This window comes from Micropterus salmoides, unplaced genomic scaffold (genome assembly GCF_014851395.1).
Source record: "Micropterus salmoides isolate LMB-PRFRI ecotype aquatic unplaced genomic scaffold, ASM1485139v1 Ms_hic_scaffold_16, whole genome shotgun sequence".
NCBI classification, from domain to species: Eukaryota; Metazoa; Chordata; class Actinopteri; order Centrarchiformes; family Centrarchidae; genus Micropterus; species Micropterus salmoides.
Genome location: NW_024040707.1, coordinates 14,120,306 through 14,261,456, shown reverse-complemented (window position 1 = coordinate 14,261,456; position 141,151 = coordinate 14,120,306). Strand labels below are relative to the sequence as shown.

At 40.1% G+C, this 141,151-nt stretch overlaps 5 protein-coding genes, 4 long non-coding RNA genes and 1 pseudogene across 38 annotated transcripts; 5 read left to right on the top strand and 5 right to left on the bottom strand.

Moving 5' to 3' along the window:
- Positions 1-6: 6 nt before the first annotated feature.
- On the bottom strand, positions 7-44,351 carry LOC119905651 (annotated as a pseudogene).
- On the top strand, positions 4,934-11,513 carry LOC119905652. Of its 15 annotated transcripts, none has more exons than XR_005444860.1 (5): positions 4,939-5,077; positions 5,888-6,078; positions 6,468-6,971; positions 7,061-7,165; positions 7,368-11,466. It is a non-coding gene; the product is annotated as an uncharacterized LOC119905652 (long non-coding RNA). The 15 variants fall into 15 exon arrangements; XR_005444862.1 differs by having other exon boundaries at positions 7,061-7,169; XR_005444863.1 differs by having other exon boundaries at positions 6,468-9,604; positions 9,707-11,513.
- Positions 17,007-20,669, top strand: LOC119905653. Its single transcript, XR_005444865.1, has 2 exons — positions 17,007-17,513; positions 19,407-20,669. It is a non-coding gene; the product is annotated as an uncharacterized LOC119905653 (long non-coding RNA).
- A 33,062-nt stretch (positions 44,352-77,413) lies between the features above and the next one.
- On the bottom strand, positions 77,414-90,281 carry eif2d (eukaryotic translation initiation factor 2D). Its single transcript, XM_038723600.1, has 15 exons — positions 90,052-90,281; positions 87,752-87,942; positions 87,564-87,647; positions 86,115-86,205; positions 85,929-86,036; positions 84,327-84,604; positions 83,882-83,999; positions 83,759-83,804; positions 83,569-83,675; positions 83,307-83,462; positions 80,213-80,302; positions 79,626-79,721; positions 78,756-78,876; positions 77,729-77,903; positions 77,414-77,596 (listed from the first exon to the last, which is right to left on the bottom strand). Exons 1-15 carry the CDS (start codon positions 90,105-90,107, stop codon positions 77,526-77,528), a joined length of 1,788 nt encoding a protein of 595 aa, XP_038579528.1. The 5' UTR covers positions 90,108-90,281; the 3' UTR covers positions 77,414-77,525.
- A 3,354-nt stretch (positions 90,282-93,635) lies between these two features.
- Positions 93,636-109,327, top strand: LOC119905857 (MAP kinase-activated protein kinase 2-like). Of its 4 annotated transcripts, none has more exons than XM_038723211.1 (10): positions 93,636-94,256; positions 96,627-96,766; positions 103,214-103,278; positions 105,454-105,533; positions 106,045-106,201; positions 106,997-107,072; positions 107,223-107,347; positions 107,849-107,934; positions 108,042-108,119; positions 108,359-109,327. In XM_038723211.1, exons 1-10 carry the CDS (start codon positions 94,041-94,043, stop codon positions 108,515-108,517), a joined length of 1,182 nt encoding a protein of 393 aa, XP_038579139.1. In that variant the 5' UTR covers positions 93,636-94,040; the 3' UTR covers positions 108,518-109,327. The 4 variants fall into 4 exon arrangements, with proteins under 4 accessions (XP_038579139.1, XP_038579138.1, XP_038579141.1 ...); XM_038723210.1 differs by having other exon boundaries at positions 108,039-108,119; XM_038723213.1 differs by having other exon boundaries at positions 93,637-94,256; positions 106,075-106,201; positions 108,359-109,320.
- Positions 98,610-99,923, top strand: LOC119905859. The gene is made up of 2 exons (XR_005444897.1): positions 98,610-99,348; positions 99,556-99,923. It is a non-coding gene; the product is annotated as an uncharacterized LOC119905859 (long non-coding RNA).
- LOC119905858 lies at positions 100,187-102,148 on the bottom strand. Of its 8 annotated transcripts, XR_005444893.1 has the most exons (5): positions 101,759-102,010; positions 101,570-101,634; positions 101,156-101,215; positions 100,855-101,068; positions 100,187-100,492 (listed from the first exon to the last, which is right to left on the bottom strand). It is a non-coding gene; the product is annotated as an uncharacterized LOC119905858 (long non-coding RNA). The 8 variants fall into 8 exon arrangements; XR_005444895.1 differs by lacking the exon at positions 101,156-101,215 and having other exon boundaries at positions 101,759-101,998; XR_005444892.1 differs by lacking the exon at positions 101,570-101,634 and having other exon boundaries at positions 101,759-101,995.
- Positions 109,328-111,685: 2,358 nt separating the features above from the next.
- fmodb (fibromodulin b) lies at positions 111,686-114,794 on the top strand. Its single transcript, XM_038723710.1, has 2 exons — positions 111,686-112,798; positions 114,202-114,794. The coding sequence occupies exons 1-2, from the start codon at positions 111,910-111,912 to the stop codon at positions 114,351-114,353; spliced, it is 1,041 nt and encodes a 346-aa protein (XP_038579638.1). The 5' UTR covers positions 111,686-111,909; the 3' UTR covers positions 114,354-114,794.
- Positions 114,795-115,873: 1,079 nt separating this feature from the next.
- On the bottom strand, positions 115,874-128,858 carry csf1b (colony stimulating factor 1b (macrophage)). Of its 6 annotated transcripts, none has more exons than XM_038723704.1 (9): positions 128,624-128,858; positions 126,851-126,970; positions 126,704-126,766; positions 126,426-126,596; positions 126,037-126,238; positions 125,809-125,945; positions 117,294-117,337; positions 117,168-117,205; positions 115,874-117,015 (listed from the first exon to the last, which is right to left on the bottom strand). In XM_038723704.1, the coding sequence occupies exons 1-8, from the start codon at positions 128,663-128,665 to the stop codon at positions 117,169-117,171; spliced, it is 816 nt and encodes a 271-aa protein (XP_038579632.1). In that variant the 5' UTR covers positions 128,666-128,858; the 3' UTR covers positions 115,874-117,015; position 117,168. The 6 variants fall into 6 exon arrangements, with proteins under 6 accessions (XP_038579632.1, XP_038579633.1, XP_038579636.1 ...); XM_038723705.1 differs by having other exon boundaries at positions 117,168-117,202; XM_038723708.1 differs by having other exon boundaries at positions 125,809-125,941.
- A 3,243-nt stretch (positions 128,859-132,101) lies between these two features.
- On the bottom strand, positions 132,102-137,455 carry ren (renin). Its single transcript, XM_038723436.1, has 9 exons — positions 137,243-137,455; positions 136,663-136,810; positions 136,083-136,206; positions 135,552-135,670; positions 135,223-135,419; positions 134,552-134,674; positions 134,294-134,435; positions 134,098-134,196; positions 132,102-132,643 (listed from the first exon to the last, which is right to left on the bottom strand). The coding sequence occupies exons 1-9, from the start codon at positions 137,317-137,319 to the stop codon at positions 132,482-132,484; spliced, it is 1,191 nt and encodes a 396-aa protein (XP_038579364.1). The 5' UTR covers positions 137,320-137,455; the 3' UTR covers positions 132,102-132,481.
- Between the last annotated feature and the right edge of the window lie 3,696 nt (positions 137,456-141,151).

Here is a 141,151-nt window from a genome sequence, read left to right as displayed (position 1 = left end):
TTAAAGGTAACAAAAGTGGTACTTACTCTCTCACCAAATGACAGTGGTATTGATCTTCTCATCTAAGGCTCTGCAAGAAATCAAACAAGTGTATTTCCCAAAATTTCACACCACTCACCATGCATAAAAGCCAGTATATTTCAAATAATTCAAATAAATAAACGTTTATAAAACTTTTTTCTGAACCACACCATTAAAAAATTAATTCTCTGACAATTTCAACCACTTATATGTCAGACAAATCATCAATGTGTTTCTATGAACATCTTACACTGACTTACGATGTAAAATATCTGTTCACAATCATAACAAGTATAAGGTAGCCCAAATAATGTTTACACTGAACTGTCAAAATGAAAAAAAGAAACCTTGTTTCTTCTTAATACTACACTATGTTTTTTAAAAGTTTGTAGGATGGTGTGGTCCAAAATCTGTTGAAATTTTACATTTAAATAAAAAATTACATTACATTAAATTACATTATATTCTATAACTTTTTGTTTGTAAGTAATCAGGAAGGAGTAGGACTTGTTACTTAAACTGTTTTTTAGAACTACATAGAGGAAAAAAAAGTGATGTAAACAATTCAAAGATAAAACGAAGATTTCATATGCCACTTGAAACCATGCATCAAATCCTTCTTCACCTTTCAAATTTTGAGGAATTTACTACACGTTTTAATATGAAAATAAAAGAGAGATAAAGATCCCAGTGCACAACATCTACAACAAGACATATGCGGGGTTGGCCATGCTGGGAAACATGGCTACATAGCAAAACGCTGGCTGCGACATATATCAAATGATTAGTAAATGTGCAGTATTTAAAGTGGCCATCGCTGAGCTCAAAGGCTTTTTATTGTAGTATGTCACTGAGTCCATTTAATCTATATGATCCCTGTCCAACTGTGGGGATAATGAAGTCAAACAATCAGGTCTGAGATCATGATAATCTGGATCAAGTATCTTTGTGTTTTATTTTCTGTCAAGCTCTCTGCAATGAGAGAGCGATGCTGACAAATAAATAACCAGACGAATACCTGCCATAACAAGGACGAGTCAGTGATGATACTGTTGTTCTCATGATGTTCATGGTCAGGACATGAACTGCAGATCAAACATCATCCCTGAAGTTTCACAGATGGTGTAATGTTTCTGTGAATGTATCACATGAACATAAGACGGTCCTCATCCAACCTATTATACAGTACCTTTTATAACATGTGCTCTCAACCATTCAATGAAAAAAAAAATCAGACCAGGACAAAGACAGACATGATTAGATGAATAAATACATAAATAACACTAATTAATAAATAACAGAAAATAAGAAGTATCTTCTTTACAAAATGCAAAAGGAGAGAAAGTAGATGTCACATTTTAGAAAAGGGAAAGAAATGTTTGAAAACCTTACATTTTCTGAGAATAAGAAACATTTTTGGAGTTGTTTCTGTTGTTCTGATCATTCAAGAACAGAGAAGTGAGTGTTGCATAATTCTTTGTGTAATCTAACGGTTAAAAGGTTAAACGAATAGATGGCGGGTGAGGGTGTGGGAGGATTTTTCCAGGAACAATACAGCGTAGGGAGAGGGCACAGTCCGTGTAGGTGCCCTTAAAAGCCCTTCAGGAGTAGATGGTGATGACCTCACGCCCACCTCCACGCACTAGCAGGACCCGATTGAGACCCTCAGTGAGCACCTCAAGGAACTCCATGTCTGAGAGACAATTACAGTGAAGGAATGGGTTTTTCTTACAATGTGTGTAAAACCAAGCAATATGTTATATAACATGCTTTAGCGTAGTTCAGGGGAGACTGCAGGCCTCCCCTCAGACAAAGCTTTGGAAACGGCGCCCCACCCCCCACCACATCTTTAGTTTACTTGGTAAGCTCGATTCCTGGATGCCTATGGAATCATGATTATATTATTTGATCCCATAGACACTCAACGTTTGAGCCAAAATAGCCTAATATTGCTGTTTGACATAACTTCTTAATACACCAAATAGTTTTAAAAAAGGTCTGTCCTAAGGCATTTATTAGTTTCTGACTCTGATGATTCTATGTGATCTCCTTTTGATAACTAATGCAATAAGCAATGTAATGGTTGCTGCTGTTTACATTCACCCCAGATGCAAATTCAAAAAATGCACTGTGGAATGTTTGGGGTGTATATGTGTAGCCTATGTAAATAACTGTATATACTGTTTTATTTTATTTTATGTGTTACCATATTTTAATATAGGCCTACACTTAATATATTGAGTGTGTAGCATGAAGGAACTACAAAATTTGTTTCGTTATGCAGCCTTGTGCTGTATAATAACTAATTAACTACCTTGTACCTTGTACCTTGTAATATTGTTTCACTTCCATTTACTGAGCCTCCCATGAAACTGTTTGGAGCCCCCCTAGGGAGGTCCGCCTCACACTTTGAAAGCCCCTGCTGTAACGCAATGAATCCCAACACTGTCAGATGAACCCTTATTTGACACTTGTCATGTTCCAAATGTGTTCAATTGAAGTGATTTCAAGCTGCATATGATTTAACTTTATTAATCGCATTGTGTGTTGTGTGTTGTTAAATGTATTTTCACTGTTTAGCTGTTTGGTCAGTATGGTGAAGTTTGCATTTGTTTTACAAGCTGGACGCTTCAACCATTTATCCTTAAATTTAGCTAACAATTTCAACCACTAATCCTTTATTATAGCAATTTCAACCACTAATCCATTATTTTTAGCAATTTTAACTATTTATCCATTACTTTTATCTAATTATTTTGACCATTTACCCATTACTTTATGTCTTTTTACTTTACTACATTAATGTTTTCTGTGAAGATTCTCAGTCATCCATATCATAGTTATCCAAGGAAGGTTCAAATCAAGGGTAACTGGACTTGGTTGAAGACACTTGAAGACGCTTTGCCTCTCATCTGAGGGAGAAAGGGATACAAGGCGAAACATCTTCAAGTATCTTGAACCAAGTCCAGTTGCCCTTGATTTGAACCTTCCTTGGATACATTACGTTACAGCTATTCTTGTTACTTTGCAAATTAAAATGTCACACTAAAAAAAACAAAAAACATCAGCTCTCAGCCTGTTTGGTTGTGACCCCCTCCAAAAAAAGCTGTGTGTGGGATCCCTTGTCAGATTGTATATGAGAGGTTGATTTCAGTTTTAAGCAGGCCCAAAGAGGAAAAAATCCAATATTTCACAAAACAGCAAATATTAGAGAGGAAAGTCCAAAAATTTTACTTAATAATCTTGTGACCCTCAAACTTATCTTGCGACTTGCTTTTTCTGCAGAACGAGTAATTTTAATTTTGATACTATGGAATTAAAAATTAAAAGCAAGAGCTGGGCTGGATGGGGAAAAAACAAACTCTTCTTCTTCAATACTTAATTCTTCAGTAAAATATAATGCAGAAAGTGTCCAAAAAAGAGTCCAAAATTCACCGGAGACAAGGAAGATATTTTCGTAATAATTCCTCTGTACTGTCACTAAAGCAAAATTTGAATGCGGCACTTGCACATGAAGTACATTTACATTGTTGTAATAGCACTTTTACTTTAGTAAAGGATCTAAATACTTATTCCATCACCATGTATAGAAATCTAATATACAAAACAGGAATCAACATGGGCTACTTTGTCAAGGTAGTGAGTGAGGTAGTTAATTCTGCCAAAATCTCACTAGTTAGCAGCAGCCTTCTTTGTCTTTAGCTGGCTCACACAAAATCAACTGCTGAATTCCTTACTGAACTTCTTATTGTTGCAGTTTTTTGCTTGTATCACTTGAACCTTTTATTGTATTCTGTATTGCATCTATAGTACCAGCACATTTGATATCTTCAGTTGACTTATAATGTTTTCATTGTGTCTTTTTTATGATGCCTTGCTGCAAAAAGAATTTCCTCTTGTGGGACAAAGAGGATCTAAACTGAACTGAGCAAAGTACACCAATATATATAGCACACAGTATCTTGTATTCTGTGTATGATGTGTATGATGTAGGATACAGTTTTCATTGCCCACACGGTTCTTGGGTGGTCCAGGCATGTTGAGCAGGACAAGTTTAGCCTCCTTGGACTTCTTTGTGATGACCTCATTGAGCCTCATCGCTGTATGCATGCGCCTCACATCGATCTGGCTCCTGATGCAAGAAAGATAAGGCCACGTTAGGTCTGGTTTACAAATCAGTCTTTTAGCCGCTCAGCTTGCACAGTATGTCTCGCTACAAAATGTTTATACTTACAAGTTCTCCCATTCCCTGTAGCAGCATGTTAGGAAGGAAATAAGTGAGGTCAAGTACATACAAGACATGGGTTCAAACAGGAAGCTCCATTTGTTAGTGGTTTAAGTTCAAAGTTTTGTTTGTCTCATGTGTATCTGTTTAAACCCTGGAACATGGGTCGATATACACAAATATTTACCACCGACCCATGTCTCTGGGTGCATGTTATGTCATGTCTATTTCCAAAGCAGCATGCCAAGCTGAGTGAAAAGGACTCACGGCTTCATGTTGAAGAGGTCTTTGCCTGCCTCCGGGTTCGCCGTTAAAAGGGTCTGCCCCTTGTCTGCACCCTTGTTGTCCGTCCAGGCGGCAGCGCCCCCTGTGGGCCCCGCGGGAGACGTAGGGCTTGTGGGGCTGGTTGGTGTTGAGGCTTTCTTACTGTAGATCCCCTGTACTTGTTTTGGGTTGGAGGCAGCCACAGCCTGAGAGGGGGACACCGTGATGGGACAGTGTGTCAGGGTGAAAAACAGAAAAGAGACACCTGTCAGCATATGTGAAGCTCTGGAAGCCAGTGGCCAGTGGGAAATCACGAAGCAGCTGGAAGCAGCAACTGGAAAGAGTACAACGTTGCTGTGATAGCTGCTGGAGCGCAGAGAGAGAACAGCTGTAGAGGGGATGTGGATGTGTGCCATAGCAGCATTACCTCGTCTTCTGGTTTTTCTGCCAAGCTAGCTCCCTCCTCAGCGCTGTGCTGGGAGCGCAATGCAGACGGGTTTTTACGCCGAATGGACCCACGGGATGAATCCGTAATGCTCTGGATCTATTGTAATAAAAAAAAGTGAGGTAATTTCTTTCTGGAATTTCTTCTTTCTTCCCTCAGATCAGTCAAAACAAGTCCAGACACCGACATAATCTCAAAATGACTGTCATATTCTTCAGGCGCCTATGTTGACCAAAATTTTAGGTTGCTCCATTCGGTAAAAGTGGTTCAAAATGAGCCTCCGTTAGGTATTAAAGTAACTACAGTTATGTGTAACATTTTGGGTTTACCTCTCTCTCCATCTCATTCTTGGTCAGATGCATCTGTTTGAGGATCTGTGATCGTTGTTCCATTACAAGTGTCTTCTCATAGGTGTAGGCTGATATGTCACTGTCATGCTTTAAAGCGAAAAGACATTTTTGTCACAGTTGTCAAGTTCTGGAACATTATTACAATATTATGAAAGACTGAAGTTTGGTTCTATGGATTAAAAACTGGCTTTATCTGAGAATACAAAACTACTTTTCTAAGTTTCCAAAACAAAAATCCTATGTGTATTATGTGTCAGACAAGTCTCTCACCATCTCCACCACTTCCACCTCAGCATCGATGCGCAGGTGATAGAGGAAGGTGATGAGGTCTTTCTTCATCTGAATGCTATTGTCATCCATCTGAGCCACAGTGAAAATGCGCATCTTGCACTTCCTCCAAACCTGTGGGGAAAGAACGGGAACATTCAAAGATGATGAACAAAATGTTGTCTGTGTTCTTTTTTACTCTCTACACTGTGTCCTTCCTCAGACAACATCACATTACATAGTATTTAATTCATATATAATATTTAAATATTTAATATTTAATAGTGTCTTGTTTTCCACCTTGTGCTGGCGCAGCAGGAAGGGCAGAAGCATCAACATGCCTCCGTCATGGACAATCCACCACACATCTATGTGGCCTTCAGTGAAGCGCTCTCCATTGGACGGGTAGCTGGAGATATTCTTAGGAACCAACAAGGCCATACTGGCTACAGTCGTCTCTCTAACCACCTCTGCACAGGGACGCAAGAATGAAACAAACATTTCTGGTAAGGAACCTTAAAAATTGGTTATTTAAGAATCAAGACCAAGATATGTACTTAATGGGACATTTTACATTTTTACTATGTAGCGGTGACACCGTGCTGAAATTTCATGCTACTTATAAAACAACATTTGGGCCAATACTGACATATCTGTGGTAATATATCGGGCAATTTATTAGACTTCAATTAAGTTGATTAGTCATTAGCCAGTTTATTGCCTACTTGCTGTCTTAAAGGCCTTCACAAGCAGCCTTACAGTATCGTAAACCCTGAACAGAGGGCAAAGAAAATGTTGCGCAAAAATGTTAACATGGATGAAATCACATAAACCTAACATTCAGTAAATAACAATGACTTACCTATGAAGTTCCTAAATTGCTGGTGATACTCAGGCTGTTTCCAGTTTCGGGGCCAGCTGACCATCACAGTGTTGTGCTTCAGACCTCCCAGCCCTCCGACCTGGATCAGGTGGGAGGTCCCATCCCTCAGATTGGAGGAGATGACCACCTGAGAGAAGCCCTTCACTTTCTCTGCCTCCATCAACTTACGCAAAGACTATAAATACACAAAGAGCGGAATACAGCTGTTAGAGTGTGTGAAAAACTGTAGACACAGAAGGTTTTGTGATATAATAATCTGCTGCATTTGTATCACAAGTCAAAGTGTATAGAGATTAGAGGACGGACCTGATCTGCCCTCTGGGCCTCAGTGTAGTTGTCGAGGAAGGTTCCGTGAACTGAGGTGCCAACGATGGTCAGACCTTTCCCTGCTTTCAGCTGATTGGTCAGAGAGAGCAGACGAGGCTGCTCTACGTTCTGCTCAGCATCCACACTCACCAGAACCAGGATCTGAGGCCTGACGAAAAGCACCAAAGGATTGTGTTTTAGATTCAACAGGTGATGTAAGCTTAACCTGTTTAAATAGTTTAAAAGTTGTAGATGTGTACTGACCTCCAGTTCTTGGTGTGTGGCGGTCCTTCCTCCAGCCTCATGAGAGCGAAGCGTGCAGCGCTGAGAGAGATGCCACGTATCCCATCGCCCCACTCCTTCTCAGCTCTGTGACGTACCACATTATTGGATTGGCACATTGCGTAGGTATCATGATTTAAGTACATGCTCACTAGCATTTATGATAAATTAAAGCAAGCCCAATCCCTGCCATTCAGCTAAAACAATAACCACTGGCAGAATAATTGGATGTGGGTTGCTGCAACACAATCTTATTCTTGTTTTCGGTCCATGTCCTACGCAGTCATGATGAATACTTACCCACAAAACTCAATGTATTTGTAGATACAGGTGGCGATGCCCATGGCGACTATGGCGTAATACCAGGAACAGATGAACATGAGCGACAGGCACAGGCTCATACCCAAGAAAGACAGAGCCCTGCAGGGGACAGGAAGTCACACGCTTGGTCTAATTGGGAATTTCCAGGAACACAGCTTATATATCTATAACCTGTGAAAGTTTAGTCTGCTGCTGCTTAACTCATACTGAAAAACAGCTTCTAATTGTGAATCAGGTGCACACAGCACCAGTTAATATTGCCCACGAATTTGATCTCACAGGTGCCTGCTGTTCTCAAACAAACCAATGTTTCTCCTTAACTAATTACAAAAGTGATGTGCCATTAGTTCCGAGCATGGTTTGATAGCATATGTCGTGAAAATAATAACCTTTTATTGCACAGCAGATTGCACATTCAGTGACACTGATATGTACAATGACACAGAAACTCACCAGTGGTAGAACTTAAAGCGTGGCCTCCAGTTCGGCGTCCTGAGCAAAGTCTGCAGCGCACAGGCAAGATTGACAAACATGTAGCACATCAGGAAGAACCTAAAGAGAGAAGTGAGAGAGGAAGAGAAATATACAGAAAAGAAAAAAGACAGACAAGTGACACATAAAGAAGAATCCCAACTGCTGTGGGCCTGCACAGCAATGACCATACACTGTGTGTGAAGTTACAGAGTACGCACATGGAGAGGATGGGTGCGACTGCATCCAGGGAGGCAATGATGATGCCAATCTCACAGATGCTGGCTGTGAGCAGAAGGGCCCAGGTGGGCTCCCCATTGGCTTTGCCGTGCCCAAACACCTGCAGCAACATCAAAGGATTAAATTAAATCACATTTTATGGCACCTTCTTGGGCAGCAAGGGCTATACTAATAATGTATGAGATTTTAATAATGTGATAATCATATGTGAAAGCAACAGAAAAAACAAATGTAAGGCTTTATCTGAAACACATTTCTGCTTTTGTGACAAAGACGCATACTAAAGATGTGTACTCACTCTAAGAAATGGGATGATGCCATCTCGAGCAATGGCCTGTAGGAGACGTGGAGCTCCAGTCAGACTCTGAAGCCCAGCTCCACAAGTGGAAAAGAAGGAGCCAAACACGATGACCCATGGAGACGGCCATGCCAGAGTCCCAATCACCAGGTTACCATTGACCCCTTCACCAAACCTGTGGAGAGAGGCGAAGACAAAATACTCCAAAGCTGGAATAACAAACACTGACTTTTACACCACTCATTTCATCAGATAATCTGGATCTAATATGATTATATAACAATAACATCTATTTAATGTTCTTAAACTTTTATATGACCAGACCATTTGCTAAGCCTCGTCCCTTTTAGGTTACTGCTACTTTATAAAACAGGGGACAGGTTAACCTTTTTTAAAAACTTTTTAGCTTAGAAATTTTCAAAAACAATGGGTCCTTCATTTCAGACAGAGGTACACAAAAAGCAGGCTTCTCATTTCTAGCCCGCAACTGTTGACTGAAATGGCAATTGTCAGTTGTAGCTTGAAAGCTAGCTAATTAACTAACATTAGCTCCACACTCCTACACTTCCTCTGGCTGACCTTGTTCATTGTTATAATGTTTTCAGCTCATTTTTAAAACAAGAACCCTGTAAAGAGTTCCTACACGTGCACATTATGGCCAAATACATGATGTCGTGCTAAAAGACTGAGGCTAAAGCCGCAAGTCCCAGGCAAAAAGTCAGCAGTCACCAGCTGATGATCCATGTGGATGACAAATAAACACACTTATATTGCAGTGTAGAGCAAGATAATCCTAGTATTATTAGCATTACAAGGAAAAAATATTAGACTGTTATTCATTTTGACTGCTTCGCCTTGACAAGAAAGAAGTTACATAAATGTGTTATTGTTGAACATATATGGATTAATAGAGGCTAAAAGAAAGAAACCAGAATCCAAACTATCTGAGCAACTTCATCCCCATAAACACAGCCTCAACATGCAGAGAAAGCAAAAACATTTGACAAGCCTGCAATGCTTAGTTACTGTTAAGCTATTACTGGACAATTGATGTTTGGAGGAGTGGTTTAGCAAACTGTTGATTCTTTTGTTTGACATCATTTGATTATAGTGACTTGAAATGTATAAAAAGCTACATGATTTGACTTACTTGTCCCTCAGAACTACTCCTTCTATGCAGGCGCCAAACAGCACCACACAGGACATGTCTGGGGAAACGCTGTTAGGAAAGGTATTGTTGGAAATTTCTGATACAAATATTATGAGAGCATACAAAAGGTTATATAAAAGTCATCAATCAGCACTTCCAGATCCACACAGTTTCTGTTCAAAGGACCTAGGATACACACAGTGGATGTGGTGCTGATGGCTGCAATCGTGCCGATGGGGATCGACTTCTGAGCGTCACGCAGGTCTCCAGAGCGGTTGGAGCCTGCCATGATACCTGTGAGTGGATCAAGATGAAATAATGAGGAGCTTTGTGCTTTTACACCTGCATGGGAAAAAAAAGTTGACATGGCGAACTTCTTAGCAAATGGTTGCTTATTTACACATCCAGTAAATTAAACTGCAGTAAAGGTGAGATAAAAGGCCTTGAAATGCTCAATAGTGGTGAGGGGAACTGCGGAGTCTGTGATTATGCTTTGTAGGTTCATCACAACCACTATCACATTACAAGTAGTCATTTGATATATTATTAATATGAAAATATAGATCAGAGCACCTAATAATAATTTTGATAAGGACAGCCTCCCAGCTGGGTGAAGACTTCCTCTTATCCCTTCTGACGTCTCTTCAATAGGCCTTTATGGTTCTAACCTGTGACAGATGGGAAGTATATCCCGACCAGCAGGGTGAAGAAGCTGGTGATGTCAGCTAGGACGTAGCGGTTGGAGCTGGTTGTGGGATTGTCTGGATCTGCGTCTGATGCTATCCCACGCTTCTCCAGCAACATCCCTTTTTCCAGGTAGTTACCAAACAGGTTCTCTAAAAGACAGAAGAGCATTTAAATAAGCATGTGAGGTGGATGGGATGCCAAATGAGTAAATGGATTGACCCTCAGAGGGTTTTGTCATTTACATTGATAAGGCATCTCCTACCTGCCAGGATGCCGCTAGTGACCCCCGGGATGCCCTGTATCTCTGTGACATTGTTGTTGGTAAAGTATTCGTCACAAGTGGCATTAAGGGAGTCAGAATCACAGAAGGACCTCCACAGTTTGGTGGTGATGGTTTCATTGTCTATTTCGATGATTTTTGCACAGATGTCGTATGATTTAGAAAGAAGAGTTCGATTTCCCAGGAGGCAGACGCTGTAAAGAAAGTCAACAAAGGAATCATTGTCAAAAAATTGGATCATCACCGGGAGACTTTGACCAGTGGATGAACCAGTCACTTACGGGAAGACAGGGGGGTCGATGGCGGTCTTGATGACTCCGGCATAAACAGCCATGATAGAGAGGATGACACAGGCCAGGAAGACCAGCGCCAGCTTGTTCACATATTTGACCCCTACAAACACCACCAGTGCCATTAAGCTCAGTACAATGGTGCCGTACACCCGCATGTTGTTGAGGAGAGCTAACTCTGCCTCAGGCCCCTCCAAGCCCTCGATCTTGAAGATGGCTGCCTGAGGAACAATGTAAATCTACAAGAATGGAAAGATGGAGGGAAAAAGGTGGGGAGAAAGGAAGTAGAGGGAGGAGAGTACGGCAAGGTGTGGTGGAGTATGGTGGTGATGGGTGGAAGTACAAGGAATAAATATAGTACACTGATGTTAGAATGCTACTTAAATTTGAGCTTAAATTTTTATACATTTGGTTTCCACAGTAATGAAGAGCTGCCACAGCGAAACAAAAATTATGTTCACAAACCCTTGTTATAATGTCATATAATAATTTAAAGAGTCTGTTAAAACTAGAGCTGAAATAATTAATTAATCTACAGAAAAGTACTTAGCAACGACTTTGATAATTGATTGTTTCAGTAATTTTTCAAGCAAAAATGTCACATCTTCCTGCCTACAGCTTCTCAAATGTGACGATTTGATGCTTTTGTTTGTCATATGTGATATTAAACTCAATATTTTAGGGTTTTGGACAGTTTGTTGGATAAAACACGTTTTAATTATGTTAACTTGGATTTTGGGAAATTGTGATGGGCATTTTTCACTAGAGACTAAAAAGGAAGACTTGGTATGCTGTGTTGTAATAATGACATAATCTAAATTCCCGTGCAATGTACTCTTATTTAAATAGTTATTAGCTACCCTTTCCTGCTATGACATGTCAAAATGTCCGAGGTGAAAAAGGACTATATAGTAAATATATATGGTTGTAAGGAAAATATGCAGTAACATGTCAGTTATTCAATAATTAATGCTACTTACCAGCAGAATTTCAATACAGCCAAGAATGTACATGGCACCTGCAAAAGTGGTGCCTAAGTAGAAGCAGATCCCAACAGCTCCACCAAACTCAGGCCCCAGGGAGCGAGAGATCATGTAATATGAACCTCCAGCTGTGGGTCACACACACGAGAGAGTCAGTGCACTGTTCTGTTACACACAAACGCACTATAACATTTAAAGCCTTAGGTATAAACTCACCTGGTACAACTCCATTTGTTGCAATGGCACTCATGGAGATGGCTGTGAGCATTGTCTGAAAAAAAATGAAGCAGCACAGGGTCACAGGAGTCTGAGAGGCAGCAGGTGGGCACGTCAAATTAAATATGGCTGACAGCGAGGCCTTAATGAACCGAGGGGGTGAGCGGAGAAAAACATCCAGCAGCACAAGAGTCTGACTCATCCGGTCATGTTAAATTGTTCATTGCAGGGATGACTACATGGCTGGTTGGCACATACTGTCCCTTCAGTGATAATCTCATTGCCAGCCAGAGGCAGAAGGAAGAGATCACATTTACTGAATAAGTAATCAGGTTGTCCTAACTACTCTTTTAAAGTACATGAGTATTTACATTTTGTGAGATACAGTTTCATTGATAGAAACAATTGTGGTAAAATAAAGGTGTAATGAAAATAAAATGTTTCACCTGACAGTGAAACTTAACTCTGTTCTTGAGTACTTACTGCTGATACATATTCAATGTCATTTTAATTTAGTTTAATTTGAGTTTAGGACTTTCTTTAATTGGGGCATTTTATATTGTGGTGCTGCTATTTATTCATGTATTCATGCATAAGCATTATAGACACGGCGGAAGGCACTAAAACATTGGCTGGGATCCAGGTCCCCAAATGCAGCTGTTGTGAGTGAGCTTCTGAACTAATTACAAAGCCTTTAGTTTACCTCTGGTCAAAATATTATTTCAGCAGGACTGCCTAAACATGATATGGTGAGAGTAGTATTTTTACCAGTATTTAGTGAGTTGAGGAGATATAACAACTATCTAATAATATGTTACATGCTACTTGACACATTTTTTATTCAATATTCAATTCTGGGGAGGTTGGGGGGGATTTACTATATCATCTTTAGCATCTGTGCAATGCAAATTATAATTGTACAGTAGCCCACAGCTTTTAGTTACGTACTGTGGAGCAACACATGAAGACGATTATGAAGGAGCCGAGGACGCCTCCTATCCCGACCATCCAGGTCATCCGCAGGAAGAGGATCACCCCAAATATGTTCTGGATACACGGCAGGTACACTCCCATCAGGGTGCCCAGCTGTGGAGCCTGAGAAACGCATGAAAAGTGATAAGTCAAAGATTGCGTGTGTGTATAAGTTTTCAGTCCAGCTCATCTTATTTTGAATGGATTGAAATGGGGGTTATAATCAGTCAGTAGTGCACTTTGTTGTTCAGTCTCCTTAAATCTATTCTGCATTTTAAAGTCATGAGACGCTTTCATCAGAAAGAAAAGGGGTTTATTATTTTCAAACACAAAGAGATGGTAATCCTGTGGAGAAGAGGAAGACAAGCTCTTTGTTTTGAAAGGGCTCTATTTCCTCTAAGTACTCTTTCTGAAGAGAAGTGGGAAGATACATGTTTATTCTCTCTTTCCCTCATTGTTTCTGTCAGCAAATCAGCTTGAACCTCAAAATAGTTGAGATTTATTATGTTTTTTGTTATACACACATTTCACACATCTATCCATAAATACTGCTTTATAAAAATATAAAAGCTAAAACTACTTTACACTATTTGGTTGCTAGAGTAGTTGCAAGAGTGACAGCTCTCAAAATCTCAAATCTGCAATCTGCCAATGTGTAGAGAAAAACAATAATCCCACAAAGTTCACCCACCAGGCTAAATGTTACTGTATCTGGTCGCAGACAACTTAAAATTTAATTTAAAATACACTTTTAACACTAAAAGTGACTGCAAAAAATACAAAACAATTTATCAGGTCATGTGTTTGGTTGTCCGTCTCCCGGAGTCCTCATTTACATTTTGCGGAACACTCTGTGAGGTGATGTGAGGAGAGATGAATAGACAGATCAGACAGAAAGTCACTCACAGGCTTTCACCTGTGTTCTGTCCACAGGGGAAAGCCTGGTGAGAGTGATGCTCTTGACTGCCCACACTGCAGGATCCTTCAGGCCGACTCAGTCTGAGTGGCATCTTCACATTGCACCAACCCCTTGTCAGCATTTAGTGATGAGACTTCATTTCTATCAAGGTCCTCTCTGTGCACAAATGTACACAAATGTGTTGCTTTGCATGGGTAACTCCCTATTTAGGATTTATGGCAGTATATCAACATTTAATAAATGGTTTATAACACACTACAATTTACTTGTATGCACCCATAAGGACATGTGTGTGAGTAAGTACAGCTTTTGTCAACAATAACAACTTCTCCTATGAAGACATACTTTATAATATTACAACTGTGTTTTGCAATAGTGTCATTCATCATCTACAGCCTCAACTTATGGGAGTTATGGGAGTATGGGAGTTACAGTTAACAAACAATCACTGTATATCCGCGTACAACTACTGACTATCCAGTTCAAAAAAATCTTTTGTATTGAATAGTTTCGGCCTGCTGCATCATATGTCCAGTGATGGAAACTTGTAAAGGACAACTAATTCAAAATGCAAGTAGTTTTCAAAGAGCAGAAAACTCACTGAGCTCACTGCCTGCAGGTGTATGATCTCAGGTGCTCTGCTTGTTGGAACACAGCAGCTATGTTGTGAAATGTTCAGGTGTGGTACATGCTGCTGTCTTTTAAAGGCATAACTTATGCATCCACTCTTTCTTTTGTATCCCCTGCCTTACAAACCTCTTCAGGGTCAAAAGCCTGTTGCGTGTATACCTGACAATAAAGATATTCTTCATTGCACACATGTTGCTGGAGTTTGAACTTTTAGACTTTTCCCCCTCTTTGTGCACCTTGGAAGAAGTTAAAGAAATCCCTACTCTGCTTCTACAGATCATTAAACGAGCCGAGCAGGGCAGCACAACCAAAAGTTCACAATAGTAGTTAATAATAGAGAAAGTAGAGTAAAACCCAGAGAGGATTCAGCTTATTTTGTGACTAACCCTGTCTTACGCTCCACTGAACAAATGCAGGATAACCGACCCGACATAAACCCAGATTAGGGCCAATAAATGATAAGACCGCCAGAGGAAACAAAAGGGAAGAGCAGGCAAGTGTCAATAACCTGATTTGTGTTGAAAGGCATTGAAGTTCAAATCAACAACTATTGCTTAGTATTTGCTACATGTAGCTACAATGTAGCCCATCAATTGCATGAGATCTCCAAAATAAATGTCCTGTGAAACTGAAAATCAGGGTTTGCTTAGTTTAAAAGGCATTTGAGTGGCTGAGTTGGCTAAATTGTGTATCATACTACATCCTTGTATCACTTCACTGCTTTCACTGTTAGAAGTTGCTGCTCTCCATTACAGCCCTCTATGAAATAACCACCCCAAGCACTCACCTGACCTGTCGTCACTGCTGTGCTGTGGTGGTGTTTGGTGTGTGTTAAAGGTTGGTTTGTTTTGGATCAAATTAAAAGTAGCATTCCCATTGCTAATAATAATGTTCTTGGAGTGCAATGTAAAGCACAGCAGAAATGGAGGGAAAATGAATTCAGATTGAGGATGTGGTGTGACCCTTCACTGTGTACAAAACGAATACATAAAATCATGCATCCTTTAGTAAACAACATTTTTGTTTTGAGATATTGTCAGTAGTCTCAATGTTGCATGCGGCTGTTGGTGCACACTTTGTATCATTTCCTGTTAACCCTAAATGTTTTTAACATGTGTAATTTTAAACAGCCAAAATGACAACAACAATTTGGGGTATATCATTTATACTGCTTACTATTAGTAGATTTAATTTGGCTGATTGATCTCCTGTTTCTTCACAACATGGCACACATAAATATTAAAGAGTACATGTAACCTTTGTTCTCTCATGTTAGTTTGATGTTTTCTTCAGATAAAGCTACTCTTCTGCTGCAGGGTGGGAATGAACAGATCACAAAGGGTACACTACCTTGACAGGTTTTTTAGACGGACGCGCCCCCTCCTCGTTATTCTCAGCCTCTTCGTGCTCTTTGCTGCCCGTCGGCAGGTTGGAGTAGTTGGCCAGGGTGCTGAGCAGAGAGGAGACCATTGGACTGGTATCCATCTCCTCCTGAAAAACACACACACACACACACACACACACACACACACACACTCATATTAGACCTGGAGATCTACTGGTGATATGAAGCAGTCTGCATCAACTCAGTAAAGACTGGTTTTACATCCATATTCCCAGCAAGTTTTATAATGGGTTTTGAAAACTGTCCTTACCTCAAATAGAGCCATATTCTTGCCATCATACTGCTGGCTCTTCTCCGCATCACTGGCTGCCCTGCTGTTGATGAAAGGACTGCTCTCTTTGGGGATCCCATCATCTGAAACAAAGAAACACTGACCATCAGATTTACAGTCGAGTCTTCTTCACTCACAGCTGCAAGAAAACATTATGTTTATTATTTGTAGAAAATGAAATACTGAATAGTGCTGTAAAATCCTTACTGGAGCAAAGAATACTCAAATTAAATGGACCAATGCAGGATTTGATTTTCTGCTGCAAAAAGGTGTTTTAATAAAATTAAAATTAGCATATAAATCACTCAACTTTGACCCCAGAGATCAGGGTTGCTGTTGCATGTAAACACATCAACAACACTTAATATACTGTATTATGTCTCACTTCTAAGCACTTCTAAGTACTGTTCCATACAGTACCTAGAAGTACCTGGTGGCTGGCCAATAGAGGGCACTAGGGCCCTGGTGGTCGGAAAGAGTTTTGATTTTTCTTTTTAAATTAAAATTTTTTGAAATAAACAGTAATTACCTTTTTAAGTATATGTGTATTAAAATGCACAATAATGTGTAATATATAAAATATAGGCTAAATAATTATGTTTGGATGTGAAATTAGCTTCCTGCTCATTCGCTGATCTCTTCTGGTGAGCTGGAGAGAGCGCCCAGGCAGCACAGCAGCGCAGCCAATAACTGACCGTAACTTACACAAGATATGCCCATAGCAACAGAAATTAAGCCAATCAGCGTCCTCAAATATGATGCACAGTCAGTCGGTGGTAGAGGGACACGTGACGTTGTTGACAAGATGAATGCGGAACTCAAGCCCGACACAGGCTTTCAGCCTTGGCTAGCTGGATGCAAGATTTAAATACCTTATTTTGCTTCCCACACTTGCTTTTTAAAACAGCAGGGACGGTGACACGGACTGTTACAGGAGTAAAGGACACGATACATTTATCTTAGAGGATTAAGAAGCACGAGTGTACGAGGGCGCATATGGATAACACGATGCAGCTAGCCATGCTAGGCAGTGTTAACATCGGCCTTGCGTGGCCACAATGAGACCGCTCTTCTGACAACCCTGGTGTTTTCAGTAGATCTTGTTGCCTCGCTGGACAGCGTGTTGGAGGAGCACAAAGACAGCTGCTGTTTTCAAAGGCACCTCAAAAACTTTTGGACATGCTGTTAGTTCTTGAAGTTTACATTCTGGAGGAAGTAAAAAATGCAGAAATTCTTGCTATTCAGGCAGATGAGACAACCGACATTTCCACCCATTGCCAGTTGGTGTTTGTGCTACGGTACATCAATAAGGAGAACAACAGCTGTTGGCTACTGAGGTAAGCTGTATAGTTTATAGGCAGCTCTGAAGTGTTAAGATGTGGTTATTTCCAGTGGTTGACAGTAACTTAAGTATGCCTAACGTTACTGTACTGAAGTACAAATTAGAGATAGCCTATTTGTACTTAAGTATTTTCTTTTCATGCCTCTTTCTATGTTTATGTTCACTGTTTATGTTTTTGTATATTAATATAATACTATATTGGCAGTTTGTGTTAAATTGTATTGGGACGGTTACTGAAACTGAAATATATATGGCACAGCCCCACCTAAAATATTTTTCACCAGCTGCCACTGACTGTACACTATGTCTTACTGTTGCTCCATAATGTAATGTTATGTAAAAAATAAAGGCCGATATAGATAGAAGAAAGATAGAAGAGACAGAGAAGACACTATACAACAAAAGTTTTAAAAAACATCTACTGCAAGTATGGATATCCACATCACGTAGCATTTCCTGATATGTCTCTCGATAGGGATTCTTAAATTGGCTTTTAGACAGGAAAAGTAAACATCAAATTTAGCTAATTGTTTTCCCATTATCAATAGAGAACTGTTCACAACATTTTAAACAGATAAAGAGCATCTTCTGCTTGGTGAAAGTGACACAATCAAGTAGTCTCTTTCAATTCCCCAAGCGGCAGCAGTATTATACACTAATCTTTAAAGCAAAGAGGAGAGTCAAATACCAGCTAAACTGCTCTCACGCAGCACATAATCCTTTGAGCGATGGACTGCAGTCCTAAAGATGCATTTCCTGTCAAATTGGATTAGAAAGCAATTCAATTGTTTTTGTCTTTTTTTTTTGTTTGCGTGAAGGATTAGAGCTTTTATCAGCTTTCTATCAATACCTGAACACAACACATTCAAAACACCTAAACACTTTATGCCACTTTCCTCTGTACTTCACTGGTGATGTGAAAAGACCTTTACAGTTATTTCAAGACCAGTGCGAACTGTTTACATTTTTTTCACTGTGCGGCAGACAATAATAAAGAAGTTTATTAGCTGTTGTGATGAGGCTAGTCAAACTCAAAAGACTCACAGCAGGTCTTTTATTTCAACTCTTAGCTGTAGTTTAGATTATGTGGAGGCCAACCACTTGAATATTCTGTAATCCACCACAATTTTGAAAATCTGCATTTAAAGCCCATTTCAGCTCATGGCTTAGAGTGAAATCAGCTTTTAAAAATGTTTTTGTGTGTGCATGTGTGTCAGGACTTCCTCTGTGCATGTGTAAGTATTGTGTTGTGACATGTTTTGCATAGTATAACTTCATATACGTACATATTTCTGTCGTCTTGTTGTTGAGTGGGGCATGTGATTGACTGAAAGGTGAGGGGGCGGTAACTATAGACAACGTCAACAGACAAATTTGAATGATTTCTTTTGTTTTAAAATATCTTGGTAACCTTTATATATTTTACAAAATGTATTCATATGATTCATTATTTCATGATGTCTTCTTTCATTTATTAAATATTGGGAGTGTTATGTAATAAATATCCTTCATTACAGAAGAAGAAGAAGAACAGAAGGAGCTTTATTGCCAAGTAGTGTTTTACACATGCAAGGAATTTGCTTTGGTGATAAGGTGCTACACGTAGACAGCCATACAGTTGACATAAATAAATGTAGAAATACATAAATATGGAATAATCACAACTGAAACTTGAGTTAACGCACAAAAACAAAACAAAACAAAGTGCATCTAACACCAAGGCAGCTATACGCAGCGCCATCTTAGTTGTATTACATGGCAGAACATTCATTCAGTAATAAAAGCTGTACTGTATGTGCTATTAAATCTGCATATTTTTAGCATCAGGTGTCAACAATAATGATCTATTTACACAAAAGACACCTCACTTGTGTATTTCTATCCTCAGATTAGAAACCACATCCCCTACTCACCTTCACTGGAATCAGTGAGTGACCTTGGAATGTAACCAAACAACCAGAGGCCTCACTCGAATTGATCTCATTATCCATCACTGACAGACAGACAGACAAGGTTACAAAAACTATGCTTCTAAATTGTGTTGCATTAAGAAATGTGTCAGTAACTCTTTATACCAAGGGTCATGCAGCAACATGTAGATGTTTGCATCTGACCACCAGTTTGATAAAAACAGCTGCACATCTCTTTGAGAACAGGCACTGTTCTGCTTTCAGAGAGGCTGATCCAATGAATGCACAACGGCCAATGTTTGAAGTAACTGTGAGTTAATACTTATTAATTGATAATCCATTAAGTGTTAAGTAAGCAGATAAACTCAAAGTGACTTTCTTAGTGTGGTTCAAAGTGAGCAACAGTAATTGGAACTGACAAATCATACTTGAAGAACAGCTATGCTGCATAAATTCCTGCATTAATAATGCATATGTCCTGCATTACCCATGTTTTATACACTTATTATAAAGTGTTACTAACGTGTCAGTTATTTTAACATTTTCACCACACTGCTTGGAGCAAGTGTCTTTATAATATGACACTGCTTCAGGTGTTCATTTTTGCAAGCAGCATTGGCTAAAATGTCTCAACAACTATTGAATTGATTGCCATTAAATTAGTTTCAGCTGTACTTTGTGTTTTGTGCTAATTAGCAAACTTTATCATGCTAACACAATACACTGAGATGGCTTGTCAACCTTTTATCTGCTAAACATCCGTATGTAAGCATTGTTGTTATGAGCATGTTAGCTGTTAGAGCCATTAAGAAAACGTGGTTAATCTTTAGGATAATTTCGTATTCATAATTTATATTAATTTTCCTTTATGTGTTTCACTTGGTAATATTTTATGTTTGTCTCAGACAGATGTCATTAGTGTGTATTTAGCGAATTAACATGTGTAGGTGTGCTCCCTTAGTTTGTCCTGTTAACTCAGAGCTACTGAAGTGCTGTACAATGCAGCTAAGTGTAGTAAAAAAATGAGGTGAGAGCACCTATTGGCACGTGCTGTGGTAAAAAGGGTCAGCCAAGCAGGACATGGAGCAACAGTTTTCTGACTGTTGCGTCGTGTATAGCAATTTGGACATTTTGACTATGTGTAAGTATGTTTGATAGAACACATATTTAGGACTCTGCCTAGATATGTTGTTACGGTTGTCTTTTTCATCAAATAAAACTTCGAATATTTTTTCATCTTATCTGCCTCCTTGCCTCACTGGGTCATACAGTTTTGCTGTTTTTGGAAAGCACGAGTCAGAAACGTTTATGTCCTGCGATAGTGGCAAAAGAAGTTTTTAAAGTAGCCGCTACATTCTTCCTCATCCCCTCTGGGAGGACTCTGTACCATGGTGATATTTATATATTATCTCTATGCCTATTTTCATTACTCTGCACTTTACTGCTTTTTGCACTTCGGGCTAAACTGCATTTTTTTGTCTCAGTACTTGTTCAATGACAATAAAGTTGAATGTAATCTAATCTAATCTTTTTTATCTGTAGAACAAAAAACTGCTATACTTCATAATAATACCTTAAGATGTAGTGCCTCTCAGATCAAAGACATTCTTGTTATTTGCTGTCTCACAGGTAAGACACTGTCTAGTGTCACTTTTTTCCAATTAAACCTGCTCTTTACCCCCTCTCTTCACAAATCCTTCTATACTTCTGCCAAGAGGGGAAAGATCTGCTCTCCCTGCAAGTGTTCAGCTGCATGAAACATACTATGAACCAAACCGAGCACAGTCACATGCACTGTGAAGGAATTTTTGCATCAATTTTAAGAGTTAACTCCTGCTTTTATTCCACATTTATTTTTTCATTGATCGCAGTGCTCTCTTTTTCAGGAATGTCCTGATAGCATTCAGTTACACATTCACACCTGGAAACTGTCCAGTACAACCACAGTCTGACCTGCTGAGCAGCTGGGTTTAAAGGTTCAGTGTGTAATATTTAGGAGGATCTGTTGATAGAAATGCAATATAATATACACAACTATGTTTTCAGTGGTTTATAATAATATATAAAGACCTTACTGTTATGTTTTTATTACCTAAGAATGAGCCATTTCTATCTACATACGCCGCGGGTCCTCAGGAGGAGCATGTGAATGCACCGTGAACCGCTGGTTGCAATTCACAACCCTCACTACTAGATGCCTCTAAAACTTACACACTGAACCTTTAGGGCCTTGCTTAAGGGAGAGCTGTTTTTCATTTTCTCTACCCAGATTTATCCTTCCAGGGACTGAATAGACAACCTTCTGAGCACAAGCTGGCTTCTGTAGCATTTAGGTCACCAAAGCCCTTAATGGCACTGCGGTATGTTGTCTTGTTGATCTCATCTGTCGGGGGAAGGTCACATCACAACAATCTATTTTAAAGGTGGTGAAATAAAGTTTATGCACCCAAGTATTAGACTAGCTCTAACATTCAGTTAATTTAAAAGTAAATGTAAGACATATTTATATTTACAAAGATTTCTTTTCTACTATATTCTCTGTAGCACTTTGATGCAACACAAGAGGGATGCTGAACATGATAAAAATTTATGGACTGTAGAAAAAAAATTATTATGAGAGAGAAGTGAGTCAGCTAGTCTGGTAGATCTATCTGGGGGCTGTAATGCTGGGAGAAGAAAACATGACTGTGATACAACCAGAAGCCTCAGTTTGAGCTTATAAAGAGCTGTAGCTTGGAAATGTCTGAAAGGTTATCAACAAAGTAACCCCATAAAGCAATGTAGCTGTCTGTCTGTCAGTTTGTGCCACTACCTGTAGTCTAGGTGAGCCCTGTGAAATGCACTGATGAAATGCAAGCACAGACATCTTTTTCCCTTTGATTACACAGCACACAAGAATCATTGGCTGGGAAATGAACTTATTCAGATGTTAAAGCTCCTGATTTCTGAGAACATCCAGAAACATTGCCACAGCAATGAACACTTAAGAATCAAATTTCTAATATTACCTAGAAGAAGAACAGTTGAAGAAGCTTATCAAAGCGCCAGGGAACAGACACAGCGAGTATTTGAGGTGAGAGGTTAAAGTGGGGCTGATGTGAATACGTGAAGCAATAACACGCAAAGGGCAGTCTTTAATGTGCAGGTCAGATCAGGAAGAGCCCACCTGACCCACATTCATCAAGTCCACCATGTCCACAGTAAATTACTGCCCCAGAAAGAGCTCTTTTTTCCCCTTTTTCTAAAGAACAAAATGTAATTGTTTTTCAGCCCTTATCTCAGAGTAAACAGTGATCACTGGGTTTATTGACCTCTCTATATATTAATATTAAATTAAGTCTTAATGAAATGACACAGTTTAGACTAAGTAAATATGTTATATATATGAATTTGACTTACAGATTAAAAATCGGTATCTTGTGTCAAGCCTGTGTTACACTAGTGTTTACAAAGATGTCTGATGCGAACAAGCATTTTAAAAGCTTATAAATTTGAGAGTAAAAGCAGGCTTCAATCTTCAGTCTGTTTTTTACATAAAGATGATGGGTACTAGTAAAACAAAGACTTAAAACAAAATGTTCTCTAAAATGCAAAATTACACATGCTAATGTGACAGGGCTTTTATTCGATTGTTTTTTTAAGGGGAACCAATTTTACACATCAACGTAAGTTTTCGTGTTGCATAGTCGCTGACAAAGAAGAAGAATGTGTGGAAAGATGATATCTCTGGTTCTCCTTTTTAAACTGTCCATCTTGATATAGGAGTTTAATGTTAAATGTTCTCTCAAAGTAGCACAGTACCATAAATGTACAGCTAGACGACAGGACCTCCGAGGTTGTCTATGCTATTTTACGCAGACCTGGTTTTGTGGAGAACATGTTGGTCAAAGACAGTTGAGGAGTCTGAGAACTTTTTCCATGATGTTAAACTAAATGACATTGACCATAGTTTCAAAGCCATAAGCCGGGATCCTTAAATGTACCCCACATTCATGCATTTTACGAGAAACAGAACATGAACGTCAATGTAAGCACTGAAAACGTATAAGATTATAATTTATTTTTATTGTGGTGAAAACAACAATTTGGCGGTGATTGTTGAAAACCAGGATTTTTGTGTTTTCCCAGACAATCCCAGACAAAGCGGGTTGTCACTGTATACTAAACATTCAGCATCATGCACCGTGGAGTCACAGATGTTTACTGCTCTAAGATGTCAAACTGAGGAAAATTAGCAAGAAGAAATAAGCCTCCTCCTCAGAGGTGTCATGCTCATGGTGCTCATGTAGCACATTCATTACTTGAGGGGATGCAGCACAAAAGTTATTAAACTATGGATTTCGAATGATAAATGATCTGTCATTGCAAACTGTTAACGCTTCGTGTGAATGCGGCTTACAGAGGTCACTATCAGACGCTCGGCTCTGCTTCTATATTAATTTACGACATTTCTGGAGTGGGAGGTTACGGTTACAGATTTTGGTGTGGAAAATGAATCTGTGTGACGAGTTAGTAATCTGTCTGAAACCCACACATACAAGCAAAACAGCTATATTACAGATATTACAGAATAAATAATTTGTTCCTAAATGTACAGATCAGTTTGTGACAAACAAATGTTCAGTGGCTTTAAATGATTTGTTTACCACTAGTGGATAATCCGTCTAACTACATTATTGCTTTAGCCTTGGGACAGACAGCCAAGATTTATTGATAATAAGTGATCAGCTCAGAAAGCTGTTTATAATGATGCTGCTGCAGGAGGCAGAGCTGTGACTGCTACTTGACAGCAGCATGCAGATGAAAGGCAGTGGGCGGTGTAGATTTGTACCCTTGATGTGACATGGCTATTACAAAATGGACAGTTTATACCAGCTTTTAAAAGCTTAATAGGACGTAGGCTCAAGGGGATTATGCAGCAGCTGCTGTAGGCCACAGAGTAAGACAGAAATTAACTTTAGCACGTGAGCGAACTGCACCAATCAGCTGCATAGCAACCTCACAGTTACATCAACCACACACGTACCTCATTCATTTTCACCTCCCCTGCTGTAACTGCGAAATTAAAGCTAATTCCATAAAGTAATTTGTTTAATTTAAATCCATCCCCTCACTGACATTCTCTTTCACTGTGCCTGTTGCCTGGCTGTGTTTCTGGCTGTCTGTCAGATTTTAGTCAGCAGAGGTGACACTGTGTGATTCTTTCTGCTAACAACGGAAAAACCGAGCAGTAACTCAAGCAGTATATTGAGTTAAGCAATTGTGTTTTCTGCAGCAGGAGAGCATTACATGGTGAATTATGTTGTGGCTTGGATGTCTGTATAGCCAGATACTGTATATCCACTGTTTATACACACACAAACACACACACACACACACACAAACACACAAACACACAAACACACACACAAACACACACACACACACACACACCCCTGTTGTATAGGACATTATGGGCAATTTGACTACTATTAGTATTAAGTACTATCGAGGTAACTTGTCATAAAGAAATGCGGTTAGAACAGCGCCATACTACACAAATGGTGAAGGGCATAAAGTTTGATCGTGCATTTGATCATCTTAAAAAACTAATACAGCTTTAGAATACAAAAGAAAAAGGAGTCCTGCTCCCATTATGGTTTATTCCAGCTGTGTGTCACGCCTCTTTTAAATGTCATGGGTGCCGAAAAGACTTCTGCAAAGGATGCACTGGTGCATCTGAAAAAGTGGCCCACATTTGACATTGCATGTGTGGCCCTAATATGATAAAACAGACGTGGACCACTTTAGGTAAAGGTCTGCCAGTTCTGGTTTATTTGATTTGATCTTTGTTGAAATACAGCATGGTAACGACTCGCTTGTGGCCCAGATCTGGCAAACAGGAGTGGACCACCCAATTGCCATCATTCCATGCAGTATGTGGTCCGGGTAAAAGTGTCAGGTGTGGGCCAGATCCGGGCCACAGCAATTTTGCTATCTGGGCTGTTTCTTGTTTTTGTAGGTTTTATTTCCCCAAATTAAGGTCTAAATGCTGTTTCAAAGTCTTCACACAGCCAGGAAGAAATTTCTGGTGGGCAATACCATGGTGCTTTAAACTAAATGCTAACATCAGCATGATAAAATGTTAACAATGACAATGCTACCGTGTTGCTGTTTGGCAGGTGTAGCCTAATGTTTAACCTATGTGTTTACAATGGTAACCATCTTTGTTTAGCCTGTTAGCATGCTAATATTTGCTAAATACCACTAAATGCAAAGTACAATTGAGTCTGATCTAAATTTGATGCTGCTACCATTGATAAAAATAGTGTAATCTGCCTAGTTGTTCTATAATTATAGCTCCTCAGAGTTTGCTGTAAAAATATTCCAATTCTCTGAACAAAGGTACTTGACCTTGGTCCACAATTATACATACAGCCCTGCTCATAAACCTTGAAATCACCTTTCTTGTGAGATAACTCGGGAAGTTACAGTGGGTTAAACTTTCACTAAAGTGAGACAACTCTGATGCTGCCTGCAGAGACATCAGGGGAACTGTTCGGTCAAGGTGTCAATGATAAGATTACGCGGTGGTTTAGGCAGCAGGGCAGCAGGAAAACTTTAATTGTCCTAAATGAAATTATTGCCTCTTTCATCTGAAAGATGAAACAGATTGATTACAGCTGCTGACAGACTTACAGGGATTAATGCTGCTGATATGCCAGTTGACACGTACTCGTCTAAAATGTGTGCGGGTCATTCATAGTCCCAACTCACTGTTTTAAATTTAGAGTAATGCTCTGCCTGGCACAAAGGTGTACATCGTAACTTTCTTCACTTATTTGCCTGTCTCCTTGTGTAAGCACAATATTATTGAACAGCTCACTCTCAGCTCACTCCAATATCCTCTTAAAGTCATTAAATCTGGAGATTCTTCAGTTGGTGATCTTACCATGAAGACACATGAAGTAGGCTTCTCAAAAGCAGCTAGATCTTGAAGTAGCTGGTTAATTTCCTTGTATTGGTTTTTAGCCACTCTACTGCCAAGGCTGCATGAATGGCAACGTTGGTCTGTTGGTTGGTACACCACTTTCACCCAGACTGAAATATGTCTACAACTGTTGAATGGATTGCTATGGAATTTAGTTCATACATGTTTCTCTCAGGATAAATTTTAATCACTTTGGTCCCATCTAGCACTATGATCAGGTTAAAAGTTCCCTTTATCCTATACTTTATTTACTTTATAACCAAATACATTCAAAACTAATGGCAGCAAGCAGTACCTGTACTTTGTGCTAATTTACAAATGTTGGCATGCTAACATGCTAAGATGGTGAACATGGTTAACACTACACCTGTTTAGCATCGGCATATTGCCATTGTTGTCAGCATTTTAACGTGCAGATGTTAGCATTTAGATCAAAGCAGTAGCGTGCCTATGTACATCCTGACTTTTTAATATTGCAGGTCCAGTTCAGTGGGATATTTATGAAGCTGCCAACATTAAGTAGTTGTAATAACAGTAGAACCTAGTCAAATATTAAGTTTTACCAAAAATAACAACACTGATTTTTATGACTCATTCAATCACTGGTCTTTTTGTTAAGCAGACAACATCAGCAATTTTACCAATATATAATCAGATCCTCCAATAGATCCTCAGCCTTCTTCCTAAGGGACGAATGCAAGCTTGCAGTACCAAACGTTTATCCTCTTCAACCACCATTTAATATTGAGCAGCAGAAAACAAAAAGCTTTCTTTTGTGCTCCATTGTTTTCCAGACATGCAAACACATGTCAAAACAGCCCAGCATCAAATCTTATTTAGCTGCACTTTATGCAAATAAGTGATTTGTGGCATCAGCTTGTCAACAGAGCTCGTCATGGTGCAACAAAAAAAAAGAGGCCAAAACTGCTGAAAATTCAAACCAGCCTCAACATTTCCAGATGTGAAGATTTTTTTGTGTGTAAAACAAAACAATGTTGTGGCCTCTGAAATCAGTTTACACTTCTGCCTCTCCAACACATATGAACATGATCGCCAAAGAGAACGGCACTCTAGGGAAAATCGGCATTCCCTGCAGCTAATGAGACCACCCTGTTCCTGTCAGACATGCACACACGTTTCTAAGCTAGGAGAGATGCAATGTGATAAGCAACTATCACAACACCCACATATTCTGTGTACTGTTTACTGATAGTGTATAGACAGGAGGTATAGTTTATACACAGCCTAGCTTTTGCATTTGACTAATCTGATTACTGATTTGAGGAAATACGCTTAGAGTTAGAGATTGATACCCCTCTAATATTTGTATACCCAATATGAGGCTGCCAGCAGTCGGCTTACTTCGTTTGCCCTGTCCAAAGGTAACCGAAGTGTAAAAGTGATAAATAGTTGTTTTATGTGGAGTCTTAGCTGGTTGCTGGGAATAGTTTTGTAAAAAACTAATAAAAGAGATAAAACATATTCTAAGCTACATTAGCCACTGGGAAGTTCATGTGGGTACAGAAGAATCGATTAAGAATGCGAGCATGAAACCCCTGAGCGCAGAAGTGAGAAGGTGGAATTGGAAGATGATTGGGCGCATACTTCCACAGGATTGAGACAACCATAACAACACGGCAATAGAGGAAGACCAAAAAACACGTACAGTGGAGGATGAGGTGGGTTGAAATTAGTGGGACAAAGCACGAGTGATTGCAGCAGGCAAGAAGAGATGGCGCGAATCTGTGGAGGCCGTATGTGCCACAAGGCACGAAAGACACAGATGACGTTAGCCAGCTGCTGGTGGTAGCTTCATATTTATTGCACATATATGGGAGTGGTATTGATCTTCTTGTCTAACTCTGCAAGAAAGCGAACAAATGTATGTCCCAATATGTCCACTTTTCCTTTAAAAGACAAGTTCAGTACAGTACATGACCCAAGTCTTTGGTGTTGAAGTCAGAAGGTTTGTACACTCATCCACCACCATGACCATCCCATGACCGTCTTAATCATCAACTTTTTGCAGTGATATAAGAATGTCGTGCAGTGGTTCCTGAATAAAAACATAGCTGGTTTTAAGCCATTTGAACAAACAATGGTGTTGATTTTCTGTTCTGTCAGCAGTGAAGGCAGAGAGTGGTTTTTGTTTTGCTGTTGTTTGCACATTCTGGGCAGGAAGTAATTGTACTGATTCTACTGAACTGCACTTTACATACCAATTATGTGCAACACTAAAATATTCCCACAAACATTAGATTGTTTTTGAAAGTGTCAGTTCTAAGATTGACATTTGATGCCTACAATCATTAGAAATGCACACACTTATAGAAATTCATGTTTATTCTAGTATAGGACACACAAGTGTGCATTTGATTTAGAGAAACCATAAGCCAAAAACACATGTGGGGAGCAGACTTATAAGTAAGGCCATCAATGGAGCAAGCTCTAAACATTTTTCCTATAATACATGTCCCCTAAGCTTTTTTTTTTCAGAACCGGCATCATCTTTGTAATGACGGACTCATCTGTACTTTTGGGATGAACACAAATCCTGACCCCAGGCCAGGCAGCTACTGTGTATTCTCCACATTTTCCCCAACAAGACAACATCAAATAATTCATCCTCAGCTAGATTCCCTCAAGGGTGTATGGAGGGATAATTTCACCATGTGACATAGGAAAGGGATCCTCAGCATTAGACAACATTGGACAAGCTGCTACTAAAGGATAAGGCTCGCAATATTCTTTGTTTTTGTGTATTATTGTCAATAAATCCCATGAAAAGACCAAATTCAACAATTCGTGACCAACTTCCCCACCCTGTCTGGTGATCTTGGCCTCAAGCACACTGGTTCCTACTGAGGGAAATCTTTAAAAGTGGGTTAAAAATATATACTTTCTACTATAAAAGGCTAGAAAATTAGTTTTTATCAAGTTACTCAGACAGGAGTAGTATTTCTTGGGGACTATTCTCATTTGCAGATTTGGCACGGTAGTAGTAGGAGTCTGGCAGTTGACCGGTATGTGTGGGATTGTAGAAACTACTGTGGCTATGTTCATCATAAGAAAGGAACATGTCAGCCAGTCTAACAGTGTGACTCACTGATTTTTGTTTTATTTGATTTTTTTTTTAACCAGTTTTTGAACAACAATGGAGCTCTGTGGCACAGAGGATGTTTGAGATTTTTGCTAGAGATGGATAAATTAATTGTCTTTTCAGTTCAATTCAGTTCAGTTTTATTTATAAAGTGCAATTGTTACAAATGTTATCTCATTGCACTTTTCACATAGAGTAGGGTTAGACCATACATTTTACAATATTATTTATTAACAGAGAACCAACAATTCCCAAATTTCAAGGGATTTATTGACAAAAAGGAAAATAGAGAATATCACCAGACTTCATCTAAAAATCCTGAATAAAAAACAACAACTCATTTGACAATGAAAGTTGTTCAAAGTTTCAGCAATAACTTTAACAACATTAACAATGTAAATAAAGTGAAACTAACTTGTATATTTGAACACTGATGACGGACCCCCTGTGTGAGAGTGAACAGTGGTGCTCTCTGTTTCCTCCACAGACCTGGTGATGTGGCTGGACCGCTGAGAGCAAAGCAAGCCGTGGGAGGGAAAGCGATGAGCAAGAAAGGATTAGACCACACTATATTTAATAATCTCCAGTCTGAAACAACCGGGTGGGAGAGATGTTGTAGATCCGTGGGAAGATTAGAGGAAAGCTCTATCACTGTTCCCACATGTCTTATCTATCGCTGTGCTTCTGAATCTCAAAGTGTCCGCATCTGTAGTGTGTTGTGATCATGGCCTTAGTAAAGCCATTAAAGCCCCAGTTAGTCATATCACTGTGAAGTGCCTCAGAAAGAAGGTGTCAGAGGGGAGCACAAGAAAGATATGATAGTTTCATAGTTTCATCTGTGACTGTTCTTACTGGAAAAATTAGACCATCGGTTGTTTGTCCAAATGCTTAAAATGGCATTTTTATGAAAATGCATTTTCATGAAAGTGTCGCTTGTAGTGAAAAACCACAGATAGTTATCACCTCTAATCATATAATCATCAGCTCTACAGAGCTTTATAGCTTCTTTCTGGTTTTAACAGAGCTAGAAGAGAGTGACTATTGGACTAACACTAATCAGGTGGACAGAAACATGACTCCAAATGAATGCTGTATCTTCAGTGGTGACATCAATGCCATAAAATCCTGCCTTGTCAAGCTTCTTTTTCCTTTCCAGTGGTTTACACTTAAAATCAGTATTATATCATTGTTACAGTGCAGTGATGTTGTGATCATCTACGGTATGGTTATCTGACGTAACAATACTCGTCCAATATGAAGATATGACAAAATAAACCCACTTACATCACAGTGGGTTTATTTTGTAATAAAAATTAACCACATACATATATTAAGCTGGCAAAACCCTCTTAATCCAACATTCTGACATTCTCACTCTATACGGATTAAAGTTGGTATCTGACACTCTCTTCATTCAGTGATCAGTAATTGAAGAGCTGGACAAGTCAAAGGATTACAGACAAGCACATGAGTTATCTTCCTGAACTGTAAATATCCCCTCCTCTGTTATACACGTCCGTCATGTGCTGGAGATAAAATGCATGTCTGATTTGCAAAACTATATCAGTATTGTTGGACAGTGCAGACAAACGGTCCATGAGTTTTCTGTTCTTATTAAAGCTGTAAATCAGCCGAGGATACATCAGTAGAATTAAAAGGAAGACAAAATATTGAAACCCTTCATGTGGCATTATGAGAGCATATTTACATAATGCAGCACTGCTCTGCGATGAGATCATACCTGATGCACATTTACCAGCTCATGTCCACTGCAACTCAGCCATATAGACACAAAAGATCAATGAAACACAACATACACACAAGTAAACAAAACAAAATGTCTGATGTTTAAATATATTAAACATTTAATTAAAAACGTTTAATTATATATAAGCTTTTAATAACCGCTGTTCCCTTATTACTTACCTGTTTATTACCATATAATCATAATAATAATGCTACTGCTTCTGTTACAATGGGTAATACTTATAATGTGATATTATAATAATGGGTGAATTTTATGTCCTTTAGCCTACAGCTGTGACGCAGGCAAAGACAATGAATTATCATCTGCATTAGAAGGAGAAGGAGGTTTGTGTATTATTCATAGATCTATGCTAATGTATCAGGTGACCCTTTTGTCTCTCTCAGTGAAATTACACTGGTGGACACTCTGCATTAACGTATGGGCAATCAGACAAATTGATTCAAATTCAAACACCAGTGGATGACATCTGGCAAGCAGATTAAATCCATCTCAGTGGGCTGTGGTTCTGTTATGGAGGGCAGGAGGTGCACACATATCAGACTAACGAAGCAGTAGTTTGACATTTTATGAAATATGCTTGTTCAACTTAATCTTGCTTGAACGAGAAAATGTACACAACTCTCACGCTAAATATGAAACAGTCTGTAGAAAGTTAGAAAGTGGTGATGGCGCAATGGACAAGACACATGCCTTGGTGTGAGAGACCCAGGTCCAAAACCCTACTATGACCCATCCACCATTGTGTCCCTGAGCAAGACACTTAACCCCTAGTTGCTCCAGAGGTGTGCAACCTCTGACATGTATAGCAATTGTAAGTCGCTAAATGAATAAATGTAAATGTAGTAAAAACTGGAAACTGCTAGCCTGACTCTGTACAAAGGTAACCAAATCTGCCTACCAGCACCTCTAAAGCTATGTTAAGTTATATCTTGTTTGCTTAATGTACAAAAACCCCAGCTCACCATAAAAAAAACACAACTTGATGTTTTTACAACTCTTATGAGATATTAATTATTACTTACTTAATAGGTGCTGGTAGTCATATTTTTTGCCTTTTGACAGAGCCAGGCTAGCTGTTCCCCATTTAACTTCTTTGTGATAAGCTAACCTAACCAGCTGCTGGTTCTAGCCTTGTATTTACCATACAGACATGACCTTTGTATCGATTATCTCGGCAAGAAAGTGTATTTCCCAAACTGTTAAACTATTTCCTTTAAATCTGCTTGTTTGCCTTCTTACCAACACGTCCTGCACGTGTTTAGCCTACTGTTTCTGGACTGGAAGAAATTAACCTGTGTCAAAAATTTAAAAACAAATATGAAAAACTATAATTATGTTTCTCATCTAGCTCTGTTTCCAACAGCAAATCAGCAAGTTCCTGCAAAATGTTTTCCTTTAAGTAGAATTAACTGATTTGTTTCCAGCCTGCTTTGCTCTGTCAGCCATTAATCATTCACCTGAGAGAGGGAGATCAGGAATGACTCTTAGAAGCAATTTAGTTAAAACAATCCTGTTGGAAATAATTAATTTCAATAATGTGCGCTTACTTACTGCAACTCCTGTAAACAGTGGCGGACAGGGTCAGCCCACTCTCCGGACAAAGCATTTGTCAGGACCTCTGGGTCTTTAGAGACCTTTTTTCCTGCATTCTTAAGGATTTTATACACGTGCAGTACATCACGAAATGAGGCATTAAAATGCATTTTTAAAAAGAGAAACACCTTTCTAGCTCTCCTCAAAGAAGGTAATCACCTCAGCTGAGCGTTTGAGTACAATAAATATAGTGTAAATTCAAGCCTAGTGGCATCTTGTGATTTAAATGTTCAACAATAATGCATCATTGATGCAATAATATTTGGACACACCAGTTTGCTGGAGCCATGCTAGACCATATATACTGTATAAAAGAAGTGGACGTAGTCACCATGACATCACCCATTGGTTTGTGGGTTTGCCAATCACAGGGTAGTCATGCCCTAGGGCATGCGCTGCTTCATCGTCTATTTTCCTCTAAATAGGACCATAATTTACTAAATGAACATTGTGTTGTATTGAAGAAGACTTTAAACTATCTCATGAGACCACAAACTCATTAGGAAAGTGTTTACTAAGGGAATAAATCAGGTGAGAAATAGGGTCATCTTACCATTATTTCTATTGGAACAAGACTTCTTTTTGCAAACAATGGACTCGCCCCCTGCTGGCAGTTAGATAGAATGTAGGTTTAAGTTACATCCGCATGGCTTCAAAATGATATGAAATTTCTCGATTTCTAATTTCAAAAGCTAAATTTCAATCTATTTCATCAATGTTCACAAATTTTTCAGAATTTCAATAAAAAGATTCAGGTTGCTAGATTCAATTGATTGAATTGATTGTCACTAAAGGTCACATGATAAATATGAGGTGTTACGGGATCACTAATGGGATAGGAGAGAAAAATTATTTCTGCTACACAAAATTATGTAAACATTTTTAGACTTTTATATAATCTTTAATTTTATTCATCGGAATTACTGACAATTTTACATCTTCAGGCCTTTTCAAATATTCAAATAAAGCAAAGTCAGTCAGTCCACCACTTTGGTCCAAGACTGGATGGATTGCCATCAAATTTTTTGTCTCGTTTTTTGAAGTCCTTTTGTTCAGTTGCTCTGCTAAAATTAATTAACTACCCTGCCTAACAATGAATAAATAACTGACACATTTCTCTAGCTCCTGGACGTTTGCATTCTCGCTTCATGTAGAATGCCGTGTAAGTGTGTTTATACTGTATACTGAATGTGTGTGTGCATGCACCTCCACCCAAGGATTAATCACTCCCAATCTAAACAGCCCTAAGAGGGCAATTCCAGACCATCTGCCCCCAGAGCTCATACTGACCGACCAAATTGACAAGGACACTAAAACAGCATCTGTAAGCCTGCTATCATTGGTCATAAATTAATGAGCAAACCCTTAAAAGTATAATAACATGTAAAACAAAACATCATGGTAGATCATTTATAAATAGACATTACATTACTAGTGTAAGAATTCACAAGAACATTCAAATGTTTGAACCTCACCTCTCAAATCACTTTACTTACTGTTTTAATGAAAGATTTGTCCAGTTTGTCTGAAAACAACTGTAACACTGAAGAGAATTCTGCAGCTTTGTACTGGGGCTGTTTGTCTTAATGCTTTCGAAAGCGTCTAATTTTGTCTACGGCCAGACATCTAATACTTCAGTTAGCATGTCCAAAGACACAAAAAAGTGGGTTTATCTGCTTAAACTTCCATAAAAAAATACTTTTAATACTGTATAGCATCTGTTTTCTGCATTTATATTTGCTTTCATCTATCAGCTGCAGTATTATAATGAAATCCTCATCTGACCCTGCATTACTCACACATGGTGTCATTACATGCTTTTATATAAACGCCACCAAATATCTGGCATTGACATGACCTTTGTTTATCTCCTGCACCAGCTGCTCCAGAGGATTCAACTCGTATTTTGGTGGCCGCAGCTCCATTGTAAACCCTGTGTTTACAACACTACAGTACTGTGAACATGAAGTGAATGGCTACTGTTTCACCCATTTCCAAGATTTTACTGTAAGTTTGACAATGAACTCAGGATTTGGATATTTGAAGATTGGATGCCTTGCTCAAGGACACAGGTGTCAGAGGAGTGTTTCAACGCAGTCATTTTTGATTTTGTGTGGTGTGGTTTCTTATTTTTTGCCTGCATCCATTACCTCAGTCTGAAGGATTTATTAATTAACTATAATAACATGGTTAAGGATGCGAGAACACACTATTTTTCTGAATTCATTACTACACATAAACACAATCCCAGGTTTCTGTTTAAGACTGTGGATCAGCTGGTAAACCCAACCCCTCCTTGTGCCTCAGCTGGAAGTAATGATGACTGTGAATTGTTTTTATCTTATTTTACCAATAAGGTGGTGTCAATCAGAGCCTCTATTACCCCCGCGGCCTCTTACTCAGAGGTTCCTCACCAGCAACAAGAAAGTTTTAACCAGTTTTATCCCATCGACTTGTCTGAGCTTTTAAAAACAGTATCACAAATGAGAGTGTCCTCCAGCCCACTTGATGTAATACCTACAAAATTTTTACTGAAAGTAATAGATTCTGTTGGGCCCCATTTGATCTCTGTTTTCAACAGCTCCCTATCTACTGGTTGTGTCCCTGATCATTTTAAAACTGCTTGCGTGAACCCACTTTTAAAGAAACCTGGTTTAGATCCCTCCCTCCCACATAATTTTAGACCAATTTCAAAACTGCCTTTTATTGCAAAGATTCTAGAAAGATTTGTGTCCAAACAGCTGCTCACTGTACTCGAAAATAACAAAATATTTGAAAAGTTTCAATCTGGTTTTAGGAAGTACCATAGCATGAGACTGCCCTGCTTAAAGTCCTTTTAATGTCTGCTGATGAAGGTATGTGCTGAGTCCTGGTACTCCTGGACCTTAGCGCTGCTTTTGACACCACTGATCACAACATCACGTTAGACAGACTGAGGCACTGGGTGGGGATCTCTGGTACTGCCCTAGAATGGTTTTCATCCTACCTGTCAAATAGGAAGTTTTGCGTGTCTGTAAACAACTATGTCTCCTCATTCTGTCCAGTTAAATATGGTGTGCCTCAGGGGTCGGTCTTAGGACCCATTTTGTTTTCCTTGTATCTGCTTCCCCTTGGACATAATTATCCATAAACATGGCATTTCTTTTCATATTTATGCTGATGACCTACAAATATACTTGCCCGTCAGATCCACAGACCCTGGAATGCTGATATCACTTAACAACTGCCTTTGTGAAGTTAAAAAATGGATGTCAAATAATTTCCTCCAGCTGAACTCTGACAGAAATCCTGGTCATCGGGTCCCAGCAGATGGCAAAACAAATACTGCCATCTGCTGGTTCCCTAGTAAATCACATTAAGCCTGTGGCAAGGAACCTTGGTGTTTGATAGTAATTTAAATTTCGAGCAGCACACCACAAAGCTTGTTCAATCATGTTTTTAGAAATATAGCAAAAATTCGATCTATGTTAATTTTTAAGGACACCGAGACCATTTTACATGCCTTCATCTCATCGTGCCTGGATTATTGCAACAGCCTTTTCACCTGTTTAACCCAAAAATCTACTGATCGACTCCAGACTGTCCAGAACTCAGCTGCCAGGCTTTTAACCAGAACAAAGAAATATGACCACATTACTCCTATTTTAGCTTCATTACACTGGCTCCCACTATGTTTTAGAATTGACTTTAAAATTCTATTGATTACTTTTAAAGCTCTTCATGGCCTCTCGCCTTGTTATATTTCTGAACTTTTAGTCCCATACACACCAGCACGTACCTTGAGATCCTCGGGCAGAGGTCTGTTGTCTGTTCCAGAGTCTCGACTGAAAACTAAAGGGGACAGAGCGTTTGCTGTCAGGGCCACGAGGCTCTGGAACAGCCTGCCCGAGGAAATCAGGTCAGCTTCTTAAAGTCCCTTCTTAAAACATACTTTTATAGGAGAGCCTTCTAATCAAAAACTAATAATATTACTTTACTTAAGTAACTATTTACGTTACTCGTTACATTACTATATTACTTTCCATTGTTTCCCACAGAATAAGAGTGTGTAGCGCGGCAGGGGTTTGCACAGTCGATACTGACTACCAGCTTGGCTATATACAGCCTGCAATCATCTACAACCCAGCTATATTCGTTAACATTAATTGAGCACTCCCTAAGGTGGGTCTCCGACATTTGGACAGGTTTGTGCAGTGGTGTTCATGAGAGAGAGAGAGAGAGAGAGGGAGAGAGAGGGAGCGAGCGAGAGGAGGTGCTGCACGGATAGGCCTATATGCGCTGCGCGCAGCTCTGCTATTAAATATGATTTTAAATAGCCTAGGCCTATGCCTAGTAAAAAAAAAAAAAGAAAATCAATATGTGGCCCTCAGCCTTGATATTGTGGCAGGCCGCCACAAATAAATCAATGAATGGTAAACACTGCTTTCACCACCACCCTCCCCCCCAAACAAAGCAGTCTCTCTTGACTTTTTAACTAATAGGCTCTCATATTCATAACAACAGCAAAAAGTGTGTTTTTTACAAAGCACATAGGCCTAAGCCTAATGTTTCTTAAAGCCACCGGCTGAAATAAAAATTATAGCAAGCACATGTATAAGAGCATTAGAGGCTATTCATATTTTTACAAAACGTTATGTTGCTTAACTCCACTGTTTCCCGACGAGTCCATGCTTCACTGGTAGTAGCTCCCGGAGTTTCTTTCCATAGACCTAACTTTCACATTGCTGTGCTGCTTCAGCAGATGCTTCTATAAATTAAATCTAGAATTGTTTGCGGTTGAAAGCTTTTTGCACAGAGTTTACAAAGGACGACAATGTTCTTTGCATCTTAGACTGCGACACAATAATGGCAGCTGTACTTAACAACTGTGGAAAGAACGCCCCTCTCCCTCTTTCTCCATTCTTCCTTCAGCCTTTTGGCTAACAACTGACTTGAACAAGTATGATTGGTGCCGCTGACCTGCCGGGCTGTCGCGCATTCACGCCAAGGATGGTGCATTCTTGTAACGCAGTAACGCAGCGTTACTTGGATTAGTAACTGTAATAATATTACTGTTTTAGAAAAGTAATCTCTTACACTACTCTTTGCTGGGAAAAGTAATAATATTACAGTAACACGCGTTACTGCACAACTACTTTTTTGATTTGCATTGTTATAGATTCTGAACATTCAACACTCTGAGTATCCTATATCCTACTTTACAGGACCCAGCAAAGATGAAAAACTGTTTACTACAAAGGATGACTTCTTTTTACTCTTCCAAGTCAGTTTTCAAATTTCTATGGTCAACCTCGAGGCAGCCCCTGAACATAGGCTGTGATAATGAATTCCTAATGTTTAAAACAAATTAGAAAGTATTATTTATCACAAGAAAGAGCTAAAAGGGTGCAAACACATAAATATGCAAATGAAGAGGAAAGTAATTTACAAGAAAAGTCAATAGCTGTTTTTCAAAAAGTATATGAGCTAAACTAAATGAATTAAATTTTTGAAAGAACCAACCTCCACCAGGTTTGAACCATCTATGACAAAATTCCTCTTCTCACATCACAATCACTCCTGTTGAGCTTATTGATTAGAGCTCACAGCGTACAGCCTCAATGGATCTCATAAATCTGTTATCTCTGTCCCTCTGTTAAAATAGGCAGACTGTAATGAGATGTTATTTCTATCCAGGTGTGATCCCAGCTTGATCATTAGTATTTTCTTGTTCTGTGTGCTCTATTCATATCGTGACTACACTTCACTTGTACCATGAATGCCACCTCATTTTTCACCCCTGTGGTGTAACGATGTCTCTCAGATCATGACCTTTAAAAAGCAAAAGGCCATCTTCCCTCTGTTGTGTAGTCTAATACGCATGAGGAGTTGAAATTCCTGGCATAGGCTATATCCTATAGTCATGCAACGGTACATGTCATTTATGTCTTAGCTTGTAGTGAAAAGTGGAAAAGCAAAATTTGTAACATAGTTTTAGGTTTGTATGGCGATGTCTGTCGGTTGGTCCACCACTTTTAAATGAATTGCCATGAAGTTTTGAACAGACATTTATGGTTTCCAGAAGATGAATCCTTCTGACTTTGGTTTACCCCTGAGTTTCCTCTATTGCCATCAATAAATTAAGTAAATTATTAATATATCTGCTAAATGAATTAGTAGCAACTGCTGCAGTGTACACATATCCACAGCAGTTTAAATTACATTGTTACTTCTGAAGCATTGTGTGTAATTTATTTTCTTTTTGCTTATTTGTGACTGTTGTTTGTTTTTCTCACTGCTAACCAAGCAAACCAAATCATCTGTCTGAGGGCAACGTGTAATACGACATTCTGTTCATTTTTTGTTTCTGCTAACATCACCTAATGTTACCTAACAACTAACACAAGTGACTGAATATTAACATTAGCTAGCTAACATTGGCTAACACAAGCAACTGGATGATGTAACATCAGCAAACATAAGCTACCATGCTTAAGCTAGGTATTATTTATAACTGACACTAGCTTCATGTTATCAGTAATCCTTATCCAAGTATTGTCATTTGTCTTCATGCATAACATACATGGTCTGACATTAATCTTGTTGTAATTCATTTTATTTATTAGGGTTAGGGTTATTCTTTTTTTTTTTTTTTTTATACTTCTGGTCCAATTCATGTTTATGATATCTCATATTTTTCTTATGCATTTTGAGTTTCACAATTTCTTCCAGTAAAAATTAGTGTGTTTAGCTCACAGCATAGCTGTCTACATACATGGTCTGTCACATTGTCATGACAAGTTACTCAGAAATTGTAATAGTTACTTTTTACTTATTACTCCATAAAAAAGTAATAATATTACTTTACTTATTGATCTAACTGGGTATTAAAAGTAGCTAGTTGTGTTACTATATCACTTTCATTACTTTGAGGGACACACTGCTGTGCTGCTTCAGCAGATGCTTCAATAAATTGAATGCAGAATTGTTCGCGGTTGAAAGCTTTTTGCTGGTCTCACAAAGTCTACAACGGATATTCTTTGCATCTTTCTGTGAAACACACAGTAATGGTAATACTTACAGATGTCGAAAGAACGCCTATCCCCCTGGATCTCCATTCTTCCTTAAGCTTTTTGGATAACAGCTGACTTGAACATCCGGCTTCTCGATTTGAACTGGCCCTTACTTGCCGTGCAGTCCCGCAAACACGTACAACAAAACACGTAGCGTTCTGGTAATGCAATAATGCAGCGTTACTTGGATTAGTAACTGTAATAGTATTACTGTTTTGGAAATAGTAATCCCTTACACCACTAGTTACTGGGAAAAGTAGGAGAGAGCGTGTTATGTTGTCACATTTTTCACACTGTCTAATATTTACTGGGCACCGTACATCACACTAGTACAAATGTCATACCAAATGAAAGAAGGATGTCTTGGGCACACATTTTGTATTCATTACATCTTCATATCTTATCTCATTATGGGGCTGTGACTGTTGAATAGAGAGTGTGCACTTGTGACAATTTGTCCGATCGGCAGTTAAGTTGTCACACTGGATTATCAAACAATTAGAGCACTTAATTGTGAATATTGATTTTAAATTTCAAATTCAAACCAGAACAAAAAATAAAAACAATCAAGCCTGGAGAATTTGAAAAATAAATAATTTCATTCAAAACAAAAAATACTGGCAGGGCACACATTAAATAGCACAACCTCTTTCTTTGAACTTAAGATAACTTGCTTAAATGTATAAATTCTTAACAAAAAAGATGTGGTATTTAAGCACACTAACACAACTAATGTGCATTTTTGTATGACAGACATCTGTATCTGACTAATCAGATGGGTATTCAGAGTCACAGTTCTGGCCCACATAAATTGCTTGGTGAAGTGCAAGTATCGTGGGCCCATTTGTTGCATTTCACACACTTAAATCACATCTCCTTTGGAATACTGTTTGAAAATGGCTCCACACAGATGAAGCCAAAAGAGATGTCAGCTGACCTAGTAATATAATCAACAAGTTGCTTTTCCAAATCACAATACAGAGTCAGAGTATGGTAATTTATGAAAAAATCCTTTGCTGTACTGATTGATTTGTTCTTCAACTTCACCTGCCTGACTGCCATTAACATTTTTTCAGGTGGTGTACTCCCATTGTCTTCTGTTGATAATTTCTAATAATTGTTCACTTCAAAAACACATTTCCTCCTTGCAATTACAAATAAATTATAGGTTTATTTGTCTACTATCCTTGTTGCCTAACTAAATTAATAACTGTATAAAGTAGTGTGTGTGTTTTTGTCTACTAACACACTAGATGCCTGCACTACATACATGAGACTGTATATACTCACACGCACACACACTACTTCATACAGTGTCATGAATAGAGTCTTGTGTAGTCCAGGCATATGGCTGCTGCTGCAAACTAAAGTGTATAATATTTACAGTATAATTTTACTGGTGTCAGAGGTATTACACAATATTTTTGAGCATGTTATATGAGTTTATTTGTGACAACTTGTGAAATGGTACCATATTACAAATACAGAAACTTAGACAATCAGAGCAATATGTTTGTGTGTGTATGTGTGTGACAGGTAAGGAAATCATCAACACACACTAACATAGGTCCGAATAATTAGACACCTGTTGTTCTGTATGGCAATAAAAATTAAGATGGGAAATAGCTGGAAAACCAAAATACTTATGTTTGTAAGGCTACTCAAACTGTGTGATAACGCTTTTCCCTAGCCATGGAGACCTATTAATAGCTTTATATCGACGGCGAAAACGATTAATTTTGAATTTGATCGACGTTCTATGTCCGGTCTAATCTTTATCCTGGGCCAGAAATTTGGAAGAAAACTTCAAACAAGTGGGGTTTCCTCCACTGATATGATTAATGCCCTAGACTCATCACTAAAATTTAAACGTACCCCTCTTCTGTTGTCCATTACAGCAAACTAGTCAGCCAGTGACAAGGGAAGTGTGAATGTTGTAGTCACAGATACTGAGTCTTTGAAACTTCGGAAAGTTATAAAAAACACACTGTATGTGGGAAAACCCACATGTTTTAAAAATGAATTTGTTTTTGTATGTAATTTTCTGAATTTCCCTCGCTGAATATAGGCTCTATGTGTACACAAACATTTGTAATAACTAGTGCCGTAATAACAATTATTTTCATTATTGATTCATCTGCCAATAATTTTCTCTCAATTAATCAATTCATCGTTGAGTCTATAAAATGTTGTAAAATTTGCCCACAAAACCTGAAGATATAAAAACAGCAAATTGAAAAAATTTAAACCATTAGCAAAAGATCCGGCAATTCATTTTCTGCCGATTGACTAATTGGAAACAGTAGAGAGAGGGAGGGCTTATATGTGCTGTACAGTGCCAGAAACAGGTTGTGGTAATGAAAAGGACAAAAAGTTGTGAACATTTGGCATAAATCCAGTCCGTTCTCACCAGAAAACAGCCATATAGGTCAATTATGCAGCAGCTTATTACAACCCATATTTACATTTTTTGGCCAAGACCTCTAATAGCGGTTTCAAATTTCAAATTTTAAGTTCAATAACGTCACGTGACTTACATAATGTGCTTATTTTAACCCAAACCATGATTTTCCTAAGCAAGTAGTTTTGTTGCCTAAAACTAACCAAACTACAACCGTTTCACAACATTTACCACGTGTTAAACGTCATGTGGCTTGTCAACGCATGTAATTTTAGGGACAAAACAATTTTGTCGTTTAGGTATGAGGATGTGTTGCATAAATTGTTATGAGAATTGTTAATTACCAAACTTTGTTTTTATATTTACTAACTTGACTGCATAATGAGAACACGTTGGCGAGGCAAATTGTGACGTTGCCATGGTGTATCGACGTGACATGGAAAGGTGCCATCAAACAACGTATTTGCATCCATGTTTAGGAACACTCAGACTGAATATATACGCAATCAGAGCCACACACATGCGCAGATATTGCCCCTGGCAAGAGGTTCTTTATGGGGGAGAGACATGAGTGACTTTGAGATTGAAAGGCTGGTTTTTTAAAACGCTCTGCAGGGGCTCCACTGGAATCCTTTTTGTTGAGTGGTTAAAAGTGATTGCCATGAATGCATGAATCTCAAGGCACAGGATGAACCTCTGGCGGACCACATCTGAAACATATCTGCTGCACCAAAACGTCAAATTCATCCATCCCTTGATCAAAAGTGGATCATTTAGAAAAACCAGCAGTGAACCAGCAGAGAAGAGGAACTCAACTGTTTGACCAGATAAAGATTGACATATGCAACCCCACAAGGTGCAGTGCGTGAGAGCCAAGTGAGGGTGCTATGGAGCAGACTGACCGCTGGCTGGAGCACATCTACTTGTTGTTTCCATTCCTTCAACATGTGGAACCTTAATGTCAACCTTTAAGTACCGCTCAGACATGCAACCAGAGCTAAAAGAGTTTGTTTCCTCTGTCCATCTCTGTCAGCCTTACTTCTTCACACACAAAAAGGCAGATGAAAGGACTTATCTCTGTATCCCTGAAGTAACATAACCTTGTTTCCTTAACTTTCCCTTACTCAACACATGTGCGCTCTTACATTCAGCACACACACACACACATACACACACACACACACACACACACACACATACACAGACACACACACACGCAAATGGACGCACCCCCGTTCACACACTGCCACGCACACTCGCTGCTCATCATTCTGTGGCAGGTTTTGTCACTCACCCTGGCTGTTGGGTCCCCCCTCTCCCTCCTCGCAGTCTGTCACGTTGTTCAGCATCCTCTCTCCTCCTCAGGCTGTGCGCACTGAGCACAGCTCCTGATCTTGTTGCTTAGTAAAAAGCTTTTGGGTGGGCTGGAGCCTACGACGAGATGCGCTTTACTTCTGCGTCTCACTGCCTCTTTTCTCTTGCTGCTGGTAGCTTAATTTTTTTAAAAAGCAGTAGAGAAAGGAGAGCAACATTTTATCCTCTCTTTTACTTGTCCTGTCTGTTGCGTGAATCCCTGTGTCTCTCTCTTCAGGAGGAGGATAGAGAGACTGAGGGAGGCTGCAGGGGAGAGTTGATGATGGCGCTCGGTGTCACTCACATGCACACGCTCGGTCTCTGTGCACCACTCGCCCCCCAGTCAGTTTAAGCCTGGTGACTACATTCATCATGTATTCAGACGTTATTATCCCTCCCTCTCTCCCTCCCTCATGGAAGTTCATCATGAGAGAGGGATATATGGAGAGGGATTGAGAGACAGGGGGGATGCACGTCAGATGACAAAGTACTGCCTCCTGAGATTAAGCATCTCCTTTGATGTTCTTTTCAGATGGAAGACGAGAGTAAATTTCATTACTGTGTATTCATCTCTCTTTTGTTATTTTCCCCCCACCATGCTTCTTCTCTTTTATATTTTCTTGTGTGGTCTTGGCCCATTATCTGTGGAAGGGCTGCAGGCTGCACTTGTATAACCTAAAATCCAAGCATCTCTTACCCCACGCTCTGGTTGAACTGCCCCGGTGTTGCCATTATTTGGGTCTCCTGGATACGTGTGTGGGAGAGGCTATTTTTTAAACGTTAACTTTTGTTTGCTTTTTTTATTTCTAATCAATATCTAAAGACAAATTGTATCTAAAGACAAACAATAAAAGAAAGACAAACACTTGGCGGCTCTTGTGTGTTTTGTACCACAATTTTTTTGTGCCTTCTCTTATTATGGACCATAAATATTCTATGCAACTTCTGGAAATTCCTTAAGAAACATCTAAAAACTCACCCTTTAAAGCTTGCTTTTAAGTACCCTGTATCATTGATTTTATTGAATCTTAACAAAAGTATATTATATTTACTCATATTCAATGTTACAGTGTAATTCATATTATTCTACCCCTTTTACTTTATTTTTTTATCTATACAAGTTGATGTAGAGCATTAGAGTTACACTGTGCTTGTGAAAGGTTCTGTACAAATAACATTATTAATATTATCGTCATCTCTAAATTGTGTGGATTTTTGTTTTAAAAAGGAAATTACAATGAACTTTGCATTAAGAAGCTGTGTCAAATTACTCACACTTTAGCTTCTACTGGAACACAAATGTCAATTTCACATGTCACTTCTCTGATCATAGTAAAATGTCTATAACTATTCATTGGTTCGGGGTCACCTCAAGGACCCTGAGTGAAATTTCTATTTGTATGGAAGGCAGCATCATGCTTCCATGGCAAGGTGGCTTAATGAGTAGGAATGATAGATTGTGACAAGTGACAAATGACAAATTAGAGGGGAGGAGGGAGGGGTGGGGTTGGGGAGATGTGGCCGAGCTGGTTGACAGGGCAAAGGGGACAAAGGGACAAAATAAAACGAAGATTAGAGGAGTAAAGTGAGGAGAGGCTAAATGAGGCAATTGAGAAAAAGATGGACAAGAAAGAGAGACATACAGGTGGCTGTTAAAGACTTAAAAGCTGCAGGCACATGGATTATACATTCTTGTGTATCATTCATTTAAGCCACACCACCTGCCTAGTTTTAAAGCTAGTGTGGCCAAAAACACATCTGAAATTTAATGGATGAAAGGAGAAAAAAAGCCATTAGTATTTGTATGCTTGACATTATGTCACATTGAACTTTGTGCCCATCTCTGGTTAGATGATCTCTGAGTTTTGGCAGATGTTCAGACACTTTATCCTCACTGACTGGCACAAGCTACAGACTGCATCATGTTCACTCGTGTCACTCTGTGGTGCTCAGTGCTTTCTGATATTTTAAACATCACGGATTCTTCTAGCTCCACTGTAATTACCTTGTAAGATGAAGTAGGAAGTAGGGCAAGGAAGGAAAATGAAATTGCATCAATATATGGAAGCTGGAAGAGGGTTACAGAGTGGGTCACAAGAGGGGAAGAGGCAATTTAGAATCTGGCATTTCAGACTATAATCAAGCATGTTACCACTAGTGAGAGGGACACATTAAACAAAAGAAACACAAAGTTGTTAGACATGAAACTGAGGATTTGCACGAGGGGGATAAAGAAGGGGATAATCAGTACTCTTTTCCACAGTGTAAACAGCTCTCAAATGGTCCTCAAAGTGTAAATACCAGATTTAAAACACTGCCATTTCCATGATATCTGGATTTATAGCACAAGCTGTGAAATTTCACTGGTATTTATTTATTTATCATCTCATGTTTTCTGCCATGTAACATAGTGCCACCTAAAGATCAAAACGCTCCTTGTAACGTCAAGAACGTTATGTTAATGTCACTATTAACCTGTACCTGCATTAAACGAGCCTTAACTGGTTTATCATCTGTTTTTCTGTTCTATTAATGAGTGTGTACCTGGTGTTGTTGGAAAAGATCATGCATGCTCAGTCAAACTATTCTGTCAAAATAAAGGTTAAATTAATAAATGCACCATCTCCATGGTTTAGGTATATATGTCAGTGTGTCCATATAAAGCCCAACTCTCTATAAATGCCCTGTGATGAACCAAAAAATCCAAGCTGCTAACAGAACCAGAGGTTCGGTTTCATTCTTTACACCTCGCAGTTGCTTTTTCATTGTTCCAGTTTATGTGATGATGATGTCTCACCTTTTAAAAGTAGCTAGGTTTCCATCCAAATATAATGCAAATTTAATTAATAATATTTCCAGAAAATCAGCAAAAGAAAATAAAATTCAAGTTACCATCCACAAACATTATATGAATATTAGGATATTTTAACAGCTGGTGGATCTTCTTTAGTCAAACCTCTAAATGCGGCACATGTTCACCAGCTAGCTGTTAACTTTGCTGCTGTCTGCTGCTGAGCAGTGTACAGTTGGTTTTTAGAGCTTTTTCTGTGAAAACACTTGCCTGTTGAGGCCAAAGATGATACTATGAGCGCAGTGAGAGTGAACTAAGTTGTGGGCTATAAAAACAAAACAATGCGCTAAAATTCGCTATAACTCTCCCTAGAACTGAGGGGAACTCAGTCGGTTGGAGACTAACCCTGCAAGTATATCAAATATGCGTGTGGCCTAACTCCTAGTTTCCCTGCCCTGTCATTGAGAGTGGGCTGTTGGCTGGGCTTTGATTGGCAGAGAGCCTGAGAGCCATCTTCATCTGGGCCAAGCGGCTTTAGCTCTTAACCCATGGGCACCTCCCTCCCTCGCTCCCTCGCTCCCTATCGCCTGCCTGCTTGCCTGCCTGCTTGCCTGCTTGCCTGCCTGCCTGCCTGCCTTCTGCTGCTACACGTGTCTCTGGATAGTACTGTTTACACTCTGATTCACACCTATGTTGGTATACACAAGCATGCAAGCCCACGTAACACACAAGCAAGTTACCTACAAAGAAAGCTTTGCAAACAGACATACATGCACACGTACCCAGACACTTTCCAACGCCCTAATCCTGCAGATTAAGGCCACGGAGCGCTGGATTGAAATCCACTTTTTCTTTTTCCTGATGAAGCTCAAGGCCTGTTTTGTAGCCTGCAGTTCTTTATGTAGTTCGTCTGGCGGCTGAGCACATCTAACCTTTGTCACACCATCCATTGTTACCGCTTATCCTGCGTACAGGGTCGTGGGAGGCTGGAGCCAATCCCAGCTGACATCGGGCGAAAGGCAGGGTACACCCTGGACAGGTCGCCAATCCATCATTGGGCCACAGATAGACAAATAACCAGTCACACTCACACTCACACCTAAGGACAATTTAGGATCACCAATCAACCTAGTCTGCATGTCTTTGGATGGTGGGAGGAAGCCGGAGAACCCGGAAAGAACCCACAGACACGGGGAGATTATGCAAACTCCACACAGAAAGGCCAGGTTGACCTTGCTGTGAGGCAACGATGCTATCCACTAGGCCACCGTGCTGCTCTTTGTCACAACTATTCAGCCTGAAAAAAACTTATATAGAAACAAGAAACAAAAACTGACCAGGTTTAAAGTGCAATGCAGCAGGCTCAAATTAAAAGACGTTTGTTAAAGTCATGTTGTGGCTAGAACCAGATGAACCAGATGAAACCTACTTTTTCTTTTACTTCTTGCTCTGTCCCTGTATTTGAAAAGTTCAGTTTGTTATCAAGAATAAGTAATGAGGCAGTTTCTTCAAGATGAAAAAAAAAGCTAAATTAACTTGGTTAAAAGCAAAAAGTAACTAGCCTAGATTAGCAGAGAAAAATTAAGTGCTGCCTCCATTTTTGATTCTGGTGAATTTCATGCAATTCGGTGTACTTCAATACATTACACAAAAGGAAATGCTGTAAAACAGCTACATTTAATCTCTAAGAATTATGTGTTGTACGGGGGGAAGAGTAACAGGCAGAGAGGTAGAGTGAGTATGCTGTGCCTAGCTGCTGCTGCTAGTTACGGGTAAATCTATATTTTGTAACCTGGACACTATTTTCTCAAGGTATTTGTGTCTATGTGACTAATAGAGACAACATCTTTTGTCAATGGAGTCTGGTGGCTTTGAACAGAGCGATATAGCGGCTGTTTCTAGTTAAACAAAAATGGTCTAGGTCTATCTCTTTAGGGATCCTTTCCACAATGTTATCAGACACTTGTACTAACAATCGCAGCCTGTCCTGAGTCTGTCAGCACTTTAGCAGGTGTACTTTGAAGGTGTGCAATTGCCACCAAATATTACATTGCAGCTCTGTTTTACTGCTATGCTTGTACTACTGGACCAATGTCAGAAATTGTTTTCCACATTAGTCACTTTTACACAAAACATAGGGAAATAAATCCAGGTTGAAAAATGTACCCCAAAGTACCCTAAAGTAAAGTTGTTGACGGTTTGCTCTTCTCCTGTGCTTCACTTACCAACATAGCCTAAATGTGTTGTAATAATAAAAACACACGTTTGTAGATGCTGCATTTTTCCCATGATTATCCAAAGGCAGAGTGCAGTATATACACTTTTAGGTATAATGAAGGTGCTCTGGCAATTATTTTTAAATAAACAACCTAAAAGTCATAAGATTAAGTTTCACTGTTTTACTGCTCACTGCAAAAATATCAGTATATCAATATATGCAGCTGCCTATATGTGACGTTTTCTGTAGAGTTAATAGAACCATCCAAGATTTTAAAATTGAATTACATATAAAACATATACAGAGAAATATATACGCTATATGCCCCTCCTTCCCCAGCCACCTGCCAACCGCCCATCCTCCCTTCCCCCAAAGCACTTCAGCTATAAGCACAGCCAGAGGAGGATTCAGCCTTGGGTGACATTTTAGGCCACGCTGCATTTCAAAGAGGCATGGGTCAAGGACATAAAATGGTTCCTTGTTACTGTTAGATATATTCTGTCTTTTTGTATTTATCCCATTTGAAAATGATAAGATATAAATATTTCTCGGACAAAGGAATTGACATTCAGATTACATCTGACTGACATCTGACAATACGCTTACTTGTAGAGAGTTGGATGAGAAGATTAATACTGCTCTTCGTATCTGTCCATGAAATATGAAGCTGCAGCCAGGCGATGGTTAGCTTAGCTTAGCTTAGCTTAGCATAAAGACTGAAAAAATGTTGTGATATTACAGTATAATGGGACTGTTACTGACTCTGAATGTCTTTATCAAGGAAAATTAGAACATATCACATACTTTAGGAACATCTACTACATTAAAGTGTACAAAATATAGAAAATGTGTTGTTTCTATTTAAAGGTGCATGATTAAAGAAGGATGCTTCATCTCCAGGAGAGGTAAAGGTGAAGCTCCTCTGAGCTTCATTTCTCTTATTACTTTGAAGTGGTTCACCTTATATTCTAAATGACCATCTGTCTACTTTCATGTAGGAAAATATAGACAGAAAGTGGACATGGAATCAATACACTGTCATATCAATAATGTGTGCAAATGTAATTAAACGGTGGTGTATGGTGGTAGTTGGGATAAATGGAAATGTTAATGTAGATGAGCAGCTGTGATTAAGTGTGAAATTAGAAGATGGATGACATAAAAATGCATACATTTGCTCTGTGGATAGTTGAACTGAGTGATTTTGCATAGTGGCAACAGACCTGATATAATTTGATCTGAGACTTTCCAGATTATGTGTGTACAGTGGGTTTTTATTGCTTTTTGCTGGAAAAAAAAGCTGCCTGCTACAACTGAATACGATGCTAGGAGAGCGGTGAGAGTGAACCACCGTTAATGGCTGCTTTAGGGGTGAGTACTTGAACAACAATGACACGAGTATGAACAACAACAACAACAACGTGTTGACACCATGTATTAATTGTACCAAGTTGAGCACAACCCGAGAACATGCTCCCTCTCTCTGGAAATGCCACACATCACATGTCCTTGAGAGTCTTTAATAAATGTAAACAAATAAAGATGACTTTTAAAAATGTAGCTTAGCATAATGGCTGTGAATAAATAAAAAATTACAGGGCTATGAAATAAAAATAGTTCATAGAAAACGGAAATGAGGGAAGAAGTCCCAGTTGATGAATGATGCAAAAATCTAAGAGATAATCTGACTGACAAACAGTGGCGGAATGTAAAGTACAGGGATTGGACAATGAAACTGAAACACCTGGTTTTAGACCACAATAATTTATTAGTATGGTGTAGGGCCTTTTTTTGCGGCCAATACAGCGTCAATTCATCTTGGGAATGACATATACAAGTCCTGCACAGTGGTCAGAGGGATTTTAAGCCATTCTTCTTGCAGGATAGTGGCCAGGTCACGACGTGATGCTGGTGGAGGAAAATGTTTCCTGACTCGCTCCTCCAAAACACCCCAAAGTGGCTCAATAATATTTAGATCTGGTGACTGTGAAGGCCATGGGAGATGTTCAACTTCACTTTCATGTTCATCAAACCAATCTTTCACCAGTCTTGCTGTGTGTATTGGTGCATTGTCATCCTGATACACGGCACCTCCTTCAGGATACAATGTTTGAACCATTGGATGCACATGGTCCTCCAGAATGGTTCGGTAGTCCTTGGCAGTGACGCGCCCATCTAGCACAAGTATGGGGCCAAGGGAATGCCATGATATGGCAGCCCAAACCATCACTGATCCACCCCCATGCTTCACTCTGGGCATGCAACAGTCTGGGTGGTACGCTTCTTTGGGGCTTCTCCACACCGTAACTCTCCCGGATGTGGGGAAAACAGTGAAGGCGGACTCATCAGAGAACAATACATGTTTCACATTGTCCACATCCCAAGATTTGCGCTCCTTGCACCATTGAAACCGACGTTTGGCATTGGCACGAGTGACCAAAGGTTTGGCTATAGCAGCCCGGCCGTGTATATTGACCCTGTGGAGCTCCCGACGGACAGTTTTGGTGGAAACAGGAGAGTTGAGGTGCACATTTAATTCTGCCGTGATTTGGGCAGCCGTGGTTTTATGTTTTTTGGATACAATCCGGGTTAGCACCCGAACATCCCTTTCAGACAGCTTCCTCTTGCGTCCACAGTTAATCCTGTTGGATGTGGTTCGTCCTTCTTGGTGGTATGCTGACATTACCCTGGATACCGTGGCTCTTGATACATCACAAAGACTTGCTGTCTTGGTCACAGATGCGCCAGCAAGACGTGCACCAACAATTTGTCCTCTTTTGAACTCTGGTATGTCACCCATAATGTTGTGTGCATTGCAATATTTTGAGCAAAACTGTGCTCTTACCCTGCTAATTGGACCTTCACAGTCTGCTCTTATTGGTTCAATGTGCAATTAATGGAGATTGGCCACCAGGCTGGTCCAATTTAGCCATGAAACCTCCCAAACTAAAATGAGCGGCGTCTCAGTTTCATTGTCCAACCCCTGTATTTTGCTTAAGTACACATTTAAGGTACTGCACCTGCCTTCGTTTTGTGATCTCTGGACCCAATCCTTTTTACCTTGCCTGCCCATCAGTCAGCTCAAGTTATCTGCCTGCCTGCCGCCCTCCACGACCATGCTTTAACATCCACCGTTTGTCCACACCAATAAACATCCTGAACTGCTCTGCCTCCAGTCTGCTTCTGGGTTCTGTTTAGGAAATCCTGACAACAGCTGTTCTATAAAATATGATGCTGTGGTAAAAATGAAACGGGTTTATACAAGTAAAATTATTAATGGATTAACTGATTAATTGATTGAAAAAAGATTACAATTAAAAAATTATTTTTCATGCAAAACAATTTCATTGTTCCAGCTTCACAAATGTGCTGCTTTTCCTGATAAGAATTCAAATTTATTTGTAATAATTTTGAGGTTTGGATTATTGGTTGGACAGAACGAGCATTGTGAAGGTGTCACTTATTTGGGCTCTGGGTAATTGTGACGGAATTTCTCACTATTTTCAGACTTTTTACAGTCAATCAATTTGTTTAATGGAGAAAATAATCAGCAAACTCATCTTTAATGAAATTAATCACTAGTTGCAGTCCTATACAAAACAATTCACAAGGAGCTCCACCTCAACCAACTAAATCAGTAAATGATGAGTAATAATGACTACCTTTGCTTTAATACTTTAACTACATTTTGCTGATTATGCTTACATACTTTTACTCCAGTAACATTTTAACAGAATGCATTTACAGTGTGGTGGTAGCAGTCTTACTTAAGCAAAGGTTTTGAATACTTCCTCCCCCACTACAGGTGTATTTGCATGTGAGAAAGACAAACATTGTTTAATTCAAAACTGCAACTTACTGAAAACAGATGCACCTAGAGTGTTTAAATGTCTTTGATTTTCTGCATACCTTTGGCTTTAGCCTTTATGTTTTTATGGTTGTGTCCCCTGAATGACCTCAGTTTGATCTTTGCCATTGGGATTTGACAAGATTTGCCTGGGGGGGGTTCGATAAAGCCTAGGGTCACTGTATTGAACAGTATGGATTGCACATGTAAGTATAAAGTAGGCTGTAAAATTGCATTTTGTGACTTCATCTAATGACTGTGACCATGTTTGTACCTCAGGCAAATGTATTCCATTGTTTGGACAAATAATAAAGCAATATAGGGTCTCTTGCAACAAAGGCATCGCCAGATGTTTTGACTGTAGCCCCAAATGTAACTCAACAACAGCAACAAAAGTATTTTCCATGTTAATATGCAATAATCTCCATTACCCAGCCTGTCTCCCAGCTCTTCAAAGAGCGGAGGCTACTTGCAATAATATTGCTACATTTTGTTTGAAGTTCACATAACGTGACCCACACCGTTACTCAGCCTGCCTGCATTTAGGGAAAGCACGAGAGGAGAGAGAGAGAGAGAGAGAGAGAGAGAGCGCATAATTGTAATCAGTAGCCTACATTTAAATACAAATGTTGTCGGTTAACAGTCGACGCAAAGAAGTGAGAGAATATCATGACACCTGACCGCAACACTGACACCTGACGCTCTGTGTCCTCCTGTCTCTGTCCCCCTCGCTCTGAGACACTACTGTTTACTGTCTCCAGGATGCTTCATTCCCTCTACAGCGGCTGTGAGCTGCACTTTATTAGAGGTGCTGAAGTGAACATTTGTGTGGAATTGTGGTGATATTTATGTCTGATCACAAGTGTTTTCAGTTTCGGTTTTCTTCCTCTGATGAAGAGCTGTGCGCTCTCTCATAGAGTAGACTAAAATCCCAGACCAGACGGTCTAAAGCGGGTAGCCTCAGGGGTGGACTGGTAATCTGGCATATGGGCACCTGTGGGCCGTCAAACCTTTGGGGCCGGTGTAACTAATTATTTATTTATATAGCCTAACTGTTTATTTTTTTTAATGGGTCAATGATCGGCCCATAGGCCTAAAGCATAGGCCAATACTGACATTGGGCTGGCCCAATCACATCTCTTACTAGCCCCCACTCCCCATATGCTAGAGCTGTTTCTTGTGTTGTGGGCAAAAAGTTTGTTTTTTTAATTCGCCAAATGCGCGAAAATAACCAATATGTTTGCTACCAGGCTGCAGTAGCTTCAACATCAGCTGCAGTAGCCTACCCTGCATAGAGCAGGCAATTGAAGGAGTAAAGGAGAGCCATGGCCACTGGCAGGCAGAGGAGGAGGCATGTGACAGCAAAACAGAGTGACAGGGCTGAGGGACAGAGAGAGCAGGGGGAGAGTGGAGGTGAAGTGGTAAGCATGGAGTAGCTCAACCTGTAGGGAGGGAGGGTCATTTACACTGGGGACATGTAGCCACCACTTTTTTAAAGCATTTGTTTAAAAAAATTCTGAAAAATAGCTTGCACCAAGGAATGTTAATTAACAAATAAAAATGCAATGAGAAAGGTTTATTTGCACAATAAGCCTACAATGCAGTGTAAATATAGAATAAATCTCTATATTAAAAAAAACTAACCAAAGGTAAAAAAAAAAGAATAAGCTACTGATTACTGCATTATATTCTATTATATTTTTATATTCTTCTTCTTCTTGTCACCTGCCACCTAAATTTTGTCCCTCCCTTTATAAAAATAAAGACATTTCCACCACAAATTGGTGCAGAAAATGTCTGGAAATTAAGTGTTAAGCCCCCGATGTTTCAAGAGCCTGAAACGCCCCTGTCTTGCAATATGACACACAATATAGTTATATGTTCACTAGTGACACTGAGGCAGAAATGCTTTTTTCTTTTATTTGAACATGTTTGAACTGTTCTGACAATTTTTATGGCTGTTTTGTCTGAAACAAAGTACGTGAAAACATGTTAAAGATATGGTATAATTGATTGCTGCTGTTTGGAAAAAGAACATGGCTCTTCACTAACATTGATTTTACGATATACTGTGGAGAAAATCAGCTGGAGATTTATCATACCAAAAGCTCAAGTGAGTAGGTGTTGCAAGAAAAAGCTGACAGAAAAGATCTAGGCAACATCTGTCACAGATCAATATATCCACTCACACGTTGTAGAGCCACAGATGGATATAGTTATACAGCTGGTGGTTATAGATAGATAAAATTGTAGAGGCTTTCTTTCTCATATCACCTAATATTTTATGACACAGTTGTGGTGCTGAAATCTAGAGAAACTAAAGAAACTAAACTGGATTTTTATATTTTAATAATGATGCTTCTCCGTGTGTGTCATATAGAAAACATGTATTTAAAATGCCTAAATAGTAAGGAAAATACAAAACACTTTGTTATATGTATGTCCTTTTTATGTGCTGTTTACATATATTGTGTCATAATCTCGTGAAAACATTTTAAACAGACATTTGTTTAGGGTTTTGGATATAATAACTGAATGAATTGTTTTCAATGTGACATTAATTTTCCATGCCACTTTAAAATCAAATCACAACACAGAAAACAAAGTAAGTAGGTGTGTTGCATTACAGTGCTGTCCAGCTTTAGGCAGCCATACCAATAACAATGTTTTTCATTTAATTACTGACTCAGTAAATGCGTACATAAAAAGGAACTACAAAACAGCATGCTTTGTATTTCATTCGATTTGTTTGTTAGATTTCTTTTAATTTAGGCATTTTAAATCTTCCATAAAGTCATTGAGATAACATTTACACTATACTGGACACGCTTTGATACATCTGTGTCCTCAAATAATCTTCCATCTATCCACGATTCAGCCACATCCATCACACAAGAACATAAAAAATATTCTGAATTGATCCATCATTTCATCCTGTATTTCTTTTTATTTTGGTCTCTAATCAAAGTGGTTAAGCAGTTTTGGTCAGGAAAAATGTCAAATGGTGTAATCCTTTTTAGCAGTGCAATCCTCTCAGCATGATGACGTACTGTAGCCTGTCTGATGGATCAGTGACTGGGCAGCAGCATCTCCTGAGATCACTCTCCGTATCCTAAAACTCAAGGGGCACTGGTTTTATTGAATAACGTGCAGATATTGTTGGTTCAATTTAAAGCGATGTGAAGCCTTCATCTCAGGTAGTAACACATAGAAACTTATGCAAAAATTTATACATTTAAAGGAATACTTTAAGAAGAAATAGACTTATTCATTTTCTTTGATGAGAGTTAGATGAAAAGATACCCCATCACATCTCTATACAATAAATATAAAGCTACAGCCTGCAGCTGGTTAGCTTAGCTTAGCATAAAGAATGGAAACAGGTGAAAAGCTAGCTGGGGTCTCTCCAAAGGTAAAAAAAAAATCTGCCTTCTAGTACTTCTACACTTTGTTTTTTGTATGGATTAAACAAACATGTTAAATAGTGAGTTTTAGAGGTTACCTTTGCCAGGCTGTTTCCCTCTGTTTCCAGTCTATATGCTAAGCTAAGCTAAGCTAACCAACTTCATATTGACCATACAGATGTGATTGTGGTGTCAATCTTGTTATCTAACTCTCACCAAGGAAGCAAATGTTGAGCTATTCTTTTTATCAGGGTATTGTTGCATACATCTTAATGGTATTTACATTATTTTCTGTGGCACCCCTATTGTTAAATTGGACAAATATGATCTAATAATAATAATAATAATAATAATAATGTGAAAGTGCCAAGTGTATTCCTGAAATCGTTTCAATTGTCACCAACTCAGATATATATTTTTCTATTTGAATTACAGGACACTACTAAACTGTTCTGCAAAGCAATACAATAACCCTGCAACAAAATCCATCACTGTAACGCTACCTCAAACTATGGCCTCAAATGCACCCACAGGGATTTCTCTGACACAGATCCAACACATTATGGTTTCAAACGGCATTTTATTGCAGGATTGATCAATTGCTCGTTATAGCTTGTACAATTTAGCCACGTGTGCATTACTGCTTCTCTGCTTTTGAGAAATGAACTTTAAAGTCGTCCAAGGAAGGTTAAATCTAGGGCAACTGGACTTGGTTACTTGAAGATGTTTCACCTCTCATCCAAGAGGCTTCTTCAGCTTTAACTGACGCAGGGAGTCCCAGTATTTGACATTTTGAAGTGTTCCTGTTGTGCTGGCTGGTGACCAACAGATGGCGACACAGACTGTGTGTCTGCTTGTTCCCTGGCTAATCACTGTTGATAATTTGCATCTTTTACTAAGTGTATTTATTCAGATCTTTTACTTAAGTAAAAGTAGCACTGTTTAGGATAAATATTACTGCATTAATGTGTATGTTGCATTGTGCTTCTGTGGATGTTTAAGGTTGAGCTATTTTAAACTGATATACTGTTGGGTAGTTTAAGCTACAGCAATTCATCATATTATATAAGATCATCATATGGTTGTAGCATCACTGTCCTTTGAGAACCATGTATCTCTAAACTCAGAAAAACAGTTCTCAGCTTTGTGACGATGCATCATCCAGCTGATCCAGGTTGAAATAGTTTATTTAGCTTAAGAAGCAGGATACTTCAGTTTATCAGGAAAATTCAAATCTGAAAACTAACTAAAGCTATCAGACAAAAGCGGTGGAGTAAAAAGTACAATATTTTTCTCTAAGATGTAGTGTAGAAGTTCCTTGTCTCCTTGTGTTTTTGTCAAACTATTTCCAGGGATTTAGTCAGGGTTTTTTCTGTCTTGTGTGACATCTGCCTCCTGTGTGTTTCTGCCTTGAGGTTTACTGCTCTGCCCTCATGACAGAGCACTGGAATTTAAATTTGGACATCCATCTAGAAGGATTGTTGGGATCCACAGCTATCATACCACAGTTAGCCCCGATACTGTGGGAAAAAGATCTTTTTCATCTCAGTGTTGTCTCATGACAGGCCACAAAAACCCTGGCAACAATGCTAAGATAATACAATTTAATCACCAAAGGGGAAAAATATAAATGCCTATAATAATAAAAATTACAACTACTAAACCAGTGTTTGTTTCACTAGTTGTCAGTTTAATGAACCACATTAAAAGCCAAAAACACTGTCAGTGGATTATCAGATACTATAAAGAAAAACGTGTTTGCTGGTGGTGACAAGCCAAAACCAGATTAATATTCTTTTTTCTAAGTGGAAATTGTATATTGCTGGTGAGGGATTAAGCAAATAATTGGCAACGAACCATTGTCTTTGAAGAATTTATTAATAAAAGAGAATAAACAGAGAAGTACTATAACACAGCTGGTCCACAGACCTGCCGTCTAGGGCAGCTTTAGGCGTCTGGCCCTGAGCAAAGGGATGCATAATCATTTACACAGTCTAGGTTTCTATGTTTTGGGGAACAGAGATCCTCTCCCGGCCTTGAATGCACATTCAAGGAGAGGAGAGGAACAACAAGAGGGGGAAAACACCAAAACAATCTCGCAACTCTGACCTAAACCCTAGTAAATGTGGATGGACTAACATAAGGAGTATAGAAGAATGAAAGGTTAATGATAAAAAACACAATACATATATCTATTAGACATAACAATAATAATAATAATAATAGTAAAAGAGCACACAATGAGGAGGACACAATTTTTTGCCATAACACTAACTACATCCATATCGTTTTGGTCTTCACATCGTCTCAGCTGTCAATTGGACCAGCAGTGATGCATAATAACCTCAGTAATCCTGACGTAAGCACAAAAGAAGCATTGCCACACTCACCCATATTATACAATCAGCTAGTCTGTTATCTAAACTGATACCAGTGTTAATTTAAAACAAAAACATAATCCAACATTTGAAATGCAATAGTCATTTTGACAACTCAAAATACAAGATTGTTCTTCTTTATAGTTTTTAATGCAGAGCAGGTGGTATCACTTTTAAAATATGGGAGACAAATGGCAAATCAGTGAGACAAAAAGGCGACAAAAGATTTATTTGTCGCATAATAATTATAATAATATTAAATCACTTTAAATTTATTGACTTTATAGCTAGCAAAAAAAAGGTCTACAAGCCTACATTAATTGGAAATGTACTACAGGCAATACTATAACAGTGAAGGTGAAACAGACAATCTGCCACAACAAAATGACACCACAACCACCAACATAATTTTCTAACTGGCCAGGCCGGTGCCAAATACAGATTTCAAAAACGTTTCAAACATCTTTCCCAATGAGTGGCTTACAGCCTTATGTAACCTCCGCACAACACGGTAATCACAGTCATATATTTGTGCAGTGTTGTTGGCACACCATCAGTAAATACTCGTGGGTGGCTGCAGGGAGGAGCAGGGACCCCTGCTGCACGCTGAGCTAAGTAGGGCCAGATTGCTGTCGGCAACCTGTGAAGAAGCCAGTGTGTGAATTATTAGATGACCCTTCATTCAGCCAGAGACATGAAATCCTCTCCTTGGTAGAGATCAAATCATAGAACCTGGGTTTCCACAGCAACTGTGCACCATGTCTACTATAGCAACCAGTTCTCGTGTCTGATGGTATTTTTCTTTCTCTCAGTTTCTTAAACCCCCTCATGTTTTTCTCGTTTCACTCAGTGGCATACCTCTGCTGTGAAATCCTGTACATCCTACATGACGGAAAGATTCAGTTGAATTTTTGATGTTAAAGGTTCAGTGTGTTATATTTAGGAGGATCTACTGACAGAAATGCAATAATACACATAACTATGTTTTCAGTGGTATATAAAGACCTTACATAATGAACCATTATGTTTTCATTACCATAGTCATATCTATCTACATACAACACGGGTCCCATTACATGGATGTCGCCATGTTGCCCAGCCATGTTTCTACGGTAGCCAAAACAGACAAACTGCTCTACAGAGCGCGTCTCACCACTATGTTGAAAATGTACGAAGAAGAAGAACAACAACTAACGTTAGTAGTAGTAGTAGGATAGTAGTCAACTGGTTTATTAGAAGTCAGAGAAGAAGAGAAATGTGGACAAATGGTGGCCCACGCGTAATATTTTGCACAAGAGCTGACAGAGCGTTTCGGCCACTGTAGCTTCTCCTGCATGCAAGGGAGGGGTGAGCGGTGACTGATGGTGCATTCATGTTGTGTCGGGATAATCTGTATCTTTTTTTCCTCTTTAAATCTTTATTGCAAAAAGAGAATAAAGTCAGAGACATTTTAGCGGAGACATGCCACTCAATCACATCCTCAATACAACTCTATGGGGAAAGTACGTAACGGCAAAGATGGCAGTTATCCTGCCTCTCTTGCTAGAAAACCAGTCGTCTGCTTTTAACAGCCAAAGTGGGAAACATATTTCAGCCAATCGTGTGATTCCACTGACGTAAGGGTCTGTGTTACTTCTACTGCGCATACGCGGAAGTGGTGATGCATGCGTAGTAGAAGTAAAACCGATCGGGAAAAACGCTTTTTAAACATTATTTTGGGGCAAAGTTGTCAGTGATTTTTTATCATATTTTAATGCTGATTCTATTCATGTAGTTTTTGTCACTTTGACTTGTATAAATGCAGCTCTGATTCTCTCTCCATTCATTTAGATAGGAGCCCGATCTTGTTAGACCGAAATAGCTGCCCGGAGGCGTTGCCAAGATGGTGGCCGAGTGGCATGACTTGCCTAAATCGACTTTGATAAAGTGTACATGTGACATAAAGAAACGTAAACAGAACTTTGATTTGTGCAAAATCACATATTGCGTATACATATTTTGCAAACATGTAATTTGTGGTATGGTTATAACGGTTAGTTTGCTGTCCGTGTAGAGTGAAGTAGATGTCTGCATGTTGTTTATATGCTCTGATAATGCTAATCCAACACATCTGTGTTGTAGCGTGCATGTTGATTCCACATTGCGACTTAAGAGCAGATGAACAAGCTGATGTCGGAAGAACGACTTCACAACTCGGGAAATTTGACCATCCGAGAAGCACGTGAATCCACTGTGAGCCGCTGGTTGCAATTCGCAAGATCAAGTGGTTGTACTGACCTGAAAAAAAAACATGCAAGATAGTTCATACATTCCAAATTGTATGTCATTTAGTACTGGGTTAGTCATCATAGTGACTGGACTTGTTGAAAACAAATTAATACACTGCATATGTTGTATTAGTTTATATTTGCTTCAGAGACTAGCATTTTGATTGTCTGCATATTTCATCTATTAGCCACAAGACACTGAAACATATTTCATTTTTATCTCATAGAGAACAGCCAAAGAGTCTCTTCAGCATCTTGGCAGATGGTGGAGAGAGAGATCAGCTTGATTGCGAATCTGAAGAGGGTTCTTTTTCCTCAAAACAGTGTGCATTGCTGCATCTAATGTCAACAATATAAGAGTTTTGGCAAGGTTTTCCAGCACCTGACAAACAAATGGCAACGGCTCTAGAGAACATAACGTGCGGAGAGAGGAGGGTCAAAAAAACACTCATTGGAGGTTATTTTCCAAATATCAACTGTTATTGCAGAGCTGAACCAAACTGGATCCTCATCATCCTTTCTATCATCCACCCAAGTGAAAAAGAAATATACTTAAGTAGCACTTTTTTGGATGCACTTATCATATTTTAATTGCACTATACTAAGTGTATATTAAATGTGTTATTTTGGAACAACTTAAAGTATGTTAAGTGTCATTCAATACTTAAAGTCAACTTTAAGATAATTGCAATATATTTTAATATACTTAGTTGTGTTAAAATGGACCTATTTTAAGTACCTTTACTGTAATTTAAATATACTTTTTAAAATTTAACTTAAAATACCCTTTTGTGCTATACTTGAAGAACAGTTTAAATATATTTTAAATGTGTTCCCTGAACATTTTTATTAGCATTTCAGCATATTAGTAATTTATTACTAGTATACTCCAAGAGCCACTATTAATATCTTGGGAAGCTGCTTTATGAAACCATTCAGTATGAGAATAATGTATTATTAATGCATTAAAAATATCTTGCAAAATGCCCTTTTAGCATAATAAAAACCAGTAAAAACACACACACATACAGACAACTAAAAAACTTTAATTTTGTGTATATTACAAAAATAAATTCCTGTACATTAAAAGGTACAGCAGCATGTATCACATCTTAATCAAAATACCTTCAAATAAAAATAAAATCAGTAAAATGATGACATATGATCAGTATTACTGAAAAGTACACTATACACATCCCATCATTAATGTTACCCATGGGGGTCCCTCATACGGTTTGGACTGTGGGCCCGGCTCAGATGACCTCACGGCAAGCCATCCCACTTCTGACATCATATGTGGCCAAAGGCGAGAGCAGTCACCCTACCCAGATTCAAACACAGGTCTACAGGGTACCAAACATGCAACTTTGACAGCACTGCCAAAGAGCCAGGCTCGTTGGTATGGCATTCCAAGCGCTTACTCAACTGTAGTGAAGATACTCCGTCACAAGCAAACAATACAAAAGGTGGAACCAAACTGAAACTGAAAAATGTCACAATCCTTATCCTTGGAGTGGAGGGTCGGTATCTTTGAGTAGGACTCGTTGCATTTTCTGTGACTGCAGACACTATGGGATTTGGAAACTGCTTTATCACATAGCATCTGTGGAAGGGAAAAGGAAATATTTTGTCTACTCTTTGTCGAATGACAGCGTGAATGTGGCGGGGGAGGGGGCGACTTTAGCAGGTGATATGCCGAATTTCGCTTGCCTGCCGAGAATTGCATGCACTTCCAAATACTGCTTTTAAACGCTATAAATTTCTTTGTGGGGTAAATGATTCAAAATATTTCATGAACGTTTAGAGCAGTTGATATTTTATTAGCTACAGTTAGTAGAAGCAGCATTCCTTGAGATTTAGCAATAAATATGTGGTGATAACCCCAGTTGATTAATGAGCACAGCAAAGAGTCTTAAAAGGTCCTATACAGGTGGATGCATAATTTGGCAAAACAGATGATGTAGGCTAATTTACCTGCCAAGATTTGCGTCCACCTCTTTTCTCAGCATAAAAGGGCGTTACCACACGCGAGGTGCATCTAATTCTCAGCTGGCAGGCAGAATTTGTCACAACACCCGGCACTGCAAAACGTCCCCATGATGTCACATCACCATGACATAACATTAACTCGCGGGAGCAAGGCGGTGGCAGGCGCCGAGTCTGGCGCACGCGGTAGTTTTTCTCCGGCTGCACAAAGTTGCAACCACCTTTTGCCTGATCATTGTTCTAAGCTCACAGTAAGCTCAGGCAGATTGTGTCTGACGGTGCTGTTTTTATACCCTGCCCCCGCAGTCGCCTGCATCTGACATTACACTAGCCTATCAAATCGGCGAAAGTCAGCCGCAGTCAGTCGAATGCACCTATTGACTACCAGTTATGAATAGCGTGCTATCTTCGACAGCTGTAGGCCCATTCTAAAGTTAACATAGCTATCCTTATTGGCTAGGCTCCTTACATGCTGGCTAATAACTTTTTTAAAGTGTGCAGTGGTGTTCATGATACCAACCATTCAATTCGCAGACGGGTTGTTTGCATGCAGTAGGGAAAGAGCGAGCGACCCAGTGAGGGGAGCGAATATGCACTGTGCAGCACTGCAATAAAAATGGGTCGCCAAATTTGCTTGGGCGGCTGTTAATCTACCTGGGCGGCCCGCCCAAGTAAAGCCTATGTGTGGGAAACACTGAGGTGAAATGGTTTTCCACAAGGGACCCGTCCCAGTAAATGCACAGTTCTTCCATTACAGCATAATCAAAAACATTACATAAACACTACTGTGCATTCAGCCAAGGAGCTGTATATGATAAAATGTTATTAAACAGGTACAACAAATAACACAAACATACAGATTTGCTTAACAACTGTTCTGTCTACATGTCATTTTACATTAACACAGCAGTCAATTTGTGAAATACTTTATTTCATTTTTTTTTTTATTTGAGCTAAGGCAGGAGATTCCAACTCTGGGTTTAGCATTAAGTTGGTTAAAGTTGGCAAAGGGTAGGTTTTAAAAGTTGAATACAGGATCTATGACCATACAAATGGACATAAAGTTGAGCAGTATTTTACATAACATCAAAATCTATTATATATTGTGTGGTACATAAAAACATTATTTCAAGCACGTCTTAAAACAATTCTCACATACACGTGTACACTTTAACATTACTGTTATAACTGAGTTATTGGTCACTGTAATAATTCCCCCTCCATGGTTGCAGTGAAGTGAAATCTCTAAAAAACAGTGCACCTTTAAAAGATGTCCACTTTTGAATAGTCTAACACAGATGCTCAGCTGATGATTCATAGTAACTTCAGCTAAACTTTAGACTTTAGAGAATTTATACAAAAATGACAACTGTGTGATGTCTTTACAGACTATATGGGCAAGAATAATGATTACAGTGACCAATAACTTACTGTAAACATGGACATGTGAGTATTAAGGTAGACTATAAAAATGTGAACCTATTCTTTAGCACACAGACAGCAACACATTAGTTGCATTTATTACTCTGATAAAGACCTCACTGGTCATTTTAACAGTGCAAGCAGAATTGAGGGCTCATACACACACATGCACAGGCCTTCCTTGTTGAAATCTCATGCATCAAATTCCAGCAACAAGTTACTGATTGTTGATTGTTCCAGAAATCTTAGTAACATTAAAAACTGCAGTACAGCAAAAAGCAAACCATTACTGTAACGTTAATTGCGTTTATTTTGTAACGTATTACTCCCAACACTATTTAAGGCGGACGAAAGTTGCTGTCTCGATTGTGAAGCTATTAAAATGCTAACTAACGTTAGCTAACAAATATATTAATCTACGTGCTAGCATTAGCTAATGCACACCAGAGCTATCCACCAAGTAAAATATTTCCAAACCAGGAGTGAGCTCAACTTTCGTTAACTTACACAATTGTGTTGTCTTGCTAACAATAATAACTTCGCCTCTTTAGCTCTTTTCACATTTAACTTCTGCAGGGAGCTGACCGATATTCTTCTCTCCTGTGTTCTTTTCTTATTATGTCTGTGGTGTCCACTTTCGCCAAGTCCGAGTCGGTGAAGTAAAACAAAGGAAACCTGAGAAACAAAACGATTTCTTGCCAGAAATAGCTTACCTCTCTCAATTACAGTTCACACGTTTACTTTCGTGAAGCGGACTTTCACGTTGTGTGATTGGGTCGTCGATTTGAAAACCTTGATTCTGATTGGTCCAATTGAATGCACTGCGCTAGGCGGGAGGGCACACTTCTCCCCTGTGTACACATGTGTTGTTTACAAACAGAAAGAAGTATAACTACATTATGATTTAAAATATGCTTATTTCTATATGTTGTTGTTTGTTAAGTTAACAACATGTGCTGCTTCCTTCTAGGTCAGGTTACCCTTATGAAAGAGGTCTCTAGCTATTACCTGATTAAAAGAAATTAAAAGTAATAAAAGAAATGAAAAAAGAAAAGAAATAATATGCTTTTGAAAAATACATTTTAATGTTAAAAAAATATGTTTTAAAAATCACACTTCTGGAAATCAGGCTGAAACATGTGGTAATTACATAAATAATTACAATATTTTGCAGTAGCCTACAGAATGAAGCATGTTTGGCATAAATATATTTTTAACTCACTAAAAGTGTAATTGTTTAACAATGTACTTCCACAAAGTACACCTAAATAGTATTTACTAAGAATTAAAAAAATATATTTTAATAGACTAAAATGTTGTAAAAAATATACTTTTATTTAAGCATATTCATTAAAAGTTTAATTAAGTATATATTTATTACCAATTTATTCAAAGTATACTTTTGATTATGTTAAAGCTCAGGAGAATATATCTTTAATTTGTAGTAAGCATGTTAGAAGTATGAATGTACTATAAGCATACTATGTGAATTTCAAGTATATTTTCAGTGCCTTTAAGAGCACTTCTTTTTGACCTGGGCAGATATCAAAGTTTTTATAATGGGACATCTGACTCAAAGTGAGTCAGCTCTGTAATTAGGCTACATCAATTGGCCAAGACATTACTGTCAGTCCTAATAATGTGAATGACACTCAGACATGCCGTTCCTTGGCTGACTGTTGGACTATACATAGAGTTTTAGCCAAATTGGAAATGACATGAGACGCTTTGGTTTGGGACAAACACACAGACTGAAAACGATATGCCTGTTTGCATGCTAACAAAGGGGCAAGAGTAATGAAAATGACATTTTCAGGGGGCATCCCAGTTGCCCACTGGTTAAGATTCCAATCATATAACCGCAACGTCCCCATCTTTATTCCTGCCAGGATTCTTTGTTGCATGCCATATTCATTTTCAAATGATGGCAACCAGACGAATCTGCAAGCTCATGTTTTATTTGCTCTGGCAGATGTGTCTGCCCCCCCTCCCATTCAGATAGATTTCCACCTGCCCTGGAAGTGCCAATAACAACGATTTATCTAATATGGGTCAGGTTTGATAAGATGACTGTACTTAGCTAAGATAGGATGACTGTACTTAGCTTAGCTCCTCTTAATAAGACATCAGCTCCCTAAAAGCACGGTTTGTGATATTTTGGGGGGTCTTTCAAATACTGACAGCATGCTTTATTGCCATTAATTTCTAGATTTCTCCATCATCCTGGATCTTGCGTAAAATAAGGAGCGTCAGACTTCATGCAGCCAGAGGGAACGATCACCGAATGTCCGCAGCGGACCGGTTGCTCCGCAATCTCAGTCCTTGGCCCACCGCCATGGTTTATTCATATATATATATATATATATATATATATATATATATATATATATATATATACGTATATATATAATATATATATACGTATATATATATGTATATATATATGTATATATATATATATATACGTATTATATATATAATATATATATATGTATATATATATGTATATATATATATATATACGTATATATATATATATATGTATATATGTGTATATATATATATATATATATATATATATATTATATATATATATATATATATATATAGATATAATATATATACGTATATAATATTATATATATATATATACATATATATATATATATGTATATATATATACGTATATATATATATATTATATATTATATATACATATATATATATATATATGTATATATATATACGTATATATATATGTATATATATATACGTATATATATATATATACATATATACGTATAATATGTATATATATATACGTATATATATATATATATATATATATATATATATATATTATATATATATATGTATATATATATATATATATGTATGTATATATATATATATATAATATGTATGTATATATATATATATATATATATGTATATATATATATATGTATATATATATATATATATATATATATGTATATATATATATATGTATATATATATATATGTATATATATATATATATGTATATATATATATATGTATATATATATATATATATGTATATATATATATGTATACAGGGTGCGATTTGTGTAAAAAACAGGGGGGTGGGGGGGCAAAATTTAAAAAAGTTTTCTCCCCCTGTTTATTATTTAAGTAGGCCTAATAAATACGGGGCGTTACATCGTGATGCAGAGCTGCAGTGAAAACGCAGAAAATACAAACGCATGCTGTGTTTCTCTCAGGTACAGTGACTAGGTAAGGAGAGAGAGACCGATTTAAAAGCCTTCACTTTCAGTGTTATTAAATGAAACCCCATAGCTCTGTGTTTTCGGGCATGTTCAAAGGTGTAACGCGGACACTGGGCTGCTTGTCATCATAGAAGCAGATCATCAGATTGTGATGTTTATTGCAGCTTCAGTTACATTGACTGCCTTCCCTTCAACACACAGCTCCACCGTTCCCCTTCGAGGGAACTCGAACTGCGTCGGTTACGACACTATGGGAACGCCTCTAGGCGTAGCAGGTCTGAACGTGAATGAAATCACTCCAATCCTATTGGCTTGTTGCTAGAACGGTAAGGTGTGACGGAATAACCGGAGGAGTATAAAGCACACCTGTACACACTCATCATTAGCTTTTTTCTATTCAGCAGACGCTCTGTATGTTGTTTGAAGAAAGCTCCAGTCCTACAAGCAGTATGTCTTACCTGAAGAAGAAGTCTACCAGCATGTCCGGCAACCAGATGTACAGAAGGTGTGTTTTTTTTCTTGCCCTCGGTACATCACGGATGGAGATTCTCATGAGATGTGTGTCTCATGTTTGGGGATGGAGCACGCCCAGGCAGCTCTCGAGGGGGCTGCCTGTGCCCGTTGCGAAGCCCTTTCCGTGCGGGTACTGAGGTACAGCATGGCTCTCTTTTCCGAGGATGGCCGGATGTGTTCTCCCCGAGGTGGTGGCCCTGCGGCCGCTGAGGCAGCCTGGCGGCTTCACTCATGGGGTTCACAGCGCGATCTGTCGGAGGATTTCGGGACGGCTGAGGCTTTTTCCCGACCTTCATCCGCTGGCTCCGACGCTTCCTTTCCTCGTTCGGGAGCCTGTTCTCGGCTTCTCCCGCTTGCGGTTTGGAGTAAATCATGGGGCAGACCCTTCTCTACACGGCTTTCCACACCCCGATCACTGAACTTCATTACTGTGATGGGGGTTAGGGACCGTGGTTATGGGAGGATGCCTCGGGTGGAGGATGCGCTTGCGAGCTATCTCTCCCCTCGACTTGCGTCCTCCCTGGAGAAGCCGGCGTTACCCTCCAAGCCATGTCGCACCACATCTACGCTCGTGGGGAAGGCGTACATGGCAGCGGGCCAGGCAGGTGCGAGCTTGCACACCATGGCGGTGCTTCAAGCCTACCAAGCCGACCTGCTACAGGAGATGGTTCAGAGGGGGGGTCCTTCTGAGGAAGATCTGGCGGAGCTTCGCAGAACCACGGAGCGTTAGACGTCGGGCGAAGTGTTCCGCTAGTACCTCCCTCGCCGGTCTGGACCCACGGCAGCTGAGGCTGCTCTCTACGAGCTCCTACGGAGAGGAGAGGAAGCAGAGTGTCGCTTCTCGGGGGCCCCCCCAAGGAGCTGGGGCAGCGAGACGGCGCTCTCACCCTCAGCCTTCTGAGAGACGCGATCTGAGGACCGTCATCCAGTCCCGACGGAGCTCAGGGAAGACCGGGGTAAGGGAGTCTTTCTGCCTGCCCCGAGGGTCTGCAGTCAGGCGGCGTTCAGACTCACTCACCGTGGATCCTCGGCGGCTCTCTCCCCTGCCGTTCTGGGGCTTCAGGGGTCCACCAGAAGATCACACGAGACACCGACCACCAGCCCCGAGGGTTTCGACTACAGTTCAAAACCCGCCCTCCAAAATTCAACGGGGTGGTTTGGACTGTGGTCCGCCCGGAGCAAGGTCCGGTGTTGGGCCAGGAAGTTCTTACTCTGCTGAGGAAAGGGGCCTCAGAGACGTCGGTTCTACAGCCGGTACTTCATAGTCCCCAAGAAGGACGGAGGGCTGCGCCCTATTTTGGATCTGCGGGTTCTAACCGGTCTCTGAGGAGATTCAGGTTCAAGATGCTCATCATCCCCGCCATCGTGACGCACATCCAATCCGAGGATTTGTTCGTCACGATAGATCTAAAGGACGCCTATTTCCACGTCTCCATCCGTCCTTCTCACAGGAAGTTCCTGAGGTTCGCCTTCAGGGGTGTGGCTTACCAGTATCGGGTTCTTCCATTCGGCCTAGCACTTTCCCCTCGCACATTCACCAAGTGTATGGATGCAGCACTGGCCCCGCTGAGGCTCCGGGGCATCCGGATTTTCAACTACATCGACGACTGGCTCATCCTAGCCCAGTCTCGAGAGTTGGCGGTTTGGCATCGAGATGCCGTTCTGGCTCATCTGCTGCGTTTAGGACTGAGACTCAACGCAAAGAAGAGTGTGCTGGCGCCCACCCAACGGACTACGTTCCTAAGGGTAGTATGGGATTCGACAACGATGCGGGCACAATTGTCTCCGGCACGTGTCGACACCATATTGGCTGCCGTGAAAGGGGCCACGCCATCACTATAAAACACTTTCAACGAGTGTTGGGTCTCCTGGCGGCTACGTCCAGCGTAATACCATCTGGACTGCTGCACATGAGACCCCTGCAGTGGTGGCTAAGGACCAAGGGTTTTTCCCCGAGGGGAAATCCTTTCCGTCTGATTTGGGTTACGCGCAAGTGTCTTCGTTCCCTATCAGTTTGGTAGGAAACTTGGTTCCTGTCCCAGGGGCCCGTGCTGGGAGGGTCTTGTCGCCGGCTGGTCATTTCGACAGACGCCTCCCTCACGGGCTGGGGCGCGGTCATGGGCGGCCGCTTTGTAAGGGGATCCTGGCAGGTGCATCAGTCCGAGTGGCATATCAACTGTCTCGAGATGTTGGCGGTGTTCCAGGCTCTAAGGAGTTTCCTGCCTGATCTCCAAGGCCACCACGTCCTGGTTCGTTCCGACAACACAGCAGTGGTGGCCTATCTGAATCACCAGGGCGGTCTGCGCTCGCGCCCTCTGTACAGACTGGCGCGTCAGATCCTCCTGTGGTCCCAGCAGAGGTTACTATCGCTCAGGGCGATGTATCTCCCGGGGACCCAGAATCAGGGAGCAGACCTGCTGTCGAGGCAGGGGCTGAGGCCTGGGGAATGGAGACTTCACCCCGAAGTGGTGGAGCTCTTGTGCGGAGAGTTCGGCCCCATAGATGTGGATCTGTTTGCGTCTCAAGAGACTACGCACTGCCCACTATGGTTTTCTCTCGTTCCTCCAGCCCCGTTGGGTCTGGACGCCATGGTACATTCGTGGCCAAGGCTGCGTCTGTACGCTTTTCCCCCAGTCGCTCTGCTCCCGGGGGTTCTGGAGCGGGTCCCACAGGACAATGTCGGCCTACTGCTCGTAGCCCCATTCTGGCCAACCCGGGTGTGGTTCTCGGACATCATGTTGCTCCTGGACGGCCCGCCGTGGCAGGTCCCTCTGAGGAGAGACCTGCTGTCCCAGACGCAGGGCCGGGTTCTTCACCCTTGCCCCACCGTATGGCAGCTGTGGGTCTGGCCCCTGAGGGGGCACAGTACCTAGAGGCGGGTCTAACAGCCGGAGCAGTCGAGACCCTCCTCAGCTCCAGGACCCCGTCCACACGGATCCTCCGTGGTGCCCGGAGGATGAGACCTGCGGCTCGGTCCAAGGTTCCCACTTGGGATTGGGCGGTGGTTCTTGGGGCGTTGGCTGAGGCCCCCTTTGAACCCCTGGAGTTAGCTGAGGCTAAGCACTTGACCCTCAAGATGGCCCACTCCTTGCTATCACCTCTCTGAGGAGGGTGAGGGATCTCCAAGCGCTTTCGGTTTCCCGCAAGCCTGGAGTTTGCCCCGGGGAATATTAGGGCTATCCTGCACCCTTGTCCAGGATACATCCCTAAAGTGCCTTCTTGTGTGGCAGGGTCCACAGTGATGCAGGCATTTCATCCTCCACCTCGTGTACGGGTTACGTATGTAACCCTGGTTCCCCGAGAAGGGGAACGAGACACTGCGTCGGCCCGCCGCACCTCTCTCCCCGCCTGAAGCGCCTGCTTCATAGTTTAAGCTAATGATGAGTGTGTACAGGTGTGCTTTATACTCCTCCGGTTATTCCGTCACACCTTACCGTTCTAGCAACAAGCCAATAGGATTGGAGTGATTTCATTCACGTTCAGACCTGCTACGCCTAGAGGCGTTCCCATAGTGTCGTAACCGACGCAGTGTCTCGTTCCCCTTCTCGGGGAACCAGGGTTACATACGTAACCCGAGATGTTCACCGGAGCAAATGTCTCGTGAGTGTTGATAGGCTATTTTTCGCAACTTATAACTAATCAGACAGCGCGTGTTTTGTGTTGCATATCTATTGAAGTAAATCATTTTGGGATTTTGTCCACCCCCACCGGGGATGAGAATCATTCAGCAGAGGTAGGGATATATAAACCAGAAGGGGGGAAATCTGAGGCTACATCTGAGGCTGATGGAAATGTCATTAGTTTTGCAGGTATTTGGTCACAATCAAAAGTAATATCACATTGGCACAAGATGAAAAGTCAGGTGGTGAACAGTTACAACAATTTATCCTAAGGCCAACATGAATGCAAATTTCATGCCAATCCATCCAATAGTTATTGAGTTCTACTAAAAACAAAAATGCCAAACTCATAGTGGCACTACAGGAAAGGTCAGGGTCTCACCAATGTTATTCCAATTCATCCTCTGGTGACCATGAATGTCTGTACAAAAAGTTATAACAATTAATCTAATAGTTGTTGAGAAACTAGTCTAGACCAAAATGATTGTCTGACAGACTTTGCCAACACGAGAGTCATGCTGCTATGATGGCATTAATTTGTGATCTTTTCAGATTTAGTGTTTTCATGCATTCATTTAGTGTATTAATTTATGCATGGCATAACTGAATCACTTTTCTTCGCATTAAGTTGAGGTGGCTACAGACAAAACCTCCTGGTCTGAAAAGTGAAGCAAATGTGGAAGTGCCTTAAACTTGCATTTTTTCTAATGGCCAGTAAAGCATTAATGACTTAATGGCAAAATGACCCTACTTCTAACCTGATTTATTACCTCAGTAAACTCTTTCCTAATGAGTTTATGGTCTTAAGTGCTAGTTTCAAGTACAGCATGATGGTCATTTTGTAAATTACGGTTCCATTTAGAGGCAAATAGATGATAAAGCAGTGTGCTTTAGTGTGTCTACTATGGTGACCTGTCAATCAGGACACTTGTACACACTGCACTTTGTAAATCTGACTAGTGCTGTTGAAAAAGCTTATTAGGAGTTGAATTTTTCTGTACATTCTGTACATTTTTTAAGCCTGTGTTTTGCTAGCCAAATTCAGCATCCCAGTTAATGTCAGTTAACATGAATTACGGATGCACCTTGCTAACCAAGCTAGCTAGCTAGCACCATCCTCTCTTCCAAACATGGTCACGTCCGGTCACATCTGGTTCCAAAAAAACAAGATGCCAACTGAGGCTTCAAAACAGTAGTCCACAAACCAATGGGTACACAGTAACTATGTCCACTTATTTTAAACAATTTATGGGTGGCTATAATCAATATTATTATATATCATCAGCTTGACATTGAACTAAACCATGCTTGTTGCATGATAACTCTACATTGACTGGAGTCTTCACATAGGAATAGGCATACTGGCCGTCAGAGGTAACAGAAAAGTGTATCGTTTCTACAAGCCCTTCACACACAGGCAATATAAAGGTGATTCATTTAATTAAAAATACATTTGCGTTTTCTGCTGTAAACTTTTGATTTGTTAACAGCCATAAACATAGCTAAAAAACTATTTTATCAAATGAGGATCCATGCCTTTTTCCCCCTGTTATTACATGGTCATAAATCCCCTACAAACATCACTTGAGATAACACCAGGCTGTTGACACTCTGTCGTGGTTTGTGTGTTGAGATGAGGTGGGAGTGTCCACTTTGTGCCTAAGCAATATGTGCATATTGAGCTGAGAGGCTTCTACGATGTAGTTTCTATCATGGCACCATCTGTGGTGCGACAGGATATGAGCCTTCAAAAGAAACACTGGATGGTGACACTACAAGAAGTTTTCTACCCTGCTTTAGCAGCTCTGGGTATCCCCTGTAAGTACATCAAAACTAAGTATCGGAGTTACAGCTGTTGGCTGATATACAAAAGTACTACTGTTTTATGGCAATTAGAAATTATGTTAATTTAATGGATACGTGGTGACAATATTAGTTCTTAAGGAGATGCCTTTATTGCCACAAATCTTCTCCTCAGCCAACATCATCACCTTTCTGATCATCTGGAGGAGGAATTGCATGCTCTCCAGGTCCAGCAACTTCTACCTGTTGGCAATTTCTGTGGCTGACAACCTTGTTCTGATCTTCATTGTGGTTCTTGAGCTTTCTGTCAAGTATCACCAGCAGGAGCCGTTTTGGAGTTACGAGCTATGGTGCAGATGGGACATTTTTAACTACGGAGCATACAACGCCTCAATTTGGCTGGTGGTTGTGTTTACAGTGGAACGCTTTGTTGCCATCCACATGTGGGAAATGAAATAATAAAATCTGCACTCCAGCATGGACTATAACGACTGTCGCACAGGTGTCTTTCTTCTGCAAAACAAAACTCTAGACAGAAAAAAACCCTCAGTATGTTTATTAAACACTACTAACGCATTGTGCTTGAGGATGTTTGTACAGGTGCACTTGCACTCATTGTCTGGGAAAAGAGGAAATTATCTCATGGCAGTCATAACTGGTTAATGACTTTGTTTCCCCTCAGCTGACAACAATACCTTTAATTGAACTGAAACTCCATAACACAAAATTTAATTTTCTTTATTACTGTGTTTTACTCATTTCCTTGATGTTAACAATCCTGACACACATCTCCACTGTTTGACTTTGTAATTTAAACTTCAGAATTCATTTCCTGCAATCGGTTTCCAGACCCAGAACGAACAAACACGAAGCCCTGGCTTGAAAGCCATTGTCACACTTGGCAAGGCAGTTTGTGATATCCTAGTACAAATATGCAAAGTTTGCTGTATCATGACAAATGATTTGTGTACAAACATACAAACAAATACTGTATCACATAACGTTGAGTTAATATTATTTATCTGTGTAAAGCAAACATATTTGCATATTTAAGCATTTGTTACCATTTGATTTTGCAGCATATATTGACAATATACCGCATATCTTTTGTCATCCTTTTTTTGACTGTTTACTACAGGACTGAAATAAAAGAGTCATTTTTTTTTTTTTCAATTTTTGTTTGTTTTCCCAAACTACAGTCATTACTCTCCAAAGTCAAAACCAGTTGTTCAAAACCAAATTTTACAAAACTGTATTTTTAACTTAATTTTATGACTTTTTCACAAAATCTAAAATGATATATACTATTTTCCCAAAGACAGCACTGCAGATTATGATCTAAAAATCCTCAAACATCAATTAGTACAAATCAGTACTTAATAATAATAATAATAATAATAATAATAATAATAATAATTCTCCTCTCTGAATCACACAGTGAAGTGTGTATAATACAAAAATACTACCTAAGCTAGAATAGGTACAACACTGTACTGAGCTACTTTCCCCTACTTTAAGCTAGTCCTATGCCAACTTAGAAAATTTTGCTGAAAGTCTTTTAAACAGGAAGACGGTGTTTTCAACACATAGATAATTGAAATAAATACTTTTAGACATTAATATAATAAAAAGTCACAAGAAAGCATTGTATTTCCAAACAAGTTGTGGATAAGAGCAGGAGAGCAGGTTTGGCTCCCAGAGCCTCTCCACAACGCACCAGATGTTGTGCTAGAAGCAGCATGCAACTAATATGTGGTTGTCTTCTGTGGCAAAAGGCCTTTTCTCACAGCACATTTTGACTTGTCAATGTAGGAAAAACACAAGTGTTACTAATAAAGCATTACTGATGGCTCAGTTCTATTCAAGTGTCCCATAAGTACTGATGACAGTGAGCCAACATGCACACTACCAGGACCCTGAAACTAGAGCCATTCATTGTTATTTACACCTATTATTCTAGCACCAAAGTTCTTGTTTTAACACATAGAGGAAATCTTATAAGAAATGATCTTGTATGCCTTGATGCAACTAAGAAAATGTATTGTAGGGTGTCAACAAGGCACTGCAGGGAGACACAGTGAAGTAAAAAAACAACAACAGCAACAGAAATGGAAAAATGTGTCCCTGAAAAAAAGGGGGCTCAAAATCAAAAGTAGCAATTAGTATTTGGTGTGGCCCTGTGGTCTTGCGCAGGTGTTGTTACATGTGGTCTGCCGCTGCGAGGATGATCAGCAGTCCTTCCTGTTTCCTTGTAGTGCTTTCTTAGGCATCTCACAGTACAGACATTATAATTTATTGCCCTGGCAACATCAACAGACATCATGCCTCCTTGCAGCATGCCCAAGGCACGTTCATGCAGATAAGCAGGGACCCTGAGCATCTTTATTTCGTCTTCTTCAAAACCAGTACAAAAGGTCTCTTTAGTGTTCTAAGTTTTTATAATGTGACCTTAATTGCCTCCTGTCGGCCCGCTGTTAGTGTCTTAACGACCGTTCCACAGGTGCATGTTCATTAATTCTTTGTGGAAGACATTATTTACACCCTTTACATTAAAGTTATTTGGATTTTTACAGAATTATCTTTAAAATGCAGTGTCCTGAAAAAGGGACGTTTCTTTTTTTGCTGAGGTTATATACACGTATATATTTATTTATTTCTAAAGGCAGCATAACTGAAGGAGACATTTTTGTCCCCTCTGATCTTCTCTAACAATAAAAAGATACAGTTCAGGGAGATTTTGGCAAGAAAATCAACCTGAAAGTACAGGCAAAATTTCAGGGGACAAAATCTGGACAGAGCAATAAATAAATATTGATTGCCTTCAGGGAAACAACAGATTGGCACAAATTCCAGCTTCTACCACCAACACATTTTCAAAAACACTGCAAACATGATAAAGACTAGGGAAGCGAGTTTGCAGTTGGAACACTAGATTGGTCACCATAGAGACCAGACCTCAACATAATTGAGGCTGTATAATTGCATACAGCCTCAGTTAAAGTTCAATCTTTAACTAAAAAAAAAAAAAAATTCCTGACAAAAACAAACCAAAATCAAATTAAGAATTATGGCAAATCCTGTGAGGAGCTTGAAAGAATTTACTGCAGGAGAAATATAAAATTTCCTTTGGTGTGGTGAGTTCTCCAATGCAACGCAGTTTGTAATTCTAAGAAACACCGCACAAAATGCTGCCTTGATTAAAGCACGTTTTGGTTACTTTATTGTACCCATGCTTCTTTGTGTCTCCAGTGTTTTGCATAAATGAAAAATCAAAAATATCTTGGAATGTGCTATATGTGATAAATTAGAACCATTTATCTGGACTTTCAGGTATCCCACTACTTCACAACAGCAACTACATATGTGGCTGCAGGCTAGTTTAAGAACGGCGGTGGGGGGGAGAATTCCTCTAATCCTATTACCAAGGCCATGGATCCCTTGAGCAAGGACCTTGATGCTCAAATGTTTCCAGGTGAAAATGTGGATATACAGGTTTAGCATTGTTATATGGAGTCGCCCAAGAGGCCTAGTAGTTTTGGCACAGGCCATCAACAGCAACGTCCCTGGTTTACATCCAGCTTTGGTCCTTCCCCTTGTCTCCCCTCATTTCCTGGACCTTCTCCACCGTCGGCACTCTTAACATTGCATTAAATGCTCCCCCCTCCCCCCCAGAAAATGTTTCATGTAAAAGTATGCTTCATTGGCAAACTATAACAATACAATAAAATGTTAAAAGCTGAAAACAGCTGCATGAACAGCACCACATAGTTTTTAAATAAATTTATGTTGTTAAAAATTAACAATAAATGTTGTAATTGTTTTGAAAACATTAACCTAACACTGGAGAAATTACATCAAATGATTTGAGAAACATTGTAATGTAATCTAATAAAACGTGTTTATTACATTGAAACCATCCTCTAAAATGCTTTTACTGCTGAAACTATAAACAATTCTGTACACAGCAATAAAGTGGGTATAAGACTTACATGCTGACATCAGTGTTTGATCTGTTTCAATGAATGTTTAATCTGATGGTTTTAAATGTCAAAACCTGAGAGTAGTTTTCTTTCAAACATTCAAGAAATAAAGTTCCCTTCACCATCAGAAACTAATTACCGTGCAGTGAAAGAATGCTCGTCTGGTTTAAATGATCCCGTCAATAACTTTTCTCCTTGGGAGCGAAATCAGAACAACAAAGACTAACAGATTCAGTCATCAACCTTCAGACATTACAGTAAACCAACTTTATTGCATGAATGAAAGTTTGTTGTTGTTGTGTTTACATACAGTAAAGCAGCTTTAAAGACAGTAAATGGTTGGTATTGCAGGTTGAAATGCTACTTCTTCTTGCCTCCTTTTGAAGCTTTTTCTAGTCCTTGGATGTACTTGCGAGGAATTTGATAATGATCTGAAATTGAAATAAAACATTACACAAAAATAATTTATTTCTACAAATAAAGCCAGTGACAGAATCAAATTGCTGAAAAGAAAGAAAAAGAAAAATTGTAACATACTATTTTAAGTATTATTAATCTCAAACCTAGCAGCAAATTGCTGACTTGATGAATCTGGTTGCCTTGGATCTGGACCAGGACTTTGTCCTTGGCCCCAGGGATGGGCTGTAAGACGAAGCTGGCCTGGACTCTGCGCTGCAAAGCAGTGGCCACGGCTGCAGGATCCAAACCGTACACTTCCAGGTTCTTTATTAGAGTCACCTACAGGTAGCATATGGAAACAATTAGAGCTACAACAATTCTCTACTTTTACTTTCTACACATTTTAGTGTGATGTATGTCTGTTTTATGAACTGCACGTCTGTTTACTTCCTGTCAACTCTACAGTAACACTAGCATTTACTTTTCACAGTTAGCTTTTTACATATTGTTATTAGTATGAGTGTTTTAGATCATTTAGATAACACACCTTAGTGTCTTGGAAAACCATTAGCTTATGCTAATAGAATATGCTCATATATGTACTACTCGGAACATTTTACAGTTGAACATTGTAAAATGATTTTCACAACCTAACATGGCTCTTTATTTGCATTCGGTGCTTGGAAGAGCTGCTTTCTTCCTCAAGACGTCAGTCTTTTTTGCTCCTCCAAGCAAGGTATGTTTGAAGGTCATTTACAAACTGTCTCCATTACATGGTTTGTACAAACAGGGAGCACTTTCAAGTTTAATATTCAACTGTAAAACGTTTCGCTCAGTACATATACGAGCCAATTTGTTGTGACTGAATTTATTCATGACCATCGGGATGAACTGTAATACCTTTGGGGATCGAAACCAAATAGCTGCAAAACTGACATCCCCTTCAGGCTCCGTTGTACTTGTACTTGTGTTTGCTGCTAATTAGCATGCAAACTCGCTTGACTAAGATGGTGAACAACGTAACCATTATTTAGCACAAAGCACAGCTGTGCCTAAGTTCAGCCTCACAGAGCCGCTAGCATGGCCGTAAACTCCTACTTTTGTTAAACTTGTCAAACAGAGGTAGAACGAATTTGGAGGAAATCACTGCTGATCTACAGATGAGAAGTTAAAGGATTGTACCAAAGTCACCTTCTTATTTGAGCCTCGAGAAGCCACAGAGATGTCTATGGGCTCGATGTGGCCCTTCTTTTTTATGGGTGCTTGTCCAGGAAATACAACTTGATAGCACTCCTGCATTCTCCCCAATGTCCTGTAAAAATGAGGTGGCATTGTTTAATCTACAAGTTAGATGATAGACAGAAATAGGCTCATGGAGATACTGCTGAATCGGGTCTGCTAATCTATCCATCTGTCTATCTAGCGCAGTAATGTACAGCACAGGATGACCAAAAACTCCAAGTAAACTAAAGCTGCATTTACACTTCTTTCATTCACTTTCTCATAGAGAGCAAAGATGTAAAGGTTTGCAGTGGAAATAGCTTTGCTAACTAAATTACAAAATACAAAAGCATCAAAAGGAAATGATTAGTAAGCCGTGCAGTCCTTTTTCACCCTAAGTAATAAGGACTGCACGGAAAAATGCTTTGCTAGATCACAAAATATAACTCTGTCCTGCGTTACTGAAAAGAAAAATATCACTAGGCTGTTCTTCATCTTGCTTCATGTTGTCTTTACTATCAATAATCTCTATTGACCAACCTGAGCAATCTCAGTTATAATGGTCTCCATGTGGTATCTCTGTAGGGTTTTTTTTAGTGGAGATGTAGACCCTCTACACTAACAAAAGTGATTTCTACCAAATTTTTTAGTGGTGTACTTTGTAGACTTAGCACGACTAAAAATGTAAAAAATTTTACTGCTTTCACAGACCAATTCTTTTCAAGGATTTGAAGGCAAATCTATAGACTATAGAGTGTAAACATGAGTGGGGTACAACTATGTTTTATCTTGTACAAGATCCCTTAAAAAACTAAATAAGAAAACAAAATAAGTCTTAACCTGCTAAAAAGGTCATCCCACTTGAGAGACTCTACCTCCTGGTACTCAGACTTCTCCAGCAAGCAGTCACACAGAGTAGGGTTTATGGTCACGTAACTGTTCAGAGGTGGAGAAAAGCATTGACCAAAGCAAACCATAATGTGCGTAGATGGCACTCAACAGGGAGCATGCTGCCTTGTTAAGCCATCCCAGTTCTGTTATTCATTATCAATTTGTTTCACATCAAAACATCCACAACTTTCAGAACCTAAAAGGAAACATGAGATGTCTCTTCAGCCTCGGAGTCACATTTAAGCATTTTAGCCAATTATAACATCACATGGCCCGGGGTCAGCTCTGTATTCGTTCAGTGGCCATTAATGCTGACCTTTTACCACTGCAGCCACTGGTTAAATTTAAACTCAAACTGGACACTGTGACTTCAGTGGTTCCTCCTCCTCTTATGTATTGTTGTGAAATGGAAATCCATTAATATACTCTGGTGGCAGCAACAATGACGATATGTTCTGATATCTGTGGTTTCAAACAATGGACTCAATAGCACACCAATTTCCTCTTATAGTATTTAAACATCTACATCCACTTACTTCTTATTTCTTTCATCCACCAGTTCATTCTTCTTCACATACTCTGTGACAATATATCTCACTTCAGCAGGCTGCAGTATTGTTCCTTTCCTGTATGGGCACCAAAGTACAAGAATAAATGTGCATTTGTAAGAAATATATCAATATTTAAGTTGTAGTATATTAGTAATGCTACAGAATTTTACACCAATTTAAAAAACAAAGATAAAAGTTGGCAAAACAGATTATTTATAATCATTTATTTTATGTATTTAATGTTTATTTATATAGGGAAAAGTATATAATATGGACTAATGCCATAGCATTTATAGCTTAAGCTAGATGGTTCTTCAAAATACACAAAAATAAACCAAAAATACATACAGTTCAAAATTATGTCCCTCCCAGACATATTATAACTCTGCTTGAAATAATAATTACTTTTTTTCTTTTCAAAAACAGAAAATATTACATGAGCTTGTTAAAACTTAAAATTACATTTACTCCTTCTCTCGCATTGAAATATCTAGAATCTATGAATATGTAAATATGTTTCATTTTAAAACTAACTACTGTCTCCTAATTGGCTGTAATAGTCTATTTGTGAGTGGATGGGGACTTCTAAAAATATAATCAGGTAACATAAGAAGCATATCATAGGAAATAAGTTGCTCAGTTGTGTTTGCATTTATGTAGATAAATAGATTTTAGTATCCAACGAAGGTTAAAGTCAAGGGCAACTGGACTTGGTTGAAGATATTGGAAGACATTTCGTCCCTCATCCAAAGGACTTCTTCAGTTCTGACTGACTGGCAGGGAAACTCAGCTATTTAACCTCAGTGGGGTCGTTTGCCAGGGTCATCGATACCGCTGGTTCATTAGTGTTCCTGGTTGCTGTAACGACAGTCGTTACAGTCGTTAGGACTACTGGTGGCCAAGACTGAACAACCATCGTTGGTATCTTCACCTGAAGCCAATAGGTTACGTTTGTTAAGTTTCCTGGGAAGTGATGAAAGGACAGCATTGTAAGTGGGGGATAAGTGGTGGCGTAGACCCCCTCCCCTGTTCAATGACGGCTTCTCAACCCGGGTGTAGATGGCTTCCTTGACACCTCTTTCAAACCATTCATCTGTCTAAAATGTGCACCTGGTGGTCCTCAAACGAGTGTCATCTGTCCTTCAGATGTAAGTAAACTGCAGAGTCTTGACCTGAGGAGTTGGCCCTTCTGTGTTGAGCCATGTGTTTGTGTAGTGGTTGTTTAGTCTCCCCAATATACAGGTCTGTGCATTCCTCACTGCATTGGACCGCATACACTAGATTGCTTTTCTTGTGTTTGGGTGTGCGGTCTTTGGGGTGTACCAGCATCTGTCTTAGTGTGTTCTTGGGTTTAAAAAACACAGGGATGTTGTGTTTGTTGAAAATCCTTCTGAGTTTCTCTGATACTCCAGACACGTATGGAATCACAATGTTGTTGTGTTTGACCTTCTTTTCCTCCTCCCCTGTAGTTTTGTTCTTCCTGGACCTTGTGGCTGTTTTCACAAAGGTCCATTTAGGGTATCCACAGGCTGTAAGTGCCCCCTTCAGGTGTTTCTGTTCCTTCTCTCTGGCTTGGGCATTTGTTGGTATGTTTTCCGCTCTGTGGTGCAGTGTTCTCATGACCCCTAGCTTGTGCTCCAGTGGGTGGTGTGAATCGAAGAGTAGATATTGGTCTGTGTGTGTGGGAAACATCTTCCAGTATCTTCAACCAAGTCCAGTTGCCCTTGACTTTAACCTTCGTTGGATAACTATGACCTGGATGACTGAGAATCTTCATAGACAGATTTTAGTATCCACAAATGGGAAGTTTGTTTCCACAGAGTGAGCATTATGTGAAGAACATAGATACATTGACATACAACAACATTTGTACAGAATACATAGTGTGTTACTGTGAGCTAGCTTTGGAATTTTGCGCCCCTATGGCAGAGGGGAACAAACAGGCCTTTTTCCAGTTGAGTGTCTTGTATCTGCAACCACATGGGAGTAGAGTGAATATGGCTTGAGGGGTGTCCAGCATCATGTGCTGTGGTGAATGCCATATGAATGATGGCTCTGTTATTGAGATCAGAGATACCTGGGTATGATTTTAAAGCGGTGTGTGTAACACGAGACAACTTACTCTTGTTGCAGAGACAGTGGGTGAGAAAAAAGGGGTCATAGTAGAGTACTGTAGATTAAATTATGCTTTTGTAAAGCACTTACAGAAAGTGGGAGGCAGCAGAAAGTTGAATTTGTGAGTCATATCACTGGTGTGAAACTGAGTTAAAAATATTTTAAAAAAATTGCTTGCAACAAGAAATGTTAAATTACAAAGGAAATTGCTTAGAGAAAGGTTTATTTGCACAATAAGAAAACGTGCAATTTTAATCTAGAAGAAACACATGTGCATTGTCAAAAAGCAACTGATTACTGCATTATATTCCATTATATTTTTATCTTTTGAATTGTCACCTGCCACCTGAATTTTGTGTTTCCCTTCATGTAAATAAAGACATTTAGAGCATAAATTGGTGCAGGAAATGTCTCCAGACCCTCCCACTCATGTATTTCAGCAACAAATATTTCTTAAAAATACAGTTAAAATATCTTCTCGTGACCAAAGTCTTTCATCACAACCCTAATCTCAGACCTTTCGTCCCCACCACTTTTCAATACAAAGTGACACACTTGTACTAGTAATTATTCCATTAGATACTAGTAACTATTTTTAGGTGTTACTAATAAAATTAACAACGGCTCCGTTCTATATCTACATCAAATTACAAATCGTTAAAGAGAAAACAGAGTGCCTATTATATAGGGAGGGGTGAACAAGGGATTGATTTCAGACACGATTAAGAATTGTGTGGCTTGTGTCATGGGAATATTGTCTTATCCTCTTGCAGGGATGTCAGAGGTCAAGGTCTGCTACAGAACAGCCCTCCTGGAGGTGGTAGAGCTTCAGTACCACATTCAAGCAAACACAAAACTTGTGGATGCTCGCTGACACACAAACTTCAACCTCCCCTGGAAGGTCTGAACCATGCAAACATGTCAAAGCATTGGGTTAGGAAAATGCACGCACACATGCACACACCTCTTGTTTGCATCCATAAAGAGAGGCTCCAGTCGAGCTGACACGGAGTACAGAGTTGTGATCTCAGGAGGATGGTACGGAGTTTCTCCTTCCCCTCCATCCTGCACCGTAGCTGCTTCAACATCTGTCTCCTCAGGAACATTGAAGGAGCGCAGTCTATAAAGTGTGTAAGTGTAAAAAGGAAAAGCAAAGATCACTGGGTGGACTGTGAGTTTGAATCTCAACCAAGAATTTCTTTAAGTTGAGGCAGTGCTTGGCTCACTCTGGATTTTTCCAGTCCACCTCCACAATGCTCTCCACACCCTTGGTCAGTTCTTTTACTCGCACAAGGTTATGCTGCTGCTGCATGGCCTGTAGAAACTTAGACAGCTGTTGGGGGGAAAAAACATAAAATTATAATAATATATAATAATTATATGTGGAAAATGTCACATTCTGGATATCTAATATACCTTTTTATAGCTGGACTTCTTGATATCAAGTTGCTTTCCACTGGGGCTGAAAAAATTCAAAGTGTTTTCAGTACTAAATTGAAATACTGCTCAGCTCTGCTTAAAATATGAACTGTACTTTACCAGCAGGAGAACATGTGGTTACGAAGAAATGTACTGGTCAGCAGAGGGAGCTCTGACTTCTTCACCTTGCTCTTGAGAGCATGGAGAAAGCACTGCAACAGCAGGGCGTCCATTATCTCTATGAAATCAGAATGTGACCGGGTCACATCCCGTGCTTTGAACATGCTCCCATTTTGCCACATCAGATAATCTTATTTTCCAGCTGTATTAGCAACACACATGCATTTGGTCACAATAATTACTCAGTAAGCCCTCAAAGCCTGCCCTGCAACCATTTAGTAGTTAAGGTCTCAGTTTGGTTTGAACCTGGGATAATGGTAATTATGAAGCTGATTTAGTGCAACTGTGGTGGCAAGTACTTCAAAACCAAATTTAAAACTTGAAATATTTCCATTTTAAATTACATTTTCACAAATATGATGGAAGATGTGACTAAATCCGATACCTTGTGGCATTTTCTGGTCGTCCTGGTTCTCTTCCTCTTCCTCATTGCCCTTTTCTCCCTTTTCTTCCTCCTGTTTAGTCAGACTCAGTGCTTCAATACCGAAACAGGCTTGACCTGTGATTGTTTCACAGGGCATCTGCTCCTCCACCTCCTCCTCCACACTCTTCTGAACCTCTTCCTCCTCATCCTCATCGACCTCACATTCCTCTCCACTCACCGCTTGTCCTTCACTCTCTGCATCCGGTAAAGAAGGAGGACCTGACTTGTCTCCAAAAGCCCTTAATAAAGTGTATAGAAAAAACACATGTGCAAGGTTTACTCAGCTGTATGGCTGCACAGTGAATCCTGTTAATGTAATCATATACTTGGCTATAATTCTTTACACTTTCACAGTACCAGCTCTGCATTTGAGACCATTTAAACAGTTATTGAACATAATAAGAATCTGTATGATTACTGTGATGTCAATATTTATGGAATAGTTAGACAATTTGGGAAATATGCTTATTTGCTTTCTTGCTGAGAAATAAATGAGAAGATTGACACCACTCATGTCTGTCTGGTAAAAAAAAAAAAGCTTGCATAAAGACTTAAAACCGGGGGCAGCTTGCCTACCAGGACCTCTAAAGTGAGCTAATCAACATGTAATGTCTTGACTATTTCTTGGCCAGGCATAGTAACGTCCTAGAGCAGTGGTCGGCAATAGGCGGCCTGCGGGCCAGAACTGTCCCGCTAGCAATAATATCTGCCGGCCAAATTGCTTTGATAGCAGAAAATAAATAAATAAATAAATTGATAGCAGCTGGTGCTGAAATAGTTCTCAGTCATGACAGCTACAGTTACTCACATAATCACTTCCTCTTAAGTTATTGTGCCATCAAAAAGCGCAAGACTGTTTTTTTGCAGCAATAGGCTATTTTATGTCAAGTTTATTGAGAGGTTTTACTCTGAAAAGTTCTGAGAGAGTCTCTGGCTTGCTTGCCACACCTCTGAAAAAGCCTTCAGTAAACGTGTGATTGGATTCCCCTGAATTTCCTCAGGGAAATGAAAATAAGTGTCCATACATTTATGAATGCGGATCAAACGCCGGGACCCGCACACAGCGCATGAGTTCTCTTATAATCAATTTGTTTAACAAGGGAGAAAAAAATATCCACCATAGGTTGGGATTGATCATACAACCCTCCCAACATTAGTCCCACTCACTACCAACTGAGCTAAATGTAAATATGAGCATTCAGGGATTAGAAATAATTTGACAATGTTCTGGCCCACTATGTAACGGCTTGAAAAAAATTTGGCCCGACGCCAGGCTTATTTGCAGACCCCTGTCCTAAAGTCTTGTCACTGTGTGGTTGACAGGCAACGAGCAATGACCCGAGAAATTCTAGGTATATCTATAGAGGTGCTGTATGTGCATTTTCTTACTTTTGGACAGAGCCAGACTCACTGTTTCCTACCCATCTCCTGGCTGTAGCTTCATAGTAAAAGCACAGACATGAGAGTGGTATTGATGTTCTCGACTAACTCTAGAATATGTCAAACTATCCTTTTAAACAAAAATGCAGGATTGAAATCTGCAGAAAGACAGGAGCTACTCACCAGAGATTATCCATGTACGTGTGGAGAACACACACTCCTCTCCCTTTCATACCCAAACTGCGCATCTCTGCACTGGACACTGCAGCAGTGCCAACTGCAACAGGAGCTCTGCAATCAACCAGGAGAACAGTGTCCCTCTTAAATCTGTGAGGAGCATGTCTTACCAAAACCTTTGTCAAAACTTACCTATTGCTCACTACTGAAACAGCACAGCAGTCACCTCCTTTCACATCTGGGAGGCCACTTGAAGACACCACCACACCTGGCAGCATGAGATCTTTGGGGAAACACAGTATTTTTTATTTAATACAAAATGTTGTTACCAAATGTTCAGTAAATGTACAGTATTAAAAATCTGTCCAGGGGTCTCATTTATAAAACTGTACGAAGGAAAGACTCTAAAGATTGCATACGTACAAAACACAGAAAGTGTTTACGCAAAAAAATATCCTGATTTATAAAACAGTGCGCACGCACATCCTACGCCGATTTCCCTTTATAAATCACAGTCAACTTGAAATGTGGCACATGTGAGCGAGCTCCTTGTCCAACTCTTTAAACGCCCATGGTTGCCTATAAATGGCCAGTGAAACGTCACTCATTATTATTAATAAGTACTGACTGCATGAAGATAAAGGCGGCAAATATTGACAGAAAAGCTAAAACAAGAAATTTAACCCAGTGTGAAACAGACATTCTTTTGGTGAGGCTGAAGCAAGAAAAATTATATTGTTTGGTGGGTAAAACGCGCACATACACGCAATGCTTGTGCACCGGGGGAAAGGGTGCACCAGAGCTCTGCCCCCTAACCAATCTGCAGAAATGAACATTCCTCCTGAGTAACTGTGGCGGAGGGGGACACATATAGGCTATGCAAGACGCACTGGATGACTCAGGTACATAATTTGGATTCCCTTGTTGGATAAGAGAGTAAACCAAATGCATTCCAGTTGTGTTTAAACATTTATTTAGGCTACACAAACACTCCACTCACTTAACGAGGCTGCCGAAGAGTTAAAAGAAATATGACTTGTTTTCAATTTAAATGTAATTTGTGCTACTGTTCACGTTATTTATGAGAATAAATTGCACTGCATGCAAGTATTAATTGATATGATTTCAGATTAAACTGTACAACATATTTGAGGCATTCATTTATAAAAACAGATATCTCCGTTTGTGTTTGTGTTGTGTATTATCCTAGATGATGTTGTTTTTGTGTGCATTGCAAATGATCTTCAATTATGTTTTTATCGCGCACTTCAGGGAAAATCAATCAAACAGGTGTTGTCAGAAAGGCTTTCATCTGTTTGGCAAATGAACTAATAATATTAAATTAAGTTTTATTGGCCTATAATGCTCAGAGGTAATATTTCAATTTATACAATAGTTCACAATAGTATTCATTTCAAACGTTTCATCCTTCTGCCACCTTTCTCATTTCTCTAATTTATGTGCATACGCACGGCTCAGAGTTGGCGTGGAGGACCGCACATTCTCCCGTCAAGTTTGTTTTATACAGATCACATAGATTTGCTCAGGAAGTGGTGGACGCACGTTTCCAGCCCTGTTTTGTACGTATGCAGCATTTATAAAAGAGGTCCCAGGTCTTGATCACAGGAAAAAAAAGTGTACCTGCCCCTCCAATTAACTTCTGAAGCACAGGAGGCCATGTCCTGAATGTTGGCAGGAGAGCAGGGTAGCGCCAAAGGACATATACTGAAAAATATGACAATGCACAATTACAATAAGCGTCTTAAAAGGAGCTTACAGTACTATATCCACTCAGTCATCTGAATTTAACTGAACAGCCAGCATTTTACCTGTAGGATAAAGTCGTTTCTCCAGTTCAAAGAACAGTGGATTTTTGTGAAGCACAAAGAGTGTTACGGCATCTCCTTTATGTGCATAAATCTTCACTACATTTAATTCCTCTTTGTTGGGGATCAGCTCAGACAGCTCGTCAGTGGACAGTGAAGGAAAGGCTGCGGATATGTCAGCTTTGAGCTTTCTCCTAAGGGTAATAACAAAAACAAAAGTCCAAGTGATTGGTTAATGTCCTACTAGCAATAACTACTGCTAGAGATACATATTTTGTACATAAAAAAAAAAATTCTATTCGCACGGTTTTCTCTTTAACTGATCACGGTGATCTGCTGTTTCCACACAACCTAATAATGCCCACAGTTTCCTCAGACTCAACAGCTTACTTAACTGCCTAACAGGTTGAAAATTATTAATTTGCATATGCTGTGTATTTTTAAATTTTAATTTTTATGTCTCCATGCCGGGGTTGGGGGAAATATGTTTTCAGGCTGTCTGTCCCATTCTCATGAACATGACATCTCAGGAATGCTTTGAGGGAATTTCTTAAAATTTCTCAAGAATGAACTGATAAGATCCCATTCTTGTGAATGCAATATCTCAGGAATGCCCTGAAAGTGAATTTCATTACATCTAGCACAAATGTTCAATTGGACTCAAGGATGAACTGATTAGAATTTGCTGTCAAAGGACAACTTCACTGTGACATCATATGTCCTTTTTGGCCATTACTGAACACCATAACTCATAAACAGGGGAGATTATGACCATATTTCACAGTTGCCTGGGCACAGAATAGGTAACACTTTTGAGTCAAAGGTCACTGTGATCCCGAAACAGGTTTTTAGCCATTATTTAAGAATGAATTGGGCGATCCCAGATTACACACACACACACACACACACGCGCGCACACACACACGTTAACTGGGATGATTCAGAATCATTCTTTATTGTCATCAGTAGAGGAAATTTGTTTTCACAGTCTGTACAAAGAGCACCTTCAACATGGATTCTACATATAGTACACATATACAGACAATGTACACATTTCTACACACATAACACAGGAGTGACATCATTAACTTGTCTGTGAGTTTAACGCATTGACACAAAGAGTAAACAATAACTAGCACAGTACTTCTCAGAATCTCTTCTCCTCATTCTTTATTTGTAGTGCCATAGGAATCATGACTGCAAACAACATAGTGGAGCGCACATAGCTAATCGGGATACTTAGTAAGTTTCACCTTGAGCTCATAGAGAGGCTTTGCATCTGAAAGTGCCAAGAAAAAAACAAAAGCACCACATTTTTTTGTTGCTATACTCTTTACATAGTAACCAAGTATGTATGTAAAATTAAGTATGTGTGTTTAGCCAATACATTCATGATAATCCTTCATTAATCAGTTCAACAATATATACTTACTAGAATCATATAATCTATTTAGTGATATCTTCCATTTAGCCAAAAACACACTTTATACATTTTTTTCAATTCCTTTTTTCACTACATATACTAAACGAGTCTGGACAGACATGGATGTAAACTGCAACTTCACTGGTTGGTGCAGTCATACAACCGTGGGGCTGTAATTCTAGTTTGGATTGTGGTTTTCCAATACAGGCCCTGCTTGTCAAAGAAATATAATTTTCCTCTGAAATTTCAGTGTTATTTGTGCATTCTGTCTAAGGTGAATGGCTGGTAAATATTCTGTCTCAGTGCACTGACATTTGCCAGCATTTATACACCCACTCAGGGTGATCCTAATAACCCAGGCTGAGCAATATAATAACCAGAAGCTGCTATTCATAAGATTTGACCAAATAAGAGGTCAGACTGAGACACTGACACTGAGACTTAAGTATTTCAGAAAACATTCTGGGAGAAATCTGACTAACATTGGCTTTGTGTTCATTTATAAAGAAAATTCTATTAAATTACAGCATGGACCACAATCATTAACTGATTTTACAATAATTAACAATATCCTTGATAAATATTCATATATTGTTAACTAATATTGAGCTGATTTTACCAATATCTAACTAATAACTACTATACTGATACTGCTGGGGTCTGAATCTCTTTGTTTAATTGGAAAAAACATGAAGCTTGACACAAGAACTAGGCTAACGTTACTCCAGTTTTGACTTGTTCCAGTACCTCAGGTGAGGTCTGATGTGTGGTCAGCCTTCTGATGCGTTTAAAGTTTACGTCTTTGTTTAGTTTTTAATAAACCACTACATACATGACATAAACTGCAACTAGAAATAATTGGCGACAAGCACTGACTCACCTGTCTGATCCTTTGATTACGGTGTTGGATTTGACACGAAACTGTTTGGCAAACATTTTCTGAGAAAATAAACAACAACTGCGACGAATTCAGCGTGTTCGCTTCTGAGATAATGTAACTGTTTTCATCACATCAGCTCATACATTATTAAACGCCTCCAGCGAAACCAGAGAAACAGTCTAATATATCTACAATAATCAGCTCGTTCGGTATGATGGTCCGACACATATTTGTTTCCGACGAGAAACTGTACCGCAGCAAAGCGATGTAATGTTAGTTCCGCTGGAAGAACAAAGCACATTGACGATGAGACAACAAAAAAATTAGTTATAAAACAAGTTTTTATATCGCCATCCCAGGGCAGGGTGCATATAACCATATAATGCCAAAATGCCCGTCATTATTATTATTATTATTATTATTATTATTATTATTATTATTATTATTATTATTATTATTATTATTATTATTATTATTATTATTGTACAACTGCTTTAAATACACAGGTAAGTAATGTAGGCTATAAGTTTAATCAAATGGTAGTAGTTCAGTTAAAAGACACCTTCATTAGCCTACACTGGTAACGTTAATGGCACATTTAAAACAGTGCTTAGCAGAGTGTTGAGCACTCAGCAGTTATGCAAGTGAGAGTGTGACTGGTGACTGTGCTCTTGTTAAAGGAGTAAAGAAGACACATATGGCCTAACAGTAGAGGAAGAAATCAGCAAGCAAAGACAAACAGACAGACAGAAAGAAAATGTAGCCTAATTGACAGAAGTCCATTGCTGCTAGCTAACCAGTCTTACAAAGAAAACAAACAAAAACACAGGAGCAGACATCATTAGCAATAGGCTTCTGGAAAACCAGCTAACACTCCCCTATTATGTCAATGTTCTGTTGTTTGCTGTGAGGCCAAAGTATGACTGGTTTCACAATTCAAATCAGAGGCCCCTTTTCAGTGACTCCATTAACAGTTTCGCAATGGCATGCCAGTGACCACATCTGATTGATATTAATCAATTTCCAATAAAGGATGGAAACTTCACCTTTCTACCCTGTGGTTACCTTTGGTAAGGGTGCATTAGTGCGTTTAACAACACAGACTGACGTTTATTTATCCCAGAGGGGAGCTGTCACTCATTTGAGGAAACTCAATGATAAATAGAAGTAAACATCTGTCTTTGTTTTAAAAATGTGAAGCACTTTGTGATACATGGCCTTTGTAGGAAAAGGGCTCTACAAATAAAGACATGGCTGCAACAACAAAATACAATGTATACAAGGTAAATTTATTTAACATTTTACAACACAGGGTTGTCTAACAAGATGGATGGTAGTTCCCTTTTATGCTACTCACAAAAAGCAAACATTATATACAAAACTTATCTACAGTACATGAGTGGATAAATAAAAACTCAACTATTTTACATGATAGGCTACAGTGCTAAGGATGAATTGAAGAGTCTCAGCCTAGGGAAAGAAGCTGTTCTGAAGTCTGGTGGCACAATATCTATGAAGATTCTCAGTCATCCAGGTCATAGTTATCCAACGAAGGTTAAAATCAAGGGGAACTGGACTAGGTTTAAGATACTGGAAGACGTTTCGTCCCTCATCCAAAGGACTTCTTCAGTTCTGACTGACTGGCAGGGAAACTCAGCTATTTAACCTCCGTGGGGTCGTTGGCCCGGGTCATCGATACCGCTGGTTCGTTAGTGTTCCTTGTTGCTGTGACGACAGTCGTTACAGTCGTTAAGACTACCTGTGGCCAAGACTGAACGACCATCGTTGGTATCTTCACCTGAGGCCAATAGGTTACGTTTGTTGAGTTTCCTGGGAAGTGATGAAAGGACAGCATTGTAAGTGGGGGATAAGTGGTGGCGTAGACCCCCTCCCCTGTTCAATGACGGCTTCTCAACCCGGGTGTAGATGGCTTCCTTGACACCTCTTTCAAACCTGTAACGACTGTCGTAGACTGTGATGTTTTTGATCACCTGCCACATACAGTATCTTTGGTGCTGTTGGTGTTGAAACCTCTCTCCTATCTCTGCTGATGTCTCCGCTTTGCCTCCTTGATGCCAGCTCTCAGTCTAGCTCTGGCGGTGCTGTATGCTTCTTTGTCATCTGACCGTTTAAAAGCAGGCTTTTGGCTCTGTATAGAGCCTCTACCTCTCCATTCATCCAGGCTTTCTGTTTGGGGAATGCTTTTTTTGTCTTAGTAATCATCACATCATCAACACATTTGCTGGTGTATGATGTCACTGATGAAGTATATTCCTCAAGATAGGAAAAGTGTATATTGGCTATATATATAGCTTTGTTTAGTCTAATAAATAAACAAAATAAACAAACAAAATCCTAAAAAAGGAAATATTCTTACTTATATATTTTCTCATCAAACAGAAAATTATAAATATGAATTTAAAAGTTTTAAAGTTTCTCACTTTCACTGGACTAATTCCCACGTCAACTTGTTGGACTGCTCAGTTAGCTGCTAGTTAGCTGTGATGCCCAAGCTATTGTTTTGGAGTATGAATTCGACAGGCGAGATTAGTCTCAATTCTTACACATTGTATCTTTAATTAAATTGCATATGGACAGAAAGAGAGGTGAAACGGAATTTATCCTGACTATTCTGTTGTGACTACTACTGGTACATGCCAGTGTTACTGGTGTCAACTGACGTGTGTAAAATCACACAACACTACGTGACATGGCAAGCGTGTGCTACATGTAAAATGATTTCTTGATTATATTTTCAGGATGGATTCATCACTGTCAATATAGTTTGGCCAGACAGTAGTTATTGTTTGTCACACCAAATCATTTTTCACTACATTTACACCTGGTATTAAAATGCAATCTTTATCTGGATAAGTTATCCAGATAAGGAAAAATGCATGTTAATGGAAGTTGTAAATGTGTTGCTTAAAAAGAACTGCATGAAAAATTAAAGCAATGAAGGCAAATGAATGGAATACAAAAAGAAATAACTGTGTGCGTGAGGGTTTGATTTGCACACATCTCTGCAACTGATGTGCTGTTAACAAGGCATATAACTGATCTGGTCACAGAGTAGCTCACACGCCAGTACTGCAACACTCTGGGACAAACTGACACAATATTTTTTATACAAAGAAAGGTATTACATTTGCAGATTTTTTGAGACAGGAGAAATAATTAAGAATTTGTCATAGACAGCATTTCACAAGGTTTATAAAGGTTCCCCTAACCCCCTAACTCAACAACACACTAAACTATGTGATTTTTTAAGGGAGTCTGGGGTGGACATGCCACCACCTCAAATTATTCACACACAGGTATCACTCTGGAGGACAAGAGATCCGATCTCAAAATGGATAACCAGAAAACATTATAAATACCAGGTATAAACACAAAGGCAAGATTTGATTGCTTATTAATTAATCACTAATTAATTAATACCACGTGTAAATGGGGTGATTATTTCTGTCTTTCCCCTGCTTGACTCTTAGGCTCTTATTTTTCAGTAAATTGCTGGCTCGATAGTCAGCCAATCACAATTTAGGATTTTGAGGGGCAGGGTATTTGTGGGGGTGCTCTCTCTTCCTTTCCCCAAGCATGCCCCTGTGTTGGACCCCTTTGCTGCTTTAACGCCCATTTCAGTCCCGAAGTTTGGTCATTTGTTTATCCATTTATTGATGTTCCCTTTTTTTAATGTAATTTTATTTATTAAGTGATAAAACGCGGTGTGAACTCCGGGCCAGTGTCTGGCAGTCTATCAAGAATCACAGAAAGTGAACTTCCTGAACAGTCACCCGGTACAGCTGCTTGTGGAGGACTTGAGTGAGAGCTGTAGCTGTCCTGGCTAGCGGTGGGCTAATATCACACAAGGACAACATGAGCTAGGGTGCTACAGCTATCTAATCTAGTAAACTAGCCACCTCGTGCAGTGAGAAGACCGGAAACGCACCTGTTGGACAGTTATCACTCATGTGTTGCCGCAAGTTAACATGTCGAATCAGCACCAGCCGATCCAACAGCAGCCTAATCAGATCTCTGCTCCTTTCCCACAACTGTCTGTGAAACCTTCCAACAATCCTCTTCAAATCAAAAGGAATTTAATAACAGACGATTACAGTTTAACTAGTCAGGTGCTCGGGATGGGGATAAATGGCAGAGTGTTGGAAATATTCCACGGAGAGAGTGGAGAAAAGTATGCACTAAAGGTAAACATGTTGTCTTAACCTCGCAGATGTTTTGTTACTGAATTGTATAATCATATAGATACTAGATTTACGTATGTAAATTGATTACTATATGGAGAATAGACGCGTTCTGTTGCCATGTTTTTCAACTGTTAACGTCAAACAGAAATAAACAAAATTTACACTCCTTTAAAAAAAAAAAAAAAAAGTGCTTTGGCCTAGTGTTATATAGTTAGAGTTTGAAACCTGCACCACTAAAATTTCGGATTTTCTAGTAAAGATAGCAGCAACATGTTGTCTGTAATATTTACAAGATAAACTGTTGGCTACCACTGTGGGCTCAAGGTACTTCTAGTTACAGTGACCGATATTTAATATGGGTTTGGATATGGACCAAGACATGTGTTCAAGAGTTCAGATGGGTGTTTTTCCATATTGCTCTCAGGATGTGTCAGAGGTGGTGAGCACAGTTTTGACACTTGAACGTCTGGCAAGTGCAATTGCCCTAATGTTGTTTGATTTTCATGTATTTGACCGAAACCATTATGAACACAAATTATTACTGGTCTGTGGGATAGGGTTTGAATGTTTCTGAGTTCCTTTCTTGTCTTCTGTACACATTGCTTAAAGATACTCAGGGGCCAGTTGTTGTTTTTTTTGCCACAGTTACTTGTTATCTACATTTCTGTGATTAGAGAACAGTTTTCTTAGATGCCTCTGAAATTGTCATTACTCATGATTTGTGTGCAGTAAACAGGATTAAAGCCAGCCAGCCTGACTAATAACCTTTGTGCATTGAGGTTGCCTGCACGTGGTCATCAATCACAGAGAGTGCAGTCAAGGCTGGACCCAGAATGTATCACGCCGAATTCTGAGTTGAATGTTAACAGATGCTTTGCTCTTATTTTTAAAAAAAAAAATCTGCTTCTCATACACTGCTTCCTCTTCCCTCTCCTCAGAACAGTATGTGTCCGCTTTTAAGTCTCATGTTCAACCAATAGGAGAAAGAATTATATTGACTCGCTGCATTCCCCTGGGATCAATTAGTCTTCTCTAAGGCATGTGTGATGCATATCAAACTACACAGTACCTGTTTTGATGGCAGCATTTAGAGTTACAGTTGAGCGTTGCCAGAGTTCAAGAGGTGAGGTCAGATCACCTGTAATTATTTCTGCATTTAGGTGATCATCCACAATAAACACCTTTTGTCAGGGTCAACTCTCTGTTCCAGATTTTTATGTTGGGCTACCACCTGGGGTGTTTTTGAAAGAGGAGTGTTAACTTTTCCTATCCAAATGTTGCCAGCCAGAAAGAGAGAGGGGAACATGCCTGTGTCTAAAAGTATCCTCTTGCGAAAGGCTCGAGATGACTGAGTGATTATGACGTCTGGTGCGGTACACCAGGACACTGTGTCATGCAAACAGCTTTTATTAGGGAGGGAAGGTATTTTGAAATGGGGAAAACAAAATGGAGAAACTAGCAAATGACCAAACATTTTCCTGACCTTTTGACATAATTTTTTTCCCCAATGAGAAACAAGCGCCCCCCACCCCCCCATTCCCACTTTTCAGTGTGTGTCTTCTAATTTGTAACTGCATTCTTCAGGTATGATTTCTTGCAAGAGACCCACTTGTTTTAGCAGCAGCGTGAAGATATATGGTATTTGTATTCGAGAAGAAAAGCACTTCCAGTCCAGTGCAGTTTTTGGAGAAACAAGTTATCGATGCCTTCCCAGTCTCATTCTTGGAATGTCAGTAAACCATCATCTTCCTCTTGCACCCTGTTAGATAAGCCTTTGCGCTGACATTTCTGAGGTCTTGTGAAGGCAGTGCATCTCAAAAAATGAGGGCAGTTTTTATTATGATATATGGTGTGCGAGACAGACTAATCAAGGCAAGGAAATCCTCTGAATGTACCATAGTAAGTCACAGTTTGAGAGTGATAATGAAGATCGTGAAATAGACATCCTTGACATTGCTACACATTTTTGTGAAAATATTGCAGGGGAATGCAACTCTAATTCAGCATGCAGATATCTTCTCTTGTGATATGTTATTCATTTGTTAGCAGAATTAACTGTATTCAGATTGTTCTACAACCAAAATTGTCCACTATTTGAGAAGCTGGAGCCAGCAAATGCTAATCTATTTATCGACAAAGCAGCTCTTTTTTGCAACCGAGGCAAAGGGTTCCATCGTAAGGTGTCCCGTAATTGCTTCAGAGCAATGGTACTATTAATATCGCCAGGATTCACACTGTCTTTTTCTTTTTTATCTACCCAGACTGTTTTTTAATTTGCTAAAAATAAAAATGTGAACTTGTTTAACCAGACTAACTAAAACCTTGTCCTGCTTTCTGACTTTGTTCGTTCCTCTGCTGTTTGTGTTACAGATGCTGCAGGATTGTCCAGAAGCCAGGCGGGAGGTGGAGCTCCATTGGAGGGTGTCCCCTTGCCCCCACATAGTACCCATCATCGATGTTTATGAGAACATCTACCAGGGCAGGAAGTGCCTCCTCATTGTGATGGAGTGGTATGTTATTCTGGAAGTACCAACACATACGTACACACACACAGACACACACACACAGACACAGACGTTTACCCTGTGTCCACACAGACCCTGTGACATCTCACTGACATAATGCATTCCCTAGCCCCTTAACCTACCCTTAACAATCACAATTACAAGCCTAACCTTAAAGGCAGGGTAGGCAAGTTGTTTCTAAAACACTTTTTGTCATATTTGTTGAAACTGTCTATATACACCAATGCATATTAAAAATTTAGGTGCACTGAAAAAGAGAGTATAAAAATGGTCTGTCTGTAGTCCTCTCAGCGATGCAGTAAACACAGCCACTCGTTCCATTCGGACCGAATGCAATGATTGGCTGGGTGACTGTCACACTCCCTCGCTACCATGGCTACCACCCCTGCTGCTACAGGAGCTCAGCTCAGAGCTGACGAGCGAAGCGGTGAGACCGGAAGTAATATCTGCGTGGCTTTTCAATGATGGTGACAACTGAGGTATCCCAAGGGGCTGAAAAGTTACACTGTGGTCGCTTTTATTTCTGCTGGACAGGTAATCTGGCTTTTATCAGTTTGATGGTAGCTACCTACTTAGCATACAGCTAACGGCAGCTACGAGTGCAGGCTGGTGGAGTGAGCCAGAGTAGAGATGATGGATTACAGGTGCTGTCATATAATTAGAATATCATCAAAAAGTTGATTTATTTCAGTAATTCCATTAAAAAAGTGAAACTTGGATATTATATTCATGCATTACACAGACTGATATATTTCAAATGTTTATTTCATTTAATTGTGATGATTAAAACTGACAACTAATGAAAATCCCAAATTCAGTATCTCCGAAAATTAGAATATTAAGACCAATACAAAAAAAGGATTTTTAGAAATGTTGGCCAACTGAAAAGTATGAACATGAAAAGTATGAGCATGTACAGCACTCGGTACTTAGTTGGGGCTCCTTTTGCCTGATTACTGCAGCAATGCGGCGTGGCATGGAGTCGATCAGTCTGTGGCACTGCTCAGGTGTTATGAGAGCCCAGGTTGCTCTGATAGTGGCCTTCAGCTCTTCTGCATTGTTGGGTCTGGCGTATCGCATCTTCCTCTTCACAATACCCCATAGATTTCCTATAGGGTTAAGGTCAGGCGAGTTTGCTGGCCAAATAAGAACAGGGATACCATAACCTTAAACCAGGTACTGGTAGCTTTGGCACTGTGTGCAGGTGCCAAGTCCTGTTGGAAAACGAAATCCGCATCTCCATAAAGTTGGTCAGCAGCAGGAAGCATGAAGTCCAGCAGTCCAGTCCTTTTTGTCTTTAGCCTAGGCAAGACGCTTCTGACACTGTGTCTTGTTCATCTGTGCGTGGTGGTTCTTGAAGCACTGACTCCAGCTGCAGTCCACTCTTTGTGAATCTCCCCCACATTTTTGAATGGGTTTTGTTTCACAATCCTCTCCAGGGTGCGGTTATCCCTATTGCTTGTACACTTTTCTACCACATCTTTTCCTTCCCTTCGCCTCTCTGTTAATGTGCTTAGACACAGAGCTCTGTGAACAGCCAGCCTCTTCAGCAATGACCTTTTGTGTCTCGCCCTCCTTGTGCAAGGTGTCAATGGTCGTCTTTCGGACAGCTGTCAAGTCAGCAGTCTTCCCCATGATTGTGTAGCCTACAGAACTAGACTGAGAGACCATTTAAAGGCCTTTGCAGGTGTGAGTTAATTAGCTGATTAGAGTGTGGCACCAGGTATCTTCAATATTGAACCTTTTCAAAATATTCAAATTTTCTGAGATACTGATTTTGGGGTTTTCATTAGTTGTCAGTTATAATCATCAAAACAACAATTAAAAGGAATGAACACTTGAAATATATCAGTCTGTGTGGAATGAATGTATACATTATACAAGTTTCACTTTTTGAATGGAATTACTGAAATAAATCAACTTTTTGATGATATTCTAATTATGTGACCAGCACCTGTGTATGTAACTGCAGCTGAGCTGGCTGAGAGCTGTTTGCCGACGCTAACATTAGGTAAGGCAATGTAGGTGCAGTTTACTGACGGTGCCGGTTTAGTTATTCACCATCTAGGTTTATTTTTATGCCGTTTACACCTAACATTATCTTTACCTTGTATCTAATCTTTGTGTGATTATTTTTGTGTCTGCGATCTTTGTTTGACTGTATGTTACTCTTTTACAAATGTGGCGATGTAGCTGTTTGTTCTTGTAGTTATGAGAAAGACATTTCAACGTTAGTATACATAAGCAACGCTGGCTAAAGGTCCCCAAATATCTGCGTTTCTGGTCTATAAGCTACTTATTATATAGTTTGACATTATACATAGCTAAACCTACTGTGTGAAAATCTTTTACTGTAATTGGTGCTGTTATGCCACTATTTATTTTACCAGAAGTAAAAATTACTGTATGTTTTATTTCTACTGTGTCCTCAGGTCACCTGGAGATTTGGAGTCTTTCATAGCCCTGTACTTCTCACTAGTATACACTGATCGGACCATGCTGGATGGCCTGGATTACAACCACCATGTCCACAGTCCAGCCAGGAGAAAAGCTGATGACACAATTCAGTATGTTGCATTTTTATTACTCCTCTGCATTTTACTCAATATAAGTGATGAGTCAAAAAAAATTTAACTGTATGAGGAATACAGATAGATGGTGCTGATTTATTGTTTTGATTGCATTTTATGTGGAAATGCTAATTACTGTATAAGAGAACAATGCCAGGTATTACAAACTTTTCACAAAGCTGATCCTCCTTTCTGTGTTATCAGGTACTGCAAGGTGTACAACAAAACACTTGTACTCATTGAAGGTGGAGGACTACAGTTACATCGTAGACCCACAGAGTGCCACTCTCCTCCTCTGACGGTTGATACTGAGGAGATGCCTAGAAGCAGAACCATGAGAACCTGATGATTCCCGTCAACATGGGGTTCAGTCAGGTGTCCCTGCCCCAACTGTACTGATAGATACAGCAAAACGTACAACAGAAAGTAATATGGTTGGTTTTAAAATGTGGTGATCATGTCAAAAAGGTGATTTTGATATTTTAAATCATCTTCACAGCAACAATACAAAGCTACGACTAAAGTCTGAACTGTCTTCATAATCAGTCAAGATACCTCTGGACTTGTCTTTCTTCCTGTGTATATACTTATTTTTAATAATGTTTAAAAATGATCTATTTGTGATATAGGTTGTAGTTTTAGTAGTATATAATAAGTGTTATACCACATTTGGATGTCATTATTTCAGACATAAGACCTAAATGTAGTTGCTTGATTGTTTATGCTGCAAGTGTAAAGAAAAGGCATTTATCATTTTCAATGTTTTATTTAAAAAAAGAATGAAAATATTCAGAACAGGGAAAAATATCCTTTGTATTTTCTCTACCCTCTTGGGAATAAAACAATGTACAGGTATTCATCCACACAGTGGATGGAATTATTTGTGTGTCAGTTAGTAAGTTACAACTTACATCCTGCTAGGATTAAACCTCTGTATTGTCCTGGTGGATCAGGATAGCAGTATCACGACTCTGTGAGACAATCCTAGTGCTCTACGTTGCCATGCTACAAACTGTCTGTATGCCGCCTGACTGAACTGTCTGTTACTCTGTCCTGGGTCTGGAAGATCAGCCATGTGTGGTGCATGAAAAAACAGTAGTGTGACAGTAGTGGATGTTGTCCACAGTCCTCAGATTCTGGCCTGTAAAGGAATATATAGTTGTTAGAACCCCAAATTGGAAAGATTGGAACATTCATCAACATAATTATGTATTTTTATTGAACAGAGGTTTGTTGTTCCCTAACAGGACTTCTGTGTCCACATTACACACCACGTCAATGTACATGACACAGATGAGCTGATGGCTGAAGCAGAGCTGTAGTAAGTTGTGGTGTAAGCAGTAAAAAATGAATAACAATAGTGATTACATTTTATAGCACTTTATTTTTGACACCAAAGGGGCTTAGGGGGGAACACCAGAGAAACTTTGAGACAAGTACACTGGGAAATATTATACTATATTATACTTATATTAAAATATGTGTATATATATATACACACACCTGTTCATAAGCTGTTGTTGGAGTGTGAAGCTCGATGCAGCTTCCAGAATATGTGCTGCTTGGCTTGCACCTCGTTCTCCCCATCTTGCCTTTTCTTCCTTGGACCCTGGCAGCCGTCCCTCTGCTTCGCCTCGACCCTGGGTCTGTCCCGGTCTGTGCTTGGCTCTGGGGTGCAGTCCTCATCAGAGACAATAATGCTGTCACCGTGAAAGCTCTAACATGCAAAACACATGAAGCCGGGACAAGTTACACACACAACTTCAAATATGATTTGCAGGTTTTCTTTTTATTGTTTTCCCACCTTCAGGGCTGCTACTTTTATGTAAACTGAAGCAAAGATGCAGTCGCTCCACTTGAGTAACTGGGGAGTGTACAAAAACAAAAACAACAAAGTGGCCGTAAAATGGTCTTCTTTGAGTCAAAAATAGAAACTCAATACTACTTCTGCATACACGTGGCAATGATGCAGCAACTATTACATCTATAACAGGAATGCAGCCCAAAGTTGGCACATAAAGCGGCATAAACACGGTTACAAAAAAAAATACGGCAGTGGCACCTCTAATAAGAGGACAAAAAAAAACAATTACAACACTGCACAGTAAACATTACACATCAGTTGTGCTAACCACGAAACAATGTGTCCATACACAGATATACATTAATTATACAAATAAAAAAAAACAACATTCATTAGTTAACTTCCATTTCATACCTAACTCACGGATAACGAGCTCTTGTGGCCCACATGTTGGGTTTCTTCCACAAGCATCGGCTATCCTATACGCAACAATTGCATACAATGTGGAATTTAATACATACATCATACACCACTAGACAAATGCATTAGCATATTGTGCGTAATAACTCACAAGAACATAACATTATTAATAAATGTTCTCACCGATAACAGCAGCAGCCAGTCCATGCAAAATAGCGCAGTTTACTTCCTGTATTTTCCCAGCGCCCCTTGACCTCTTGTCAAGCATGCGGCTGTTTGAGTCAGCAACGCTATGCCCTCTGCTGTCTAAAATCAACACCTGCAGCACTCTCGCTACAGCAGAAAATTGTGCAAATAGAGGTTTTGTAACTTGAATCTCTTGTATATTTAAGGTTTGACTATATCACCTGGTTACACACATGTTATGAGTCTAACACAAAATTAACATTCATTTAGTGTAACTGATGTAAATCAGCATAATGATAAAGTTAGATGTTTTCTTACCCCTGATGTGAGCCGCTGCTCTGTGCTCGTCCTTCAGCGGTGTCGGCAACGCGTGTTCACGTGTTTTGGGGGCGTGGCTTTGGAAGGAGCCCAGAAGGGAAGGGGTGGGAGTTTCTCTGTTGGATACTTTCAAAATCCAGCAGTTTCTTGCTAGTTTCTCATCCTTACCTATCCTGCCTTTAAGTGTTACCCTAACCTAATTGTAACCTGAACCCTAGAATCAAGTCTTGACCCTCAAAAAGCAGTCTCTACACGTGAGGACCTAAATTTTTGTCCCCACAGTGACATGAGTCCCCATCGGTTAGTGTGCATTCATGTTGAAGTCCCCACCCGGATATAAAAACATCTCACACACACACACACACACACACAGACACACACACACAGAGCTAAGAATGTATGTGTGGTCTTATAGCATATGTTGACAAAAGTAGACTTCCTTCGTTGGACAGTGTTCATCTTTGAATGGCCCCTGGCAGTTGTGGCTTGTTTTAGTTGCTCTGTTTGCTGATGAAGTCAGCTTTTTTTAATGCACACCAACTGAGATGATTAGGTTTCCAGAACGCTTCTCGGCAGAAAGTAATAAAAAGCAGACAGCGGCTGCTTTGTCTAAAAAATAAGGCAGGCGTCTGCCACCGCCACCTGTTACAAAAGAATAAAAAACTGTTCTCAAAGCTGGATATGATGTGATCAATGTGATGTCACAATTGAATAATCCTGAGCATGAACAATAAAAACGACTAATGATTGTAGTTTGTATTTAATGGTTGCAAATGTGGAATGTTTCCAGCTATAGTAGACCAGATTTTGATTAAAGGGCTATTTATTTAAATAACTAATTGGCATTTTTTGTGCTAAGGAATGTCATTTTGTCATAGCAAGTAAAAATAAAATAAAACTTAATTTAATTAATCATTTTGAATGAAACATTAAGAAGTTCAGCACTGACTTGATTGCAGAGTATTGGGATGATATGTAACTCTAATAAGAGGCTGCCACATTTGTTGCCATCTTGGGTGAATCAGGAGAAACTATAAGTCGTTATTCATTGAAGATAAAATAATAAACATGCCACAATGCCTTTACAGACTCGTTATACTGTACTTCTGTCCACTCTACTCTTTTCATTTTCAGCATGGATGGAGGCGAATTATTCAGGCATATCCAAAACAGAGGGAATCATGCATTTACAGAAAGAGGTAAAGAGATTATTTTTTTCTTACGCAAGTTAATGTTACAATCCTTCATCCTGGCAGTCACAGTGGTTTTAATACTCCAGATTCTGCAGGAAGCAAACACCCATTGAGCTGCTACTTTGTAAGAAATACAACAGAAGAGCAACTGGTGTATCTGTTTACAGTGCAGCCAAGAAAGCCAATGTTGAATTGATGAAGAAGTTAATTAATTAATGCCTATTTTCGACCACACCATGATCAACTGTGTTCTCATGTGTTGCTGCTCATAGCTGTAACCGCACAGCCTGTTGCTGTTTATCTACGGTGGTGGTTTGAATTATGGAGCCTGTCCTCCACAGAATAACAACCACACAAAATTATGACTCATGTTTACGTTTATTGTGGCCTCTAGTGGCCTTCCCGTGTGAAACGATATTGATTTGTTTTTTAAAATACAGTTAAGTAGTGTTACCTACGTTACCTTCGTAGTGTTAGCGTTAGCTACCCAGCTATATTAGTCTTAAAGGTGTTGAAAGCCCCCCATACCCCCTAACCCTTTACCCTAATCTTCCCAGGGGTGTGTGCCTAAACCTGCCTAAACCTGTCAGTGATTGTATGCGTGTTGACCTGTGAACCAAACAGCTCAGCTGGGATTCACAATTGCCGTTGTGGGAGGCATGGACAAAAGCTACTGGTAGGGGCGCTATTTTAGGATATGCTCATTTGAGTCATATTTGTAGGTCGGTTAAAACTACCTATGTTGTCGTTTAGGTTGGAGGACTGGAATTGACCCTTCGCTAAGCCACGCCCCCTTAGTTACTGTTGCTAAATCCAACAAACTGTCGGACCTTTCGGAACTGTCTATAACTGCACTCCCTGGATAAATATATTGTCTAATTTTTGGAAAAAACGATCCCAGAGAGAAGCAGACAGTTTTGCAGTTGCAATGATATTAAGGATCAACACTGTTACTGTACAGCTGGGTAGGTCTCTATTCAATATTACAATCATTAAAAACCACAAACAGTAGGGCTATATAACATTACATTCAGTAGCAAGTTAGCTAACTAACATTACATGAGGAACAATCCACAGTCTACATTATTCTGGATTTGTTTTAGGTTTTGGAAAGGGAATAAATCATACTTCTATCAACCTCTCGGGGTAGTGACTGTAATTATTACAAGTGCCCCAGGAACAGCGTTTGACCATATCTTTGAAAAATACAGCAAAAACACCTTAGAAAACGACTCCTTTTGCATACCAGTCAATGGAGCGCAACCTTGAAAGTGTTGGACCTCAGTTAGAGAGAGTCCTGTACAGAGCTGTGATTGACCAGCTGCGTATTCGGGGTGTGGCTTAGCGAAGGGTCATTTATAGCTCTCAGAAGGGGGCCGGCTCCCATTGTTCATTTTAGAGTCACATTACTAAGCTACAGTAACAGCTCACTGTGGCTGCTTTTTCTTGTTCTGTAACTCCCTGTGCTTCACAATAAACGTCACCTATGTCTCGCCAGAATGCTTTTAATGTATAGCACTTCACATTTTTAAAAGTATTAGGTAGTAACTAAATATACTTCTGAAGCCGTTTTCATTGAGATAACAGCTTAAACACTTAGTCAATAAATAAATAAATAAATAACTAAATCTGAAATTCATCGGCCCCCCTTTTGCAACAATCAATTGGTTAAATTTGCTGAATTCTTGGTCATTTATGGTATTTATCTGAACAATACAAGCAATCTGAATATATTTTGGGAATTCTTTTGGGCATTTTCACTATTTTCTCAATTTTTTATGATTTAGCAGTTAATTGATTAATCTAGAAAATCAATCTATATTAATTGATAATACAAATAAATTTTAGTTGAAACCCTAGAAATTACAGTGATGCTGGATCATATGGAAGCTGTATTTCCTATGAATCCTTTGTGCGTTTGAGGGCAATATGAATCCTGTACAAGAATGGCGGACACTAACACTAGTGACTATGTAGAGAGGTAATTAGAGAATGTAAATATATTGAATGGGTATTCTTTCAAGCCAACCACAAAATAGAGTTGAAAACAGGTTTTGATTTCATGAAAATCTTAACTTTAACCATCTCAAAATGTACTGCTGAATGTATAGTTTAATGTGCATCTGTCCGTTTTAACTCCATTATGTCCATGTCATTTCTCTTTACTTCCTTTTTACTCAGAGGCCTCTGACATCATGAAAAGTATAGGAGAAGCAATACATTTCTTGCATTCCATCAACATTGTTCACAGAGATATCAAGGTAATACTTCACTGTATATATTTGAGACAAAACTTGCAATGGAAAACAAAATTTGCAACAGTGGTATGTCTAATGGCAAGTAACATGAGATCATTCTTAAAGGCGGTGAGTAAAATTGTTATTATGCTTATGTGCTTTGGTTTTAACTGACAATTAAATGTCCTGCGCCTGTCAAAGAGCCCATATTTAAGGCCAAGTAACACAATCAGGAGAAAACAAGAGGACACAAGAGATATAAAAACTAAAGACCTCCAGGCTTCTGTGCATATGAAAATCTAATTGTTTGCAAATGTAGAGTAAGCAAACAATGAATGGCAGCTGAAATAGGCAGATTGAAAAGCCACTAATGGCAAACAAGCAGTTGTTTCCATGAAGAAGTCCAACCCTGGAAGTTTTTATTTTTGTTTGCCATCATTATATAAAGAGCTTTTGTTTAGGTTCATGTTTGCTATTTATTTTATTTCTGCTTTTAAAATTCTTTGCTTTTCTTGTTGTTGATTCTGTTCTCCAGATGCCTGATCACTGTTGCTGTCTCTTTCAGCCAGAGAACCTGCTGTACACCTCCAAAAGGTCAGATGCTGTCCTCAAGTTGACGGACTTTGGGTTTGCCAAAGAAATCATCACTTTAAACTCTTTAGCAACACCATGTTTCACCCCCTACTATGTTGGTAAGAACATGCAACATGTTATCTTGAAAGTAATTCTATCAGGTTGGAGACTCACTAAAGGAGCTAGTGTGTCAGGCTTGCAGACTGATCTCTGCTACTTATGTATATGCGTGCATCTATGACACGACATCTCCATCTCTCTCGAGTAAGCTCTGTGGTGTTTTGCTGTGGTTTTGTTTTGATGAATGTCATATTTAATTGAGTTCCTGTGAGATTAAATCTCCTGATGTGATAGCCAAATACCAGCAGGAACAACTGTCAGCAGGATGCTCCCAGCTATACGCATTTTTGTGTTTGCAAGACAAACATCTCTGTGTGTATGTGTGTGTGTGTGTGTGTGTGTGTGTGTAATGCAACATATTTTAAAAGCCTTACATGTCTTGGGACTGCACAGAGCTGCATTTTCTTTACACTGTCTCTGGATTTTCACACTGTCGATTTATTACGTGTTAATAACCAATTTTTTAATCGGCACATTTTCCCCATGTGCTTCTTGAAACTTAACTTGACCCAGTGTTAAGTGCTTTCCCTGAGGGCATTTAACAGTAAAAAAAAAGGGGGGGAAAAAGAAAGAAATCTGCAGACATTTTGCCTCCTGTGAAAAGTGGCCAGACTAATGCGGGTTATGAGGTTACATCCTGTGAACCAGTTGGAAAATCCTGTATACTTTAATGACCTGTTCTGCAGTTTCTTGCATCCATCTGCCTTTTATGTACAATTATCAAAGGCATGAAATGTGAAACAGAAGCGATTTCTCCAATTCAATTTAAATCATTTCTCTTGACACCGTGACAGCTCCAGAGGTTCTCGGTCCAGAGAAGTATGACAGATCCTGTGACATGTGGTCTCTGGGTGTCATTATGTATATCCTGTAAGTCAATCAGTGTGATGTATTTGTTGCATTATATAGTATATATAGTATTATACTATTTTTATGCAATGATGCCTCGCTTCTCTAAATTATTGTTTCTTCTAATTATATGAACCATGTTTTCATCAGGCATTTTGTTCTGTCTTACAGGCTTAGTGGATATCCTCCCTTTTTCTCACATCATGGTCTAGCAATATCCCCAGGAATGAAAAGACGGATCCGTAATGGGCAGTATGAGTTCCCCAACCCAGAGTGGTCTGATGTGTCTGAGGAAGGTGAGGGGGAGGTGTGTCGGAAATTGAAATGACACCTATTTATCAGATTGCACATTTGTCATGTAAATGCTCCCTTCCCTTTTACTTTTTGTTTCACTTTTTGTACATCCTCATCTTTTTTTTGTCAATTAATAGCACTTTCAACCTTTTTCCCAAGTTGTGAGTTTGGACAGACTCTATAAACAGAACTCCAACGATGGTACTATTCTGTGGCTTCAATACTGAAGCACTGTCTTGTTAAAATGTGTCTGCAGTATATGAATTGATCTGATATGATTGAGGCAGATCTGATTGATCTAACATGATGTGAATCTGATGTAATATTTTTATTTAATTTTCATGTAAATATTGTCTTAGGAATTTAAATTGAAGACATTTGGAAGCGAAAACTGTCCCACATAACTGCAGCTACTGTATGAAGAAATCAGTAGAGTAAGAAATATGTCTCATGTTAGGGGGGGACACATATGAACATTGAATTATGATTATTTCCTGTTTCAGCTAAGCAGCTGATCTGCTACTTACTGAAAACTGAGCCCACCCAGAGAATGAGCATCACCGAGTTCATAAACCATCCCTGGATTAATGTAAGCGTCTCCCTTTAGGCTTGAATCTGTTTGAGCAACTGCTGGTTTTGAAAGATGTTTGTGAGATTTGGTGAACGCTTCTCCATATTCTCTCACCGCTGCAGCAGTCGGTCGAGGTCCCACAAATGCTTCTCCACACCAGCCGCGTGCTGCACGAGGAACAGGATGTCTGGGAGAAGGTTAATGTAAGTGTGGGTTCTGTTCGTATGTGCTAGTTATTTAGACGCACAGAAACAGATCTTGAGCATGGGTTTGTTAGTTAATTCTTTTATATTTTATGCAAATATTGTATGTTTTATGCATACCCGACTCTGTCACTGAACAATAAAATCCATATAATTACTTAAAACATGATGTGGATAGTATGCATGCTGTTTCACCTCGGTTGTGTTTGATAAAAGTGATGTTGTTTTGTTACTATTAGGAGGAAATGACAAATGCCCTGCAAACAATGAGAGTGGACTATGAACAAATTAAAATCAAAACTATTGAAGACTCAACTAATCCTCTGCTCTTGAAGAGAAGAAAGAAAAGTAAAAACTTGGCCACGCAGGCCAGTGCTAGTGAAGTAAAGACTTTTTAAGAGGTATTCAGTTTCACACCAACTCACACAAAAAAGCCTTTAAGAGGAGCTTTAGGGAAGTTGTCAGGTGACTCTAAATTATATTTTTATAGTACGTTTTAAGTAAATTATTTTATTTTAAAACATGAAATGCACCTAGGCATTTGGGTAAATGTGCTTTAAGGACTTTTTTTCTATGCATTGAAAAGTATTCCGTATGTGCACTAAGGCTTTTTGTATGTGTTGCACATTAGGACAGTTTTTATTATTCTGCTGTAAATACTCAGCGAGTCATTTGAGTGAGCTTTGTTGGCATCAACTTATACGCTGCTTTTGGGTTGTTTTCTGTCTCTGAAGTTTTTCTGTTCTGTTTCTGTTCAAAACCCTGTTTGCCTTGAGGATATTGTTGAGAAAGTTTGCCAGCATCATTCACATGTGTCTGTTGAATGACCACTACCACAAATTTTGTTTTGTATGTGATGTCACAAGTATTTCTCCTTACCACAAAATAGGAGTTTTCTTGCCACATTGTCATAGTGCATTATTTAAAACTTGCCATGTGTAGCAATAATCATGCTTGCTATGGTTATGAGATGGGTGATAATTGTGTTTGATTAACTGTGCTGCTAAGCGGACACTTGCTTCTGTAGTGTTAATTTTCTTCAAAGCACTAATATAAAAGTAGTGCATGAAGTCTGTTGTGTGAGACACGGAAAAATGGATGGCACTAAACTTTTAGATCAAGGGAGGAGTGACCAGATGTACAATAGAAAATGATGCATGCCACCATTATCCTGTATGTTTTTTGCCCTAGATTAAATCTCTCAATCTCCTCTGTGGTTTTGTGTGTTGTTTCAGAAAAGCTGCAAAATGTGTAATGATAAAATAGACGTGCTAGTTATGGATATGTAAGAATAATCAGGATGTAACATCTGGTGAATACAAGTTAAAGTTCATTTTTAATGTCTACTACATTTGTCACCTAAAGACTATAACCATGTGTGGAAGGACAGGTAGCTACATTTAACAAAGTTATAAAGTTAAACAAAAAAGAATAAAAGGCTTGAAGTGATCGTGGGATGCTCCTACGGCCCTGTTAGGAAGACCTGAGGACTGGGTGGCAATCTGCAACATTTTAAATGCAGAGAATGTTGGCTAAAGGATAAATATCATGCATCTTAATGTCTAAAAATGTTAGCATGCTCAAGTTAGCATCAACATCATTATGCTAGCATTAAACTCAAGAGATATTAACTTAATTATTTAGAGGTGTGTTGTCATGAACTGAAGTGACACATTTGAAACCATGAAACATGTATGTCTCCCAAATTTCATGGCAGTCCATCCAATAGTTTGTCAAGAAATATGTAGAACCATGGTGCTATGGCTAAAAATGCAGCAGGGTCTGTTAAACACCATTATAGTCCTTTAAATTGGATATATGCATGTACTGTACTTGAAAATCACCACTGTCTCTGATCTTCTCATTTTAAGCAATTCCCAAGCAAAATTATACAATTGTTTTAAATTACATTTATCTGATGCTTTTATCCAAAGTGACTTACAATTGCTATACATATCAGAGGTCGCACACCTCTGGAGCAACTAGGGGTTAAGTGTCTTGCTCAGGGACACAATGGTGGCTGTTTCACACCAAAGGCAAGCATCTTATCTATGCGCCACCACCACCCATTAAATTAGTATTTTTTTCTTACAATCCACACCATCTGTAGTCTTTAGTGAAATCCATTCATGACAAAATAAATACTTTCGGCTTTACCTCATGGTACAGCTCACAACAGCAGAGTGGCTCCAGACTGAACGTTTATTGTTTGCTGTCATGTAATTGGGACTATTTAGGATTTTCAGCTGTAGTTGGATCTGTGAATAAATGACACCCACACAGAATGTTTTTGATTAAACATAATGTTCTAATTTCAAGATAATATTCCCAGCTTTTGCATCCTGTTTTAATTTAGACTTTCTTTGTGGCGCATTCAGAGACACACACTAAGCTGCCTTTCCATAAACCAAATATTAATGTTGAGTGTATAAAAGAATTAAAGGGAAATTTGTACATTGTTTGAACATGAATGAATGATAAATCCAACATATTGGTTTTCAAAGGAACATCATTTTCCTGCATCCTTTTTAAATGGTACTGTCTACCTTGGATGGAAACATACATTTGTGAGGGGGGGATTTCCATTTATAATTAATGTTGACAGCACGGTTTGAATGTAACATCAGTTGAAAATACTGTTACATATTTTGCCCAAAAAATGTTGTATGTTGTGACAAAAAAAGGCCTTTATGCAAAAGAGTTCCATCTGTGTATCCTCAGGTTCCCTCTCCTCTCAAAGGGGATGTAATTGTTTGGTCATTAAGGTCTATTACTTGCTGAACAACTTCCATTTTCAAATCAGCATGTCTTACTACTTCCTCAAAGGGGCCGGGAAGCAAATTCAGCGGGGAGAGAAAAGGCAAATCGTAATCCCTGAAACTCTGTCTCTAATATTCGTGCTCCAGTCGAGGACATCAATGGCGAGGCCCTTTCTGAAGACAATCTGCGGGGTGATAATGGTGTTCTTCTCTCAGCATGCTCCAACACAAACATATGTTAACTTTTTCTACAGTTTAAACACTGTAATTGACAAAAGTAGTGAGTACCTGAAGAAGGCAGGAACAGAGAAAGGAAGAAAAATTCTTTTAAGGAGGATGATTGTGGGTTTGTCATACTTTGCACATGTTGAAACATATAGTGTATGATGACATAGGCTGCAACTTCATTGTTAGATTTTGTTTTATCTGACAAACACACCGCCAGCGTCCAGTCTGGTTCATTAAATTTTCTATACGTAACGCCCCACCCGCTCCATAACCTCCACAAAACAACAATAAACAACAAGCCAGACTTCGAGTGGCTGTGCTAATGATAAGGCATGACACAGTAAGGGAAAACAAGGTTGTTAAAAAGCAGATGTCTGTACCGGTTCACAGATGGGATTGATATTGACATGTCTGGAGGTGATATGTTGTCGTTTCTACATGTAAGTGGAAAAATGTATGTGCTCTAATGAGAGTGGGTGGTTGGGGCTGTGTAGAGACGGGGTATTTACTCTATAGCACCAACATATTCCACTCAGTCCAAGAAAGACACAGGCAACGTGAGCAAGGGAGGAGGCATCGACTCTGATCAACCAACTGGTAGGTATACTGTACCTACTGTACATTTAAAAAGTGGAGCAGATCAGTCGTAAATTACTAAACCAGTGTAATTCAGTGTTAGTTGCATAACATTTCATGCTATCAGTGTATTACAGATTTGGGAGTTGTTAGGGTAACATCCTATATTTGACTTCATATAAACTTTATATTACATCTTTTTCTTCCTGGATTTTCCATCAGTGATCATGCGGACAGTGTTGCTCCTCCTCATAATGGGAGTAGTGGATCTGAGCATCGGCCAGCATTACAGCCAGTTTCAGTGGCTGTCCCATCTGCGAGGGCGGCGGCGGAATGCCGGCTGGTGGGCCGATGACGTGGACTGCCCCCTGGAGTGCGATTGTCCCTCTACCTACCCCACAGCTATGTACTGTCACAGCCGCAACCTTCAGCATGTTCCCTACATCCCCTCACATATTAAGTACGTCTACCTGCAGCATAACCAGATCACAGGCATTCAGGATGGGGTGTTTGACAACGCCACTAACTTGGTCTGGGTTGTACTGTTTCACAACCAGCTCAACTCAGACAAGATCGGCAAGAACGTCTTCAGCAAGCTGAAGAACCTCGAGCGGCTCTTCTTGGATCACAATGACCTCATACGTGTGCCGTCCAACTTGCCCAAGTCTATCACGGACCTGCGACTCGGCCACAACAAGATCTCAAAAATCCTCTCCAGCTCATTTGAGGGGATGGCTAACCTCATCACCCTTCAGCTCCAGGCAAATGTCATAGAGGACGTTGGAGGTGTGTTCAAGGGACTGAAGTCTCTGACTATGCTGGATATGAGAAAAAACAGGCTGAGGAAAATCCCTGACAACCTCCCTGAGAGGATGCAGCAGCTCTACCTGGAGTTTAATAACATAGAGAGTGTGCCGACGGGCTTTCTTACCAAGTATCCCAAACTGCAGTTTGTCCGGTTGGCTCACAACAAGCTGACAGATAAAGGACTTCCATCCAATGTCTTCAATATCAGCACGCTGGTTGAGCTAGATCTTTCTTTTAATAAACTGGAGAAGATCCCTGTTGTCAGTAGGAACCTGGAGAACCTTTATTTACAAGCCAATAAGATCAAAGGTATGGACACTCTGTTACTTAAGATGTCTTGGCGCAACAACATGTAGTGTTCCTAAACATTGAAAGGATTTTTAAGTCCCATCGGAAATATAAGAGCGATGTATACTATACCACAAAGAACTCTTATTATTAATAATACATTTTTTTTGAGTGTAACCAATCTTAAAATGGGTAAAACTTTATTTGAATGTTTTGATAATAGTTATCATCACTTAACTTTAACTTTTTAATTGTGTACCTTAAATACCATTCTGTACATGGACCCTGCAGCCATGGTTTACAGTGCTGAGCTGTAATAATAATATATTGCAATGTAATGCATTGTATATTGCCAGTTATTCCTTTTTTTCTCATTTAAATTCAGATACACAAGAATCTACTTAGTTCAGATTTAACAGATTTAGTTATAATTGGGTTGGCTGGCACAGAAGGAGACACACTGTGTCGCACACTCAGTTATAAAACTGAGCGATAAACACACAAATCTCAAAAAACTTTAATGACACAGATGTGGGTGGAAAGCATAAGCTTTTGTGCCCTTTTGACCCTCTTAACATGACCCAGTACATTTTGTAAATTAGGTTGCAGAATAAGTTTGAATGAAGTTTGATAGTTTGTTTGTTGGAAAACGTATTTGATTTGAAGTAGCTGATCTTATTTTCCTCTTGTGCGTCCTCTATACACAAGTGCCCTTTAGCCCAACTTTAGCTTATCATGTGCGCCCTCCAGCGATTTAATGCACTCCAGTTACTTGTGTGATTCTGTACTCAAGTGAAGTTCAGACATTCACTAGCTCACCCCATATTGTTTGTAGCTGCCTTGTTTTCACATTACCATTTAACAGTATTTGGAAGTTCAACATCCTCCAGCCTCTAACAACATATGGTATTTTTAAAGTCCTTAAAAGCCGTGTTGGATTTGTTGCCCTTTTGGTCACGCCTACCTGTGATGTAACATTGCACTCTTGGGGTGGGAACTGAGCGTGCAGCAAGGCGAAATTTTCAACCAGTAGATGACAGCAAAAGCAGGATTTTTCTGTGTGTCAGACTTTGAAAAGACGCCCTTCCCTTGAACTAGGGGTTTTCCATAAACACTTTCTTCTGTGGAAGCTCATACACAATATGAACTTACAATAAAAAACTCTAATAAAAATTTACACTGTAAAACAAAAACCCAGAATAGAAAGTGTAATCAAACAAGATAATTTATTTATTAATATGATATTGTTACTCAGTGTCTTCCAGAGAAATATGAGAACCAACTCTGGCTTTCTTGCACAGACATACTTAAAGTCCCTGGAGGAATATGCAGCAGTACTTATTTTCGGGATGTGGATACACTGGTTCTTGCTTGACATGACTCACAGGCCTCCCTTCATATTTCTCTCCCCTCATGTCTTTCAGAGTTCTCCCTGGGCAGTTTCTGCAGTACAACCGACATGACAAACTTCTCCAAGCTGAGAATGCTGCGTTTGGATGCCAATGAGATCAGTGCCAAAGCCATACCTGCGGAAGCAGCCTACTGTTTGCGGCATGTTTCCTTCATTGATGTATAGGGCTTCCTGATCTCTCGCACCGATTTGTCTCAACTCATCCAGGGTGTTGCTCCATCTGCAACACCCCAGCCTCTTGTCACATGTCAACATGTCACTCTATTTACCTTATACTGCTCACAGTCCACTGTATTAATACATGTTTGAGATCGTGTATTGTTAAAATTGTTATGAGATCTACTTTTATTATTCCAAATGATTAAACAGTTCCAGTATTAGTCAACGGGAAATACCACAGCTGTATAATCATGGATCCAGATGACAGGCATATGGATGACAGAGGCCAGATGACTGACAACAAACGAGATGAGATTATCAGTTCCAGTATTCTGGCAAAATAAGTATAAATACATTGTAGATGATGACAACTATTTCGCTTTGTGTCATGTCTGGCAAAGTATAAACTCTTAAACTGCCAATCATTGGTGTGAGATTCAGTTTGGATCTTTGCCTCCACCATGTGGCACAAGGTGATAAAACAGCAGGATGAGCAGCAATGATCCTCATTATTAGTTGGCCACTTTAGAAAATTATCTGTGATGCACATTAAAATGTATTTACTGTTTGATTGTGCTGGGTGTTACTATATCTATAAAATATCTATAGAATACTTTTAGTTTAAAGGGAGTTCATGATTATTCCTTCAACATTGAAAGCTGTGTGATCAAGTGTTTCTGATTATAACGGTTGAAAAACATGTATTCCTACTCAAATGAGCCTACTCAAAGATAATCATGCATCAGTTTCAAGACTGATAAAACTGTATCTAATAATCTAATATTCCCCCCCTTTTACCCCCCAAGTAACTGTGTTTTGGTAACCTATTATTAATATTGTACAGTATGTCACAGAAAAACATGGGCTTGGCAGACCGATGAAGTCATTAAGTATGGATTTATGACATGAGAATGGACACTATTCAGTTTGTATCCACTTAGCCGGAAAACTATGAATATTTGTTTAAAGTGATTCTTTTATCTAGGAATCCACCCTTTTGTACCCAGTACTACAGCTGAAGAAAAATTAATGTTTCAAGAGTTTTTTGTCCCTCTAATGTAACTGTTGACAATGATATATTTTTAGAAACAACAACATGTTCTGTTTCCTCTAATTTGAAGGTAAAAAAGACAGAGAGGTTGGGAGAGAGAAAAAGGGCGGAATCCCTCTTGACAATTCTAACTGGTCTGAAGCAGTTCCCACATATTTATTGTTGAAGACAACTTGCCTTTTCATCTTCCACAGCTGCCTTTAATCCTCTGCAGAAAGGCACTAAATTGAATTATAGAAATACTTTCCTTGTTTTGTAATGGAGCAATGTCTGGGGATGAAGAATGGATTACTGCCAGTGCAACAGTGGTTTGCGCACTGATAAGCGGTAGCCTGTGAAATTAAGTGTGTTATAGATCATGTTATATTGCAGACTGCATGTGGTTCTGCAGAGGCTGTGGGGTAGGGCTGTGTCTTTTTTTTTCTCATCTTCCTACACAGACTCTTCAAAAACAAAATAGAGGCCAGCACACATGTGGGAATCAGGATTTACTGATGTGGTCCTCTCCGAGATGCACAAAATGTTTCACTTTGTGGGGAATTGTCCAATTCTTCTAAAACGCAGACATTATGCAATGTATTATTATACAACATTAGGCTGGACATGGATGAAAGTTATGACAACATTAGGGAATGCACATGCACTTCCCTCTCTCTTAGTGTTATCCTGTTATTTGCCACTGCCACTCTGTAATGATTAAATGTCATGCATGCATATCAGTAAACTGTAGTAGCACGTTATTCCCACCAAATCCTGTCACGCCCCGGGCAGTGAAGACATTTCTTGTGAAGCTGCAATAGCGACTGGTGTGTATCTGTATCTGTATCGTTGCTCCCTTTGCCAGTAACAACAGTTCAGTGTGTTTGACCAATAACAGAGTATTCTCCAGAGTTCATGTTGAAGCTATTTACACTGTTATGCAAAAAAATGGATATACACATTTTTTGATGATAGAAATTGGCCGCATGAAGACTGTGTATTGACCAGCGGTGTAGGCCGATAATGAAGGGAAGTCAACTGCTTTCCAAAGCAGTGGGAAAGACCGTTTTGGCAAGGATAAAAGCATTTTTGACTCGTTATAAATTGTAAAGTCAAAGAGAAAGCTGGCTCTCTAGTGGCCGAAATCCTTTAATGAGGTCATCACCTGCTCTTTAGATGGGATTTCATTTTGTTCATATATGAATGCATTGGTAGCTGGACAGCTGGAGAGCATTATATTTTGGATTTTAGTATTGATGGAACTTTTTATTATCAATATGGAGATTGAATAGAGTCAAACTAATAAATAACTTGTGTTTGGCAAACATCATTACAAACGGTTAAGTGGTAGCAACTGGAGACACATTATTCAACATACATAACTAGTGTAAAAATAAAACTTTTTTTTAGTGAACTTGAAAAGATATCTGCAATAGATAATACATTAACATAATATACATAGCATATTATTCGAAATAAGGTCCATCTTTGCTCTCAGTCAAAGCGAAGCTTCCGATTAAATAGGTGAGCATGATACATTAGACACACAATACTGATATGAAAACATGTTCATAAAAGATAAAATGTACAGCTTCACAAGTGCTCCATCTGCTCTTGCAGTGATGCGCTCTTTATCGCCTGAGGAGAGACAAAAAAGAACATAAAGATGTATGTGCACTGTAGTCATACTTTACATTGAAGGTGACACATGTGTTTGTTTAAGACACTTAATCTGTTCCAGCTCCTGCTGTTTAAGTCCATAAAGCTTAGAAGGTTAGAGGGATACTCACGCTATTGTGGCTCCATCTCTATCTCCTGCAGGTCTCTGCTTTAAACCAGATGACAGAGGTATGCATTAGGATGAGTTCAATAAACATGGAAAGACTGACCATTTTTACTTTTATAGTTGTTCTTACCTTGAGTTTGTATATGATCTTGATCTGTGAGGGCTGTGAGTTTTCTGTTTTGGAGAAAAAAAACTTAAAAACCAATAGGACACACATGGTGAATACCTAGGGTGACTGACAGAGTAACAGACGCACAGCTCATGTCTTCCTTTCTGACTTTGAAGTAACTAAATCATTTTGCTAGAGCTCTGACTGATGACACACAGGGTTGTGTGCAAAGATTGAGACCAAAAACAACTGTATCCATATTTTGGTAAAAATATGACAGAGTTGGAACACATTGGAAATCTAAAACCCATTATAACTGCTATGATTCCAAGCTGCACCACAAACTCTGTTCTCCTTGATTGAGTAAACTAAAAAAAACAGCCACCTCTCAAAATTACAGGAGAGCATTTCACAGGCAAAAGATACATTCTGGGTGGAGTTTCACTTTAAAGTCCTTGGCAATGAGATGTTTACATGATATTGTCTCTCCCCTGTAGACAGATAAAAGCTAGACTGGTTCACAGGTCAGTTCCAAGAAGGTGAATCTATCTTTTGAAATATTTTGTATTTTCAGTGTTGCACTTTGTGATTTTAACACACTGCTTCCTGCTGCAGGGAAACTGCGCAGTAGTGATGGGAATTCCAGGTCTTTCGAAAGAGACTGTTTGGCTCCGGGTACTGAAAAGAGCTGTATGTTTGCCTCCTGTTTGGACCTTCATGCAGTTACAGGCTTTTCTCCAGTAAAGCTCTGATATCAACACTGCCATACTGCCCAAAAGGTGTGTAGGTGGACAGAGCTAGTGTGTGTCAGGGACAGTCTATAGTTTACAGCTAAGTTGTAAACACTCACCCAGGGCTCAACTCTTGTTACAACCTATACATTGCAGCAAAGGCTTGACAATGTTTGACCATCTGTCTTTGAATGAGACACTTAATTGAACTAAACTGACTCTTTTGACTTTGCAGGACTTCTTTTTGCACACATACTGATACAATAAAACAGACAAGCTGCACACTGTTTTAATTAATTACACAGCTCATTTAGCTGACTGCGTTTAAAAAATATTTGTATGTATGCATGTATAAACACCATTGGATATTATTTGAGGTAGCAAGGCAAATGATAATATTTGCTAATCCAGGTTTCACTGTGAAAAAAAACACGCAACTGACACAAACATGCCGATTCTACAGTTTTGAAATGGAATTTTCGCTGAAATGCATCTGCCTCATGTAAGGTGTCATTGTCCATTTCCTCATACAGTGTTTTAAGCCCTTGTATCCTACTCACAGAGCACACATATTGATATTGATAAAGGTGAATTAAAGTTAGTTCAGCGCTGAGGCCTTAGGAGCAGTTGGCAGGGCAACATTTATACATGCATTGTGGCAAAAAGTAAGCGAGGCAGGAAGTAGAGTGAGCAGGGTAGACAGACAAAAGCTTACAGGAGAAAGCATGGCCAGCAGCCTAAGAGCATCATCCCAGAAGTGGAGAATTACACACCTCATCAAGCACTTTATTCTGTATACCCTCTATCAATGTCTGTGCATTCACTGCCAGCAATGCATCATCCCTCCTACTCTGCTGCGCACATTATGTCGCTGCATGCAGTCAGTTAAATAGGGACATGCAACACAGTCTCACTCCCTACTCGTCAAATGTCTGACGCATGGTCAAGGCCCTTTGTCGTCGCTTTTTAAAGACTTGGGTAGCCCTTTTGCATCAATTATTGACGTTTAGGGATCCACAGTCAAGTTAGCAATGCTTAGCAACAATAAATATGCAATATCCGGTTACACTTTCAAGATAAAACGTATAATTAAAGTCGTGAAACGTTGCAGTTTCGTTAGGTTTAGGCACAGAAAGTACTTGGTTGGGTTTAGGCAACAAAACTACTTGGTTAAGGTTAGGAAAAGATCATGGTTTGGGTTAAAATAGCTATATATGTCAATTAAGACTTAAGTTAACTAACGTTAATGTCAATTTACCTCACTCGCCTAAATAAAAACATTTAATGTTTTGTTTCGCACGGGACACAAACCCTGTTCCCCTTCGAGGGAACTCGAACTGCGTCGGTTACGACACTATGGGAACGCCTCTAGGCGAAGCAGGTCTGAACGTGAATGAAATCACTCCAATCCTATTGGCCTGTTGCTAGAACGGTAAGGTGTGACAGAATAACCGGAGGAGTATAAAGCACACCTGTACACACTCATCATTAGCTTTTTTCTATTCAGCAGGCGCTCTGTATGTTGTTTGAAGAAAGCTCCAGTCCTACAAGCAGTGTGTCTTACCTGAAGAAGAAGTCTACCAGCATGTCCGGCAACCAGATGTACAGAAGGTGTGTTTTTTCTTGCCCTCGGTACATCACGGATGGAGATTCTCATGAGATGTGTTTCTCATGTTTGGGGATGGAGCACGCACGGGCAGCTCTCGAGGGGGCTGCCTGCGCCCGTTGCGAAGCCCTTTCCGTGCGGGTACTGAGGTACAGCATGGCTCTCTTTCCGAGGATGGCCGGATGTGTTTTCCCCGTGGCGCGGGCCCTGCGGCCGCTGAGGCGGCCCTGCGGCTTCACTCATGGGTTCACAGCGTGATCTGTCGGAGGCTTTCGGGACGGCTGAGGCTTTTTCCCGACCTTCATCCGCTGGCTCCGACGATTCCTTTCCTCGTTCGGGAGCCCGTTCTCGGCTTCTCCCGCTCGCAGTTTGGATCCAGAGACGCTGCAGCAATCCGACTCCGAAGAGGCGGACGTGCTCAGCGCAGTGGACGATATACTTCCGGGTGTCGGGGCGGCGTCATCTGGGCGCGCCCGACTATGACGTGCTGCTGGAGGTGGTGACTAGAGCCGTGGCTAAGCTCAACATCAACTGGCCACGGGAGGAGCAGACACCACAGGCTAGTGGTAGCTTGATGGAAGGTTTCTTAAGCACCACACGCCACCTCCACGCCGGTCTCTGCCATTCTTTCCTGATTTACATGATGAACTGAGTAAATCATGGGGCAGACCCTTCTCTACATGGCTTTCCACACCCCGATCACTGAACTACAGTAATGTGATGGGGGTTAGGGACCGTGGTTATGGGAGGATGCCTCGGGTGGAGGATGAGCTTGCGAGCTATCTCTCCCCTCGACTTGCGTCCTCCCTGGAGAAGCCGGCATTACCATCCAAACCATGTCGCACCACATCCACGCTTGTGGGGAAGGCGTACATGGCAGCGGGCCAGGCAGGTGCGAGCTTGCACACCACGGTGCTTCAAGCCTACCAAGCCAACCTGCTACAGGAGATGGTTCAGAGGGGGGGTCCCTCCGAGGAAGATCTGGCGGAGCTTCGCAGAACCACGAAGCGTTAGACGCAGTGCGAAGCGTTCCGCCAGTACCTCCCTCGCCGGTCTGGACCCAAGGCAGCTGAGGCTGCCAGGCGTAGGTCCCTTCCCTCTACGAGCTCCTACGGAGAGGAGGGAAGCAGAGTGTCGCTTCTCGGGGGCCCCCCGAGGAGCTGGGGCAGCGAGACGGCGCTCTCACCCTCAGCCGTCTGAGAGATCTGAGGACCGTCATCCAGTCCCGACGGAGCTCAGGGAAGACCGGGGAAGGGGAGGGCTGCGTGCCCTATTTTGGATCTGCGGGTTCTAACCGGTCTCTGAGGAGATTCAGGTTAAAGATGCTCATCATCCCCGCCACCGTGACGCACATCCAATCTGAGGATTGGTTCGTCACGATAGATCTAAAGGACGCCTATTTCCAGGTCTCCATCCGTCCTTCTCACAGGAAGTTCCTGAGGTTTGCCTTCGGGGGTGTGGCTTACCAGTATCGGGTTCTTCCATTCGGCCTGGCACTTCCCCTAGCACATTCACCAAGTGTATGGATGCAGCACTGGCCCCGCTGAGGCTCCGGGGCATCCGGATTTCAACTTCATCGACGACTGGCTCATCCTAGCCCAGTCTCGAGAGTTGGCGGTTCGGCATCGAGATGTCGTTCTGGCTCGTCTGCGGCGTTTAGGGCTAAGGCTCAACGCAAAGAAGAGTGTTCTGGCGCCCACCCAACGGGCTACGTTCCTAGGGGTTGCATGGGATTCGACAACGATGCGGGCACAATTGTCTCCGGCACGTGTCGACACCATATTGGCTGCCGTGAAAGGGGTGAAGTTAGGCCACGCCATCACTATGAAACACTTTCAACGAGTGTTGGGTCTCCTGGCAGCTGCGTCCAGCCTAATACCATCTGGACTGCTGCACATGAGACCCCTGCAGTGGTGGCTAAGGAACAAGGGTTTTTCCCCGAGGGGAATCCTCTCCGTCTGGTTTGGGTTACGCGCAAGTGTCTTCGTTCCCTATCAGTTTGGAAGGAAACTTGGTTCCTGTCCCAGGGGCCCGTGCTGGGAGGGTCTTGTCGCCGGCTGGTTCTTTCGACAGACGCCTCCCTCACGGGCTGGGGCGCAGTCATGGACGGCCGCTTTGCAAGGGGATCCTGGCAGGTGCATTGATCCGAGTGGCATATCAACTGTCTCGAGATGTTGGCGGTGTTCCAGGCTCTAAGGAGTTTCCTGCCCGATCTCCAAGGCCACCATGTCCTGGTTCGTTCCGAGGAGAACAACACAGCGGTGGTGGCCTATCTGAATCACCAGGGCGGTCTGCGCTCGCGCCCTCTGGACAGACTGGCGCGTCAGATCCTCCTGTGGTCCCGGCAGAGGTTACTATCGCTCAGGGCGATGTATCTCCTGGGGACGCAGAATCAGCGAGCAGACCTGCTGTTGAGGCAGGGGCTGAGGCCCGGGGAATGGAGACTTCACCCCGAAGTGGTGGCGCTCTTGTGCGAAGAGTTCGGCCCCATAGACGTGGATCTGTTTGCGTCTCAAGAGACTACGCACTGCCCGCTATGGTTTCTCTCGTTCCTCCAGCCCCGTTGGGTCTGGACGCCATGGTACATTCGTGGCCGAGGCTACGTCTGTACGCTTTTCCCCCAGTCGCTCTGCTCCCGGGGTTCTGGAGCGGGTCCGCCAGGACTATGTCGGCCTACTGCTCGTAGCCCCGTTCTGGCCAACCCGGGTGTGGTTCTCGGACATCATGTCGCTCCTGGACGGCCCGCCGTGGCGGGTCCCTCTGAGGAGAGACCTGCTGTCCCAGGCGCAGGGCCGGGTTCTTCACCCTTGCCCCACCGTATGGCAGCTGTGGGTCTGGCCCCTGAGGGGGCACAGTACCTAGAGGCGGGTCTAACAGCCGGAGCAGTCGAGACCCTCCTGAGCTCCAGGGCCCTGTCCACACGGAGGATGTACGGCCTGAAGTGGAGTGTTTTCTCCACTTGGTGTAGGGAGCGGTCGGTGGACCCTGTTACCTGCCCGGTGGTTCAGGTACTTGAGTTCCTCCAGGACCGGTTCTCTGCTGGTCTTTCCCCTTCCACCCTCAAGGTGTACGTGGCAGCTATTTCATCTTTCCACACCCCTCTGAGGGAGGGGTTCTTGGGGAAACTTCCCTTGGTTGTACTTTTCCTCCGTGGTGCCCGGAGGATGAGACCTGCGACTCGGTCCAAGGTTCCCACTTGGGATCTGGCAGTGGTTCTTGGGGCGTTGGCTGAGGCCCCCTTCAAACCCCTGGAGTCAGCTGAGGCTAAGCACTTGACCCTCAAGATGGCCTTTCTCCTTGCTATCACCTCTCTGTGGAGGGTGGGGGAGCTCCAAGCGCTTTCGGTTTCCCCGCAAAGCCTGGAGTTTGCCCCAGGGAATATTAGGGCTATCTGCACCCTCGTTCAGGATACATCCCTAAAGTGCCTTCTTGTGCGGCAGGGTCCACAGTGCTGCAGGCATTTCATCCTCCACCTCATGTGACGGCGGAGGACGGGAGACTTCATCTGCTCTGCCCTGTCAGAGCACTGAGTATTTACACTCTGAGGTCCTCCCGTTGGAGGAAGGCTGACCAGCTGCTAGTGTGTTTTGGGTCTCCCAGGGCCGGGCTCCCTGCATCCAAACATACTATTAGCAACTGGATTGTTCAGACTATTTCCCTGGCCTATCAGGTGCGCGGTTTGCCTTCACCTGTGGCTGTGAGGGCTCATTCTACCAGAGGCAAGGCGGCCTCTCGAGCCCTCCTTTCCGGGGCCTCTTGCAGGATGTTGTTTAGCGGCTGGCTGGGCCACTCCGCACACATTCATTCGGTTTTACAGTCTTGACCTTCCTTCGGCACCTGGCACTCGTGCGCTCTCCTCTTAGTCGTGCCACTTTATTGCACACAGGGGCAGGCGGGGTTTTCGGCACGGTTTAGTGGGTATCTCGTTCCCATAGTGTCGTAACCGACGCAGTTCGAGTTCCCTCGAAGGGGAACGTCTCGGGTTACGTATGTAACCCTGGTTCCCCGAGAAGGGGAACGAGAGACTGCGTCGGCCCGCCGCACCTCTCTCCCCGCCTGAAGCACCTGCTTCATAGTTTAAGCTAATGATGAGTGTGTACAGGTGTGCTTTATACTCCTCCGGTTATTCCGTCACACCTTACCGTTCTTGCAACAGGCCAATAGGATTGGAGTGATTTCATTCACGTTCAGACCTGCTTCGCCTAGAGGCGTTCCCATAGTGTCGTAACCGACGCAGTCTCTCGTTCCCCTTCTCGGGGAACCAGGGTTACATACGTAACCCGAGACGTTCTCCTGCTTCAAGGTCCGGGTTCTGGCCCTCTATCCACCCCAATGACCTCCTTACTTCGTCTTTTCTCTTAAATATCATACTTGCCTTTACCATCAAAAACTGACACAACAGGGCTTCCCTCAACATTGACGTCAAAGGGATCCCTAGTGCGTCACAAACTGACGATTATGGCTCTTGACCAAGCGTCCATATGTGACGACTTGGGAGTGAGACCGGGTTGCAACATAAACTTTAAATGCTTCCTCGAATTACATCTAAAACCCACCTGCTCTTTCAAACAGTCCCATCTTGCTAAATGGCAGTTAAAAGCTCAATCTGAGCAAGACACAACCAATTCACGACAGGAAGCAAATGTATCTCTACCTCTTCCTCATTTAAATAAATCAACTGCAAAATTTGATGTGATTTCTGGCATTCAAAACACAGAGGCTCACTGGTGTCCAGTGTCGTCTGCCTACATGTTGCATATGCCTTCTTTGTCTACGTATTACTGGTTGGTCAAAACTTAAATATCTATCTGAAGTCAGATTTAAGCTGTAATGAAAACCTGTGTTTGAGAAACCAGCTACTGACAAACAAAGTGCATGCATTTAGCTAACTGCAGCACTTACGTCCTCTACCCAATTGCTTGTGTGGACATGCAATGTGTTTAGAAGTAGAAAGAGCCCCAAAATAGTTACTGTACTGAGAACAATAATCCCATACTATCTCGAGAGTGTCACTCAAATGAGTCATTTGTTTGCCATTAACTCATCACTTGTGTGGAGCTCTAATGAGATTGAATGCTGAAAATCTCTGACATTACCCGCCCTCAGTTTTGGTTTAGTGTAACAGCTAAAATCCCTGCCCCCCATGTGATCAAAATCACCCTACCATTCAACACAACGCATGTTTGTAAAAGGACTAAAAGTTGCAGCTTGCACATTCTTGCAGGTTACGTCCCATACCAAACATATGCATCACATGCATAGTAAGTCCTTGCAATACTCCTGAAATTGCTTGACCAAAGTGCTGACTTCAGAATTACAGTATTTGAATTAGAGTCCCCAAGTACTTTGCTGTGGCTGCCCAGTACTCCTAAATATGTATCTGGGTCAGATGCGGAATACAGATTTCTCCACAAGGATTAATAAAATGTTGGTTACGTAACTCAACAAAGTAAACACTAAAGACAAACATAGAGCAGCTTTGACTACCACCACCCCTGTACAGAGATTTACTGTATGTACCGTTTACACTAAGCAAAGGCCAGGTTGTAATTCATGAAAGTAATGTTTCAGCTTACCCCCCTTTTTTATCAAAACACTGCTCCTTTACCTATTAGCGGACCTATCAGCATATTACAGCTCGCTAGAAAGCCGGTGTTTTTACCAAGAATATACTACAGCTGGTAGTGTTTCAGGGCTTTTACTTTATTGGGCTCTTAAACCCTTATTACACCTTTTTTGTCTGTTTCATGTTTTTAATAGGGGATTAAAGCGTTGCATTTGCTGTAGTATTCATTTTGTGAAATAAATCATTATAGAGTGGGACAAAGTGTATTTTGAGGCTCAGCCAGTTGAAAACCACCACTCTGAGTCATACACTGCATTATCTGAAATAAAAGCTAATGGTGCCAAATAGCCTCAAATAGGAGAATGATAATGAATCCATGCACTTATTTGCATTTTCAGACTTATTTACATGTGCTGCTGCAAAATAGCACTTCTGTTCTCACCAGAAAGTCCAGCCTCCACCTTGTTTTGTTATGCTCAGTATTTACCAGCTGGTACTTCTGCAAGAGGGAGTGTCCCACTGAGCACAGCCAAGCTGCCAAGGCCTACTTTATTGCAATATGACTGGAATGCATGGCAAGACTTTATTAGGGCACATGTGATTTAAGAATCAACGAAACAGAAGCGCTGGTACCTTTTGTGTGATGAGACAGTAGAGAGTAAGTATGAAGAGCAGTCCTCCACAGATGGAGGTGATGATGAAGCCAAACTTGTACAGGTCTCTGACTGGTCTCCTGTGCGAGGCCTTCTCTGACTTCCTACCATAACTGTCTGTAGAAAAGGACATGTTATCTGTGATCTCAGTGGCTCCAAACATCCTCAAAATTCTTAACAGAACTTTCCAAAAGATAGAGATTCCCACCTGTAAAATACTGTGTGGTTGACTCTGTGGGAAGCTCTGTGGTAGAGCCAAAGGTTTCTGTGTATTCGTGCTGGCATCTCCAGTCTACTGGTGCGTCACTCGTCGTCACCAACTCCCAGTAAACAGACAGCACTTCTGAAGCCCTCTGCAGTGCCTCTGTAGGAGACCCTCTGTAGAGCATCTCAAAACTCTCTGGCTTATCCTGTGGCAGATTCCAAGAAACATACCTCAAATGTTTTCACAAGTACTGCAGATTTATCTCCTCAGCTGGGCAGTTCCTCACACCACATATTTCTTTTTCACTTTATTTTCTTTTATATTAAAGACAATTTAATCCATCAGGCCTGAGAAACAGGCTGTAAGTTCACCACTCAGAAGCTCACACCCACCTCAACCTCTTCATTAATCTGAGGCACACATTTCTGAGAGTAGATGTTGAGGATGAGCGCTCTCAGGGACTGAACGTAGCCGTCATTGACTGAGCCCCGACTGTATTTGAAGTGGGTGGTAAGCAGCTCCAGGATCCAAGGTAAAGCAGCTTTTACAAAGCAACATTTGCTCTGTGGGAAATCAGAGCATGGTGTAATAAACATGACAGCATGAGACAGTTTATGGAAGGTTTGAATCAAAGCCTTTGAAAAGAAACATCAAACAAATGTTACCTTACCAAACTTCTCTGTTCTATGAATGTGTAGGTTATCGAGCACCCACTTCTCAATTGGTTATCCATCTGCAGAAAACAACAACACAGAGATTTCATCGTTTTGTGACGCTGTTTCAACAGCCATGTTTCTAATGTTTTTTCAGCACCTACCAGATGCCTGACTGTCAGCAGGTGCTCCCTAGTGATGGAGTGTTTGCATGGACCAGGGACCTCAGCCATAGTCAGAGGGAAGCTCAGGAACATAAGCACACACAGACACTTTACCTGCAACTGACACAATCACTTATTATCTTTATGTTAACCACACCTTATCTTCACACCCCTGAGGTCTTTAAGGAGGGGCTGACACACACACATGCGGACATTTACTCAGCTGGAAAGCTCCAGTAGATTATGCATGCTCTCAACTGCCAACTCAACCGTGGCAACAATATGGGCCAATGTGGCATCCTGATCTTAACCATTTCAATATGAATGCAGTCCACATAGCAGTCTCTCTCTGATTCACTTTTCCCTCCCAAAATTGTGATCGTCTTTTCTTCTTTAAAGAGCTTTCTTATAAATTATTTTACAAGGAAAACCATGTTCAAAGCAGACTTAAATAAAATGCTCCTAATTGTGCCATAACATTTTAACAGTGTGCATATGAGCAATCTCTGACTTTCAATTCAAAATGTACGTTACAATGCCTTGAATAAAGTGCACAAGAAAAGCAGTTGCACATTAGTTGTCTGTTACAGTTCTGCTTCTCAGCCTTGGTTCTGACAAAGTATCAGGTTTCGGGTCGAGTTTGGGCAAAATGCAAAGCTTCTCTTTGCTGCGACACTAGCAGTGTGACTAACAGTGCCTAAGGGGAACCTAGCCTGGTGTTAGATTAGTTCCAGTTAGGATCAAATGGTGCCCTCTACCATGGGAGCTTGGCTTGGGAGAGCAACATGCACGGACTCCTTCTGTAGCTGATGATGCCTGCTACCAAGCACCTTTTGGCAACTGTAACAGTAAAATAGGCTCCAGATGGATTTAATCCTTCTTCTGAGGATTAAAACATGGTGACAAGCATATGTTGCTCACAATGCGGGCAAAATGTCCGAACTGGAAGGTATTCTTTGATAATCGTCCCCTTGACTCAGTTGACCTGTGACTTTGATGCAGCTTTTTTAACAGTGAAGACAGACGCCAAACACTGAATTGAAACAATAAAAATTGATTCATATGTTGCCGGATCGACTTCTGAGATGTATTAAGACACAAAAGGCAATTCTTTGAAAGCCACGAGAGACGAGAAGTATTCTTTTCATATTCTGTCGTCTGTTTCTCATATAATGCTGCGCTGTATAGTTTAACTCTTGTTTCGGTTTTTGAATTATATAACACAAACGTTAAGCGGTTCCTGCAAAGATTATGCGTCCTGATTTACCACGGATCTAAGTTGTTTAGTATGTTCATGCAAACTGATTGCTGGGACCCGAAGGAAAGGAAAAAATAATGGTTTTAACTATTAAAGAAAATACAAAATAAAATCTGATAAAAGCGGCATTTGAAAGTGACAAAATTAAAAAGTGAAGTAAAACAAGTTGCTACATGGGAGCTGAAAGACTATCATGCCAGCCTCTGACCATTATTGGGAACCCACTTGATTACTGATAATGACACATAATTAAATTCATGTAATCTAATAAAACTACTGATGTGACTGATATTTGGTAAATGTAGAAGCACATGATGCAAATGTCACCTGTCACATGATTTTTTTTCTCCACGCTCGTCGTCATATATGTATGTAGGTCAGCAAACTGCACATTAAAGCAAAACAAACTTCACATACAGACTTACACAAACATGTTCTATTCTTTTCCTGCACTCCACAGAGTGTATCGTCAGCAGATTATTTCCTGCAGTGATTATAGAAAAGTTCTCACCTACCTTAGCTTTGCTCTGAATCAGGGTTGACACAAGGATGGTCATCTGGTACGTGTTTGACAATGGAAAACACCAGACTCCTCTGTCACACACATTGAAGCAAAAAGATCCTTTTCATATATTCAGTTCCACTCCACAGAAAGGAATTTGCTGTTAAGTAAATCTGACACTTTGTCATGTGGCGCTGTTCTTCAATGCATTGCCTGACGTGCCCCTCCTGCACAGATTGAGTTCAAACCTAGACTAACTGTCTCAGCTGACAGACGGCCCTTTTAAAGACCTCCCACCTCTCCTCTGTTTCACAAGATGTAGCGTCCTGGTCTCTGCAGATGTGTAATAACAAATTGGTTTTGAGGTTGTAGATTGACTCACTGGATAATGTATTTTTCATCTCCATCAAGAGTCCTTCGCTCAGGGAATTATTAAAAATTAAAAATTGGACAAATAAAGCTTGTGGGAACTTAAAGAGGATGCTGGTAACATCTGTTCTTGAAACTCTATCTCTTGAAAACAACTTGCATTTAAAACACTCACTTGAACTTTCAAAATAACAATTTCCATCAGGGGCTATACACCCATGCTTTCCTCAGGAGAATGCAAACTCATGGAGAAGATCTGAAGATAACTGTGGGGGTCTGCAGAAGCTGTTGGAGGCAGCAGATGTTTCATGCTGTTCAAGGAATCCTGAACTTTTTGTTTTTTGAAATGTCACATTGCTTCAAAAGAAAGTAGGGTTTATTGGGACGGTGGGTGTGTACCATTATTTGAAAGATCTGACCTAACCATAGAGATAGACTCACACACATTCAAACGCCTTTATGAGTTGTTCTTAATGGGTGAATTCTTCTCATAACAGATCAACGCACTCCAACAGAGAAAAAAACCCATTTGGCCTGGGATCTATTAACACAGGAAATGAATTCCTAAACTTTGCATTGTGAACACATTCCAGCACCTAACACCGTAAACTCATGTATATCTGAGTCATTTTTTGTAGTCGTACTGTAAAATGTACTGTTTCCGTGGTTAACAATTTATTACTAGTGGGAAGCAAGTACTTTCAATCAAGTACAATTTTGAGGTACTTGTGTTTTGCTCAAGTGTTTCCATCTTAAGCTACAGAGGGAACAGTATAAATATAATAATAATATTTTTACTCCACTTCATTTATCTTACATCTATAGTTACTGGTTACTTTGCAAATGTGCCTTTTACACACAAAACACATGATAAACAAATAGAATATGATTGTTGTATAAAATATGATTGTTCTATAGAATAACAGCAACAACCAATGCTATTTACATGTTACAAGTTCAGTACTAATAATCAAATATGTATAATAATAAAACACTACGGCGCCATTCATTGTAATGAGTACTTTTTGATATTTAATGTCACTGTGGTAATATTTTAAGTTAAGGTCCTGATACTTATTTCACCACATAATTAAAAATATTTCTTTGGGAACATGTGTGTTCAGATTGCAGGGCATTAAGAATAGTCATAGGAATACAGCAGGTGTCTTTAGCCCAGTACCTTGATTTATGGCATGTCAGAAATTCACAATTTGTGTGACACCATGCACCACATGCACTCGAAAATCAAACCAAATCATGGGAGTAGAGAATTGCAGCTCATGGCTAAAACTGCAAAGGTCACACAATACTCTGCTTTGTCACTTCTGCCATGGGACCATTATTATTTAACATGTAAAATGTACTACTTCAAATGCAACCAGTAACTCTAATTAAAATGTGTTGTTGAGTGTCACCCCTCTCGGCGATTGCGATGCTTAATTGATTTCAGCTCTTAGTGTTTGTTGTGGGTGTTTTAATTGGAATGTGGATCTTTCAGATCAATTTGAGAAGTACCTATGATCTCATTCCTTATTTTATTGTGTGTCATGTAATGTGGGGAACTGGTCTTGGTCTTGACTCGGTCTCGCCCTCCCTCGGTCTTGGTCTCGACATGGTCTCAGACCCTAAAAGTCTTGGTCTTGTCTCGGTCTCGATAAACTCTGGTCTTGGTCTTGACTTGGTCTCGGTTTGGGAGGTCTTGACAACAACACGACCTCTACCACTTCATTTCAACTTTAAATGAATAGTTTGACTTTTTGGGAAATAGGCTGATTCGCTTTTTAGCTAAAAGTTAGATGAGAAGATTACAGTAATACCACTTTCTTTATCTGTCCGTTAAAGATGGAGCAAGCAGCCGGTTAGCTGGAGGTTTAGCGTAAAGAAACAGCTAGCCTGGCTCTGTCTAAAGGTTGGTCCAAACTAAGGTACCATCACCCTTAAAACCCCAACATGTGGCCTAGCTTTGGACTGAGACAAGCTAACCGTCTGCTGTCTCTATTAAAATGATAAATATGAGAGTGGTAGCAATCTTCTCATCTAACTCTTTGCAAAAATGCAAACAACTGAATAAACTTAAAATGTACAAATTATTCCTTTGATATGAAATTTGTACTGTATTAGCCTTGTACACAACAGCAGATGTAAGGACAGCCACCCACTTTCTTGATTGACTGTAAAATTTGCATATAATAAATTTGCATATATATTTATTACTAATAGTTATATTTCTTAAGAAATGTCTGTTTTCTGGAATGTGTCTGAGTGGTTGTTTGCTAGTTTCCAGCCAGAATAGTTATTTTGACTATATACAGAGATGTCAACCCCCACCTCACTGCCTATCAACACAATTCAAAGCAGACAATTCATGGATGTGAAAACAAGGAAGCAGATGGCACCCTCACTGTTCCATCATTGTAGCATGAGAGGTCTTTCCCCAATTCAGAGAAAAATGAGACAAAAAGATCTGACAAGAGCACCTGATGAATATGTGTGCTTTTATTGTTTCGTTATCTGTGTGTCTCTTCTGTCTGCTAAGTAAGCAGAAATAACTGTCTTTGTCGAGTCAGTCTTAAAAATCACCCTGAAGAGGCATGTTCACTCCTGAAGAGATATGTAGTATGGAGCTTTTTAATGATGAGCTTTAGGCTACTCACTAAAACAGGATTTCAGCTCTAAACCATGGTTTCCTGGGTGACAAAATTATTTCCTCAGTGTCAGGGATCACGCGTTGCACAAAAAACTGGAGAAAGAATGATTTGATTTGGAAAATATTATTGGGACATTATATCTGGCATTCACTCCTACTGTAACTGTTGGTTATTAAAGATAAAACCCGCTGTACAGAGGCAACTGCATTGGGAAAAAATGTTTCACATCACGCATGACTGCCACACATGAGACAAATGTGTATCCGATTGTTTTACCTTTTTACCTAAAAATAGAACTACATATACAAACAATGACAAATATTTCTGTGACTGCTCTGGTGTGGCTGATTAAATCTGCTGCAACAATCTGTTTTCAACTTCAGCTTTGACTTCACATGGGCACAAAATGCATTCGACAGACTTGGAGGAAAACAATGTCAGGCTCGAATCAAATTTAAAGCTCAGTAAACAAGTTTATTCTTGTCACGTCAATACAATTCAGATACTGATTTCCACTGTTGCTGTATGATAATAATCAGCAGAGTCACAAACACACACACACACACACACAGAAACCTTCCATTTGCTGGTAAATTCTCATAAATAAATAAAAAGTTTAGAAGGTGTTCAGTGCAACTGGTACCATATATAGATATATGAAAGCAGGATTTGCAAGAAATGGGAGGATGATATCGCTTAATGTGCACTCTCCTTTACCATTTTTATAAAAACAGATGTAGTTTGATCATGAGTTATCATAAAAGGTAACTGAATGGAGGACTGGACAAAAAGGAAAGAGTGGCAAAGAAAGAAAAAAAGAATAAAACGCAGCATGGCTGATGTTTAACTTTCTTTCACACTGCTGTAGCAAACCCTATTCGATTATTGCGGCGGTCAAACTCTGTGTAGTAGCGAGCAATGAAGTTGGCACCCAAAATCCAGATGGGACCTGTAGGGGGCGGCACATCCAAGCCCCTGAAGGTGACGGTGCAGACCTCCCCTTCGATCTGTGATTGCTGGAGCCACAAACAAAAGTCAGTTTTATCACAATAATACGGTGGCCCTGAGGGTCAAAACACAACATTTCAGACAACACAAAAACATTTCAGATAATAGAAAAGGTGGGATCTTCTTGTTTGTGATTGGACTGAATCCAAGTCCCTGGCTACAGTTCAATGTCATTTCCTGTTTCTATTATTTGTACTACTCACAGCAGTGTCCTTGCACAAATTTTAAACTGAGTTTGAAAGGATGGAAAAGGAGATTGAAATCATAAGAGAACATTTTAACAAAGGACAGTCATATAATGTAATTCTCAATATGCTTTCATCATATTATGACGTTAATGTCCCGTGGAACCCTGAAAGCACTCTTGAAAGAATTAGGACTGAGGAGACGGGATGGCTACTCTTCAATAACATAACATCAGAAGGGCCATCGTATCAGCACTGATTGGACCTGGACAGATGTTTGGATACATAACTATGTGGTATGACTTCAAAGCAACTACATTGCCTCTGTGTTAAAAAGGGAAGCAGTATTGCTAACGCCTCGTGAACGAGATGCAAAGGGCCTATCCTGCACAAACCCTTGTGGAAAATGTGCAACAACACACAGCAGAGAAGAAGCAGCAGCAGGAAATTCTCTTTTAAAGGCATAGCTTTTCAGTAGAGCCAAAAACCACAACAACTGGCCAGTTAGCTATCTAAGGGACCTCCGTGTAGCTCACCATTCTAGTTAACTCTAACAAATGCCCAGAGAGTTATTAGTTTGAAGTAGAGTTTAGAGCGTCCCTCCAGCTGATCTGAATCTAGCACCAACCCACCTTAACGTATCCACATTGAATAAGCTCTGAATTGACTTGGGTTTTATCCAATCACAAACAAGAACTGTTCTCACACCCTTTCCGTAATCTGAAATGTTGTTGTGTTTTGTAACATTTTGTTGTGTTTTGTGAAATGTTGTTGTGTTTTGGCCACCATACAATAAGCCACTATAACAGCAACAGCCAAGTTATTAGAATATTCTAAAGCCTCCAAGGTAATATTTAATATAAGACAAGATAATATTTTGTGTGTACCCATTATTATCATGTAAAACAAGATTACAGAAAGGGTGTGAGCCTAGTTTTGTTGCAGAACAAGTTACAACTTTATGTTCTCATCAGTACATGTAATGAGCCCACATAAATCCCAGTATATGTAGCAACCTGAACTGAAAACACATGTGTAGGTGTACAGGGCCTTTAAATAAATAAAGCATCAGTCGATCATATGGTTTGTTTGTAAAAATAAAGAAATTAACTGCAGCTGTAAATGTTGAACAATATTTCCATGTGAAATGCAGTGAGTAGAGAGAGAGTGTCAAAAGTGTCAAGTAATGCCTCAAAATTGTAGTTAAGTACAGTACTACTAATTTCCACCACTGCATGTTTATATTAAAATGATTCAGCATTCATCATCCTGCTTACCCATAAGATATAATCCTCCTGAGTGAGTGAGTACTCCTGGCCACCCAGGTGGAAAGTGACGCTGGGCAATGTCTTGACAGTGTCGCAGTTGACTTTGTACTGATACACAACACAAAGTAATGGGAGATGACGGGTGATTAATTTTTACAGACAAATGTTTTTTGTGAGAAACCATCTTGCGTGTATAAAAACGTACTCCACTTTCATCCTGCTGTGCTCCGATGGTTTTCATCAGCGCAGACACAGAGGAGGCCGGTCCTGTGATGTAAGAGGAGCCTGTGTCGATCACAGCTGTGCAGCCCTCTACACAAAACATAATCTCCATCCCCACAGAAACTCTGAAAGAATGAAGGCAGAGGTGGAAAATGAAACACGTTTCTGAATGAGTGCACACACACACACACACACACACACATACACACACACTGTTTACATTATGAAGTAAAGAGCTTACCCTTTCATAGTAACTTCCCATTTTCCTGTCTCTCTGGTGTCCATATAATTAAAGTTTCCAGTGTAGTAGTTTGGGTCTGTGCCACCAAGAACCAGCTCTCCACCTGGGGAGTGTTTTGGGTCCCTGAAAACAGTTTTGATAAAATCATCCGTTAAGCTGACTTTTACTGTGCATATCTCAATCTCACTGTTGAAGCTGTGATTTGGTTTAAATGCTACATCAGCACAAGTTTAATCCTATGACAGCTCATTCTTATGATGTTTCCCAGAGGAAAGGGGGGGCTGTGGGTTTCTTCAGGACATAACTGAGCACAATAAATTGAGAAGAAAAATATGAAGACGTGTGAGAGTGACTGTCTTTATCTATTTTCTCATAACACCCTCTTGTCTCATCCAGATCCACATTAATTCTTTGTTTTCCCACAAAATAAATTTAGATATTAACAGATGTTCAGACAAGAGAATCCCCCCCCCCCCCCTCCCTAGTCTCAGTCAAAACAAAATTGACACAGCACAATATATATTTTCTTAACAGCTTTTCAACAGCTGAATACATTTTGTTCCAATTATCTCATTATTCTAAATTATGTTTTCTCTTCTGGAGAGGTGATTTCATACAAAATAGTAAAACATAGTAGGTAGAGGAGGTCTGTATGACTCAGTTTGACCCACCTGCTGTAGTAGACAGAGAACACGTCTTCCTTGAGGACATGCTGAGACATGATGCGATCAAATACGGGAGTGATGCCGTCGATGGCCACATTGGGGTAACCCATGCCCAGGACTCCATCAAACTTGGCAAAGATGAAGGGCATGGCAGACAGAGAGGTTGCTTCAGCAAACACCTGCACCACAGGGATACCACCAACCTGCAGGAAAAGAACAAGCTAAAGGTCAAAGTTTGAAAATGTAGCCTGGGAGATGAAGTTAAAGCATTTATGTAAGCATTTATGTAAAAAGAAGCTCTGTTTGTTTCTGCAGGACGTTGATCTTGAACTCACCACCACCACATCCTCGCTCAAAAATCCCCTGACATTTCCAGAGGCGTACTGGATGGAAAAACCGGTTCCGTTCTCAACGTAAGTCCGGGATTTGGAGGCATCGTACCTGTTGTGAGTAACTAAAAGTTCAAAATTCATTTGAGTCCTGAAACAACCATGTAGCTGGGAAGCTATAAAGAACTATGTTTCCTATGACTTCTCATTTATTTGAAAATAACGTTTACTTCATTTGAAGCTGCAATAACTGATTTTGTTTATGTTGATGTATATGGCAAACTCTCTTTTAGCTCTGTTTTTGGTCTCCGCCATTTTATTAACTGTGTGTGTCTTCTGTTCCTTTCCTCTGAATACAGCTGCCTGCTGTGGCAGAAACAACACTATGAGAGCAGTGAGCGTGAACCTACGTTGTGGGCTGGAAAGCTAAACAATGAGCTGAAACTCATTATAAAAGCTTGGTAAAGCAGAGGTTGAGCTGCAGATTCCTTAAGTAAATGTTATTTTCCAGCTTTTATGTAGAACATTCATACTTACAACAGGCCGTGGAGAAAGGTGAGCAGCTTTGTGAGGGCACCCACAGGTTGGCTGAGCCTGTGTCAAATACCACGTTGAACATCTGGGCTGGAGAACCAATGCTGATTTCCCCAAAGTACTGGGTCTATTCGGAATACACATTTATGATACACTTATATACATATATATATATATACACACATCTTTTGCCTTTTTGTTGTTGTTTGAATATTTCTTGGAAAATGTTTTCTACTGCAGTAAGCCTCTAATAGTATTTGAAGGTATGAAATATGACATTGAGAGTATGACTCACACAAAGAATATGTTAAATTACTAATTCAAAGGCCGCTGGTTTTACTCTCAAAGACTTGAGACGCACATCCAAGAGAGCTGATGAAGCCTCTTGGATGAGGGGCTGCTTTAACCATCAGAGCTAAAGTCTGTTTTTGTATTCAAGACTAAAACAACAAATTCACTTGCCTCTGCCTTAGTGCATCTAGATTTCATTTTACCACCTGCACAACTCAGAACTTTCATGAAGACACACACAAGAGGTTTTAGATACGTTCCTTTAAATATATAATGCACAAAAATGTCTCACATCCAAGTAGTTGGTTAGAGGTGTGGGAACAGTCCCGTTGCTGGTGTCATCTGTGCGCTTCTGGGCCAGCTCAGTCAACACCTGCTCTGCAGAAATATCCATCTCCCGCAATGTCTGTCTGATAGATGGCATCTTCTTCAGGGCGACCCTGGAAACAGAACAGACAAGCAGCAGAATTCTTCTTCAGGAACTAAATCAAAAGTGGAACTGTGGACATGATGTTATATTTCTAAAGAGGTCTGTGAGGTATATTTTCCTTGCTATGTATCCAATACATATGCCTGGTCATCATCCCAGTATAACAATGAGCCTTTAATAAAGTACAGACTGCTTTGCTCTCAGCGCCTAGCCAGAAAAAGGAACAAAAACACATGTTAAGCCAATGCTGAAAACATTAGCTTTTGTAATGAACCAATAAAACCCATTTGTTTTCCTGTCCATGTTTGTTTTGTTGTTTGCTGTTACTACTCTGCCGTAGTTTTTTCTTAAGTGAGGGCATGTATACAATAAGTCCTTACTGCTACACTTTAATTCTGGTTTCTTCTAGCAAAGCAGGCAGGTAGAGAAATATGTTTCTTACCTTCTCAAGGCACAACTGGAGGTCACACTCAATGATAGAGCTACCAAACACATCCAGTAACTCATCAGCAGTGCCATGGTGAGCTCTCTGACAATGGGCGGAAAACACAGGCCAGTGATGAAGGCTGTAAATGCAACGTGAGTTTTCCTGGCTTATTCCACGTTGATTAAATCTAAATTTGTGAAAGCTGAGACTTTCTCTCTCTGTGCTGTCTGGTCCCTTGACTCATTTTATACCATGTCCTCTCCACCATGCTCTCACCCATGGGCCACTGACGGTGACTTTGCGCTTTCCTGGAGGTGACCACTTGAAAACAAGCTCCACTTCCCTCCCCCCACCCAACCCCTCTAACCTTCTGCATTGGTCACACAACCCTTCCTGTGATAAACAGGTCCCAGTGAGAGGTCTGAACCTTGACCTCTCATAAAACATTGAAGACAGACTGCCGGGGTGCAGAGCTCCTGAGATTGCTGACGTTAGTATGGGTGGACACCTTGTCTGCAAGGCTGTGAGAAGCTTTAGAGGGATTGACAGATGCTCTGAGCTGTCAGGGCAGATTAGTTGGATGTTGCTTGTTAAACTCAGTTACAAGTCATTTTAAATCTCATCTGGTGCAGACTGCATCCTGTAAATGCACTTTAAGACATCATTTTCTTAATCTGATGATGTATCCGTTTCACTAGATGGTGTTCTGGCTTTGTGAAATGGCTGATGATTTAATATGAAATAAAATGTTGATTGTAGTTGCTGCTGTTGAAAACATTTAGCTTGTCTCTTTTTCCCACAGCTGTATCTTTAAAGCAAACACCTCTGTGCACCCTCTACTTGAGATTTCTCTCCTCATGCAAAGTTTGCTGCAGCTTGTGCACACTTTAGTATTGATTTTCACATTAACAAGCTAAGGGGGAAGGACAACACATCTCTAAGTTCAGTTCAAGGTCTTGGATAGGGATCACTGGCAAGAGATGGGGCCCATGTTGAGTGTATTACGCAGTGCAGGAGAGCATGCTGTGTTTTTGTACCTCTTGCCACAATGCTCAGACTCGACAAGTCTAATTGTTCTGTGGTGCTAGATCTCACTGGGTTTTACCACAGGATTCTCACACTATCTGGCCTGTCAGGGTGGTGTGCTGGTACTGTACCGACCACCCAGTCGAGCCAGGAGTTATATGAGGGTCCATGTCAGGCACCAGTTCAGACAGCTACAGCAGAGGTCAGAGATCAGCCACTAAGATATTCCCTGAGGACAGATCATCCAGAAAATGATAGCGTGGTTACACGCAGCTTTAGAGGCAGTGATGAATTACAAAAACAACACAGGATTGCAGCAAGATTACCTAGCCTCTATAATTTATTAGCAGAGGCTAATGTTTACTTGTGTGCAACTTGTGGACACAAAACTATTAAAACAACCTTTATTTTGACTTGTTTTTTTTTTTTAAATCTTGTTTATTTTAAATCAGTTATACTCACTATTTTTATAATAACAATGTACCAATTTACATGTAACAATATGAAAGAGGTCGCTTGTTGTGATGAACCTGCAGCGAATTATCTCCTGAATCTGCAACATTACGGAGCTTTAGAGCGCGTTTCAGCTCAGCACTCTTATAGCATAATTTTTGTCTGCAGCTGGCAGCTGTTATTCAGTGAATAAACTTTATGAAGCCCAGCACCAAACAGCAGACGAATGCATTTAGCGACTAGCTTATCAGTGTTGTCCATGAACGGGTTAAAAGCGCATGCTCATGTTTTTGGTGAACTGAACATATCCGTTTGCAACAATGAATGCTCACATTCACACACGAGCACTGTATTTCAAGGCACTCAGCATGCCTACCCGGCAGGATGGCTAGTGCAATTGGCAAGTCTGATGTAGCTACCGGTCAAAGGATTTTTATAGGTAAATCAGTACAATGCTCCACTATGTTTACTAGCTAGTTGTAACTTTGTCAGTGTGCTGTTTGGTGTGGCAGGTAGCATACAGTGAAGAGCTTTTTTCATTAAAACTGCAAACGAGGCTCATGGGAGCAGTGACAGTGAAGCAACAGTTAAAGTTGGGGGCCGGCGTACCAAAACATTTAGCTGCAAGGGGCTTTGTTCGATGATCATTTTCTGTGGGTTCACCGTTATGAGCGATCCCTTTCACATTAGATGCCCTCATTTGATGTTTTGTTATTATAAAAACATTGATTAGTGCAGCTTTAACATGCCATATTTTATATTATATTTTAGTAAAAGGCCAGTAAACCTGTCTTTCTGTTAGACCTTACAGGTTGTTTTTGACAAGACATTTTGGGTACAATTTTACAGACATCTGACTATTGAGCTGCTTGGCTAAATCTCTTTCCCACACTGCCTAAAGGGGCCTGTGCGTCACTCCTGCCTTGCCTCCCACCTCTCCAGAAAGTTTTTTAAAAATTGTTTATTTCAAAGCAGCTATAGTCAATATTCTTTTAATAAGAACGTATCAAATGACATGTAACAAATGTGAAACGGGACGTAGTGATGAACCTGCAGAGAATTATCTCCTGAATCTTCCGCCTCTCCCTGCACCACTATGAGCGATCCCTTTCACATTAGATATAGTCACTGATGACAGGACATTGGGGGGGGGGGCAATTTCACAAACATCTGACTATCTGACCTGCTTTGCTAAATCTCTTTCCCATACTGCCAAGAGGGACCCGTGCGTCACTCCTGCCTGGCCTCCCACCTCTCCAGTGAGTCCACTGCACTGGTGGACATGAGAAATTTTAAATTGTCTCCTGGAAATTGGATTTGAGCGTCATATGTTTTTTAGTGTGATTCATATTTCCTTGGAGGCCTGCATGTCCAGTCAAAAGGCAAAAGTCTTATAAAACAGTGAGATAACTTTCTGGTCATGTCAACAAAGTAAAGCAAAAAGTCTTTAGTTATAAAAGAGGAGGCTGTTCAGAAAGGTACAGAAGACTTAACCTCAAACTGTTTCTGCTGACAGATGCACATCAGAGGTGGAATTAATTTAAGAGGATCCTGTAGGGTTGTGAGTTATGTGTCATGATAAGAAAGATATGAAGCAGAGCAGGGGTTGTTTGCAGGAAATGAGACTTGAGGGAAGTTATCACTCAAACAAACAAGCCTGACTCCCAAAGCCACAAAAGCTCAAAGTTAAATACTGACCAGCTGGCATGAGCCACAAAATTCAAAATGTTTGTATGTTTTCAGCTCATTTCTAAGAAGTTGCTACAATTTAGTGCACAAAAAAACAGAACAATAATTTGGTTTTGCTGATTTTATGCTCAGTTTTGTTGTTGAATGTGAAGCCAATGAACTCCAAATTAGAGATGACAAGACTGTGATTCCATCTGGAGACAATATGTATGAAAATATGTGGGACAGTCTTCACAACAGGAGGTAAAAAATGTAGAAATTGAGACCAAAAGATGTAGTAAAAACACATTTTATGTGCAAAAGTATGTTATCCGTCCCCAAGAGCACTGTGAGTGCTTGATTTTTTTTTGCAGGCAGATTTATCATAAGAAATCAGTGTTTTAATTCTTCACATGGTTGTGTCTTTTTAGACCTTTCTAGAGGCGTAAACATGCTGTGTCGCTCCTGGCCAGCAGAGAGCAGTGTTGGACTTAAAAACACATCAGGACAGAACTGAGAGGAAACTGGATTTCACCTGTGGGAGTCAGAGTGTACCCAGACCGACCTGCAACTCTGAAGGAAAACATTCCTCTGCTACTAATTCTGGCTGACTTATTTTGATGTTGCAATACATTTAAAACAACTAGTGGTAATTTAGTGTATAAGCACAAGTAGTCTTTTGAAGTTTGCTTTTGTTGTGTGTATATTCTTTTTCTAAGGTCTGCTTATGTTCTAAAGCTTTCTTATTGTCAACAAATCCCAAAACCAGCAGTTGTA

What these genes read in the sequence shown, in the direction of transcription:
- eif2d (XM_038723600.1), bottom strand. Translation starts at nt 90,107, where the DNA reads ATGTTTGCCAAACAGTTTCGTGTCAAATCCAACACCGTAATCAAAGGA. An exon ending in TGGGATGACCTTTTTAGCAG is followed by an intron (nt 78,877 to 79,625) that starts GTTAAGACTTAT and finishes TCATTTTTACAG; the next exon opens with GACATTGGGGAGAATGCAGG. An exon ending in CTCGAGGCTCAAATAAGAAG is followed by an intron (nt 77,904 to 78,755) that starts GTGACTTTGGTA and finishes TGCTACCTGTAG; the next exon opens with GTGACTCTAATAAAGAACCT.
- LOC119905857 (XM_038723210.1), top strand. Translation starts at nt 94,041, where the DNA reads ATGTCGAATCAGCACCAGCCGATCCAACAGCAGCCTAATCAGATCTCT. An exon ending in TCATGCATTTACAGAAAGAG is followed by an intron (nt 103,279 to 105,453) that starts GTAAAGAGATTA and finishes CTTTTTACTCAG; the next exon opens with AGGCCTCTGACATCATGAAA. An exon ending in GGTGTCATTATGTATATCCT is followed by an intron (nt 107,073 to 107,222) that starts GTAAGTCAATCA and finishes TCTGTCTTACAG; the next exon opens with GCTTAGTGGATATCCTCCCT.
- fmodb (XM_038723710.1), top strand. Translation starts at nt 111,910, where the DNA reads ATGCGGACAGTGTTGCTCCTCCTCATAATGGGAGTAGTGGATCTGAGC. An exon ending in ACAAGCCAATAAGATCAAAG is followed by an intron (nt 112,799 to 114,201) that starts GTATGGACACTC and finishes CATGTCTTTCAG; the next exon opens with AGTTCTCCCTGGGCAGTTTC.
- csf1b (XM_038723704.1), bottom strand. Translation starts at nt 128,665, where the DNA reads ATGACCATCCTTGTGTCAACCCTGATTCAGAGCAAAGCTAAG. An exon ending in TGCTGACAGTCAGGCATCTG is followed by an intron (nt 126,767 to 126,850) that starts GTAGGTGCTGAA and finishes TGTTTTCTGCAG; the next exon opens with ATGGATAACCAATTGAGAAG. An exon ending in AACCACACAGTATTTTACAG is followed by an intron (nt 125,946 to 126,036) that starts GTGGGAATCTCT and finishes CCTTTTCTACAG; the next exon opens with ACAGTTATGGTAGGAAGTCA.
- ren (XM_038723436.1), bottom strand. Translation starts at nt 137,319, where the DNA reads ATGGCACTGCTGATGAGTTACTGGATGTGTTTGGTAGCTCTATCATTG. An exon ending in TCCAGTTGTGCCTTGAGAAG is followed by an intron (nt 136,811 to 137,242) that starts GTAAGAAACATA and finishes TTCTGTTTCCAG; the next exon opens with GGTCGCCCTGAAGAAGATGC. An exon ending in AGGAGGATTATATCTTATGG is followed by an intron (nt 132,644 to 134,097) that starts GTAAGCAGGATG and finishes TTGTGGCTCCAG; the next exon opens with CAATCACAGATCGAAGGGGA.